The sequence below is a fragment of the Oncorhynchus tshawytscha genome, linkage group LG03 (assembly GCF_018296145.1).
Source record: "Oncorhynchus tshawytscha isolate Ot180627B linkage group LG03, Otsh_v2.0, whole genome shotgun sequence".
Taxonomy (NCBI): Eukaryota; Metazoa; Chordata; class Actinopteri; order Salmoniformes; family Salmonidae; genus Oncorhynchus; species Oncorhynchus tshawytscha.
In genome coordinates, this window is record NC_056431.1 from 50,863,942 (window position 1) to 50,987,831 (window position 123,890).

The 123,890-nt window shown below is 43.7% G+C and overlaps 3 protein-coding genes across 10 annotated transcripts; all 3 read left to right on the forward strand.

The window, feature by feature from the left end:
- Window positions 1-378: 378 nt before the first annotated feature.
- On the forward strand, window positions 379-15,681 carry LOC112238387 (ETS translocation variant 5). 5 transcript variants are annotated; one of them, XM_024406972.2, is made up of 13 exons: window positions 379-532; window positions 2,139-2,272; window positions 2,654-2,747; window positions 2,823-2,882; window positions 3,646-3,696; window positions 6,326-6,449; window positions 6,580-6,891; window positions 8,772-9,064; window positions 12,244-12,306; window positions 12,823-12,888; window positions 13,205-13,374; window positions 13,614-13,721; window positions 13,933-15,681. In XM_024406972.2, exons 2-13 carry the CDS (start codon window positions 2,225-2,227, stop codon window positions 14,167-14,169), a joined length of 1,626 nt encoding a protein of 541 aa, XP_024262740.1. In that variant the 5' UTR covers window positions 379-532; window positions 2,139-2,224; the 3' UTR covers window positions 14,170-15,681. The 5 variants fall into 5 exon arrangements, with proteins under 5 accessions (XP_024262740.1, XP_024262753.1, XP_024262758.1 ...); XM_024406985.2 differs by having other exon boundaries at window positions 13,614-13,715; XM_024406990.2 differs by having other exon boundaries at window positions 2,823-2,870.
- A 7,797-nt stretch (window positions 15,682-23,478) lies between these two features.
- Window positions 23,479-34,158, forward strand: rbm44 (RNA binding motif protein 44). Of its 4 annotated transcripts, none has more exons than XM_024407009.2 (18): window positions 23,479-23,622; window positions 24,746-24,908; window positions 26,368-26,416; window positions 26,699-26,805; window positions 27,027-27,101; window positions 27,631-27,694; window positions 27,824-27,951; window positions 28,225-29,564; window positions 29,654-29,715; window positions 29,848-30,033; window positions 31,656-31,821; window positions 31,910-31,944; window positions 32,024-32,280; window positions 32,455-32,640; window positions 32,801-32,868; window positions 33,102-33,175; window positions 33,366-33,627; window positions 33,789-34,158. In XM_024407009.2, exons 2-18 carry the CDS (start codon window positions 24,749-24,751, stop codon window positions 34,044-34,046), a joined length of 3,477 nt encoding a protein of 1,158 aa, XP_024262777.1. In that variant the 5' UTR covers window positions 23,479-23,622; window positions 24,746-24,748; the 3' UTR covers window positions 34,047-34,158. The 4 variants fall into 4 exon arrangements, with proteins under 4 accessions (XP_024262777.1, XP_042175244.1, XP_042175239.1 ...); XM_042319305.1 differs by lacking the exon at window positions 23,479-23,622 and adding an exon at window positions 24,211-24,388 and having other exon boundaries at window positions 28,228-29,564; XM_042319293.1 differs by lacking the exon at window positions 23,479-23,622 and adding an exon at window positions 24,212-24,388.
- A 5,188-nt stretch (window positions 34,159-39,346) lies between these two features.
- itgb5 (integrin, beta 5) lies at window positions 39,347-111,858 on the forward strand. Its single transcript, XM_024407020.2, has 15 exons — window positions 39,347-39,990; window positions 40,550-40,635; window positions 40,932-41,139; window positions 43,732-43,981; window positions 47,089-47,257; window positions 51,812-51,973; window positions 58,205-58,300; window positions 60,081-60,170; window positions 62,696-62,830; window positions 73,300-73,729; window positions 97,692-97,914; window positions 98,601-98,701; window positions 100,052-100,171; window positions 102,481-102,647; window positions 110,055-111,858. Exons 1-15 carry the CDS (start codon window positions 39,909-39,911, stop codon window positions 110,148-110,150), a joined length of 2,415 nt encoding a protein of 804 aa, XP_024262788.1. The 5' UTR covers window positions 39,347-39,908; the 3' UTR covers window positions 110,151-111,858.
- The last annotated feature ends 12,032 nt before the right edge of the window (window positions 111,859-123,890 follow it).

The following is a 123,890-nucleotide window of genomic DNA, read 5'->3' on the forward strand; positions in this document are numbered from 1 at the left end:
TTACTTTCAGATGTGTGTATTGTTGTGAATCATTTTTAGATACTACTGCACTGTTAGATACTACTGCACTGTTGGAGCTAGGAACACAAGCATTTCACTACACCCGCAATAACATCTGCTAAATATGTGTATGTGACCAAAACATTTTATATATTTTTTATTATTTAGCTATCCCTCAGCGGTTTTAACTGAAAAACAATGAATGAAACCCAGCCATTCACAAATATAGGACGGACCTGCGCTACGATTGGTCCTTGAGCACTTCATGTATAATTAATGAGTTTAAGATACCCATTGGTTACTTGCTTGAAGGACAATGCCAATGAGCCAATACGCGTGTGCCTCTCTGTATAGCCTACTCGAGCCCCAGGGAAAACTAACCGAACATTAACTATAGGCTCAGTCAAGTTTTGGGAGTCGGACGGACCGCATAAATTGATCACTAAACGGAGACAGACGACGTTAGTGTCTTTTGTGGATTTTTTTTTTATTGCTTTCTTTCCATACTGTAACGGAATTGAAACACGCACAGGTTGAGTAATATATTAATGCTTTCTATTTTCAATTTGCCTGGATAGGCCTCTGTAGCGATCTATTATGTCCATAAGTTTACGAGTGCATGCAACAGCAAATGTATATCTCTGCCATGGGCTAAAACGGATCGCCATCTTCTCCAAGAAAGCGTTTACTTTAGCAACCATTTTCTTTCGCTTTGTATTAAGTTGTGCCATGCACTATATTCCTGTTTATAAATTGTGCTGTGTATTTGCGTGTACCTTTTATCTGAGTCTGCATATTTTAGTTTTCTAATCTCCGAGGTCGATCGGCTGTTTGTGATTTTATGAATGGAGAGGTCAGGTTTTTTCTCTGTTCCATACGGATCGAGTTTCACTTCATTGACAAAAACAAGGGTTCGGTGAAGAGGGGGTACTAGCGGTGTTTGGTAGGATGTTATTCATCTCCTATTAGCTGCAATTTGCTTTTATAAAATTGATTTTTTAGTAGGATGTTTTTTCAGTAACTATTTGAAATCAAAAGCGTTTTGATGTCATTCTAGTTTTTCTAGCTTTATAGTATAATTATCAAGTGATTTGTCTTGCTTATCTTGATTGCCGACAATGTCCCACTACCGAGTTTTGGCAGAGGTTGTATGATCGAAGGCGTGAATTCCATTTAAATTGTAGTTTTATTAGGCTATTATTCTAAATTGTGATCACGTATTTTGGAATAGATATGGGCCATTACCTAATGCTACTGTTTTCACAGCTTGTCAATATGTGCCTCATTGTGTACACTATTGGACTGGCACATTGTATGCATTAGTAAATGCATCTTTTCAATGGGTTGCTACTATATGTGTCTTTAATGATTGGCCAGCTATGCCTTTATTCGTCAGAATAAACGGGGGTTAAAGTCTAGTGACTGACTCCTATCACTCTTGAGGAGGTTTAGAGCGCGAGAAGTATCCGTGTGGAATGGAAGGACATGTAGGCAGGCTAATGTTACTGTTTTCTATTCCTGGACTTTATATATTTTTCACTGTAACGTGCTTTGCAATGCCCAGGGGACACGACAGCTGTGCTACATTTTTATATTTAAAGGGCAGTATCTACTACAAGTATTTTGCCCCAGAATGGTGGCATAGTAAAGAGCCGTTTCCATTGGACTTTATTTATAGACTGTTTTTATGTCTTATACTGTTCTTAACTGTCTCAAGTTGTTTTGGGGTTAAACACTGTACAGTGACACTCATCTGTGCTTCATACAACGCATGGTCACCCAGTGCAGTATCCTGAAATAGGTACAGGACTAAGACCCATCCTTAAGTTTTCCCAGCTCAGTCTTAGCTGATTATTATTGCAGTCTCCTAATCGCCTGCACAGATGGTTGGCTTTGCCTTATGTAAGAGTTACATAAGTCACACAACTACAGAGTGTATTTACATTGTGCATGCTCTTAACCAGCATGTTCACTTAAAAGCACGAGGGGTGGAGATTATTGTATAGGTGCTGATTATAGCTCGGTAGCAAGGTTTCAGCTTGCTTTCAGGTCTGTCAATATGAGTGAAGGATAAACTAGGTGACTCCCAGAGTACTCAAGAGTTTTGATCTAACCATGTTTCTATGTCTTGTCCACAGTTGAACAGCTAGTACATAAAGTGACCCTCACGCTATCGCTTTAAAGCGAATACCTTTTTCTGGGAACCTTTGGAGACCCAGATAACATGGACCGATTCTACGACCAGCAAGTCCCATTTATGGTCCCACCCAATGTAAGAATGCTCCTCATGTCTGGTATTCTTCATAGAATTACTAGAACGGTGAATGGTGATGCTGGTTCTACTTATTCTATTTCTATGGTTCTCTTTATCAATCCTAAGCATGGACATCATCATACGCTCCAATTCAATATCTACACATCCATACTACTTGGAATGCAGAATGTATTGGCCATGTATTATAAATGGTATTCTAATGTGGATATTGGAAGAGAGCCATAGATTTAGGCTTGTCAACTTTCCAGCTAGAAGTGGATTGGATGGGACGTGGCGTTCAGTCTCAATCATGAGTCACACCAGAGCCATTTACATACATAAATGGCTCTGAGTGACACAGACAGCACTAACATGTTGGTTGTGTTTTCATCATTGCAGCAGAAATCTCATGTGGAGGAACCATACAGCAGAACAGTCATCGACAACAGGAAAAGGAAGTTTGTAGACACAGAACTCGCCCAGGACACGGAAGGTAATTGGACAACTTAATTCCCCTTTGTGACCTTGTCATAGCATATCATCATTTTTTATTTAACCTCTGTTTCAGACCTGTTCCAAGACCTCAGCCAGTTACAGGAGATTTGGATTGCAGAAGGTGAGTTATCTTGTACGTATACCACAGAGTTGATACCGAATGCTTCCCTTTTCTGCTGAATTTATTTTGATGTATTCTGTTGCTCTCAGCATCACCTAACATCACTTGCCCTCTGGTAGACATTGGTTATGTTAATTAAAAACTGTCCATATCTGACGGCTTTGGCCAAGCAGTACAATTCCCCTTGAAGTAGCTGCCTTCTGTGCATGCAGAATAATAAGGCTACTATTTAGAAAATAAGGCTAAGTGTGAGATAATTAAACCACCCAAGACATTTGACCAATTGTTTCCAACAGATGGTTAAGATGCATCGAGCAATTGGGCAGATTACCGATTAACCAAAGCTGGTCACTTTAAATATTACGGTTTTCTTTCTGTGCCCTCAATTAGAGCAAAGTCCCATGAATGAGCAACTTTGCTGACTAGGATAAAGTAAAAATTGTTCTAGACTTATAACAATTCTTTAAACGCACCTTTTAATTGTTGTTATTCAATTTCTTATTAGACAGTTTCCCTCTTTGGGCTACAACACCAGTAATACAAAGGTGAATTCATTAGGGACTAGTCCATTGTTTTGAGATTGTGACAACTATAGTCCCTGTTTAAAGTGCCCAAGTAACGGCCAACTTAGCCCCCCCGCGGTGGGTTGAACAAAATACCTTTGGCTCTTTTTGAATCAAGACCCTAAGATGAGATTGACAGTTCTAATGTTGTTCACCGGGCAGGGGCCCAGTTAGTATCCACTTGTTTAACTCTCCTCTCTCTCCCTCCACAGCCCAGGTACCTGATGACGAACAGTTTGTCCCAGATTTCCAGTCTGATAGCTGTGAGTACCTGAGATGTATTATTTCTACCGGGCTGGTATGTGGGACCGGTGGGATCCAGCCAGAGCCCTGTGTCTTCTGGATCTAGGTATCCGTGCTGTTTTGAATCCCAGCCAACTTTGTCAAACGTTTGAGTATTCTGCAGACGTCAGAGACCGTGTCAAGTGCCCCCAAGCACACAATGTAGCTAGATCTGATCTTGGTTGCTGTGCTTGACAACCTAGGCCTGCAGGATTAAACTGCTTCACTGAACGAGCCATTTGCCCTCAAAGTTTTACTCAGTTTGCTCTTGAAGTCTTTACTCTGCTACATTGACTGGGTTCATCTTTAAGATAACAACCCCAGATAAGATATTGCTTGGCTTTTCTTTCTTGCTTTCATTCTGCCAGGTCCTGACTTCATTCTTTCCCTCAACCACCTTTCCTCTGGGAATAGACCCCCCCATTTTTGGGGGTGTTATCAGGTGATTGGCATGGGGCATCACATGAGCCAAGCTCATCTGATTTCACACTTTCATACACTCACACTCAGCTTCTGGAATGGGTCTACCCACCTCTATCCAAAAGACTGTCCAGTCTTTCTCCCACCTCTCCTAGAGTTTCTGTACAGCTCCACTTTCCCCCATTTGTCTGCAGTGTACAGAGCCTTTATATGGCAGCCAAGGGAAATATTTGAGTTATGTCCAATGGAGTGTATGTTACAGTTTGTTTTTGTCTGTGGCAGCAGAGACGGGACGTGGTTGCTCAGTCTTTGTTAGTGTATGGATCCTGATCTACATGGTAGCCTAGCATGTTCTAATGTATTGACCGCTAAGCTGAGATGTTGCACCATATTATTGAGGTTGATGCCGTCACATCACGTGTGTTTAGATAGTGAGGCCCATGCTAGGGTGTGTGTAGGAGACTGTAGAACGCCAGTTTGTTCACTGTGGTTTCTGCAGTATAGTTCTTGACATAGCTGTGCGTTTGTAAGTGTGCAGGATAATGTGTGTGCGTGCGTATGTGATTGGCAGCAACCCCTTTAGCCAGGCAGGGGGCCAGACTCTCACAGGCCCTCTATTCACCAGCTCCATGTGGCCCCTGCCGTGCCTGCAATCATCCGGCCGTCACATGGCAGCCAATGCGCTGCGCACACACATTCCTCCTGCATTGTACTGTACTGAGCCTTGCCCTCCCATCATCTCGACCCCTGTCTAGAAGTGGGGGGGGGGAAGTGCCCTAATCTCCCATTTTCTATCCATTATACAGTCTTTCTCTCCTGAAGCATTACTGCATGTTGCCCTGCTCTGTGCTTCTATAGCATGCATATACAGGGAGTTGGGCTCATGTGCCTATTGTTTCCCTCGCTTCTGTCCCTGGTCCATCAGACCCAGGTTTAGGGTGAGGCATCCAGCTCCTGACACTCCTCTCGCCCGGGTATCCAGTTTCACTACCCCATTATGTGGCGCCGGAAACGGGAGCCGATGTGAGACTGGAGATCTAGTGGGCTAATGGTTACAGTGAGGGGAGGAAAATCATTGAGTTACGGCCACACTGATTCATGGGTATTGACTGGGACTGCATCCCAAATGGCTCTATGGGCCCTGGATCAAAAGTAGTGCACTGAATAGGGTGCCATTTGAGACAAAGTCTGGGTCCTTAATGGAAATCAAAGGGGAGATTTTAGATGTCACGTGCAGACCGTGGTGATAGTATGATACTGATGGAGGTTTTATTTGGCTGACCCACATGAAAAAAATAGTTTACTTTTGAATACTACAGTTCTTACTAGAATATTATATAGTAAACTGTAGAATACTATACAACACATGTGTCCCTTGATCATTTTTAGTCCTTACTATAGAATGTTACAGTATATAATTTGCATATACCCCACCCATTCCCCTCCTTCATATTGCAGTTTGTGCCACCCATAAGTGAGAAACCTACATGCCTAGTATAAACCAAATAGTGTGTTCCCTACAGGTTATAGAAAGAGCAGAAGAGCTGTACTATCCATTCAGACCCCAGTCCTACATACTTACAGGTTATAGAAAGAGCAGAAGAGCTGTACTATCCATTCAGACCCCAGTCCTACCTACTTACAGGTTATAGAAAGAGCAGAAGAGCTGTACTATCCATTCAGACCCCAGTCCTACCTACTTACAGGTTATAGAAAGAGCAGAAGAGCTGTACTATCCATTCAGACCCCAGTCCTACATACTTACAGGTTATAGAAAGAGCAGAAGAGCTGTACTATCCATTCAGACCCCAGTCCTACCTACTTACAGGTTATGGAAATGTGCTCAGTAGGTTTTCTGAAGGAAAAATTCTCCACTTTATGTCAAAGATAATAAAACAAAAACACTACATTCCTTACTATAGTGAACTGTAAATACTACAGTTCACTTAATCTGCAAAAACACTACAGTGAATCTAATTTTTGTACCATAGTACTTTTTTATGTGGCGTCAGCTGTCGTTAACATGTGACAAATGGTTGAGGGGAGGAGACAAGACACTGTCCAATGTCCATACCATTGAAAATGATCAACGAGGATATTGAATAAGCACCGATTATCTTCACTGTTTATGGGTTGAATTAGCTATAGCAGTGTTTGATGTGTTGCCCCTCGTCCTCCTTCTCTCCTCAGTGATGTTTCATGGCCCCCCACAAACCAAGATTAAACGGGAACTGAGTCCTTCCAAAGAGCTTTCTCCTTGTAGCCAGGACAGGAATCTCATGCCGTACGGAGAGAAGTGCCTTTACAGCTACAGGTGTGGACCGTTTATATATATATATATATATATATCTATATCCTTTCACCACACCAACAAGACAAGTGGCCAGTATTATCACCATGCTGACCCAAGCCCTCTCTTTGTCTGTATCTCCTTCCCTCCACAGTGCCTATGAGAGGAAACCCAGTTTGGGCTACAAGCCATTGACCCCTCCCTCTACACCTGTGTCACTGTGCAGCTCTACCAACACCCCAGGGACACACCCACTCAGTGAGCAGACTCCTCCCCCTCAAATACCCAATCAGAACCAGGTGCTTGGGCCACATCCACTGCAGCACGCGCGGTCTGGCAACCAAGCAGTCGGCTCCGCCCACAGCCAGCAGAGTCCGCTCTCCCTCCACAGCCAGAGCCCGCCCTTCGCAGTGCCCTGCCCACCCTCACACCTCAGTCAGGATGGCACCTACAGCCCTGAGCACAGGTGAGTGGTCCTGTCATGCTGTGCTGCAACAACTCACTAGGGTTGAGTGGCAGGAACCCGGTTACTGAGATTTACTGCGCTTCACCGCCCAAAACCACTCCCCTTTTCCCAGGATAAATAACTGAAACCAGTCAATTATAATAAATGATTTATATGAACATCATGGTGTGAAATGGAACTGTTAAATTATATGCTATGTGTAAATCTGGCTTCCCTACTGCCTCTGCATAATGAATCAACGGTCAGGGTGGGGAAAGACAGCCCATCTCATTATGGAGCGCAGTTCGATGCATGTAGACTTATCAACTCATGGTAAATGTTTTTCTTGTGACAGGTAGGCCTACATTTGCTGCAGCATAGTCTATGCTACACTAATATAAAGACTGTCTAATTTACCCATCTCCATCTGGCTTTTGGGTCACATTTTGTAATTGTAAAGATATACTGTACCAGTCATAAGTTTGGACACATCATTCAATGGTTTTTCTTTATTTTTACTATTTTCTATGTTGTAGAATAATAGTGAAGACATTTAAACTATGAAATAACACACATGGAATCATGTGGTAACCAAAAGTGTTAAAGAAGTGTAACTATTTTAGATTCTTCAAAGTAGCCACCCAGCTTCACCTGGAATACTTTTCCAACAGCCTTGGAGTTCCCACATATGCTGAGCACTTGTTGGCTACTTTTCCTGCACTGTGCGGTCCAACTCATCCCAAACCGGACCTGTATATAGCCGCGCTGTTATGTAATCTTATTGTTACTGTTTATTTAGCAAATATTCGTAACTCTATTTCTTGGTTAAGGGCTTGTAAGTAAGCATTTCACAGTAAGATCTACACCTGTTGTATGTGGCGCATGTGATACAAAATTTGATTTGATATGCTTTTGAATGACACTTCTGGTTTTGTTGGGAAATACCAGGTTACCCTGGAGAAAAGTGATATATTGCCCCTGGTAAATATTCTGAATATGGAGATTAAACATCCAACATTGACCAAACGGTGAAGGACTCCTTCCATGTGTTTACTAACATGTAAACTAATGAGCGTGTGTGTGTATATCTCTACTCTGACTGCTCTAAATGTACACACCATCTTTATCTCAAGGAGACATGAGCTCACATGTTTCCATTGCCCTGTGAGATCCAACGTGCCTTGTAAACACCAAGCTCAGTGGAGAGTGTCAGGCCTTGTGACCTTTCACTAATGCTGCCTTTAGGGTTGGGGAAGTGCACTTATGATGTTGAGGAAGGGCCACGGGTGGCAGGTCACTGGTAGCGTGACAGGCTCCTCCTTTGGAGATTGTCTAAACCAGACCCCCGTGAGAATGACCCACGTCCCCTTACACACCACCTGTGACAGGACTCCTGGTCGGATGTGTTGGAACGCAGGGCATGTCATCACCAGCCAGTAATGTGGAACCAATGTGCAGCCAGAAGCCATTGGCCTTGTCTCTTGTGTCCAGGCCAATGAGCTCAGTCTAGAAAAGGGAGTCTTACTGTCACTGGAGAATCTTTTTATATCTGCTCGCTAGTGACACCGGCCCCCAACATCTCATTTACAGCGTGTATTCACTGGCTTGATTGCAATAAGTGAGCCAATTTGGCTCCTGAGTGGCTTGTGTGTCTTGGTCTAAAGCTGGATTCTCAAGTTCATCAACAGTTCAAAAGACTCACTCTCTTACACTTAAGTTTATCACCAACAGTTTTCATTCACTCTAAATCTGTTTTTAAGCAACAGTTTATCAATAACCATAAGTAGTTAATTGGAATATTTTAAACTTTCATTCAATCTCTGTTCAGTTTTTTTTCTATATCAACAGCTTTCATTAATAACCACCATCCAACCACCCTCCCATGTCTTCCTCCACCCCAGGTTCCAGAGGCAGATGTCGGAGCCGTGTCTCCCCTTCCCTCCCTCTGAGAGCCAGGCTCACCCCCAGTTCCTGGCCCAGCAGCAGGCCCCCAGCCACAGCACCCTGCCCAGGGATGGGAGGCCCCCCTACCACCGCCAGATGTCTGAGCCCCTGGTCCCTGGTCTACATGGCTTCAAGCAAGAGCTGCTGGACCCCCGCTACACCGAGGAGGGTGTCCCCTCCATGGGCTCTCAGGGTGCCTTCCACCCCATGGCCATCAAGCAGGAGCCCCGGGACTTCTGCTTTGACTCTGGTGAGTGGCTGGCTACCTCCAGGCTGCTCTGGATCGGTCTGACCCAAGGTGGCTTGGGTCATAAGTTGTAGCTGACCCACAGGGTTCTCGTCGGGTTGAGGGTGTGAGTCTTGACTTCAAATTATCTACCCTTCTCAAGTGTGCACTCAATGTATTAGGTTGGTGCAAGCACAAGCTTCCACCAGTCCTTTCCTTCCATAAAAGGACGTGCGTATTTAGGAAAGGAGGATGGGTAAGCCGGACACAACCTTGGGGCTCTCTGATTATGGTTGCTGTCCTGGGAGAGTTAGTTAAAACCCCTCTTGCCTTGCACAGCGCTGTATCAACACTCATAACACACATGACCGCGTGGCTCTTAACTCACACTGCTCTCTGACCCTCAGGCCAGTAAACATGAATCTCTGAGCCCGGCTTAAGGCTCTGCCAACAGGTAAATAGGTCCGTCATCCCGGCCAGGTTCAAGGAAACCTACTTCACTAGTATAGGGCTACCTAGGATAGATTTGGGCCACTACGCTGTGTTTACAGAGGGAGCTAGTATGCAAGTATGAACTTTACTACCATTACATTGAAATTAATTCAATATGCAGACTGACTTGCCAGATGCAGTTGTCTCCCATCCCAAAAGTCTTAGCTACACAATCCAACACAAGTTACCTATAGGTAAGGTGGCAATATAAGAACAGTTGTGTACCCCCCCCACCACCAAAGCACCCCGGCTGTTGTCCCTCTTCTGCCACCAGTGCCCACCTCTCCTTCCTTCCCTCTGTCCCTCTCCCCAGGCCAGCTTTGCACTGCCCCCCTCATTCTCCCTTTCAGCTTTGATTGAGAGGCCAGTGACGTAATGCTAAGCTTCTTACAGCCTATAAATACGTACATCAACATAAAGGCTCACTGGCCCAGCCTCTGTCTCCCTCTCCCTCTGGATGGATTTGTGTATATGGGCATAGCACATACTTAAACAGGTGCTGAGCTAATAAAGAATACTAGTAAAAAACAAGAAGGCCCGTACACTGTTAAAGCTCCCAATTCACTGCTTTTGACAATGATCCAAAACGGCTCTTCAGGTCAAAACCGAGTCTACATCCCAAAATATACACATTTCACCTGACGTAACCATTAGGGACATGACACATGGTGGGTGAAAAAACAAATGGATAAGCCACCAGGGAGACCTATTGTGACCTCCATTGCCTGAAAATATTCCTGCTTTTGTAGAGTTTTTAATTTAATTTTTTTTATTTTTAAAATTAGTTATTTTTAAATTTTGATTGAGGGAGGGGTGTGTCTAGCATGGACCTATACAGGAATTCCCAGTTATGTGGAGACAGCTTCTCCCCCAATACCCCTAAAAAAGAGCCTCCCCATCAGCCAATAGTCGCATACGCAGGATTTGTAGTACAGTGACCATGACAAACAAGCCGACCATCTGGATGAGCGTTTCAGACAGCGGGGTTACCCAGAGGAATGGCTGCACGACGCAAGGGAACATTATGAAAATATGATCCAGGATGACAGCCTCACACCCAAACCTCTCCGCCCTTCAGTACTCCCCACTTGGTAAACAGTTTGACCACATCATTAAAATACACTGGCACATCGAGCACTGATCCACAACTGGAAAAGATGTTTAAAGAGCCCCTGCGGGTCGTCTTCAGACACCCCCATTTGACTGATGTTGAGGGCGCGAGGTCTTCCACCAGCGCTAAGTAGTACCTTTTCTAGACCATGTGCCAGACAGTAACTATAGAGGTGGCGGATGTACCCAGTGTAACTTTACCAACAAATGCACAATCGCCCTATTACGGGCAAGGCTATTAAGATTAAGGGCATCATTACGTGTTCTACAAATATACCTGATCAGATATATCTATGGTCTATGCTATGTAGGAAAACTAGAATAGCAGAACACAGGAGTAATATCGGGAGTCATGACCTTGAGGAACCCTGTGGCTGCGTATATCATGGAGGCTTGTCACATTAGCTCTCTGAGACACATTGGTATCGAACATGTTAAGACTCCTAGGGGGAATACTGATAACCAATCATTGAGAAGAGAATTTTATTGCATTCACTGTGTACCATGTCTCCTAGAGGTCTGAACCAAGAGTTAGCTATCAGACTATTTCTTACATGAATATCATTTGATTTGTGTTGCCTTCCAAGTCACCTACTTGGGCATTTTGTAAATGATATATTTATTTTTCTGGACCTACATGTCCCCATCTCATTGATCTCAATATATGGGCATAGCCACCATCATAGGGCTCTCCTGGTTGGGACAACTCACCAGGTAATGGATGTCTGAAATTGCACCGTATTCCCAATCTAGTGCATTACTTCTGTGTTATGGTCAACATTTGTGCTATATATATATATATATATATGAGAATCGGTGCCATCTAAGACAACCAATGTGTTGCAATTGGATAGAGCATATTATGCTGTAACAGGCTCAACTTGCGTTGACAGTACTAGATTAAACGTTTTGTAGAAATGGACACTGAAGTGTAAAAGATCTGCTCCTCAGCAGAGGACAGTAAATGTAGGGTGGGTGGGGACACTTCACTTCTGCCACAGTGACACAGAAGTTAAAGGGGGCGGGGCTTGATCCCATGGGCGACAGAGGCGTAACTTGATTGTTGTGATTTAATATCTGAAAGCCCAACCCGTTCTAATACCGATGGGTAATCCTATTTGGGGGCTCAGTGGACATGCGAGGCCTGTTGCGCGCTGCATAGTGTGCTCTGATCGGGGCTTAGCCCGCTCCAACAGATGTGGTGGGATAGCTAGTGGACATTTCCAGCCCAGCTGTTTTGCTGCTAGGTCAAAGCCAGTTGTGTAAGAGGAGGAAGTGCTGCAGCAGCAGGTAGAAAACAGTAGGAAATCTTTTTGTTCCACACTGTTCATCCTCATGTCACCAACCATGTGAATGGGTGGGACCACAAATGCAACTTGAATAGTTTGTGCCACAATTCGAACAGAAACCGAACATATCCCAGTGACACACATACAGTAAATGGATACTGCTTGTATGTATGAGCTCCCTTTACTAGTAAATATGTACAATCTCTCTTTACTAGCAGCGGCCAAATATACTCATGGCAGAGGTTTTTGTGTTTAGAGTGAGAATGGAAAGAGGCAGTCAGTGTAACCTGTTCTCCCCTCCCTCTGTTACAGAAGTGCCTATCTGTCAGTCTACATTTGGAAGAGCAGGGACCTTCTACCAAAATAACCATGAAAGTAAGTTATTGTAACCGTTTTCCCGTCTTAGCAGAGGAGGGTTTCAACTTTATTTGACATGTGAAAGAAGCATTGTAAATCGTATTTATTTGAGCTCTTGCAATAAAAACATTACTAGGAAGGTGTGTGTGTGTGAATAGCAGCTAATAAAACAAGGGAAACTCTCAAAGCCATGGTAGCTGTTGACCCTGTTGGGACATATTTCCCTGTTAAAGTGCTACATGGTTGGGGAATAGGGCAGGCCGGATGGTAGAGCTCAACATTAGAATGACGTCTCTCGGGATATTGCATCTATCAACGAGTCCTGTTTAGGTTTTCACTATGTGAGCATTTCAACACAGCTCCGCAGCACTGCATGATATTAGCTCAACAGAATTGTCCACTTTTGGGAGGCTGCCCGGCTATATTGCTTTGTGAGCAGTTTAGTCCCCCTAGAACATTAGTAGCTGGCCTCCACAGCAAAATGGAGGCCGCATTCCCACGCCCTAGCTAATGTCTCTCTTTCTCATATTACAGGTTTCTCCTTCAGAGAGCTTCACCTGTACTATGACGATACCTGTGTGGTTCCTGACAGACTTGAAGGTAAAACATATATACTTTCATACCCTTGGATCATGTCCCCTGGGGGGGGGCTTTACACGCAGCACAGGGAGGACTCCCTCAAATGCTACCAGCAGTGGAACAAAGGACAGGATTATTAGGATGTCCGTTGCATCACTGACTAAAGAAGGAGAAGAACTGTAGAAAGTCTCCTTTGAGCAGCTGAGATGGCAGGCAGATGTAAAATGAGCAGCCTGCTCCACTTCACTGTCTCACCACCCTGTAGCTGACTGTGGTGGAGTACAGTTCTCACAGATACAGCTCTTTCTGTTTCTCGCTCTCTTCCCCCTCTTCACAGGGAAGGTCAAGCAGGAGCCCTCTGTGTACCGTGACTGCCCTCCATATCAGCGTCGCGGCTCTCTGCAGCTCTGGCAGTTCCTGGTCACCCTATTGGACGACCCGGCCAACGGTCACTTCATCGCCTGGACAGGCCGGGGCATGGAGTTCAAACTCATAGAGCCTGAAGAGGTCCGTTGGGAGATGTTTTGTTTAAATCAGGGTTTTATTGTACTGTTACATTGATAAACATGGGCGATTTGGCGAATTTTTTTTTTGAGCTAATCTTCAACAATGACTTAAGAGGTCAGGTCTGTGCCCTGGTCCTAATAATAGTTCAGACTATTGAAAGCTAGCTACTCAACGTTTAAAAAAATAAAATGTATATATATTTTTTAAGATGTTCAGTATTTTCTGTCTCGTCTCTTCAGGTGGCTCGCCGCTGGGGCATCCAGAAGAACAGGCCAGCCATGAACTATGACAAGCTGAGTCGTTCTCTGCGATACTACTACGAGAAGGGCATCATGCAGAAGGTAAAGGCAGGTTCACCCTTTCTATCCTTCCCCATTTCTACTTAGCAACAGCATTAAGCTGCCTTCGGAGCAAGCTAGCTATTGGCTTACTTGAATAAACCTTGGGGGATGATGCTGCAGTTCCGCAGTGTCTAACCATAGTTGCATATAATGTTTTGTGTTTTATTTAATTCTGTGGGTCAAACTAACTTGTTATCCTCTGATTGGTCTATTGCAGGTTGCTGGTGAGAGGTACGTGTACAAGTTTGTGTGTGACCCTGAGGCCCTGTTCTCCATGGCCTTCCCTGACAACCAAAGGCCCAACCTGAAGGCCGACCCAGACAGTCTGCCCTGCGGTCAGGTGGACGACGATACCCTACCTCTCACCCACTATGACAAGAACACCCCTTACCTGGGGGATTCTGGGGAGCAGTGTGTAGGAGGCCTACCCTTCCCTGACGGCTACGGCTACTGACACGCACTTCCCCTACTACTAAACCCGACCCAGAGATCAAACGGCTGAGGCTGAGCAAGAAACTATCAAACCCGAAACCTTCCTCTCCTCTTACCGCTAAATTACTCCTCCAATCTTACAGATTAATTTAACCCTCCCTCCCCCTGAAAACGACTGTGGAGAAACCTGCACCAACCACCATCTCTGGCATCATCTACTGTACCGGGGGGGGGGGCATGGAAGTGTGGAATGGACTCCAGTGGTTCCGCCAACTTAAGGCGAGGTGGTGTTGTTGCAATGGAGACCAAGAGGACTTGATGGCGGGCCAGGGGCTGCATTATGATGACAACATGCCGGAGGACAGTCTGATCGGTCTCTCTGCGCAGACTGCAAGAATTGTACCAATTCTGATTGACAATCTGCTTTTTCTAAAAGAGTATAATAAGTATAAGTTAATTCTGACAAAATATATAAATGCAGCACTATTCTATAGTTGCCTTTTTCGTCCCCCATAATTATATATTTTCTGCCACATATGAACAATAAGATCTGTGTAAGCAAGGACTTTAATTTGCAAAAAAACTCAACCTACAGACATATTTGTTTCTGTAGGCTTAAACGTTAGTGTAGAAATGTCTTCGTATGCTGGCTTTTCTACAGTTGGTTAAAGATCTAGACCTAGTAGTGCTCTAACCCACTGGGACATTCTATGGTTTCAGATTAGATGGATGGATTCCTCCAACCAGAGGCCTGATTTTTATCCAGTAATTATTTAGTGTTTGTTCTGTTCTGCTGGGTTAACTGTGAGTGCCCTACTAGCGTAAAACTCCAGGCTCTGAGCTGTGGCTACATCTGAAACGACACTATTCCATATATATATATATATATATATATATAGAGCACTACTTTACAAAGCCCACCAGTCTATGGTCAAAAGAATTGCAGTATAAAGGAAATGGGGTGAATGTTGGATGCGGACTCGGGGCGACCAGATATTCTCCTTTATAATGACACTCCACACCATTTTTCTTTTCATAAACTCACTCCTTCTATTGCCTCAGTTGTAACTGACTGACTAATTAGCACTCCACCCCTTAAATAAAAACTAGGCACTGCAGGAATCCTTTTTCTTTTCCAAAAGGGACACCTCAGTCAATTTTTCCTAGAGATTTTGAATTTATACATGCCTAAAGTTATTAAAGGTGATATCTTATTTTTATTTTATTGGGTGCTTGACGTTTCCTCAGCATTGAGTGTACTATATTTCTCAGATGCACTAGGATGGCATTGTTCAGGACTTTGCATGCGAAGGGGTGAAATTCTACACCGTTTCCTGGACTCCTTTCTGCCAATCACAGGTTGTCAACAAGAGACCTCTGCTTCTCTTTGCATGACGGTGTATTCAAACAAATAAACTGTCCACTAACATATCGCTTTACTCTACTCTGGACAAAGAAGCAGATTGTGAAACTTCTCTGCATTTTGTTCATGTTTTGTTTCTTAAATGGGGAAAAATAAACTTATATAAATATATATTTTTGCTAAGTCTGCAACTGTTTTGATTTTATTGTATAAGACTGTATAGTTCTGCCTATAACAACATATGCATCTTAAAAAAATATCAGGATCCCTGTGACTCGACTATTACTGCAGACAGTTTGCTTTAGAGGCCGTTTTTGGTGAATGAAAGGATGAAGAACAAGCATATTGTCTTATTTATAAAGGGTAGTATGGCTGGGGTTCATACAGTGTGTCTGCATTCCAAATGACACCCTACTACCTATACAGTGAACTACTTTTTGACCAGAGCCCTATTGTCCCTGGTCAAAAGTAGTTTACAAAGCATTAAGAACACCTATTGAGTTTGGCCCCCTCCACAAGGTGTCAAGTGTTCCACAGAGATGCTGTCCCATGTTGACTCCAAAGCTTCCCACAGTTGTCTGGATGTCCTTTGGGTGGTGAACCATTCTTGATACACATGGGAAACTGTGAAAAATAACTAACGCTGCAGTTGACAAACCGGTGCGCCTGGCACCTACTATACCCAGTTCGAAGGCACTTCAATATTTTGTCTTGCCCATTCACCCACTGAATGGCACATACACAATCCATGTCTCAATTGTTTAAAAAGGTTAAAGGATTTTTTTTTTTTTTTACTGGGGCAGCAGGTAGCCTATTGGTTTGAGCGTTGGACTTAACCGAAAGGTTGCTAGATCGAATCCCCGAGCTGACAAGGTAAAAACCTGTCGTTCTGCCCCTGAACAAGGCAGTTAACACACTGTTCCTAGGCTGTCATTGAAAATAAGAATTTGCTCTTAACTGACTTGCTTAGTTAAAAAGGTTAACAATAAATCTACACTGATTTGAAGTGGATTTAACAAGTGATCTCAATAAGCAATCATAGCTTTCACCTGGTCAGTCTGTCACGAGGTATTCATAACATTTTGGACATTCAGTGTAGTGAATAGGGTGTCATTTCAGATGAGATGTGTGTATCTACCTAGTCTTTTCCCTGACCAAGGGTTGTCTGCACTTGTATAGGCTTCACCTTCTCTCCCTCTTCACAATGTGTACCTTACACTGAGTTTATAATGATCTGTACTGGGTACAATAAAATGTCCTTTCTGCTTCACTTCCTGTGGTCTGGTCTGTTGTGTCCTCATTCCCTTTCCTGTTACCAGAGGCATCATGCCTATAGGGGGACAGGGGCATGTGGCCCCTCAGATTTGTCCTGTAAATACATTTTTTTTACGCTATCAAGTTAGATTTACTAGCTTGTCTTACTATCTTAGCTGCCATGCCTGCTGGCAAGGTTGGTAGACCTTTGAAAATCAAGCAATAACAATGTACTGAATAAGACACCTTCCTTTCAATCTTTTATCCAGATTTTAGCAGATAAGCATATTTTGTTTCTTCAAAAGAACCACCAGTCAGGAGGATAGACTGAAGAGATGCTTAGATGTGCAGCAAATATGTATTACATAGAATTAAGCATAATGATTATGGCTCTAAATGGACAGGCGGTGTAGTCACCCCCCCGCATACTTTGTGCCCTCTCAGATTGTTGGGGTGCATGATGCCCCTGCCTGTTCCCTCTCATCACTTACAGACTGCATACCAAATGGCCCCCTACTTCCTATATAGTGCACTACTTTTTCCTGACAGTCTGAATATCAAATGGCCCCCTACTTCCTATATAGTGCACTGCTTTTTCCAGAACCCTGGTCAAAAGTAGTGCACTATATAGGAAATAGGGGGCCATTTGGGATTCCACCCACAGTCAGCTGATCTGCACTGAAGGTCATTGTGCTCGGCTTTGCTAATTACTGACAAGTCACATGCCTTTTCTCTGTTTGATATTTCCTTTGTTAAAGATTACCCTCGATTCCCATTGCTACCGGTTGAGCAACACTGAAGAAAGAATAAACCAGGACTCCGTGGAAAGCAGTGGCAATTGTTACTGGTTAAATAAGTCAAATGAATAAGGGCAGTGAGTTTGTTTGGCCCTTTTTTAAGCTGGCATGACGACATGTCAGAAGAATTGTTGAAAGTGGTCATTAGATTTTTTCCTCAAGCAGGCTAGTTTTAACTCTGCGTAGGAAGACATTCCCTTATCCTGCGCCTGTACAATGACAAACAATAGCTGCTTTTCAGCGATTATACATTTTCATAAGTTGGTTTACAATACAGTAGTCTTGAAAATACCATATTTTTAAATACAGTACTAGTATATTCATGTCATATTTGTACATTTTACGTAGGGAAGTACGCAAAGAAACATGACGCAGGAAACGCGTAAGCCTGACAAATTATGCAACAAAAAAGCAACCTGTGTATTAATAAATATTTCAATTTTTCTATGAATTAAAGATTCATGCTTTCATGACAGTCGTGCAAAACCTCAACAAATAATTCATAATCTAGAATTACAGGAACCTGTTTAGGACAGAGGAGTAATTTACAGATAGTGGTTATTTTACTCATACTAGCTAAAACAGGGAAACGTAGATCCTATGTTCTCGACAGAAACCAAGCACAAACTGTGCCCAGCTCTTTATTCTTTGTTAATCAAGGGCTCTTTAAAAGCTCAGAGTGTGTCAGGGCCAGAGAGGGGTTTGCCCTCCATTACTTGTCTGGCTCATCACTCTCTCAATCTCGCTCTCTCTCTCCCCATCGATTGGAAGAGCAGAGAAAAGAGAGAAGAGTGCTTCTCATTGCTGTTAAAGGCCCTTTGGGGGTCCCAGAGGGACTCACATGGCCCTTCGATCAACTGCATCTAGGCAGCTAGTGGGTTTCGCTGAAGAGCCCATTGTGTCTGCATCCCAAATGGCACGGAGTCTGCCTGCCCTGATGCTATGGAGCATCACTTAGCCATTAACTGATGTTTATTTAATCAACTCTGCTACACTGTAGGTGCTCGCCCCACTGTATGTTTCTGACTGTGAGTTCAAAATATAGACACTGCACAGACGTTAGGTTATCAAGCCATTGAGTTTCGATTATTCATTTTCACAGTTTTAAAGGAGAGAACCGACGATCTATATAACATACACTACATTCCGGTACACTAGCCTACATCTCTAAGCCACTATAGGGACTCGCAAAAGGAGACCAGGCCTACTTCATGTATATCGTAGAGACTAATTCACATGTAGCTTGTAATTCCTTCACAAAAACAATTCTCCAGTGTGAGGTAAAACAATACAAGATAGAAAACCTTTTTGTTTTCATGTAAAATGTATAGATTTGCCAAATGGTCCTAAACTATAGTACTTTCTGTTTGTGAACTACATCGGGAGAACAGTTGGATCAACCAAGGATCATCAAAAGTCGTGCTATAAATTCACAGACAACACAAAGATTCCTTGATGTCCTTCCAGATTCCCTCTGTCTACCCAAGGATGCCAGAGGACAAAAATCAGTTAACAACCTAACTGAGGAACTCAATTTAACCTTGCGCAATACCCTAGATGCAGTTGCACACCTAAAAACTAAAAACATTTCTCATAAGAAACTAGCTCCCTGGTACACAGAAAATACCCGAGCTCTGAAGCAAGCTTCCAGAAAATTGGAACGGAAATGGCGCCACACCAAACTGGAAGTCTTCCGACTAGCTTGGAAAGACAGTACTGTGCAGTACCGAAGAGCCCTTACTGCTGCTCGATCATCCTATTTTTCTAACTTAATTGAGGAAAATAAGAACAATCCGAAATTTCTTTTTGATACTGTCGCAAAGCTAACTAAAAAGCAGCCTTCCCCAAGAGAGGATGGCTTTCACTTTAGCAGTGATAAATTCATGAACTTCTTTGAGGAAAAGATTATGATTATTAGAAAGCAAATTACGGACCTCTCTTTAAATCTGCGTATTCCTTCAAAGCTCAGTTGTCCTGAGTCTGCACAACTTTGCCAGGACCTAGGATCAAGAGAGACGCTCAAGTGTTTTAGTACTATATCTCTTGACACAATGATGAAAATAATCATGGCCTCTAAACCTTCAAGCTGCATACTGGACCCTATTCCAACTAAACTACTGAAAGAGCTGCTTCCTGTGCTTGGCCCTCCTATGTTGAACATAATAAACGGCTCTCTATCCACCGGATGTGTACCAAACTCACTAAAAGTGGCAGTAATAAAGCCTCTCTTGAAGAAGCCAAACCTTGACCCAGAAAATATAAAAAAACTATCGGCCTATATCGAATCTTCCATTCCTCTCAAAAATTTTAGAAAAGGCTGTTGCGCAACAACTCACTGCCTTCCTGAAGACAAACAATGTATACGAAATGCTTCAGTCTGGTTTTAGACCCCATCATAGCACTGAGACGGCACTTGTGAAGGTGGTAAATGACATTTTAATGGCATCGGACCGAGGCTCTGCATCTGTCCTCGTGCTCCTAGACCTTAGTGCTGCTTTTGATACCATCGATCACCACATTCTTTTGGAGAGATTGGAAACCCAAATTGGTCTACACGGACAAATTCTGGCCTGGTTTAGATCTTATCTGTCGGAAAGATATCAGTTTGTCTCTGTGAATGGTTTGTCCTCTGACAAATCAACTGTAAATTTCGGTGTTCCTCAAGGTTCCGTTTTAGGACCACTATTGTTTTCACTATATATTTTACCTCTTGGGGATGTTATTCGAAAACATAATGTTAACTTTCACTGCTATGCGGATGACACACAGCTGTACATTTCAATGAAACATGGTGAAGCCCCAAAATTGCCCTTGCTAGAAGAATGTGTTTCAGACATAAGGAAGTGGATGGCTGCAAACTTTCTACTTTTAAAATCGGACAAAACAGAGATGCTTGTTCTAGGTCCTAAGAAACAAAGAGATCTTCTGTTGAATCTGACAATTAATCTTAATGGTTGTACAGTCGTCTCAAATAAAACTGTGAAGGACCTCGGCGTTACTCTGGACACTGATCTCTCTTTTGAAGAACATATCAAGACCATTTCAAGGACAGCTTTTTTTTCCCATCTACGTAACATTGCAAAAATCAGAAACTTTCTGTCCAAAAATGATGCAGAAAAATTAATCCATGCTTTTGTCACTTCTAGGTTAGACTACTGCAATGCTCTACTTTTGGCTACCCGGATAAAGCACTAAATAAACTTCAGTTAGTGCTAAATACGGCTGCTAGAATCCTGACTAGAACCAAAAAAATTGATCATATTACTCCAGTGCTAGCCTCTCTACACTGGCTTCCTGTCAAAGCAAGGGCTGATTTCAAGGTTTTACTGCTAACCTACAAAGCATTACATGGGCTTGCTCCTACCTATCTCTCTGATTTGGTCCTGCCGTACATACCTACACGTACGCTACGGTCACAAGACGCAGGCCTCCTAATTGTCCCTAGAATTTCTAAGCAAACAGCTGGAGGCAGGGCTTTCTCCTATAGAGCTCCATTTTTATGGAACGGTCTGCCTACCCATGTCAGAGACGCAAACTCGGTCTCAACCTTTAAGTCTCTACTGAAGACTCATCTCTTCAGTGGGTCATATGATTGAGTGTAGTCTGGCCCAGGAGTGGGAGGGTGAACGGAAAGGCTCTGGAGCAACGAACCGCCCTTGCTGTCTCTGCCTGGCCGGTTCCCCTCTTTCCACTGGGATTCTCTGCCTCTAACCCTATTACAGGGGCTGAGTCACTGGCTTACTGGGGCTCTCTCATGCCGTCCCTGGAGGGGGTGCGTCACCTGAGTTCGTTGATTCACTGATGTGGTCATCCTGTCTGGGTTGGCACCCCCCAACCTTGGGTTGTGCCGTGGCGGAGGTCTTTGTGGGCTATACTCAGCCTTGTCTCAGGATGGTAAGTTGGTGGTTGAAGATATCCCTCTAGTGGTGTGGGGGCTGTGCTTTGGCAAAGTGGGTGGGGTTATATCCTTCCTGTTTGGCCCTGTCCGGGGGTGTCCTCGGATGGGGCCACAGTGTCTCCTGACCCCTCCTGTCTCAGCCTCCAGTATTTATGCTCCAGTATTTATGCTGCAGTAGATTGTGTCGGGGGGCTAGGGTCAGTTTGTTATATCTGGAGTACTTCTCCTGTCCTATTCGGTGTCCTGTGTGAATCTAAGTGTGCGTTCTCTAATTCTCTCCTTCTCTCTTTCTCTCTCTCGGAGGACCTGAGCCCTAGGACCATGCCCCAGGACTACCTGACATGATGACTCCTTGCTGTCCCCAGTCCACCTGGCCGTGCTGTTGCTCCAGTTTCAACTGTTCTGCCTTATTATTATTCGACCATGCATTTATGAACATTTGAACATCTTGGCCATGTTCTGTTATAATCTCCACCCGGCACAGCCAGAAGAGGACTGGCCATCCCACATATGCTCTCTCTAATTCTCTCTTTCTTTCTCTCTCTCGGAGGACCTGAGCCCTAGGACCATGCCCCAGGAATACCTGACATGATGACTCCTTGCTGTCCCCAGTCCACCTGACTGTGCTGCTGCTCCAGTTTCAACTGTTCTGCCTTATTATTATTCGACCATGCTGGTCATTTATGAACATTTGAACATCTTGACCATGTTCTGTTATAATCTCCACCCGGCACAGCCAGAAGAGGACTGGCCACCCCACATAGCCTGGTTCCTCTCTAGGTTTCTTCCTAGGTTTTGGCCTTTCTAGGGAGTTATTCCTAGCCACCGTGCTTCTACACCTGCATTGCTTGCTGTTTGGGGTTTTAGGCTGGGTTTCTGTACAGCACTTTGAGATATCAGCTGATGTACGAAGGGCTATATAAATAAATTTGATTTGATTTGCACTTCTGTATGTAAAATAGATGAGTAGGGGCGATTGTTTTGGAACTCTCTTGGAAAACCTGCTTGTGAAGGTAGTTGACTATTATCAGTGGAGTGGTAGGCCTACTCAAAAGATGACACCACAAATTCTGTTTATTCTACACAGTAAATAAATACAATCTAGTTCATTTTCAGAAATGTCTGACCAAAGTCTTATCAATGTTCCTCCCATCTCGCTCTCTCTCCCTCCCTCTCTCTAATAATCTTCCCTCCCCCTCACACCCTCTCTCTCGCTCAATCAGGTTTTAGCACTGATCCCTATTTGATGGGCTTGAGCCACTTACCAAGGACGCAGTGATCAGATTGAGGCTGATCAGATGTCACATCACTGTGGAAATGTCCAGTCTTAGAAAGCCACTTAACCTTCAGCCCGCCCACTTCACTCCTCCCTGGAAATAATAGTGCAGACCTGGGTTCAAATGGTATTTGAAATCATTTCAAACATCAACATACATTTGACCATACAGACAGCTAATTACTGCATCAAAAAATGACTTATTGATCCCCTCTCCAAGAAACAAGATGTGGCAGACAGACAACTAATGCATACAGAGGTTTTAGTCCAGCACAACAGGGCCAGGACTCACTGTAGTTTGTTGCTTTCATGCAGTACAAGCGGTAGGAGACACCCTAACTCACAGTGGTTCCTGGTTTGTGAAGAAGAGGACTGTTTGATTGGAACATTTAGACAATGTTATGAATATAATGTAACACTAACAGGCTATTTCTCTTTTTGAGATTAAAATACATTTCTTAAAAGCATTTGGGACAACACAGATAATTTCTTTGGGTTATCTACAGATTATTATTTCATGAAATACAACTAATGATGAAATGTGGCCTATTAAGGTCAATTAAAATACCAGTGAGTAGGATACAGGAACAGATATAGGGGGAAAAAGCAAAAGGTGTCTGTCCTCACGTTCACCCCTGATTAGACCCAATCCTGATCTCTCTCAAAGAGCTGTCACACTGCCCTTGATCCTCTGTATTACACAACAGACTTCACCTATTGGACACACGCACACACCTTGCGACAGAGAATGTATTGTACTACCGCTTCATTGAACCATACAGCCCTCCAGTGGAAAAGCGATGTTACTACATCTACAAAGAGGGCTGTGGGCAGCAACACGTGCTCGTTGAAAATAAGAAAATCGTGATTGAATGATGATCTATTAGGTAATTCAAAACTGTATTATACAATTAATACTCAGGACTGTAATTGGAAATGTTTAATTGTGCAGATCTCAGTGCTAACATCATCACCATGTGAGTAACAACAGACAGTGTTAGCTAACGTTAGCTAGCTAGCTAAATGTTTACCAGTTCATCATTTTAACCATAGGGACAAACATAAACCAGCCAACTAGCTGCATTTGATTAGCTAGCTATTAGCTAGGATCATAAAAATCGTGGTAAAAAGGAATGAATATGTCTGTCAAAGAAACCCGCCAGCTAGCTAGCCACTTTAAAAAGTGAAAGTGCTTCCGTTTTCCAGTTCTTACCATTTCCATACATGTTTTTGCTAATGAAATTCATAGCAAAACAAAAAATCATAGCAAAGATGGTGGATAAATGAAGATAGTTCACACAGGCCGTTTCCCATTGAAAAAAGGGTCAGTTCCGGTCTCCTTAACTGAGTGCGTCTCCCGTAGACACCAATGTAATAGCAGCTGGGTCTGGTTTACTTAATAAATTGACTAAATAAACCAGACACGGGTGGTGAGGTGTCTTGCTTCCTCTTCCGTCTCTGATTCATAGCACACCTCACTTGTTGTTGAACAACAAGGTACAACAACAGTAGCAAACCAGATTAAATGCCTGAGCCTCTAATTACGTTTCGGTGTCGAAGAACCTGATTGGCTGTCAAAAATCAATCGACAGGTGGCGTGCACGTGCAATGTTTTAAATAATCGCTTCACAACATAATCCCACTTCGACCAAGGTAAATTGACACAGCATAATTTGTCAATATTTATCGACAAACTACTTGATATTCTTAGTTCCAGTGATGTTAGTTAGAGCTAGAATGTCGCTACTTTTAATGTATTGCAAACACCTGTAAAAAAAAGTTTACCTGCGTTAGGGTATATTTAGTAATGTCATGGGACTGTTATAAATAGGCTTCCATATCTAGTTAAATTGGTTCATATTCAAATAAATCTAAATTACTCAGTTAAATGCTAGTTATTAATAGCTAAATGACTAGTCATGTCCACATATATTCAAACCGCATCTATTCATTTATGGCCTTCGTCAAAGTGCATCAGCTCCATCTGATAGTTGGTTGTATGTTTTTCAGAACATGTGGTATCCCTTCCCAATGCTCATGCCGTTGTCTCTGTCGCCGGAGCCACAGCGTCCATCAGATATTTCTCAAACGCCCTATGCATCAGGGATGATTCAGATGCATATGGTACCTTGTGACCAACGTTTCTTTCAAAATGCAATGAACGGGTTGGCTGGTAAGTCAGAGGGAAGTGCTTTTAAAGATGCTGTATGCAGAAATCGCGCCGCCATTTTCTGGTTGCAAAAATTCTAATAGTCCGCCTAACTTCGTTTGTGAAAAAACAAGTATTGGATAGTCATTGTACTATACTATTCCGCTGTGAGATATATATATATATATATATATATATATATATATATAATAAACCAAAAATATTGTATTTTCAGCTGTTTGAAATTGGTGTACAAAACTGAAAGTAAAATATGAAAGTACAGAAATAGAGCACTTATAACAGATCTCTCATGTAGACTTTCTTCCAATGAGAATGACAGATTTATAACTCGCATTTCTATGTGTATTTTGTCAGGTCACCAAAAAATGGCAAATTGCAGCCTTAAAACCCCATCCTCCTAGTGGTGCAGTGGTCTAAAGGTGTCTGTTCCATGCTTCCCAGCCAGAACAGTTCGGAAGGGTTTTGTGCATATTATTATTTTATGTTTTTGTTTGTTTGGGACTTTTACAATTTTACAATTAAGATGTTTGATGCAGTATTTCTCAATGAAAAAATGTGCATGAAAATGAGTTGGTGGTTGGTTAACAGTAGGTATTCTTCAAAGTCTTCATCATTCAACGAGAGACTCGTTTTCATGCAAATGTTTTAATTGAGAAATACTGCATCAAACCTCATAGTTAGATGTAAAATTGTGCGACTTAGATTTCTTGAGTCATCTTAGATTAGTTGACTATTTTGAGGAAGTGTATACTATGGTGTCTCAAAATGGACAAACAGTACTATTGCTGTTATTTCTTTTAAGTGAAGGTCTTTTAAGAGAGTATGCAAGCGCACACGTTCGGCTAGGTGCTAGCTGAACTGAAGTATGTTAACGCCTTATGGCACTGAATCTACAGCCTGGGTTTCGATCCTAGGCTGTCACACAGCTGGCCGTGACCAGGAGCACCATAGGGCGACGCACATTTGGCTCAGCACCGTCGGGGTTAGGGGAGGGTTTGCCCGGAGGCTTTCCTTGGCTTATCACACTCTAGGGACTCTTTGTGGTGGGCCGGGCGTGTGCAAGCTGACTTCGGTAGTCAGTCGAAAGGTGTTTCCTTCGACACATTGGTGTGGCTGGCTTATGGGTTAAGCGAGCAGTGTTTTTTTTTAAAGCAGCTCGGCTTGTCCGGTCATGTTTGACCTTCGCCTCTCCTGAGCCCATTGGATAGTAGCAGCAATGAGACAAGATCGTAACTACCAAATGGATATCATGAAATTGGGGAGAAAAATGTTAAATTATTTTAAAATTAAGCACGAGGAATGCTTCCTCTTGCAACCCAAAACTCATAACCAATGGAATGCACTTTCACTTTTTAACTTGAGCTTTACAAATTCATTACAACATATGTCCAAACCATTTATGTTCTCCCTCATTGGCTTGGGAAATGACATGCATTAATAATGTGCCTTTACCTCAATACAGACCCTCCGTCTTTGTCGATAGAGGACTGCAGGAAATTCCTTCTCAACAGGTATAGAGCATGTATATTAGTCCCAGCACATTCTGTATGCTGTAATGTGAGAATCATGAACATGAAATAATCTATTGTGCATCCCATTTCTCAACCCTTCTGCTGAAGTGTGCACTTGCACACACTCCCTGTCATGGTTTCAATAATGATGGAAATTCTGTCCAGCCAACACTTACACCAATCCAATGCTTTTAAATTCAAGAATAGGAGTATGCAAGTGCATACTTTGGGAGAGGTTTGGCGTATCGGGAAGCAACCTAGGTCTAACTCTGCATGTTACAGGTCTGTGTTTGACCTGGTGAAAGTCACCCATTTCCTGGAGCTGACAGACCCCAAGCTGCTGGGTTGGTACTTATCGCTGCCTGTGGAGGACAGGAAGCTCATACAAGGTACAGTAGTGATCAGGGAAGGTTATATAATAGACAAACAAAAACTCCCAATAGTGTCCTTATAGATTTGCCGTCAAATTACGAAACAGTTGTATAGAATCCCTATCCAGGGCCGCCAATTGCCTGTAAAATATTAATCCTATTGACAGCCTACTTTCTGTAGTCTCAGTGAAAACAGAGCCACGGATTCATTCTTTCCCTTTCAACTTTCTGTTCCACAGAGGAAGGAGGACTCCATCGGTTTCTGCAGAGGCATCCGGCTCTGAACGTAGCCAGACAACTAGTTTATGTGAAACGTGAGTTATGGCTTTGCTTGACTTGAACTGTTTTCTGTTGTAACCCTGGTTGAATTATCCCTGAGCACTGGCGTACCAGTGCTTATAGCATATGAACACATCATAAACCATGTCAAAATGTGTAGATTAACAGGAAATTAGCTTTTAAAACAGCAAACTTTTCTTTCCGCCTCATGACGATGTGTAGAATATCATGAGATTAGTTATAAAAATGTACATTTTTGCTCTGCCCCATGGCAAAATGTGTAGATTTGCAGGAAATGTGCTTTAAAACGGCAACTATTTATGTCCCATGGCAAAATGTGTAGAATTACAATACATTTTTCTGAGAACATGGCCCCTTAAACCTTGCAGGGGGCCTTGTGAAACGGAGGTACACCACTGTCCCAGAGAAAGAATAGCCTATACATCAGAATTACATATACCTGTAAACTGTCTTTACTCAGTATATTTTACTCAATTAATAGTTGCATTATACTTTTATAACACTTTACATTTGATCATGTTAAAATGTTTATTTTGTGTACAGAACAGGTGAGAGGTTGCTGGAAACCTCCTGCTGTTACGCAGACGATGTCGTCAAACCTAAACAAGTATGTGTTCTCTCCTGTCAATTCAGATAACTACATTTATTGGTCACCAGGTGTGATTCTACAACCAGTAGTTGACTAGAGGAAAAATAACAATTGTCATAAATTTAGCATGGTTTCTGCTGTTCTCAGATCCAGAAGGCCCACATTCTATGGTGTGATTCAGTGTCCCAACTGTGGAACCAGTTGTTCTTCAGGAGCTAAAATATGCCGACGCTGTAGCACACCTATCCATAAGGAGATACCAGCATGCCAGTCAGGTGTGGTTTAAACTCATAATTCAAATCAGACTGTAATATTTGCATTGTGTGGACAGATTTGCTATCTTGGAAGGAACATGCCCATTCATAGTCAGTTGTATACTAGTGCACAGTCAATGGATAATATTAAATGTCTCTCATTCCACACTAGCAGTTAAGTAATAGTACTTTATGAATCCCACAAAGTTACATTGATTTCACCACCACAGCATAAGTTGTTTTCCTTTAGCTCTGTTTCTTTATTTTGATACAACCATGTTGTCTTCCTCATAGAAGAGGAGAAAGAGTTGGGTCTTCTTCCCAACAACGTGAAGGAGGAGCTAAATCTGTTCAACTGTTCAGGGCACGGAGGAGTCCAGTCAGTCCAAGCCTACCACCAGGTGGAAGCAGGAGCAGTGCAACAGTTCAGGGGATGTCAGCCTCAGTCCTTTACTACTACTAACTTCCCATCCACAACAGTGGGCTGTCTGGTCAACCTTCAGGATAGCTTCCAGTCAGCCTGTGGTGATACTAGTGGCAGCCATATCGGAGCCACAGAGGATTCTCCAGGCCAACAGGAGGCGCACTTCTCCAAGGTCGAGCTGCTCTCTCAGCTGTGGGAGGAAGGGCGGTGGCAGGATGGCAACAACTGCAGTAGTGTGGTGGTATATAAGGATCCGTCTGCCCAGACTAGCTTCTCTCTGGATATGGAGCTGGAGATACAAAGCCATAAAGAAAAAACCCTGAGCCAGTCTGCCATCAAAAGCCAGGAGGGTGAATCCATGGCCAATTCCATGCATGACCAGATGGCAGACTTCCCCATGTTGGACCGGGAGACTCCTCCAGAGTACTACAGCTTCAACAGCACTAGGATGGACCGCACAGAGTGGAACGACACCAGCATCAACACCAGCCAGTTAGCGGAGCCCGACCGCGACGACTCACTATCACTCATGGGGAGCACTGAGCAGCCTAGCGGCGCAGTGGAGTTGGACCCACCTGAAGGCAGTATGGTGTCTTCCTGCGCTGGAGACCGCAGCGAGTACTGTGATTGGACTTACGACAACTGCCCCGGCAACCTAGCAAATGAGGAAGAGGCCTCGAGATGCGAGCTAGAGAATAACGGTGTCGACTACCAGAGCCTCATGAAAGAGGATGGGAGTATTCTCATGTATAAAGCAAGTAATGAGGGGACACCTGACTTAAACGTGACACCCCCTCAAGGCCAAACCAAGATGGACCAGTCTGGTTGGTCTAGAGAGAGTCGCAGTGCACCCCAAATCCTGAAGAAAGAGGAGCTGTCCGTCTATGAGGAGTCCTTCTTGTCAATAAGCCCTGGTGGGGCATCGGCGGACGTCGTGACCACCACACAGCATGAGAACAGTATGTCTGCGTTCTCGCTAGTCAATCTGAACCAGACTTTTGATCTCTCGCCTTCACGGGTCACAGAAGCCAGGCTAAGCACAGCCGACCATTCAACAAATACTTCGCCTGCCGTCGCTAAACATGTGTTGGTTGGTATTGACCACAGTCTAACAGGCTGCAACCGGAACACACAAACTCAGGGCACAGCTACAACTGACAAGTCTGTCATCACTGAAGTCCACATGGCAGACCTGGAGTATCTGACTGAGGTACAGTTAATGCTCCTCCTGTAATGTTTGTAATCATTCAGATTTCCTTTTTACTGAAATACATTTTTTCAATATCTAAATGTCTTAAGGAATTCATCAAGCTGAAGTTTTCTCAAGAGGAACTGAAAGAGCTGAAAGAGCAAATGGCAAGGTATTTTAGACACTTCATTCTGTTATACCTCCATTTCCATTTTTTTTTTTTTTGAGATTGTGAAAATATCCATGGTTCTATTCTATCTGCTGAGGTGCTGATCATGGCTATGTCTGTTGCTGCCTGTATCAGCTCTGCAGGCGGTGTGAGTGTGAGAGATGGAAGAGGCTGCGACAACGCGAGCCGTGGTGAATGTGACTGTGGCCAGCGTGCAACGCGGGCAGAGCTGAACCTGCTGGCCCTGCAGTATGGGATGTGCCAACGGCACTGCTGGAGACGCTACTACACCTCACCTGAGGGAGACCGTCTGGTCCAGGGGTAAGGGACAGGACAGGAGATATGACAGCTTGGCACCTTACAAAGTTGTGCAGAATTGTCGTACATAATTTATGTCCAGGGTAAGGGACAGGAGACAGCAGGGCACATCACAATTAAACTCATTGATTTATTCAATGAGTTTAAAAGATCATTGGACATATATCTGTTAGTTATTTCTATCTGATCGTACATCTCTCCTGCTGATCATTCAGTCAGGCACTATAATGGTCATGTAGCTGTTGCATACACCTGCCCTGTTATGGCAGCTCTAAAAATCCTCTTAATTGAACATTTTGTTTTTAGTCCAGGAAAGGCTTAATCTGGATCCAGGAAACCAACGCTATATTATTCCTATGTTATCATTCCAGTATGTAAACTCAGCAAAAAAAAGACATGTCCCTTTTTCAGAACCCTGTCTTTCAAAGATAATTCATAAAAATACAAATTACTTCACAGATCTTCATTGTAAATGTTTTGAACACTGTTTCCGATGCTTGTTCAATGAACCATTAACAATGAATATGCACCTCTGGAACGGTCGTTAAGACACTAACAGCTTACAGACGTTAGGCAATTAAGGTCACAGTTCTGAAAACTGAGGACACTAAAGAGGTCTTTCTACTAACTCTGAAAAACACAAATTATTATGCCCAGGGTCCCTGCTCATCTGCGTGAACGTGCCTTAGGCATGCTGCAAGGAGGCATGAGGACTGCCGATGTGGCCAGGGCAATCAGACTGTCCGCAATAGTCTGAGAGAGGCTGGACTGAGGGCTTGTAGGCATGTTGTAAGGCAGGTCCTCCCGCAACAACGTCGCCTATGGGCACAAACCCACTGTCGCTGGACCAGACAGGACTGGCAAAAAGTTGCTGTTTTGTCTCACCAGGGGTGATGGTCGAATTCGCGTTTGTCATCGAAGGAATGGGCGTTACATCAAGGCCTGTACTCTGTAGCGGGATCGAGGTAGAGGGTCCGTCATGTTCTGGGGCGGTGTGTCACAGCATCATCGGACTGAGCTTGTCATTGCAGGCAATCTCAACGCTGTGCGTTACAGGAAAGACTTCCTCCCTCGTGGTTCCCTTCCTGCAGGCTCATCCTGACATGACCCTCCAGCATGACAATGCCACCAGCCATGCTGTGTGTGATTTCCTGCAAGACAGGAATGTCAGTGTTCTACCATGGCCAGCGAGGAGCCCGGATCTCAATCCCATTGAGCATGTCTGGGACCTATTGGATCGGAGGGTGAGGGCTAGGGCCATTCCCTGCCAGAAATGTCCAGGAACTTGCAGGTGCCTTGGTGGAAGAGTGGGCTAACATCTCACAGCAAGAACTGGCAAATCTGGTGCAGTCCATGAGGAGGAGATTCATTGCAGTACTTAATGCAGCTGGTGGCCACACCGGATACGGACTTACTTTTAATTTTGACCCCCCCCTCCCTTTGTTCAGGGACACATTATTCCATTTGTTAGTCACGTCTGTGGACGTTGTTCAGTTTGTCTCAGTTGTTGAATCTTATGTTCATACAAATATTTACCCATGTTAAGTTTGCTGAAAATTAACACAGTTGACAGTGAGAGGTTGTTTCTTTTTTTTTGCTCAGTTTATATCCCCATCCCCCTGTAGGACTGAGGGCCCTCCTGAGAGCCTGGTGACGGTGCTGCAGGTCCTGGAGGTAGACTACAGAGAGATGAGGAGACGGGTCCTGTCAGGTATACCCCTGGACCAGCTCAGGCCCCTGTCTGTCGACTCCCAGAGGATCACCTCAGGGACCAGCTATGTCCCCCAACATGTAAATTCCCTCTGGTGCCCTTCCTTCCTCAGTACATTTTGTTTGTACTATGCAGTGTGGATCTCATGGTGGTTTTTCCCCTTTTCAGATAATTGACGAGTCTTTGGGAAATGCTCTGTCTGAGTATGTATTTTACTAATTGAATAATGAGTGAGTGAATGAATGAATGAAGTTGGCTGTTTTTAAGATATTTTCTATCCAGTGCCTCAGGTAGGAGCTCTCAGCAGTTGCAGGTAGAGGATGCCCGTGTCGACGACGCCAGTGTAGGTGGTGATGGAGAGTTAAACAGACCCAGTCTGTCCCAGTCTGTTTTATCAGTCCTTGGACAGGATGATGGGATGGTTGGCAGGATCAAGGCAGAAGGGCCCATTGGTAAACCAAAGGCTGAGGACTGCAGATATGTGAAAGCGGTCATCCACCTCCCCCAGCAGCCTGTGGTCAACCGGAGGCCCAGGCCAGGTAATGAGACCTGCTTATTCATTCATCAATGGTTTATTTGAATAGGGAGGGATCGATACAAACACATTGGCGCATTGAATTTATAAACATATAATACGTTGCACTACAGTGTTCCACAGTGTTCGCAAAGCTGGTTCCGATCCACCTGGATTTCCGAATTCTCGCACTCAACAGGTGGAACCAAAGACCACAACTCCAGCGAGGCGTGGTTCGATGCAGAGGAGGACCTTGAGCCTGATGGTGTAAAGCTGAAGGAAGGAGGTCTGGCTGAGGTCCTGGTGGAGGAAGGAAATGGCAAGAATAGGGTTGAGGGGGAAAAGCCGCATGACCGACATACCCCTAAAGATTTTTCCTTCACGGGTATTTGAGTTTCAAATGTTTCAATGTGCGTTGTACATAATTTGACTGAATCTTGCTGAATTTGATATTTCGGTAACACTACCTACCGGTACATAAGGATTTCATAACCCACACCTAACAAGTTCATAGGCAGTGTTCATAAACATTAATTCATATTTAGGAGTCGTTGGGGAGAAGGATCAGAGCTCCTTCCTGTGCGTCACAGACCTTCCCAGTGATGTAACGGAGGTAAGCCTCAGCATGTGACAATGTCTCTAACTCAATCAATCTTCAATTCCTTGCATCCGTTGCGTCAAACGTTTTGGAGAAGTTCCAAGGTCCCTTCCCTTGGACCTTCTTCTCCAATTCTGTTTGAAAGGAAGCAAGGAGATTGAGGAATCTCGGATAAAAATGGGAAAGTTGGAGTGATTTGGCCACCAGGGGCCAACAGACCCTAATAAGTCTCCTGTCTGTCTTCATAGAGAGAAGTTATGCTCTGGTTTGAGAAGTATCAGGCTTCTGAAGTGAGCATTTCCACCTTCAGCAACAACCTCCGGTAAAATAAAACCAGTGACCCTGTAGAATGAAACTACGTTAAGGAATGTATAAGCGTTCCAAAGCAACTTAACTGTTACATCAAGATTTCAATATAATAACATCAACATACTTTTGTATAAAGATATTGTCCCCTCACATGAAGCAATTGAGTACATGTCAATGTTAACACCTCTCTCTGTTCCATGCAGAGTTGCCATAGTGACTGTGAGTGGTCCAAAGATGGCTGACAGTGCAGTAAGTGAGATGGACGGGTGCAGTATGCATGGACAGACGGTGCATGTGGCGCACATCTGCAGCCCAAGCCACACTGGTAACCAGAGCCAGGGTCAGGGGCGGCAAACCCAGCAGCAGCATAGTCCCTCAGCCAGCACCAAGGCAGGGCCCTCTGGAGACACTCCATGCCACCAAGACTCCAAGAGGAGAAACACCCATATCTCCACCCCACTGATGGTTAGGTTCTCTACAGTTTTTGTTTTGTAGTCAGGGATTGTAGATGGGAATTTTATTTGTTTTCAACCTTTTGCAATGCGTGGCTTGCTCCCTGAATTATTGGTCAATAATGATTGCTTCTCATGTCTTTGGTCTCTGTTCTCGTCTGTCTCTCTCTCCAGCCCCTGCAGCTCAGCCTCCAGAAGAGGACCACCGTGTGTGACTCCCCCACGGCGTCGGGGACCTGTGTGCCCCAGCACTACGCCACCATGGGTAGCTTCGATACACTGATGGCCCATTTGTCATTGCGCCACCCAGAGGCAGGGAGGCAAAGGATTGTAGACGCCCTGCTGGAGCTGAGGGCCAAACACCAGGGGTTCCTCAGTGGCCTGCCTCTCAAGACCATTGTAAACATGACCTCTGACCTGCTGACACGATAAGGACTCCACTTTCTATTCCATTGTTGATATTTGCCTTTGTTGGAAAACAGGTTACAGGTTTGCCCAAAGCCGGGCTTTTGATTTACTTGAATGTAGTAAACAACTTATCCACTGTTTTGTTTGTTCCTCACATACGGAATGTTATTACTCTACTCTTTTGCTACAATACTCAGTGAATTGTTTTATCTACTTTTGAACCTGAAAAGTGCAAATATTAATTATTTTTTTTAGTTTGCAAATTGTTCAATTACAATTTAATTGTTAAGTTAATTCAAATCACGGTAGAATTGCAAAGGAGTTTTGCAGAACGTTTTATGTTCTGTTTCAGTTCAAATAAATCTGAGAACCTGAAATGTTCTTGGATATCAGGGTAGGTTGTGTTTAAAAATACATTTGTTTTGTTCTCAACAGGACAATTTGCTTAATGTCTGGAAGCGTAGTTCACGTATCCTTCCAGATTCTACCATTTTCCCCTTTGTCCACCCTTTCAGTATTAGAACACTCTTATTGACAAAGCTACAGTGCCTTCAGAAAGTATTCATACCCCTTGACTTATTCCACATTTTGTCAGACTGAATTCAAAATGGATTAAATAGATCTACACACAATACCCCATAATGACAAAGTAAGCATGTTTTTAGATTTTTATTTTTGTCATATGTATTGAAAATGAAATGCAGAAGCATCTCATTTACATCAATGTTCACACCCCTGAGTCAATACTTTGTAGAAGCACCTTTGGCAGTGATTACAGCTGGGAGTCTGTCTGGGTAAGTCTTAAGAGCGTTGCACACCTGGATTGTGTAACATTTGCCCATTTATTCTTTTCAAAATTGGTAGTTGGTCTTTGTTACAACCATTTTCAGGTTTTGCCATAGATTTTCAAGCTGTAACTCAGGAACATTCACTGTCTTCTTGGTAAGAAATTCCAGTGTAGATTTGGTCTTGTTTTAGGTTATTGTCCTGCTGAAAGGTGAATTTATCTCCCAGTGTCTGGTGGAAAGCAGACAACCAGGTTTTCCTCTAGGATTTTGCCTGTCCTTAATGCCATAATGTTTTTTTATTTATTTTTTACTCCCCAGTCCTTTACGATTACAAGCATACCCATAACATGACGCATCCACCACTGTGTATTTTCCGAAGGCACTGTACTTAGCCTGTTGGCTGTATAATTTCAGTTTGGATATTGTTGCTTTAATAAAAGAGACTATAGTTTGGGATGTTGTGAATTGAGTTTCTCTCTCAGCCCCAGCTGGCCTTGATGTGCTTGCTTAACATGCATAGGCATACATCTCTTTATCATGCAAATTCTCACATTTCAGTTAATGGCCAGCAGATGGTGCAAGCTTCCAGGTTTTGTTGATCGCTGAATACTAAACTGAATAATCTACTGAGCCGGGCCAGTGAGGTGTAAACCATAGGGTATTACTGAGCATGTTAAAGCGGTGCTGATTACATGAGCTCCCCGATCATTAGTAATCAATCAAATGTATTGATAAAGACCTTCTTACATCAGCCGATGTCACAAAGTGCTGTAGAGAAACCCAGCCTAAAACTCCAAACCGCAGGCAATGCAGGTGTAAGCACGATGGCTAGGAAAAACTCCCTAGAAAGGCCAGAACCTAGGAAGAAACCTAGAGAGGAACCAGGCTATGAGGGGTGGCCAGTCCTCTTCTGGCTGTGCCGGGTGGAGATTATAGCAGAACATGGCCAAGATGTTCAAATGTTCATAGACGACCAGCAGGGTCAAATTATTATTATCACAGTGGTTGTAAAGGGTGCAACAGGTCAGCACTTCAGGAGTAAATGTCAGTTGGCTTTTCATAGCCGATCATTCAGAGTATCTCTACCGCTCCTGCTGTCTCTAGAGCGTTGAAACAGCAGGTCTGGGACAGTTGGCACGTTCGGTGAATAGGTCAGGGATTTCATAGCCGCAGGAAGAACAGTTGAAACTGGCGCAGCAGCACAACCAGGTGGACTGGGGACAGCAAGGAGACCTCAGGGCAGATGGTACTAGTTCTCAGGTCCTCTGAGAAAGATAATTAGAGAGCATACTTAAATTCACACAGGACACTGGGTAAGACAGGAGAAATACTCCAGAAAAACACTGACCCTAGCCCCCCGACACACAAACTATTGCAGCATAAATACTGGAGGATGAGACCGAAGGGGTCGGGAAACACTGGCCCCGTCTGACTATACTCCCGGACAGGACCAAACAGGCAGGATATAACCCCACCCACTTTGCCAAAGCACAGCCCCCACACCACTAGAGGGATATCTTCAACCACCGACTTACCATCCTGAGACGAGGCCGAGTATAGCTCACGAAGATCTCCCCCACGGCACAACCCAAGTGGGGGCGCCAACCCGGACAGGAAGATCAGGTCAGTGACTCAACCCACTCAAGTGACGCACCCCTCCTAGGGATGGCATGGAAGAGCAAATGTAAGCCAGTGACTCAGACCCTGTAATAGGGTTTGAGGCAGAGAATCCCAGTGGAGAGAGGGGAACCAGCCAGGCAGAGACAGCCAAGGGCTGTTTGTTGATCCAGTGCGTTTCCGTTCACCTAGACCCTACGCACGCTCCATTGTATCTAACGGGTGATAACATAATTTAACAGAGACATGTGACTTCTGAATGTGCTCAACAGGTAATTAGGTTACATTGACTAAGCATAGACAGTTGTTGTGGAAGAAACTATACTGTTTAACTTTCTGCTCATATTTCCATCAATATATTATCTGTATACTTACTGGGATAATACATTTTTAGACTGGGCCAATAACCTTTTTGAATATTCGCAATTAGCCTATTCTCCTCAAATGGCAGTCAAGTAAACTCTAAATTGTGACCTATTATGCTATGGCAACCACACGGCGAAGGGCTGTTATTATGTATGATACATCGCTGAGTGCCTGGATACAGCACTTAGCCGTAGTATATTGGCCGTATACCACACACCCCTGAGGTTCCTTATTGCTATTATAAACTGGTTACCAATGTAATTAAAGTAGTTTTTTATTTTATTTTTATTTCACCTTTATTTAACCAGGTAGGCTAGTTGAGAACAAGTTCTCATTTGCAACTGCGACCTGGCCAAGATAAAGAATAGCAGTGTGAACAGACAACACAGAGTTACACATGGAGTAAACAATTAACAAGTCAATAACACATTAGAAAAGAAAAAAAAGAGAGTCTTTATACATTGTGTGCAAAAGGCATGAGGAGGTAGGCAAATAATTACAATTTTGCAGATTAACACTGGAGTGATAAATGATCAGATGGTCATGTACAGGTAGAGATATTGGTGTGCAAAAGAGCAGAAAAGTAAATAAATAAAAACAGTATGGGGATGAGGTAGGTAAAAATGGGTGGGCTATTTACTGATAGACTATGTACAGCTGCAGCGATCGGTTAGCTGCTCAGATAGCAGATGTTTGAAGTTGGTGAGGGAGATAAAAGTCTCCAACTTCAGCGATTTTTGCAATTCGTTCCAGTCACAGGCAGCAGAGAACTGGAACGAAAGGCGGCCAAATGAGGTGTTGGTTTTGGGATGATCAGTGAGATACACCTGCTGGAGCGCGTGCTACAGGTGGGTGTTGCCATCGTGACCAGTGAACTGAGATAAGGCGGAGCTTTACCTAGCATGGACTTGTAGATGACCTGGAGCCAGTGGGTCTGGCGACGAATATGTAGCGAGGGCCAGCCGACTAGAGCATACAGGTCGCAGTGGTGGGTGGTATAAGGTGCTTTAGTGACAAAACGGATGGCACTGTGATAAACTGCATCCAGTTTGCTGAGTAGAGTGTTGGAAGCAATTTTGTAGATGACATCGCCGAAGTCGAGGATCGGTAGGATAGTCAGTTTTACTAGGGTAAGTTTGGCGGCGTGAGTGAAGGAGGCTTTGTTGCGGAATAGAAAGCCGATTCTTGATTTGATTTTCGATTGGAGATGTTTGATATGAGTCTGGAAGGAGAGTTTACAGTCTAGCCAGACACCTAGGTACTTATAGATGTCCACATATTCAAGGTCGGAACCATCCAGGGTGGTGATGCTAGTCAGGCGTGCGGGTGCAGGCAGCGAACGGTTGAAAAGCATGCATTTGGTTTTACTAGCGTTTAAGAGCAGTTGGAGGCCATGGAAGGAGTGTTGTATGGCATTGAAGCTCGTTTGGAGGTTAGATAGCGCAGTGTCCAAGGACGGGCCAGAAGTATATAGAATGGTGTCGTCTGCGTAGAGGTGGATCAGGGAATCACCCGCAGCAAGAGCAACATCATTGATATATACAGAGAAAAGAGTCAGCCCGAGAATTGAACCCTGTGGCACCCCCATAGAGACTGCCAGAGGACCGGACAGCATGCCCTCCAATTTGACACACGGAACTCTGTCTGCAAAGTAGTTGGTGAACCAGGCAAGGCAGTCATCAGAAAAACCGAGGCTACTGAGTCTGCCGATAAGAATATGGTGATTGACAGAGTCGAAAGCCTTGGCAAGGTCGATGAAGACGGCTGCACAGTACTGTCTTTTATCGATGGCGGTTATGATATCGTTTAGTACCTTGAGCGTGGCTGAGGTGCACCCGTGACCGGCTCGGAAACCAGATAGCACAGCGGAGAAGGTACGGTGGGATTCGAGATGGTCAGTGACCTGTTTGTTGACTTGGCTTTCGAAGACCTTAGATAGGCAGGGCAGGATGGATATAGGTCTGTAACAGTTTGGGTCCAGGGTGTCTCCCCCTTTGAAGAGGGGGATGACTGCAGCAGCTTTCCAATCCTTGGGGATCTCAGACGATATGAAAGAGAGGTTGAACAGGCTGGTAATAGGGGTTGCGACAATGGCGGCGGATAGTTTCAGAAATAGAGGGTCCAGATTGTCAAGACCAGCTGATTTGTACGGGTCCAGGTTTTGTCATACCCATGGTATACGATCTGATATACCACAGCTGTCAGCCAATCAGGATTCAGGGCTCGAACAACCCAGTTTATAATGACTGTTGTTGCCCTGCCTGGCAAACATGGATGTGTGTCTGTTATCTGTGTCAATGCAACGTGTTGAAGTATTCTGAGGTGGTTAACAAACGAAAGGGTTAACCATAGAAAATGATAGAGGCCTCTAGTGGCCAAAAGGCTATTTTAGCATGGGCAGTGCCATTGAGGGCTTCCACGGTGCTTCCGCCATTTTAAAGTAGTAAGCTGGGTGGTGTTCCTATTGGTTGTAGCCTCAACAGCGACGCCGATGCTGTCACAGGCGCTATAATGGCATCGTAATGGAGACGACTCCTCTGTCTATCTCTATGGGGTTAACGAATGGGCGGAGACTAGCGGCTGGATTTGCAACTATAGAGACTGATTAAAACACACATTTGCTAGGGAAAAACTATTCTAATAAACTGAAATTCTATTCTACATTTAGACCGAACTTCTACTTTCAACTAATTTTGACTGGCAATTATTGCACAAAAATAAGGGCTTATAACCATTTGAAAAGTTATGGAAAACAATAACCAATGGTGTCAGTTATGAGTGAACTCCGGACATCATGGTAAACTGGCTCTGCATAACTACTTTCAAAAATCACAGCTTTTGACTCCTTAAACCCAACATTGCAAAATATTGTTTTCCTCCTGTTGTGCGGAATTCTTCAGAACGACAATGAATTGTAATGTTTGTTTGGAGGTCGCGTTTACATTATGAGGCCGATTAGCTTTGCTGGAGTTCAAATGGACAAAGAGAATGGTTCACTAGTCTTCACCGACCGAGCAGACAGAACCTGGATCTAAAGTGAGGTTCGACTGCCGACTTCAGTGCCATAACTTCACAAACATAGACTTTTGGATATCGGACCCACTGCGAGGAAATTATGTGGAGCCCATGGCAGTTGGTGTACCGTACAGCCTTCGGCTGCATGGTTCTGGAAATATTTATTCACAATGTTGCACAAGGTAAGAACGTTTTTTTTTCTTCTTGAAACTGAGGAGCAAAACATTATTCTCGAAACGTGTTCTAAATGGCCTATACTGGCTGTAATCCACGGGAAAGTGTTCTAGAAGACTAGTTTTCAAATGCAGTCGCTTGTTATAGTGTATTAAAAGTGGGACAATCGTTATAGTAGCCGTGAAAATCATGCAACAATGTTGCCATACACACTCGATTGTTTCCCTGTGAAAACTAAATAGCCTGTTGTGGTTGTCACTCTTTCAAATGTTTGACACGTTGCATTGAAGTGTAAATTCATGTTTGAATAATAAAGGCTATTTCTAAACCAACATCTTCGATCATATACCTTTAAATCGATTTAAGCACTATGTTTCACGCTGACTTGGAAGAAATGATCTAAATTGTAATTGCCATATTCCACCTGCGCTTGAATAAGAAAAATACTAAATATGTGTGTATTACATGTCTGTTCACGTGAGTTTGATTGTCTGGAAATCTAATGTAATGAACGATCAACACTGTTCCAGAGATTCTGTTTGGTTACTTTTACTACTTTCTCATTAGGACTCAATGTTTGTATGAGTGGCAGCGCTACATCCTGTGAAGAATGCCTCCTCATCTCTCCGAGCTGCGCCTGGTGCGCGCAAGAGGTAGGGGATGTGCCTCACTCCTCCAGTGTTAGGTTTACTTACAATGCACCACTGTGGTGGTGAGATTAGTAAAACTCTCACAAAATCTCTAAATGTGACATACTGAACCCAATAGTTGCTTTCAGACCTACAATTGTCTCACAGAACTAAAAGAAAAATGTAGAAGATTACCCCTATCCTTTAATTTTGCTTACCAATACTCAACTGAAGCGGAGAGGCAGGGCTGAGAGGCAGACAAGTGTGTACTCTAGCTTTTACATTGCATGACAGGTGTCATTAGTTTGTTCTTTCCTCAGGAGTTTGGCAGGGCGAGGACCCTGACGTCACGGTGTGACTTGAGTCAGAACCTGCAGAAGAGAGGCTGTGAGGCCCATAACATAGAGAGTCCTAGTAGCACAATCATGGTAGTGAAGAGCGAACCCCTCAGCTCCAAAGGCTCCGGGCCGACCCAGTATGATGTCATCCAGATCATGCCCCAGAAGATCTCCCTGAATCTTAGACCAGGTAAGCCCAGTCCTAGCCTAGTGATCCAGTCTTTTTGTGCCATGTAGGCCTATGTCATGTATGAGACCAGGCAAGCACAGAGAATCAACCCTCTCAGAGCACAATGTGACAGGGTTTGAGCACAAAGGATGAGCACAAAGGACTGGGATGCTGGCCCAGCCGATCAGAACAAGTTTCCCCCCACAAAAGGGCGTTATATAATAGATAGAAATACTCCTCAGTTTCATCAGCTGTCCGGATGGCTCGTGTCTGACGATCCCGCAGGTGAAGAAGCCGGATGTGGAGGTCCGGGCTGGCGTGGTTACACATGATCTGCGGTTGTGAGACCGGTTGGACAGACTGCCAAATTCTCTAAAACGGCATTGGTAGAGAAATTAACATTTTAAATTATCTGACAACACTTCTGGTGGACATTCCTGCAGTCAGCATTCCGACTGCACGCTCCCTCAACTTGAGACAACTGTGGCATTGTGTTGTGTGACAAAACTGCATATTTTAGAGTGGCCTTTTATTTTCCCCAGCACAAGGTGCACCTGTGTATAATGTTCATGCTGTATAATCAGCTTCTTGATATGCCACACTTGGATTGGGTTATATTGGCAAAGGAGAACTACTCACTAACAGGGAGGTAAAGAAATTTGTGCACGCAATTTGAGAGAAATAAGCTTTTTGTGCGTATGGAACAGTTTCGATTTTAGCATGTAAATCTTGGTGGGGCAAAATAATATAAGTGGGATGCATGCCAGCAAAGCCACAACACTAAACAATACATGAATTGCACTATAACGGTGACAAAAGGTGCCCACAAACTGTTAAGGCCTACATAAAGCTGTCCCAACATCTTACCACTGCTACACCTGGCTATCAGCGGAGCCTTGTCTGGCAACAAAACAGTTTAATTCAGCCTAATTTACTGCCAAACTATGGCAGAAGGGGACAACGAGCGCATGAGGCAATCCTTAATTTCGACTAAGACATTAATGAGCGAGAGATACTGACTATGTCCATCCTAACTATTTGTTTTGCACTTTTGAAATGTACAGCAACAGAATTCAGAACATGGGCCGTTCTTAGTGTTCTCCTTGTACACCAAGTTAGAACCGTAGGATAAATATAGAGGGCATATAAGCAGACAATGAAAGCTCTTACAATATTCAATGATTACATTTCTCTAAAACCGGTTATAGGCTACATGTGCACCACCAAGTCAGAACAGTAGGTGAAATTAAGTGGGTTAAATTGAACAAATTATTAGGGTGACGCACATGTGCTACTAACATCTTACTACACAACATACGCTTAGTATTACTTTCTTAACTGCTCTGTACATATCTCCCTGGCATATTACATAATTTATGCAGCAGCATACAATACATTTTTGGACTCCCCTTGTGCTGTGCTCACTTGAAATGGAAGGTGGTGCGGCGGTCCTTCGTGGGCAAATTTTGTCACCGTAGTCTGGCATTCTCTGTATTTATGGTGCTTTCAAAACAAGGTTGATTCATGATGACGTCATTGATCTCCGGTCGTAGCTCTAGAAAGACGCCGGCTTTACAATTCAAAGTTGGATGAAAGTTCAAAACGTATTTCCCAGTCGTAGTTTCTTTATCCCGAGTTCCCAGTTGTCTTGAACTAACTAAAGTTAGATTTTGCCGTTCCAAGTAAACAGTTGTTTTGAGTGCTGCACAAATCATGCTTCATTGACAGCATGGCCGATGTTGAAAGTTTATCATTTTAAACTTGGAAAAGTGCCCCTTAATCCCAGATGTGGGACCACACAGCCACTGAATAGCAGGCTAGTGATTGCTTTGCAATGCTTGCAGTTAGCCACTGTCACTGATTCCTTCCAAACCACTCATTGTTGAATTTGCGATTTCCAACTTGTTTTGTAATGTTTATGTCCAATGGCCGATGAGCACTATGTTTTATCTATAATTTCTCTTCATTATTTCTCTTCATATGACAAGGATTAAAAACGTTTTGCTTGATTTACTTGATTTATGATGACTGCTAGCTAAGATTTTGAAAGTATGATGATTACATGATTAGTCCAATCAAAGCTACTGTAGATGTCATTTTATCTGTGGCAAATAACCTTTTTTTTTCTTTTTTTCCCCCCACATTTATTTAACCAGGTAGGCCACTTGAGACCAAGTTCTCAACTTGAGCCTTCTTGGATGGGCACTTCTTATGTAACTCTATGCCAGTACACAGGGGGATAGCATTTTCTAGCTCTACCCTCAGACTTGGCGGTGACGTAGTGTCCCCCCCCCCCAAACTGATATGTGACACGTGTTAATGCCAGAATAAGAAGCAATAAAACATGTATTTTTTTAATAACAAGGCAAGTCTCAAATGACGGGTTGCCACTGGTTTGAAACCTTTTTCGGATCTTTTATTTCAGCTCATGAAATATGGGACCGACACTTTACATGTTGCGTTTATATTTCTGTTCAGTATAATTGGGGGAAAAAACACTTTTCTTAGAAAATATTAAGTCAACCCACTGTACAGGTAAAATGTAGGATGCTGTTTGATTTGTAAACCTATCAAAGCAATGGCACAAATCAATCAATTTCCCCCTCCCGCTAGGTGACCAGACCTCATTCGAAGTGCAGGTGCGTCAGGTGGAGGACTACCCTGTTGACCTGTACTACCTGATGGACCTGTCTCTGTCCATGAAGGATGACCTGGACACCATCAGGAACCTGGGCACCAAGCTGGCTGACGAGATGAGGAAACTCACCTCAAACTTCAGACTAGGCTTTGGCTCCTTCGTAGACAAGAACATGTCACCATTCTCTTACACAGCCACCAAGTACCAGGACAACCCCTGCAATGGGTGAGAACTGAGGAAGGGCATTGTTACTGACTGCAAGAGCACGACCATGTGTTTTCGGTTGATTTGGGAATCCAATAGGGAGTGCAGCTGAAATCATTTGGGTTCATGTTGGGATTTTGTGGATTTCATCTAGGATCAAGTTTAATATCAATATTTTAGTATATATATCAAGGTGCTGTATTTCTACTAAAATGGAAGTGAGGGCACTTTGCTTAGAATGTCTTCCTCTAAAACTAGAGTAGTAGTGTGAGAGAGGGAAAGACTGTATCACTGTGTCAGTTCACTAACCACTTTATATCTTCTTATACCATTCACACTTCAGGATCATTTTTCTGTGAAAGTGGTAATTGACCCTGTCCTGTCCACTCTGTTACAGTGGGGTCTGAAATGATTGACACCTTTAATGAGGATTAGAAAAATGACTGTATACAATAATTATTCAAATACTGAGCTGTAGAGAAAGAGACTGAAAAGAAAAAAAGACGACTTCTTAAACAAAGGCAGGAGTAAAAATGGACACCCCTGTTTTCAATACCTTTCTTTCTTTTATTTATTTAACTAGGCAAGTCAGTTAAGAACAAATTGTTATTTACAATGACGGCCTAGCAAAAGGCTTCCTGGGCCTGGTATTTCCATTTTTTAAAAATATTTTATAATAATTGTGTGTGTATATGTATGACAAAACACACATCACAGCAAGAGAGACAACACTACATAAAGAGAGACCTAAGACTACAACATAGCAAGGCAGCAACACATGACAACACAGCATGGTAGCGGTACAAACATTTATTGGGCACAGACAACAGCACAAAGAGTAAGATACAACAATACATCACACAAAGCAGCTACAACTATCAGTAAGAGTGTCCATGATTGAGTCTTTGAATGAAGACTGTCCAGTTTGAGTGTTTGCACTCGTTCAAGTCGCTAGCTGCAGCGAACAATGCCTCACCCTGCGAGGATAACTGTACTGAGCCTTTTTCTAAAATGTTTTCTGAGTTGAAGAACACATTGGGTTTGTTTTTTTGGACTGCCGCCTTCAATTCAAGCTCTATTTTCATGTCATCTGACCATATATCCTGGTACTAGGTAAAGTTCATGATGCCATTAACCAATCCAAGTGCCAATGCCGTTTAGCAAACTTCGGGGCGATTAAATTTGTTTGATGACATGAAAATAGAGCTCTTTGGCAACGCACACCAGTGGTGGGTCTGGCATCAAAATGAGAATAGAGCTCTTTGGCAACGCACACCAGTGGTGGGTCTGGCATCAAAATGAGAATAGAGCTCTTTGGCAACGCACACCAGTGGTGGGTCTGGCATCAACATGAGAATAGAGCTCTTTGGCAACGCACACCAGTGGTGGGTCTGGCATCAAAATGAGAATAGAGCTCTTTGGCAACGCACACCTGTGGTGGGTCTGGCATCAAAATGAGAATAGAGAATATCAAAATGAGAATAGAGCTCTTTGGCAACGCACACCAGTGGTGGGTCTGGCATCAAAATGAGAATAGAGCTCTTTGGCAACGCACACCAGTGGTGGGTCTGGCATCAACATGAGAATAGAGCTCTTTGGCAACGCACACCAGTGGTGGGTCTGGCATCAAAATGAGAATAGAGCTCTTTGGCAACGCACACCTGTGGTGGGTCTGGCATCAAAATGAGAATAGAGCTCTTTGGCAATGCACACCAGTGGTGGGTCTGGCATCAAAATGAGAATAGAGCTCTTTGGCAACGCACACCTGTGGTGGGTCTGGCATCAAAATGAGAATAGAGCTCTTTGGCAACGCACACCTGTGGTGAGTCTGGCATCAAAATGAGAATAGAGCTCTTTGGCAACGCACACCAGTGGTGGGTCTGGCATCAAAATGAGAATAGAGCTCTTTGGCAACGCACACCTGTGGTGGGTCTGGCATCAAAATGAGAATGTGGATCTTTGATGTTATGGGGATATTTAGCTTCCGCTGGAGTGAGGCCCTTGTTAAGGTTAATGGCATCATTAACTTTACCCAGTACCAGGGTATTTTAGCCAAAAACCTGCTTACCTCTGCCTGGATGCTGAAACTTGAAAATGCAAGTTGATCTTCCAGCAAGACAATAACACTAAGCACACACAATATCAACATTTTGCATTGGCCATCTCAGTGTCTGGACTTGAAACCCATTGAAAACCTGTGGTTTGAATTGAGGGATGTCCATAAGTGCAGATGAAGGATATCAAATATATAGAATGATGCTGTATGGAGGAATGATCTAACATCCCTCCCAATGTGTTCTCCAACTCATTAAACATTTTAGAAAAATGCTCAGCAAGGTGAGGTATTGACAACAGGGGTGTCAATTTTGACCCCTAGCTTTTTGGAGGAAAAAAATAGTACTTGTTAAGCAAAATCTTTCTCTAAGCTATTGTATTAGTATAATCTAATTTCCAAATGTTTTTGAGCATACACTATAGCTCAGTATTTGAATTATATACAGTCATTTTTGTTCATCTTTATCAAGTGATGCTGAGACTTGCTGTGGATGATGATGATGATGATGATGATGATGATGGCAGGCTGGAAGGGAACAGAATAGAACATAGAGGTTGAAAGCAGCCGCCCACACATCACACACCACATTTGCCCTGGAGGTGAGATTACGCCGCACTTAGTGCCATCATCACGCATCACTGCCCAACTAGGTTATGCCCTGGGTCCTGTGTGTGGACTGTGTGTCAGTCAAACAGGCAGTACTGCAGGAAAATGTTAGGGGCAGAGGACAGATCATGCCGTTTGGGCCTCTCGTCCTTAACACACATCTGCCCTTGCCAAAACCATCAAATGCCCCAAAGGATATGTGTTTCCTCCAGGATGAATTGTGAGTTAGAATGTCACTGAGGTCTTCCTCTTGAGGAAACTGCATTATACCATGTTAAATGTAACCAGTATTTGAAATAGTTTGCCTGGATGAGAGCCTGTGTGGGGGTGCCAAATGGGCAGGGTTTGCACTATTTCATTGGTTCCACTGTGCCAGACAAGCTCAATCAAACACAAACCAATACTATTTTAACCCAGGTCTGTTACATACATAGCATAATTTATTTTAAAAGTTCCCTCTCCACAGATACAAGCTGTTCCCCAACTGTGTCCCTTCCTTCGGGTTCCGCCACCTCCTCTCCCTGACGGACAAGGTGGATCGCTTCAACGAGGAGGTGCAGAAACAGATGGTGTCTCGCAACAGGGACGCTCCGGAGGGAGGCTTCGACGCCATCCTGCAGGCTGCCGTCTGTAAGGTGAGCTGAGGCCGGGGTGTGATTAATGGGATGTGACCGGCTGGCATGCCAACCTATAACCCTGACCCTAACCTTAATCTTAAACCTTAATCCTAACCAATCAGAACCAGGTTTTCTGTCAGTCAAGTCCCTTTAGGTTTTCTCCAGTGAGCTGTCAGTCAGGTAGACATGATGGATTGAGGCCCTGGTCGTGTTCATTAGCACACACAATGGAATACGAAAATGAGCATTTATTACTGAGTAGGTGTAGGTAGTCCCTCCCTGGTCTGATTGTCCCCCCCTCCCCATTTTGTGCTTAATGAACACAAGTCACAATTGAGACTTTTGGGGTTAATTGAGTCTGTTAATTCAAAGCACCTGTTGGTTGAACAGGATGTCTAGTCTGGTGCAGCTGGTTCAACAAGAAGACCACTCACTAACAGAAACAGGCCCAGTCATATCACAGTATATATCACAGAGAATGACTCCCTCCCTCCCAACTCTACCATGCGATTTGTTGTAACAGAAACTTGGATCGGGCAGTCTGTTTTGCGGTTGCGCCAATACTTTCTTGATATGTTTGTTTCACTCGGTTACGTTGTCAGAATATTACTTTGACTAATTAATCATTTGCTTTGCTGACCATTGTAGAATATTCAGCTAAACCTATGCCTCTTTGTTTCCCTGTAAAAAAAACATATATATATATATATATATATATACATCAAATGGGCATGGTTGCATGACTGTCGTACATAGTGAACTAACTACCACTCCAGCCAAAACGCATTTGAAGCATGGCAGGTTTGTTTAATGTCTCTAGCATTCCAACATGTTATTCAAAAAGGGCCCTGTATGCCAACTGCCAACGCACATCTCTTTCTATTGTGTACTGTGGCACATAATATTTGTATTTATTTTACCAGGTAAGTTGACTGAGAACACGTTCTCATTTACAGCAACGACCTGGGGAATAGTTACAGGGGAGAGGAGGGGGATGAATGAGCCAATTGTAAGCTGGGGATGATTAGGTGACCATGATGGTATGAGGGACAGTTTGGGAATATACTGGGCTGGGCATCACAAATGGATGCCTTTTTATGTCTCAACATGGGTGAAAGGTCAGGTGTGTTATGCTATTACTCAGCACTATGTTAACTTTGCTGTTACACTTTTTCTGACCTCTGCTTTCCATTGATAATGACCTTGTTCTGGATATAACAACTGCTACTCTCCTTGTTGATGTATGTGGTTGTCAAGCTTGTGGAAAGTGATAATTTCCTTTCCTCGTAATAATAATAATAATGATGAAGTGATAGTGTTTTATAGGGGCAGGAACTACTCTTTACAGCTAGTAGTGCAGAGCGATTAGTGCATTTTGAGGTCGGTTTCAGTTAGACATTAAATGCATTATGTGGGTTGAATGCTGTAACACAGAATAAAAAATGTGTCCCATGATGGTTGTGACTGCCCATTGCTGCTTATCACTTATTAACCATAATTTATTGACAATACTTTAAATAAAATATTTATTTTATTTGATGACCAAGTAATCTCTTCTCTGTACAGGTGCTGTCTATGCTCTCTGACAAAATCACTATTTTAATAGTTCTTCAATGTAAATAAGGCATACTTTTCTGACTGCTGAATAGCAACTATCAATCACTTAGATCATGTATTTTCAGGTATGCTTTCTATCCCTCTTGCATGTTCTCACTTCTCTCTGTTTCAGTCAACGAGGTAGGTCTCCTTGTCTGCTCCACACATAACCGAGACCGGACAAGTAAGCATGTGCGCAATGGATTATAGTCATTGCAGTTAATTACCACGTTTTCTGCGCTAAACTATGTACAATATTGGCCTGTTGGCAACTACAACTCCCTACTACATTGAAAAAATATATAAACACAACATGCAAAAATTTCAAACATTTTACTGAGCTTAGTTAATATAAGGAAATCAGTCTATTGAAATTAATTCATAAGGCACTAATCTATGGATTTCACATGACTGGGAATACAGATAGCTGTTGGTCAAAGATACCTTAAAAATAAAAGGTAGGTGTCACACCCTGACCATAGAGAGCCCTTGGTTCTCTATGGTGTAGTAGGTGTGACTAGGGGGTGATCTAGTATATTTATTTCTATGTTGGTGCTAATGTGGTTCCCAATTAGAGGCAGCTGTTTATCGTTGCCTGTGATTTTTTTTAATTTTTAATTTGACCTTTATTTTACTAGGCAAGTCAGTTAAGAACAAATTCTTATTTTCAATGACGGCCTAGGAACAGTGGGTTAACTGCCTGTTCAGGGGCAGAACGACAGATTTGTACCTTGTCAGCTCGGGGATTTGAACTCTCTTTGAACTCTCTTTGAACGCTCTAACCACTAGGCTACCCTGCCGCCCCGATCATATTTAGGTAGCTATTTCCCCACCTGTGTTTTGTGGGATATTGATTGTTAGTGTACTACGTCCTCATGGTCTTTGTAGTTTTGTTATTTTGTTTTGTTCGTTTCACTTAAATAAATATGTGGAACAATACTCATGCTACGCCTTGGTCCGCCCATTTCCAAGAAGGTGACAGTAGGGGAGTGGATCAGAAAACTAGTCCGTATCTGTTGTGACCACCATTTGCCTCATGCAGCAAGACACATCTCCTTCACATTGAATTGATCATGCTGTTGATTGTGGAATGTTGTCCCACTCCTCTTCAATGGCTGTGTGAAGTTGCTGGATATTAGGGGGAACTGGAATAAGCTGTCATACACGTCAATCCAGAGGATCCCAAACATGCTCAATAGGTGACAAGTCTGAGTATGCAGGCCATGGAAGAACTGGGACATTTTCAACTTCCAGGAATTGTGTGCAGATCCTTGCGACATGGAGCCATGCATTATCATCCTTCAACATGAGGTGATGGCGGCAAATGAATGGCACGACAATCGTCCTCAGAAACTCGTAACGGGGTATATGTGTGTTCAAATTGCCATCAATAAAATGCAATTGTTTGTTGTCCGTAGCTTATGCCTGCCCATACAGTAACCCCACCGCCACCATGGGGCACTCTGTTCATAACGCTGACCTAAGCAAACCACTCACCCACACGTCTGCCATTTGCCCAGTACCATTGAAACCAGGATTCATCCGTGAAGAGCAGCGTGCCAGTGTGCCAGTGGCCATCGAAGGTGAGCATTTGCCCACTGAATTTGGTTATGAAGCGAACTGCAGTCTGGTCAAGACCCTGGTGAGAACGACGAGCGTGCAGATGAGCTTCCCTGAGATGGTTTCTGACAGTTTGTGCAGAAATTCTTTGGTTGTGCATGCTCACTGTTTCATCACCTGTCTGGGTGGCTGGTCTTAGAAGCCGGATGTGGAGGTTTTGGGCTGGCGTGGTTACACGTAGTCTGCGTTTGTGAGGCCGGTTGGACGTACTTCCAAATTCTCTAAAATGACATGAGGCGGCTTATGGTAGAGAAATGCACATTCAATTATCTGACAGCAGCTCTGGTGGACATTCCTGCAGTCAGCATGCCAAATACACGATCCCTCAAAAAAATGAGACATCTGTGGCATTGTGACAAAACAAACAGCAAATTTTAGTTGCTTTTATTGTCCCCAAGCACAAGGTGCACCTGTGTAATGATTATGATGTTTAATCAGCTTCTTGATATGCCATGCCTGTCTGGTGGATGGATTAACTTGGCAAAGGAGAAATGCTCACTAACGGGGATGGTAAACATTTGGGCACAAAACTTGCGAGAAATACGCTTTTTGTGCATATGGAACATTTCTGGGATCTTTTATGTCAGCTGTGTCATGCCAAGCTCTTTTTACATTAAATATTTTACAAACACTTTTATAAAGGCTTTATAGTACTGTTATATCTTAAATCAATTTCTATCTATGATCAGTTAGAATTAACTTGTCTCTTTGTTCTTATCAAGCCTGTACTTCTGTCTTGATTTCATGGACTGATCCCCTGTGCATTTACGAAAGTACGAAAGTACAAAACTACATAGGGCAGCAGGTAGCCTAGTGGTTAGAGCATTGGGCCAGTAACGGAAGGTTGCTAGATCGAATCCTCGAGCTGACAAGGTACAAATCTGTCGTTCTGCCCCTGAACAAGGCAGTTAACCCACTGTTCCTAGGCTGTCATTGTAAATAAGAATTTGTTCTTAACTGACTTGCCTAGTTAAAAACTTATAATAAGAATAATTGTCTACTGTAAACTGGAGGAGACTAAAAGGCGCTTCATGGTCAATCCGCCATCTGCACTGGCCATTCAGGATTTACTGCAACGCAGACGTCAGGGCTTTAATACTACTTGCGCTTACCAGGGCAGAGCTATTGTGAAGGAAGTTGCCCCCACCTACCATCAACCAATCATGTCGATACGGAGCCCTCCACATTGTTACAGAATTTGAGAGGCGCACAGCGATGCGATACGGAGCTTGATTTAGCCTCTGCATGCCTCCGGAGGCCACATTTTACGGCTCAATCATAAATTAGCTTTAATTTACACCTCAGTTAGGTGTCTCTAAAACTTTCAGTAAAGTGACCATCTCTTCCCTTGTGCAGGAGAGGATAGGTTGGAGGAAGGAGGCCTTCCACCTGCTGGTGTTTGCCACAGACGATGTGCCTCACCTGGCCTTGGACGGTAAACTGGGAGGCCTGGTCCAGCCCCATGATGGGGAGTGCCACATGAATGAGAATAACGAATACAGCGGCTCCACCAAGATGGTAAGACAAGGCACGGTTTCTATAGAGCTATAACATGGTTACTGAAGCGCTTTAACTTTATAACATGGTTACTGTAGAGCTGTAACGTCATTGTAACATGGTTACTCTAGAGCTGTACCGTCATTGTAACATGGTTACTCTAGAGCTGTAACGTCATTGTAACATGGTTACCCTAGAGCAGTGGTCACCAACCTTTTCTGAGTCCAGATGACTTTCGCAGTCAAAAAGCAAGCTGAGATCTACTCCTCAGAATTTTTTACATTTAACCTCACACAAACAGTTTTGTAGGAATGAGGTTTGGGCAGTAGGCCTAATACATTATCACAGCATATTGGTTATATGATCGGCCTGCCAATATTGTTCATCAGGCCATATTATATTTAAAAACTTAAGCTTTGTTAACAGAATAGATCAGTTGGTTTAGCACTTGAGGCACTGTGCATGGTGCCTGATGGTACCTGCATCTGATGGTCAACAAGGTCAAATAACGATGTCAGTGTTCTTCAGGTCAAAAAGTCGGAGCTCTAGAAAGATGCCCAAATTTCTGACTTGGAATGCTTTCCTCCGGTGAGACTGATGACCAGAGAAAGGGGACACTGTCTTCCACCTGATGGTGAAACTCGAGTAGCACCGCATCTGCTTCATGCACAAATTCATGTTGTTCCTATGACCAGAGAAAGTTAAATATTCTTTAATATTAAAATCGAGACGACGAGCTTTTAATAATAATAAAATGCAATGCTATTGATACTTGGCTACTCATTTATTGCAGCTGCAGCCCGAGCGGAACTACGGAGAAGTGCCTTTTTTAATAGTTTTGAATAAAAACTGTGACATGCTGAATATAAATTTAAACAAATATATAGATTTTAAAACAGCAGCTCTTTGCTGTATTCGTTGACAATCTCTCTGTGGTCATGGTTTTAATTAGTTACTAAATCTTATGTAGGCTAGTAGCCTGTTAAACTTGGCTGTGGTCAGGGTCACAGGCTTGACTACACCCCTCGCGTCGCGTGCACAAGCGTTGCAAAATAAATGTAGAAATCTATATTATTCAATTATTGCACCCACACTGCTTGCGCACGCCAACGAGGGTCTGCGTTGCCAAGGGCTAAAATAGAAGTCAGTTCTATTTGTGACGCAGATCGCGCTGCAAGTCCTGCCTCTCCCATCTCCTCATTGGTTTACAGAAGCGGGTACCCACTGAAAGACGAACAAGGTCGTGTTGGAAATGCACCTAATTCATGAAAGTTGCCCATCGCAATATAAAGTCAAGTGAAGAAAAAGCCTGGAAGGAGGAGATATGACTAGAAGTGATTCAGTTCACCATTTTTATGTGTGGATTAGTTGTCGGAGTAGAGGACCTTGTGCATTTCAGGTAAAATTACAACTCAATGTTTATATCCCAGGACAAATTAGCTAGCAACAGCAAGCTATCTAAATAGGACAAATTAGCAGGGCAAGTGCAAGCTAGCTAGTTAAATTGCCATCAATGTTTAATGCTTTTAAACCTGTCACAATTTAATGTAATTGGTTCAGAGTCTGTTTTGATATTTTAACCTGCATGTCGTGATCGTGGTTGGTGTGGGGGGGAGAAAACGTATGCACGATGGTGCATGCGTGCAGCCAGTTTGGGTTCGTGTCATGGAAGCTCTGTAGCCATGGTGATTTGAGCTATCTTGACAGCAGCAGAGTAGGTGCACTCGATTTAGTCACAGATTTGCCGGTCCGCCGGGTAGGCGGAGTTTGTCTCATGGGAACACTTTGCTTACCCGGTGCGCAGGACTTTTGAATCAAGTGCACCTACTGGCAACAGCTCAACACGATTTAAAAAGGAGTGTAAGCCTTTACCGTTCATTGGCTTTTCTACAGAAGTATTTGGTGATCGACTTGTCGACCGCGATCAACCGGTTTGGCGACCACTGCTCTAGAGTAACCATGTTACAATGATGTTATATCTCTAGAGCAGGAGTCGCCAACCAGTCCATCTCGGTCGACAAGATGATCTTGGAAGCATTCCAAGTCGATCGCGAGGAGTTTTCAAAATCAGAGGGGGGAAAAAAATCAAATGTCAATGTTTTTATTATTTATGAATTGAATTTAAAATGTGCCATGTGTGAGCCCTGTGTGTAGTTATGGTGATCGAGGTGCGGGGGAGGGGTATATCTGGCCAATCTAATACATTTTCTAGGTTTGATGTCTGACAAATTAAATCCCTGACTCCCGCCTTAACTAGCTCAGGCACTTGTTGTTATGCTATCAAGCTAACGAAAAGCAAACTAACGAAACGATGGCGGAGGCACAAGGGGGGAAAAGCAAAAAACGTCTAATTTTCATTTAGAATGGGAACACGATTTTCTGTTCATCGTAGTTAAGGACAAAAGGATTTGCCTGATTTGTCACCAGGCTATAGCGCTAGCAAAAAGGGGTAACGTGGAGCTGCACCGCAACACCATCCACCCCAAGTTCAAAGAAACTTACCCGCTAAAGAGCATGCTTCGTTCAAAGAAAATTGACCAGCTCAAGTCTATTGAAAGCACAGCAGTCGCTTTTTACCAAACCGACAGCTTAAAATAAGGCTGCAACAGAGCCTTCCTTCTGTGTCAGCCATCTCTTGGCTAAACATAAAGTGTTCACTGATGGAGCGCTATACAAGGAGTCAATGGCGGTTGCCGCCGAGACGTTATTCAAAGAATTCAAAAACAAAGAGGACATAAAAAAATACCATCTGAAGTGGGACTTTATTTATTTATTATTAAACACTTGGCCCAGCCACTGTGACAAGAAGGGTCGAGTCTTAATCGGATAACGTGAATCAACAAGTGCTCAAGGATTTATCACAGTGCTTTTCGCTGAAATTTGATGAATCCCAGGATATGACTGCACAGCTGATTTATTTAACCAGGTAAGCTCGTTGAGAACATGTTCTCATTTACAACTGCAACCTGGCCAACTTAAAGCAAAGCAGTGCGACACAAACAACAAGAGTTACTCATGGAATAAACAAGCGTACAGTCAATAACACATTAGAAAAAAAGAGTCTATATACAGTGTGTGCAAATGGCGTGAGGAGGTAGGCAATAAATAGGCCATAGTAGCGAAATAATTACAATTTAGCAGATTAACCTCTGGGATATGTGGGATGCTAGAGTCCCACCTGACCAAAAGCCAGGGAAAATGCAGAGCGCCAAATTCAAATAAATTACTATAAAAATCAAACTTTCATTAAATCACACATGCAAGATAGCAAATTAAAGCTACACTTGTTGTGAATCCAGCCAACCGGTCAGATTTCAAAAAGGCTTTACGGCGAAAGCAAACGATGCTATTATCTGAGGATAGCACCTCCTTAAACAGAGAGAGAAAGCATATTTCAACCCTGCAGGCGCGACACAAAATGCAGAAATAAAAATATAATTCATGCCTTACCTTTGACGAGCTTCTTTTGTTGGCACTCCAATATGTCCCATAAACATCACAAATGGTGCTTTTGTTCGATTAATTCCGTCGATATATATCCAAAATGTCCATTTATTTGGCTCGTTTGATCCAGAAAAACACCGATTCCAACTTGAGCAACGGGACTAAAAAATATCTCAAAAGTTACCTGTAAACTTTGCCAAAACATTTCAAACTACTTTGGTAATACAACTTTAGGTATTTTTAACGTAAATAATCGATAAAATTGAAGACGGGATAGCTTTTCCATATTAATGACCTAAGGCTCGTATTGCTGTGTGTTATTATATTATAATTAAGTCTATGATTTGATAGAGCAGTCTGACTGTGTGGTGGTAGGCAGCAGCAGGCTCGTATGCATTCATTCAAACAGCACTTTCCTGCATTTGCCAGCAGCTCTTCGATGTGCTTCAAGCACTGCGTTGTTTATGACTTCAAGCCTATCAACTCCCGAGATTACGCTGGCAATACTAAAGTACCTATTAGAACATCCAATAGCCAAGGGTATATGATATACATATGGTATAGAGAGAGAAAGTCCTATAATAACTACAACCTAAAATTTCTTCCCTGGGAATATTGAAGACTCATGTTAAAAGGAACCACCAGCTTTCCACCAGCATGTTCTGAGCAAGGAACTTAAACGTTAGCTTTGTTTACATGGCACATATTGCTCTTTTACTCTCTTCTCCAACACTTTGTTTTTGCATTATTTAAACCAAATTGAACATGTTTCATAATTTATTTGAGACTAAATTGATTTGATTGATGTATTATATTAAGTTAAAATAAGTTTTCATTCAGTGTTGTTGTAATTGTCATTATTAGAAATATATAAATCAGCCGATTTAATCGGTATCGGCTTTTTTTGGTCCTCCAATGATCAGTATCAGCGTTGAAAAATCCTAATCGGTCGACCTCTACTCTAGAGCTATAACATCTAACTGTAACATGGTTACTCTAGAGCTATAACATCTAACTGTAACATGGTTACTCTAGAGCTATAAAATAACATTGTAACATGGTTACTCTAGAGCTATAAAATAACTATAGATCTAGCTTATAATACATCTTGGCAATAACATCAAATGTTATTGCCAGTTTACACGTATTCTACAGATGCTATCTCAGAAACATAAGCATTTCTCTGCACCTATCTCCAACAGGGCAGTAATACCGAACAATACACACAAATGTAAATAACTAAATTAAAAAATATCTGAACAATGTCAGTGTCCGAAATATCAATATGTATGTATATGATGGTATGTATGGACAGTATATGAATAGAAAGTGTGTACAGCAGTATACAATATGATTAGCTATGTTATTTAACACACACACACACACAATTATAGAGTACAGTCAAACCTCCCTATGCCTTGTAACCTATTTGAAATGGTTATTTTTTATCCACATTGTCAGTGTAATATATTATTAGGCTAAAATTCCATACTGAAGCAGCAGCTCTCAAGAATAAACTTGGTCCAGATGGATTGCTTTGAGGTAAAGCTAACATAAATGACTCAACCATCCAGACACAAAGCATTTAACTGCTGGTCTGATTCTTTGATGGCCAGAGCCAGGCTAAATTTAGGTAAGGAGGAATGCAATGTAAACTGAGGTATGCTAGTTCCCTGAGTCTGCCTGGCTCTGCTGGAGGTCCAACTGACTTTATTGGGAACTCACTTCATGTCTTATTGCTGCTGCTTATCTACGAACAGCCATAGGGTGCTGTAGGTGAAGCTTTAATGAACTCAGGGAAGTTCACTTAGTTGGGAATACACTTAGTTGGGAGTTAATTTAGACAGCAGTTAGGGTGAGAGCTCAGCAGTCTTAAGAGAGGACATAAAGAAATGGTACAAGCCATGTGAACTTTTTTTTTGTTCTGGAAATTAAGGTTTTGGATTTTGTATGATGAGACTGCATCACATAAACAACTAGATATTTTTCTGCACGGTTTGTTTACATGGCTAGCACTATTTGAAGTCTTGAAGAACTAATGCAATAAAAACCTAATAAACATCATGCTCATTTCAACCAATCCAACTCAATGATATGAACATGGATTAAGTGAAGTAAAGTTTTTGTATTCTCCTGGAATCGCAATGTTTTCCTCTAGTTTTATTTGCTGATCTGTTCTGCTGTGTGTCATTTGGTGCTCTGGGCTCGATAGTCATGTTACGTCTCAACACATTAAGTTCAGTGGAGGTACTCCAACACAAATCAGACTTCAACACCAATGGATCCTCAGCTTGAGTAATCCCCAAACAGGCTAAGTATGTTTAACCTCATCTCATCTGAATGTGGGATGGAAGAATGGGTGCTTCCCAGAACAGCACTGTTTTTCAGGAAAATCGGTGAATCTCACGGGCCATTTCAACTGTAAATCTCACTGTTGATTGATTCGTATGTACACAATGATAAAGGCTACTGAAGACAAAAATCTGATTGAGATAAAGTGATTGCTTATTAAATGCTTAAACATTTTCACTCAGTCATGCCTTGACTATAGTGTATCTTTGACTTAAGTGGAAGTTAGGATTTGCTCCTCAATCCACAGCTCTTGTGCAGAGCTGTAAATAAATAGGTCTAAATCACTTCTGACTTCGTTCTGCTGGTGAAAAATGAAACGTCAGGGAACTCGTGTAAAGACAACATGGAATCAGAGGAGCAATGACTTTCCTTCCCTGGGTGAGCTGGAAGCTAAACTAATGAACTTGAAATGGCTCTAACATCCCCTTCCATGCATATCTATCTGTCTGTCTGCAGGACTATCCCTCTCTGGCTCTGTTGGGAGAGAAGCTGGCGGAGAACAACATCTATCTCATCTTCGCCGTGACTAAAAGGCTCTATGTCATTTACAAGGTACATTTTTTATATATATATATATATATACTGCTCAAAAAAATAAAGGGAACACTTAAACAACACAATGTAACTCCAAGTCAATCACACTTCTGTGAAATCAAACTGTCCACTTAGGAAGCAACACTGATTGACAATAAATTTCACATGCTGTTGTGCAAATGGAATAGACAACAGGTGGAAATTATAGGCAATTAGCAAGACACCCCCAATAAAGGAGTGGTTCTGCAGGTGATAACTACAGACCACTTCTCAGTTCCTATGCTTCCTGGCTGATGTTTTGGTCACTTTTGAATGCTGGCGGTGCTTTCACTCTAGTGGTAGCATGAGACGGAGTCTACATCCCACACAAGTGGCTCAGGTAGTGCAGCTCATCCAGGATGGCACATCAATGCGAGCTGTGGCAAGAAGGTTTGCTGTATCTGTCAGCGTAGTGTCCAGAGCATGGAGGCGCTACCAGGAGACAGACCAGTACATCAGGAGACGTGGAGGAGGTCGTAGAAGGGCAATAACCCAGCAGCAGGTCCGCTACCTCCGCCTTTGTGCAAGGAGGAGCAGGAGGAGCACTGCCAGAGCCCTGCAAAATGACCTCCAGCAGGCCACAAATGTGCATGTGTCTGCTCAAACGGTCAGAAACAGACTCCATGAGGGTGGTATGAGGGCCAGAGGTCCACAGGTGGGGGTTGGGCTTACAGCCCAACACAGTGCAGGACGTTTAGCATTTGCCAGAGAACACCAAGATTGGCAAATTCGCCACTGGCGCCCTGTGCTCTTCACAGATTAAAGCAGGTTCACACTGAGCACGTGACAGTCTGGAGACGCCGTGGAGAACGTTTTACTGCCTGCAACATCCTCCAGCATGACCGGTTTGGCGGCGGGTCAGTCATGGTGTGGGGTGGCATTTCTTTGGGGAGCCGCACAGCCCTCCATGTGCTCGCCAGAGGTAGCCTGACTGCCATTAGGTACCGAGATGAGATCCTCAGACCCCTTGTGAGACCATATGCTGGTGCGGTTGGCCCTGGGCTCCTCCTAATGCAAGACAATGCTAGACCTCATGTGGTGGGGGATGTCAGCAGTTCCTGCAAGAGGAAGGCATTGATGCTATGGACTGGCCCGCCCGTTCCCCAGACCTGAATCCAATTGAGCACATCTGGGACATCATGTCTCGCTCCATCCACCAACGCCACGTTGCACCACAGATTGTCCAGGAGTTGGCGGATGCTTTAGTCCAGGTCTGGGAGGAGATCCCTCAGGAGACCATCCGCCACCTCATCAGGAGCATGCCCAGGCGTTGTAGGGAGGTCATACAGGCATGTGGAGGCCACACACACTACTGAGCCTCATTTTGACTTGTTTTAAGGACATTACATCAAAGTTGGATCAGCCTGTAGTGTGGTTTTTCACTTTAATTTTGAGTGTGACTCCAAATCCAGACCTCCACGGGTTGATAAATTTGATTTCCATTGATAATTTTTGTGTGATTTTGTTGTCAGCACATTCAACTATGTAAAGAAAAAAGTATTTAATAAGAATATTTCATTCATTCAGATCTAGGATGTGTTATTTTAGTGTTCCCTTTATTTTTTTGAGCAGTGTGTATGTATGTCTATATGTGTTTAGGATTGAGAGTAGCTGTGTGTATAGTGTACACACATTGTGTATGGTGTGTGCACGTTGGTGTGTACACTTCGGTGGGTATGGTGGCCTTTGATATTGTGTTTATTGCTTTGTTATATTTGTTTCTTTTAATTAAAAAAAATAATATCTGGTGTTTATGCAGAATTTCACAGCACTGATACCTGGAACTACAGTGGAGATTCTGGATCAGGACTCCAAGAACATCATCCAACTCATCGTTAACGCCTACAATGTAAGTAAATGAGCGTTCTCTCCCATTTAGAGCACAGGGTGTGTGTGTGCGCTTGAGAGGGAAAGAGAGTCTCTCAGCTGTCCTCTTCTGAAATGGATGTTGGTTGACAGTTGGCTGAACATGTTTTGAAACCAGGAAACAGACCGGTATACCCTGAACCTGTCATTTTTGTTTTCCATTGCAAAACTGTGAGGCCTACTGAACATGTCCCCGGTCTCTAGAGGACAAGAGGAAGTGTTGAATTTTTATGCATTAGCATTGGAAATGGAGACCCTCATCCAGCCCCTCTATTTGCTGTGGTGATATGGAGACCCTCACCCTGCCCCTCTATTTGCTGTGGTGATATGGAGACCCTCACCCTGCCCCTCTATTTGCTGTGGTGATATGGAGACCCTCACCCTACCCCTCTATTTGCTGTGGTGATATGGAGACCCTCACCCTGCCCCTCTATTTGCTGTGGTGATATGGAGATCCTCACCCAGCCCTCTATTTGCTGTGGTGGTCTGGGGTTTACTCTACTTCTGGCTCACACTACGGCACTGTCTTTAACTCTGCACTAGCACTTTATGGTTACTGAAGAAGAAGCAGGTTTATGGCGCAAATCCTGCCTGAGACACTGTGGTGCTGCTACTCCCCAGTCCCCTCCATACAGGAAATAGATTCCATTCGTCCAGTTATTTGAAGGAAGGGTTTTCAAACAGCCTGAAAAGGGTTCTAGAAGGGATTCTTGTGTATTTTAAACACAATAAACGGCTATAGACTCGTGTGCTAGGAGATTTACATCTTGTCCTCGTTTACAATTCACATTTATGGAAAGAATAACAACAAAAACACATCTTCAATTTATGGGTCATGATAAATGTATAATCTTCATTCTACCCAAGTTAAGCAGGGGCCTCAAATGGTCTTGAATTCTAATTTGACGTTAGTGTTTAATTGTCACAGAATCCATTCTCAAAGCATGGAATCATCCTGTCTTGTATTTTTGTGTTGTGGTCTGTTGACTAAAACCTGACCCTAGATCACTGAGTGAGTACTCTGACACTGTGGCTCTGGTTTGGCCATTTAGGGATCTTAAAGTCACAGTCTGTGATTTGAGAGTGGTTTGGCTATATTTCTCCAGCCCCATACCTTAGCTTACCAAACATAGTGGCAGTCAGACTGTTGAAATGGCAGATTTAGCCTTCAATGCACTGCTGGAAAGCAGTTATATAATTCACTTTTGTTGACTAGTTGAGAGAAAACAACATTTTAAGGGAAGAACGAATCTTTCTCCATGTATTTTGAATATTTTAAAACCAAAGTATTTGCCTGTTTTTAGTCAACTATCCTCAAAAATATTTTCCAATAAAGCAGTGGTTTTTTTTCTTCAGTCAAGCATTTTTTCCTTCCTGTGGTTGAGGAACTACAACTTGATTTTGCAGAGTAGACTCAACCCGTGTCCTTAACAACTGATAATTAAATATATATATTTTTTAAACCTTTATTTAATAGGCAAGTCAGTAAAGAACAAATTCTTATTTACAATGACGGCCTACCAGGGAACAGTGGGATTTTTATTTTGTCAACTCAGGGATTTAATCCAGCAACCTTTCGGTTACTGGCCCAATGCTCTAACCACTAGGCTACCTGACACCCTTATATACCAAGTAGCCTACATTCTTTTCACTTTACACAATGGGCAGATGGCACCACATTTTGGTTCCTATCATAATTGTATCTTTTTTGAGTATTGTGAAGTTTGAACAAAAGCATTTGAGTTATTTCAACACATTTTGTTATCAGTTCATTGTGTTCTTTCTCCAGTACAGGCCAAAACAGGGCATAGATCAATCATGGGTATCTGTCAGTTGGGCATGATTCTGATTACCCCCTTCCACAGTTCTGTAGCTTTTATGCGCTGGAGTGAACAAGCACATAAAGTACAGATAAGGCTGGCATGTAGCAGCAAAGGCACGCTATGACACACACGCACGCGCTCCACATCCGTCCATGCTAACCAAACCGCTGTGGGTTTGGGGGAAGTTTACAAAAGACAGAATGACCTGTATAAATCTTGCTTAACCAAGGCATTTTACGCTCTTTCCAACTATCTTTTTCTCTGTTTTCCACCCTGCCTGCTAACAGATTAAATAACAGGCTGGTTTCATTCTAAAATGCTGAGTTGTGGTGGTTCTGAGTGGATCCAGTGCCAGGGGTACTGGAAGCATTTAACATTCAAATAGTATGGAAACCACCAGGGAACCTCTGTGCCAGCTCTAATATACATACATACTTTAATGCTCATGTGATCTATTGATAGGAGTCTTTGATCAGACATGTTTGGATAGTTGACCAGTGAACCATCTGTCTTGTTTTCAAATAAATGACATATTTACTACTTTGATGCAAATGTCAAAAGTACTTATTCATAAGTGTGTGTCTGTCTATCTGTATATGTGTCTGTCTGTTTTTGTGTTCATGGCATATGTATCTGTGAGTTCATCCAATCTCTCTCTTTCTCTGTCTGTGTGTCCTCCCTCCAGAACATCCGGTCCAAAGTGGAGCTGACGGTGTGGGATCAACCTGAAGACCTCAGTCTGTCCTTCACGGCCACCTGTCAGGACGGACAGCCCCTACCAGGCCTCAGGAAGTGTGCCGACCTCAAGATCGGAGACACGGTGAGTCTCTCAGACCTCCTGGCTTCCTATGGATTTGCACTATCAGGCCAAGCTGGAAAGTCAAAATTGGCTATATCGTGAATATGTATATAAACGAAAATACGCTTTTTGGTTTATCAAAAGTTAGGGTTGGTTATAAAAACAGATTTTTAGGACTTTGAGTTTGCAGCTTTGCCTGATAGTGACCAAGTGAACCTTTCCCATCCTGCCTAATGTACAGGTGATCTGGCTGTCATGTCATGGACACCATGTGAATGATGCAACACAACTGTAACAGGATGTAATTCCAGCCTGTGGACAGATGCATCATGGGGTTTTTGCATTAAGGCTTAGTTAGCCCAGTGGCATGTCTCTCTGCAACACTGACAGGAATATCATGGATATCATCCACCCAGCCAGCGAATGACTGACTGAAGGAAGCAAGTTGTGACTTGGCAGCACAGTGTGACCTTTCAATCCTCTTAAGTTTGCAGTTCCTGTTTGATTAAATTAAACTGCAGTTGCCGGGAGACTAAAGGAGTGATATCGGCCATGTCTTAGACTCTGAGAAAAAGAGCGATTGAGTGAGAGAACAACAATTTTGTTGCTTTGCTTACTCTCTTTAACAGTTAACATGTGTGTTCGCTCAGATTTTACCCTGCTTAATGTATTTGATATGAGCAGACCATGACTGAAATAATGCAAACATGTTCTTTCCCTTGGAAGAAACCAAACTGGGGGTGGCAAAAATGCTTCTGTTTGTCTGTTTTGGAAAAATATTAGTCATGGTGTCCATCCCTTCTCTGAGACTCCAGAATGTCCTGTCTCCAACCAACACATACTCTGTCAACACACGGCTGTCTCGACAGACACTGGCCATTCTCAAGGCAAGGGTCATCCTTTTCCTGGGATAACAGTGGGAGTTTGAACTGACTTAACTTATTCTTGGCTTCTGAACACTGCAATTGGATATCATTTGTGCTTTCCAAATAGCCCTCCAAATAAGCTATTTTGGATGGCTTTGGATTAAGTAGTCTATGGGAGATGTGGCATCAGTAGCCTCCGCAGAAAGCTTTTTAGTGTGAGTAGACCTACATATTGGGGGGTGGGATTATAATTTGTCAGGGGAAGAATATTTTAGCTGGCTTTTTAATTGTGTTCCAACATGTTCTTGCCATTTTAGATAGAATGCATTATTCTCTTCCTTTGTTTCAGCTAACAAAACTCTAAAGGTCAGGTGACGTGGGATCACTGCACATCTTAATTGCTTTGAATTCTGCACTGTTCAAATCCTCAGGCCCCAATGAGGATTTGTACAGGATCTATTGAAATGCTCAGCAAGGGGCTACTTTGTACACTCCACCACGCAGAGATCCGACCCTGTGGAATTCTTCTTCCCAAAGCCCCAGTGTCTCCCTCACTGATTCCTTATTTGTCTTAATTGAATGTAGGAAATAAGGATGGTGTGTGGGGATGGAGGGTGAATGAATAATAGTAGTGAATGGGGGAATCACATCTCTGCCTGGCCAGGGTGATGGGTCTAACTCTGTCTTTTGTTCTGCAGCGGGGGTATTTTCTCTGCAGGCCTCTGAGTGCTAATCTGTCCTCCTAAAAAGGTGAGGAAAGAGGACGCGAGGAATAGAGGGAGGAGGAATTGGGAAAGTTCCCAGGTGTCGGTCACAGAGTCTCTGGCTGCAGCCTTGCTCTGAGGCCTGATGCTGCATGTCAATGTCCTCACTACAAAAGTTAGAGAAAGAATAGTTGGTGAAACCAGAGGCGATTTAACGAACAAAGACGACATGGTGTCTTAGACCCAGTGTACAAACTAAAGCCCACATTCCTTTCACTGTGACACTCTCAAACCTTAGAGTACTAAATATTTCCCATACAGATGTAGGATCTTAATTTGATCAGTATAGTCCATAATGTTGCTTGATCAGTGTGTAGACTATTAACTGACCAAAATTAGGCTACATGAAATCAAATCAAATTTTATTTGTCACATACAGATGTTAGCTTCTGGTTCCGACAATGCAGTAATAACCAACGAGTAATCTAACAATTTCACAACAACTACCTTATACACACAAGTATAAAGGGATGAAGAATATGTACATAAATATATATGAGTGAGTGATGGTACAGAATGGCATAGGCAAGATGCAGTAGATGGTATCGAGTACAGTATATACATATGAGATGAGTAATGTAGGGTATTTAAACATATAAAAGTGGCATTGTTTAAAGTGGCTAGTGATACATGTATTACATAAAGATGGCAAGATGCAGTAGATGGTATAGAGTATGTATATACATATGTGCAATGTTAATAGAACTGTGTCTTAGTGTGGGTTTTCACTGAATTTCTGTAAATCATGAAGCTCATCTGCATTTCTCTGCAACAAAATTAAGATCCTGTACAGTGCCTTCAGAAAGTATTCATACCTCTAGACTTATTCCACACGCTGTTGTTACAACCTGAATTCCAAATGGACAAACACCCCATAATCACAAAATGAATGTTTTTAGAAATGTTGGCAAATGTATTGAAATTGAAATACAGATATCTCATTTACATAAGTATTTACACCCCTGAGACAATACTTTGTAGAAGCACCTTTGGCAGCAATTACAGCTGTGAGTCTTTCTGGGTAAGTCTGTAAGAGCTTTCCACACCTGGATTGTGCAACATTTGCCAATGTATTATTTTCAAACTTCTTCAAGCTCTAGGTCTTGCAGTAGATTTAAGTCAAAACTGTAACTCGGCCACTCGGTAACATTCACAGTATTCTTGGTAAGCTACTCAAGTGTAGATTTGGCCTTGTGTTTTTAGGTTATTGTCCTGCTGAAAGGTGAATTGATCTCTCAGTGTCTGGTGGAAAGCAGACTGAACCAGGTTTTCCTCTGGGATTTTTGCCTGATCTTAGCTCCATTCCATTCCTTTTTTTTATTCTGAGAAACTCCACAGTTCTTAACGATTACAAGCATACCCATAACATGATGCAGCACCACTAGGCTTGAAAATATAGAGAGTGGTACTCAGTAATGTGTTGTATTGGATTTGCCAAATGTAACACTTTGTAGTCAGGACACATTTTCTTTAGTATTACTTTAGTGCCTTGTTGCAAACACGATGCATATTTTTTAAATATTTTTATTCTGTACAAACTTCCTTTTTTTCACTCTGCCCTTTAGGTTAGTATTGTAGAGTAACTACAATGTTGTTGATCCATCTTCTCCTATCACAGCCATTAAACCCTGTTTTAAAGTCACCATTGGCCTCATGGTGAAATCAAATCCAATTTTAATTATCACATGTGCCGAATACAACAGGTGTAGACCTTAATGTGAAAAGCTTACTTACAAGCCCTTAACCAACAATGCACCTCAAGAAATAATTAAGAAAATATTTACTGAATAAACTTAAAGTAAGAAATAAAATGAAAATGAACACAATAACAATAACGTGGCTATATACATGGGGTACCGGTACTGAGTCAATATGGGGTACAAGTTAGGTGAAGTAATTTGTACATGTAGGTAGGGGTAAAGTGACTATGCATAGATAGTAAATGGCTAGTTGCAGTGGTGTAAAAACAAAGAGGGGGGTGGGGGGGTTAATGTAAGTAGTCAAGTTGGCCATTTCATTAATTGTTCGGCAGTCTTATGGCTTGGGGGTAGAAGCTGTTAAGGAGCCTTTTGGTCCTTGAGTTGCTGCTGCGGTACCGCTTGCCATGTGGTAGCAGAGAGGACAGTCTATGACTTGGGTGACAATTTTTTGGGGGCCTTCCTTTGACACTGCCTAGTATATGGGTCCTGGATGGCAGGAAGCTTTCCCCCATATGCACTAGAGGTCGACCGATTAATTGGAATGGCCGATTTTAATTAGGGCCGATTTCAAGTTTTCATAACAATCGGTAATTGCCGTTTTTGGAGACCGTTCATGTTAGCAGGCAATATTAAACTCGGGAAATTGTGTCACTTCTCTTGCGTTCATTGCACGCAAAGTCAGGGTATATGCAACAGTTTGGGCCGCCTGGCTCGTTGCAAACTAATTTGCCAGGATTTTATGTAATTATGACAAAACATTGAAGGTTGTGCAATGTAACAGGAATATTTAGACTTATGGATGCCATAGTTTCTGGATTTGACCATATTAATGACCTACGGCTCGTATTTCTGTGTTATGTTATAATTAAGTCTATGATTTGATAGAGCAGTCTGACTGAGCGGTGGTAGGCAGCAGCAGGCTCGTAGGCATTCATTCAAACAGCACTTTTGTGCGTTTGCCAGCAGCTCTGTTTATGACTTCAAGCCTATCAACTCCCGAGATTAGGCTCGTGTAACCGATGTGAAATGGCTAGCTAGTTAGCGGGGTGCGCGCTAATAGCGTTTCAAACGTCACACGCTCTGAGACTTGGAGTAGTTGTTCTCCTTGCTCTGCAAGGGCCGTGGCTCTTGTGGAGCGATGGGTAACGCTGCTTCGAGGGTGGCTGTTGTCGATGTGTTCCTGTTTCGAGCCCAGGTAGGGGCGAGGAGAGGGACGGAAGCTATACTGTTACACTGGCAATACTAAAGTGCATATAAGAGCATCCAATAGTCAATATGAAATACAAATGGTAGAGAGAGAGTCCTATAATAACCTCAACCTAAAACTTCTTACCTGGGAATATTCTCATGTTCTGAGCAAGGAACTTAAATGTTAGCTTTTTTACATGGCACATATTGCACTTTCACTTTCTTCTGCAACACTTTGTTTTTGCATTATTTAAACCAAATTTAACATGTTTCATTATTTATTTGAGGCTAAATTTATTTGATTGATGTGTTATATTAAGTTAAAATTCAGTGTTGTTGCAATTGTCATTATTACAAATAAATAAATACAAAATATTAAATCGTCTGATTAATCGGTATCGGCTTTTTTTGGTCCTCCAATTATCGGTATTGGCATTGAAAAATCATCATCGGTCGACCTCTAATATGCACTACCCTCTACAAGTGCCTTACGGGCGGATGCCAAGCTGTTGCCATACCAGACGGTGCTCTCGATGGTGCAGCTGTAGAACTTTTTGAGGATCTGGGGACCCATGCCAAATATTTTCAGTCTCCTGCGGGGGAAAAGGTGCTGTCGTGCCCTCTTAGCAACTGTATTGGTCTGTTTGGACCATGATTGTTTGTTGGTGATGTGTTGTCCTGGCACCACACTGCCAGGTCTCTGACCTCCCTATAGGCTCTCATCGTTGTGTGCCATGACCTCTTCATGCCTAACAGAGATCCAACTCTTTTAATGTGTGAAAGTTACATATTTCTAAAACGTATTTTTTAATTTCGCGCGCTGCCTTTTCAGCGGAATGTTGTCGAGGGGTTCCGCTAGTGGAACGCCTGCGCTAGAAAGGTTCATTTGCTGTTTTTGATTTTGTTATGCTCTTGTGAATTCTATGTTTTTTACTAGATTACTTGTAGTTTTTCATGTTGTTTGTCTGTAATTTTTGTAATGACTTGGTGCTGCCTATCTTGGCCAGGACGCTCTTGAAAAAGAGATTTTAAATCTCAATGAGCCCTTCCTGGTTAAATAAAGGTTAAATAAAATAAGTGCCACGGGGTGGTAGTCATTTAGGTAGGTTACCTTTGCATTCTTGGGCACAGGGACTATGGTGGTCTGCTTGAAACATGTAGGTATTACAGACTTGGTCAGGGAGAGGTTGAAAATGTCAGTGAATACACTTGCCAGTTGGTCCACGCATGCTTTGAGTACACGTCCTGGTAATCCGTCTGGCCCCCGGGCCTTGTGACTGTTGACCTGTTTAATGGTCTTGCTCACATCAGCTACGAAGAGCATGATCACACAGTCGTCCGGAACAGCTGGTGCTCTCATGCATGCTTCAGTGTTGCTTGCCTCGAAGCAAGCATAAAAGGGATTTAGCTCGTCCTGTAGGCTTAGGTCACTGGGCAGCTCGCGGCTGGGTTTCCCTTTAGTCTGTAATAGTTTGCAAGCCCTGCCACATCCGACAAGCGTCAGGACCGGTGTAGTAGGATTCAATCTTAGTCCTGTATTGACGCTTTGCCTGTTTGATGGTTCGTCTAAAGGAATAGCTGGATTATTTATAAGCGTCCGGAGTAGTGTCCCACTCCTTGAAAGCGGCAGCTCTAGCCTTTTTAGCTCAGTGTGGATGTTGCCTGTAATCCATGGCTTCTGATTGGGATATGTACGTACTGTCACTGTGAGGGATGACGTTGTTGATGCACTTACTGATGAAGCCGGTGACTGAGGTGGTATACTCCTCAATGCCATTTGATGAGTCCCGGAACATATTCCAGTCTGTGCTTGCAAAACAGTGCTGTAGCGTAGCATCCGCGTCATCTGAGCGGTTTCCTTCCTCCCCGGCAAATGAGGTAGGAAGTGCGCCTGTATCTTTGTAGTGAATGGGTTTATTGATACACCATCCAAAGTGTAATTTAATAACTTCACATGGCCCAGAGATATTCAATGTCTTGTCTACTGATAGGTGTACTTTTTTGTGAGGCGTTGGAAAACTTCCCTGGTCTTTGTGGTTGATTCTGTGTTTGAAATTCACTGCTCGACTGAGGGACCTTAAAATTATCTGTATGTGTGAGGTACAGAGATGAGGTAATCATAAAGTTACGTTAAACACTATTACTGCATTACTGTGAGTCCATGCAACTTGTGTCTTGTTAAGCAACTGTTTTATCCTGAACTTATTTAGGCTTGCCATAACAAAGTGGTTGAATACTTGACTCAAGACAGACTTTGGTGATTAATCTGCTGCTCTCTCCGTTCCACTCCTCCATTCCATCCCTCTCTCACAATCACAGCAGTAATGTCCTGGGATTTGGTTCCCTGCCTTTTTACTCCAGCAGCTTTATCTCATGGTTGCTAGTTTCCCTAATGAGCAACATGGTTAAAGGAGATGGGTTCCTCGTGACTCACTCCCTTAAATCTCATTACCTCGTTAGGAAGAGCACTGCTGTAGTGGAAGAGGCAAATAGCAGACAAGCAGGTCTTCCAAGTGTTATGTGGGCCCTTCCTTCCTGTGGACTCTGATTGGAGGCTTATCTAGTACTCAGCAGGAACATACCACAACTCTGCGTTCATGTCCTGTTCTTCTGCAATGCTGTGCTTGTGGATGACAATCGCTTTATTATTGATGTTTTTTATTTATTTTTGACTCGTGTTTCTGTATTACCTACAGACATTCATCACTTACTAACTAGATCAATGGTTTGGGTTGGACAGATGACGCAGTTTGATGTCATGAGTGTTTACTCCACACACAGCCACACCCTCATATTGCCTCATATTGTACAGCGTTTCATATTAGTCAGCGGCTCACCCAGTAGGGTCTGTGGTACTATGACCTCTTCACCACTAAGCCTGTTGATGTTCACTTCTCATTGAAAGAGGAAGGGAAGATGGAAGACACTGATGGCCTAGGAGACCTATAGAGAGAGAGCAAAAGGTCCTGCATTCTGAGTGACAGGCCAATGCTCTTTTTCTCTCCTGAAGACTCAGATCGTTGCGTGCAGAGCTGCTGCCAACATCAACACGGCCCAAGCATCTGAGTGTTTGCCTTTGGGGCTGCAGTCCAGAGGGTTATGGCCTTCAGTCTTGGGAGCTAAACTTCAAAGCACAGCATGTGCCCCCTCACATCCCTGCCTCTCCACCTCCAATGACCCCTCCGGGCTCAACACTGCCAAAGGGCACATAGGCTACCTGTAGACGTGTGTGTGTGTGTGTGTGTGCGCTTCTTCACTCATCTAGAACCACTGGGAGAAGGAGAATGATGTGGAAGAGTGAACCTTATCAGACCTACGTCATGGAAGGACATCCTTCCTGAAATACCCCTACAGCTGCCTCAGATTAGCTTTTCTCTTCGCTAAAATATTTTTGTGGTTGAAAGTATCCATGCTCTCATCCAGAGCTGTGTTATGTATTGAAAAGTTAACCACATTTCATATGTATTCTAATTGGTGTTATTGAAGTCAGTCCTTGTGTTTTCTTTGGACAGAATTATTCAGTTTTAAAGATGTTTTGCCTCAGAGCCTTTTCCAATGCGCCAAAGGTTATATGGAAGGTGATGATGTATCAACTGACATATATACTGTACATTGCAGTTTTGTAGATTCATGGTAGTATCAGTTTAACTGGAGGAATTCACACCATTATCCCATCTAAAGTGAGTGAAACCACAAAGAATAACACACTGCCTCATCTACGGCACGTACACACACTAGAGATGGTTGCTGTGGCAGTAAGCTACAGAGAAGGACACAGTAATGCGCTGCAAATGAAATGTTATTTGTCACATGCTTTGTAAACAACAGATGTAGATTAACATGCTTACTTCCGGGACATGCTTACTTCCGGGTCTTTTTACAACAATGCAGAGTTAAAGATAAATAGAATTGGTGACACGAGGAATAAATACAGTGAATAACAATAATCAGTAAAAAATAACATGGATCGAGGTTAGTGATTGCTGTTCTGGGGCCAATTTGAACCAGTTGGTTGTAAGTGGGTCGTAACTCTATGTTCGATATGCTCTACGTGGACGTAAAGATTATACCTGTTGCATCACCTGGGCGTGAGCCCTTCTATGAGCTATGCCTGGGCGTGAGCCCTTCTATGAGCTATGCCTGGGCGTGAGCCCTTCTATGAGCTATGCCTGGGCGTGAGCCCTTCTATGAGCTATGCCTGGGCGTGAGCCCTTCTATGAGCTATGCCTGGGCGTGAGCCCTTCTATGAGCTATGCCTGGGCGTGAGCCCTTCTATGAGCTATGCCATGGGTGTAGACTCTACGCCTGGTCGGGAGGCGGGACTATGCTATTCTTTTCTGTACATACCATGAAGGAACAATCTATATTTTCTAAAGGATGTGAGTCTCGTGTTCATATTTCACAACCTCCGGGCTTTTCGAGTTGCCTATGCGCGAGTCAATAGCAAAATAATACACTTGATTCAATGCTACATTACAGCATGCTAAATGTGTCTGATCAGATATTAGAAAACTAATAGATGAGCTGCCACCTCCACTTTTATTATAGCTCATATCTCATTTACATAAGTAGTCACACCCCTGAGTCAATTCATGTCAGAATCACCTTTGGCAGCGATTTCAGCTGAGTTTTCTGGGTAAGTCTTTAAGAGCTTTACACACCTGGGTTGTACAATATTTGCCCATTATTCTTAAAAAATTCTTCAAGATCTGTTCAAATTGGTTGACCATTGCTAGACAACCAATAGGCTACCTTAGACTACATAACATGCTAGCAAAATGTTCTGATAATGCAGTTAGATGAGCAAACTAGACTAAAGATTATCATTATGAACACTGACCCCAATTTGGCTAACATTTTCCCAGCCTAAATGTAATCAAATATCCAATCGGAGGTTCCAGGAAAACAAAAATCTGGACGATTGATTTATGAAGATGATTCCCCACGCTTGTCTAAAAACAGGGCAATAATGTTGTCCCAATGATAAGGGGCTGAAATTATAGTTGACCACACGGCTATTGCTTTAAAGTATTGAAAACAGTTTGATGACTTTGGGAGTTTCAGTAAGCAACAATATGATAAATGCCTTCAATAGCATTAGCCTACTTTATCCAATAACTTTGTCATTCAGTGATATTCATTCCACAGTAATTATTGATTGATTCATCAAAGTATGGTTAAGAGAACAACATGCATGCATAGTGGTGGGCTTTGAAGTGATGGGACATGCCTGGCAAAGTTTAAAACTGCCACGAGAACAGTAACAGCCTAGTAATGGGTGCTGCCTAGCAGCCACCATTTTGAAGCATCAAATCTCATGCATTGCTTAATCATTGCTTACACTGGATTTAGCTACGACTAGTCTTTTTGGTTGGTGCAGCAGGTGTAAATTCTGATCCCAAAGTCGGACGTAGATACACCTGACCTAGCATTTTAAGACTTTTTAATTTTTTTATCAAATCAAATGTATTTATATAGCCCTTCTTACATCAGCTGACATCTCAAAGTGCTGTACAGAAACCCAGCCTAAAACCCCAAACAGCAAGCAATGCAGGTGTAGAAAATAATGGTCAAATAATAATCACAGTAGCTGTCGAGGGTGCAGCAAGTCAGCAACTTAAGTCAGCAACTTAATCAACTAACTGACTCAAAGCCACAAACTGTCCTCTGATCTCTATCCTCTGATCGCTCTCTCTCGCGCCTTCTCTCTCTGAGATAATTCCACATGTATAAACACAGCTTGCAGGTCAAATGTAGATCACAGCCAAGCCTTAATATGAGCAAAAAGGGTTTATCTGGAGGTAGATGGTGTAATTGTGATGGATCCAGATTGAGACCATTTTAAAATCCAGTCATGAGTATGACGTAGGTTTGTGTAAAACTCCTTGATTGAGAAATTGTCTCAAATTGTTGCAATTTGTCTATTTCCAGTCCATATACTAACCCTGTTGTACTGTTCTTCTTTCTTCCAGGTGTCCTTCAACGTGAGTGTGGATGCTAGGGGCTGCCCTGCCCCTGGCACCCAGCAGAGATTCACCATCAAACCTGTGGGTTTCAAGAATCGTCTGGAGGTGTCAGTGGACTACCGCTGTGCCTGTGGCTGCACCGACCAGACCCAGGCTAACAGTAGCCGCTGCAGCTCTATCGGACAGTACACCTGTGGTACCTGCCACTGTGACCCGGGCTACCTGGGCGCCCGCTGTGAGTGCCAGGAGGGCGAGGCTGGCAGCATGTACCTGAGCGCCTGTAGAGAGGCGGAGGGGAAGCAGATCTGTGGTGGGAGAGGGGAGTGCAGTTGTAACCAATGCCTCTGCTACGAGTCAGAGTTCGGGAAGATTTACGGGACCTTCTGCGAGTGTGACGACTTCTCCTGCGCCCGACACAAGGGCATCCTCTGCTCAGGTAGGTGTGCAAAGAGAAGGGAGCACTGCCGCTACTTTGCTCTCCAAATTGCTGGATCTCCTCTCTACTTCTGCATGTGTACAACATAAATTATTCAGACAAACACAGTAGTGCTTCGTACAGTACCTGATACATGTGCAGAAACACGAGTCCTAGATGTGTCGCTATTGAGGGTGTGTCTAAGTTGGCTTGTGCTGTCATGTTGATGCTAAGAGACGCATTCAATTAATGTTTATTGATCTACAAGGCTGTATGATAGTAGTGAGCAGGTGGGATGTTGTTTCCAGGGTCTGTTACCACATCACTCTGGTCTGTGTTTATTAGGCAGGTTGGCATTTATTGAGATGACTCATGTACTGGAGGCAGCTCTGCAGAGTGGTCACCAGCTGGCACTACCACAAAGTCATATTGATTTTAAACCTAACCTTTACCATACTGCTTGGCCTAATGCTTAACCTTAAATTAAGACTAAAAAGCTAGTGTTTTTTCATGAATTTTTACGATATTGCCGATTTTGACTTTGCAGCATGCCTGTGTAGTGGAAACCACTTAGTTCTTTCTGCCTCCAATGCAAGACTCATGACAATAAACGTCAATCTGCATTTATTAGAGGAAAAGCCACCTGTTAGTGGTGCAGCGTTGAACACAGCCCTGCAGGTCTGCTACTGGTCTGCTGTGTGTGTGTGTGTGTGTGTGTGTGTGTGTGTGTGTGTGTGTGTGTGTGTGTGTGTGTGTGTGTGTGTGTGTGTGTGTGTGTGTGTGTGTGTGTTAATACCAAACCATACATGTTCGGGTTGTTTTTTTTTATGATAAAGGTCTCTTGATTCTGAATTTCTTCTTCGGGAAAGGTAAAGTGCTCAGGAACAGCTGCTGGGAGCTAGTTTGTTGTGCAGTTCATGTTTTACTGTCTCTAGCTGAGCTGTGTTCTCTGCTTTGGGACCCTGGAGAGTTGGGGTGGTGTGTGCAGGATTCAGGAATGAATTCTAGAACCAGACCAGAGCTGTTCCTTTCTGAACAGACCACCAATATTTTCCCTCCCCATACTATTCATGTGCTCTATTGATTAAATGTGCATGTGCTGATGTTGACCACAAATCCTGTTTTATCCTGCCTGAGGGTCTTGCTTGCTTTGAAGCCCATGCCCTAGTTTTCTCTCACACTGGCCTGGGCAGCAGGCAGGGTTGCTAGCTGGGAGCAATTTAGTGACATACTAAACAGGCTGTCCTATTGGATTCCCAGAACATCGGGTCCAGTCCAAGTAGCCTCTTTGGGTCGAGACCTGCTGGATGTTGGCCAAGGGCCCCTGGCTCATCCCCAAGCTAACGGCTGTTCCACCAAACCACAGAGGGGGCTTTGTAACAGAGGCCCTGCTCAGTGCCTTGTGTGTATTGCCAAATACAATTCATGGGTCTATACTCAGTTAAAATGCCTTGTTTCGTTTAGTCAGCAGGACCAAGCAGCGGACAAACACAAAATGGACAATTTTGTTTGTTGGTTGGTCTGACCATAAGTAGGCCCTTAGGGTAGGATGATAACTGGAAGGGGTGGGGTAGTAATTAAATCTTAACAGTCCAGTATGCTCTGTGGCCCCCCATACTCTCACACATACACCTCCTCGCTGTGCATGGTTGGCTCAGTTTATAATGAGTTCCTAATGAATCTGAATGAAAGTCTCTCCCACACTTCTCTGGCACTGTTACTTAATCGTGTAATAAACAGTGTTGTAAAATAATTCTGTATACCACCATTGGTCCCCTAAACTCACCAATGGTTATGGGGAGGTTCAGACTCTGTGCGGAGTCCCATTCCCCTCCTGTTACATGCCATCTAAACAGTATTGTGCAATAGGTTAGATTGGTTGCGCTGTGATGATAGCAGCTCATTTGCTCTGCGTTGTGTTAGGAAGAGAAGCTGGTTTGGATTGAACTGCATGATCCAGGCTGATTAACTGCCGTAAGGCATTTGTCATTATTAAAGAGAAAATAAATTGGTGCGTTGTCCTTGGGTGGGTTCTCATTTCTAGCTCAAAGCATTTAAAAAATCTCCCAGCCTTTTCATGATAACCGCATTGTCAGCAAGAAATCTTGACGTTTATCTTGTTGTTTTGATTCAAAGTACTGTATCTACCCACGACTGCTCATGCTGTAAAAACAGTCCAGTTCAAAGTGAATGGCACATTCATATGTAGTATATTTGCATGTAGTCCTACTTCAGCTCTGATTTGTTATGGCACACCGGCCTGTGTAGAGTACGGGCCGGCCTGAGTTGTGCCTGTCAATGAAATAGAATCCTACTTCGATGCGTTCTGCCTAAAACAATCTCTTGCGTAGTTAGTTTTGCATACTAAGTCTTGCATAGACCACAAGCATTTCGCTACACCCGCAATAACATTGCTAAATATGTGTATGAGACCAATAAAACCTGATTTAGTAGGTTGCGTTACAAGTGACTAATATTGCATTGATTCGATTATAATTGCCACAGTAAAGGAAAATATTGATAGTGTTAACTAACAGGGAAAACTCTAGAAAGTTGTGTGAAGTTCAATCTCGTGCTTCTCTGGGTGCTCTGATATTTCTTCTGCGCGGCATTGTATTAGTCAGACCTACATGAGGCTGAGGGTGTCAGGGGTTAGGCTAGAGACCAGTGTAGCAGCCAGGCCTACATGAGACTGAGGGGGTCAGGGGTTAGGCTAGAGACCAGTGTAGCAGCCAGGCAGGCCTACATGGGGGTCAGGGGTTAGGCAAGAGACCAGTGTAGCAGCCAGGACTACATGAGGCTGAGGGGGTTAGGCTTGAGACCAGTGTAGCAGCCAGGCCTACATGAGGCTGGGGGGTCAGGGGTTAGGCTAGAGACCAGTGTAGCAGCCAGGCCTTCATGAGGCTGAGGGGGTCAGGGGTTAGGCTAGAGACCAGTGTAGCAGCCAGGCAGGCCTACATGGGGGTCAGGAGTTAGGCAAGAGACCAGTGTAGCAGCCAGGCCTTCATGAGGCTGAGGGGGTCAGGGGTTAGGTTAGAGACCAGTGTAGCAGCCAGGCAGGCCTACATGGGGGTCAGGGGTTAGGCAAGAGACCAGTGTAGCAGCCAGGCCTACATGAGGCTGAGGGGGTTAGGCTAGAGACCAGTGTAGCAGCCAGGCCTACATGAGGATGAGGGGGTCAGGGGTTAGGCTAGAGACCAGTGTAGCAGCCAGGCCTTCATGAGGCTGAGGGGGTCAGGGGTTAGGCTAGAGACCAGTGTCGCAGCCAGGCCTACAGGAAGCGGCTCCTTCTCACTAGGGCCTTGACTCTTTTCCTTCTCCTTGTTGCTTCCCTCCATCTAATCTGATTACTGTGTCACGGCCAAAACGCACGCCAGGCCAGGACTCCAGGAACCAAGAATATTGGTTCCTGCTTACGCACTAAAAGACAACTGTGGAGAGAGACGAGTGGGTCCCACTCTTCTTGTAAATAGAGCTCTGAGGTTATATCGTAGTACTACTACAGTACACAATCTTTTTTTTTTTTTTTTACCAGAATCTTTTTACTGCAATTATAAATACACAGATATTTAACTGTGCCAACCTGTACCATCCTCTCTGTGTTTCTGGAATGTAGCTATGTCATTGAGCTTTTACCCACACTATTTCACTACCTACTGTTTTTGAGTATGTTGTTTCCTTCTGCTCTTTGGAGGAAAGGACTCTCTTCCTAGATTCCTTATTTGATAGCTTTAGCAGCCATGCTCTTGTTTGCCCTGCCCCTCTGAGTAGAGTGAGGAGGACCGATAGATGGAAGCCAGGCACGCTCCACACCCAGCTGTTGCTGTTGTCATGTCTGTGCTGCCTGGTGCTGTGGTGATATAATATAGCACCAAGCCAAACCTCCCATAGAGCCTAACTGCCTACAGTCTGGTTTTTCTGGCCAGTGACTGTCACTGTGGTGGTGTCATCAGCTGTACATGCCTGAACTAATTACACCCACATCGAACCAATGATTCAATCAACTGGTGTATTTAATGTAGTTGGCAATAGGTCAATACAATTTTGGAAATATCCCAAAAAAATTTGCCCACAAAATGGCTGAACTGCTAATAATAATAACCCATAATTTACAAAGCTCAGACATAGAAGTTAACTATTCACAGCTTAATTTGAAGTTGATAGTTAGAAATAGTTTGAGAGACTGTGTTTTTGGTCTCTTCACTCACCTTTCCTACATGTGTTAATGGTCTCTTCACTCACCTTTCCTACATGTGTTAATGGTCTCTTCACTCACCTTTCCTACATGTGTTAATGGTCTCTTCACTCACCTTTCCTACATGTGTTAGTGGTCTCTTCACTCACCTTTCCTACATGTGTTAGTGGTCTCTTCACTCACCTTTCCTACATGTGTTAGTGGTCTCTTCACTCACCTTTCCTACATGTGTTAGTGGTCTCTTCACTCACCTTTCCTACATGTGTTAGTGGTCTCTTCACTCACCTTTCCTACATGTGTTAATGGTCTCTTCACTCACCTTTCCTACATGTGTTAATGGTCTCTTCACTCACCTTTCCTACATGTGTTAGTGGTCTCTTCACTCACCTTTCCTACATGTGTTAGTGGTCTCTTCACTCACCTTTCCTACATGTGTTAGTGGTCTCTTCACTCACCTTTCCTACATGTGTTAATGGTCTCTTCACTCACCTTTCCTACATGTGTTAATGGTCTCGTCACTGATAAGCTGCTGTATCTCTGTAACGGGGTTAGATAAACTGAATGAAACACTGGTGGTCTTCCGCTGCGTCCAGTGTCTTTCAATGAGTGGAAGGGTTTCAGTTGGTTTGGGTGGGATGCGTGTGTTGGGGGGTGCTTATAGACAACGTTCCACCTTACCCTCTGATAGGATAGAGGGAATATTCACCATTGACGTACGGAACTAATGGTGCCTAGAGGTTATGGGGTTGTTTCTGGATAGGGTTGATAGTGTGATACTAAGCTTACAGTCAAAGAACCTCTTATGGCTGTGCAAGGGCAACCCTGTTCTTGTGAAACTAAGACAGTGGCCTGTAGAATGAAGGTCAGGTCAGGGGCATTAATCAGTCTCTGAAGTTAGTAGGTCTGGCAGGAGCAAGGATAGGGGAGGAGTGGTGTCAGTAACCTCCCACAGGGGCCACACTGTGTGCTTGTGTTTAAGGTTACAAATGTATGAGAGTACAGAGAGTTTCTGACCTGTGCTCAGAGACTCTCTGTATTCTCATACATTTGTAACCTCAGTGTCTTCTGCAAGGCCAGACTCTCTGCCCTAAGGCCTGTGCTGAGTCTGTCAAGATATCTGGAGGATTAAGTAGGCGTAGATAGATGGGTACTGTATGGATAGAATTAGTCTTTATCACTTACAGTAAAGTATGAAAGGGTGATTACCAGGGTGTGAGAGAGTTAAAATATGTTCATAGAGGCAACAGTAAACTAACTTTCTTTGCGTCTTTCTGTGTAAGCATGGATCCGCTAAGTCTGTGTGTCGGCTGCTTTTGGCGAGGCCTCCGTAAACAGACTTTGTGGTCCTCTGCTCTGTCACACATCTACAGCTGCTTATCGGTAACAATCTAACCACTCAATAGCACCAAACGCCAGAAATAGCATGGCTGTTTTCCACACTTGCACTTTACCCGTGAACCCCTCCTCCTCATAGATCGTCAGCCTCAGATGGAGGATTGAAACAGTAAATGTGAACATGTGTTTATTAATGTGTGTGTGCCTGGCACGACTGTGCCTTTGCCTTATTGAAATGAAAGCATTTAGTTTGGCTTCCAATCTCTCTCTGACATGATTGGCCTATTTTGCAAAATAGTTAGCGTCGACTGTAACTGGTCCTGTGTTTGCAAAACATCTGGCAAATCCAAGCACTGTGGTTTTATTGCTTGACGGTCAAAATGTTGTAGAGCCGTCCTTTATCCTACAGCTTCTTCTATTCTCCTCCTCAGCTCTTTAATTTATAGACACTGCCAATAGAAAATGCATTTTTAGACTACAGTACTGCTGTCTGGCCTACTCTGATTGTATGAAAAGCCTGCAGCGACAGCTGGAACATGGACAAGTCGAAACACAGCTAACACCAGTACTCAAGATGTCCCAACAACCATCATGATTTGTAGCTCCTGCTACTACCTACTGTAGCACCTACTCCCTGCCCAGTAGTAGTCTGATTTCACGCAATCACTTTGATGTTTTTGACTGGAACATAGTTTTAACAGGATCTCTGGTTCTACAAGGCTGAAGCAGCAGTTCATTAAACATTTTGGCACAGCTGTGGAGTCGGTTAGTGTTTTTATTTGTAGTTCGTTGAACACACAGCAATTAGTAGTCAACCTATTCTGGGTTAATGCTTGGCAGACAGCCCAGGATGTAAACTCACTACGGAGCTCAGCAGTGGGTATTGAGCAGAAATGTGCCTATCATATGGGCACGCGTGCGTGTGCATCATTCCGTGTGTGTTTGGATTTTGTCCCTCACCCCATATCTCCCTCATCTCCCTTGCTAGGCGGAAGCTAGCTCAACAACACCTAGGTTCCTACTGCTGCTCAGTAGGCTAGTAGCCCCCTGACCCAAAGCAAACACAGGATGACACCTCAACTCCCCTCAAACCTGACTGAACCTGACCATGATAAAGACCCAGGATTGTCCTTCCTCCACTCTCTCCTCTAACTAATAAATACTATACAAGACTCTCTCCCTTCCCATGCCTGCTCTGTTTGGGGCCTCTTGCCCCATAGAACTACTTCAGATACAAGGATTCCCTCCCCGTGTAGTAAAGAACCTGTTCCCCTCAAAGCACTACAGGTGTTGCTGCTGGAAACCTACAGCTCTCTCAGCACCATCTTAATGTATTTGATGAGTGGTAATTCACGGCTGCGTCCCACATAGCACTCTATTCCTTTCATATTGCACTATTTTTGACCAGGGCCCATTGGGCTCTGTTCAAAAGAAGTGCACTGTACTATATAGGAAATAGGGTGCTATGTGGGACGCACCCTGAGACGTGCATACTGCTGGGCTTCCAGAGGAGAGACACTGAAACATTTAGTGAAATATGCAGAGAAAACGTGACACAGAAAATGGGGTCAGATCTCAACTCAGAGCTTCTCTTTTGTCCAATGTACTTCTGTAGTGGTGAGAGGGCTAAACACTGCTGCTGCAGAACCTCTCTGTACACATTAACCACTGTGGCCAACAGGGCATGTTCTTCCATGTTTTCCATCCTGTCAAGGATCTGAGGTCACTGTCCCTAGGATAGACAGGAAGCAGAATAGTGTAGTTTCTGGAATCCACACACCACACTCCCCTTCTCTAGATATATCTAATTATATTACAATGGCTGCTACTGACTTCACCTCTTTGTCGATACATGTATGCAGCTGTGATTACCATGGCTACCAAAGGTCATTGTTATTATCATATTCATGCTACTCCTACTGTACATTATTTGTGTGAAGCTCTGGGCAGGTTGCCAATAACTCTTACATTACTCATACCACGTGTATATACTGTATTTTATACCATCTATTGCACCTTGCCTATGCCGCTCATACATATTCTCATTCACCCCTTTAGATATGTGTGCATTAGGTAGTTGTTGGAGAATTGTTAGTTTACTTGTTAGATTTGTGACTTATTCGGTAGTTGTTGGGGAATTGTTAGATATTACTGCGCTGTTGGAACTTGAAGCACAAGCATTTCGCTACACTCGCATTAATGTCTGCTAACCATGTGTATGTGACAAATACAATTTGATGTGATAACTTGAAATAAGCCTGCATATGTCATCTGAGGCATTTGCATTACGCTCCTAGTTGCTTGTTGTCGACTTCAGGTTAGGATTGGCCCTTTGTTAGGGAAGGAATTCTCTCTTATGGCATGTCACTTTAAGGTGTAATTTGCACCACAGTTTAATAACAATCCCTTAACGCCAGATTAAAGCATTTGCACCTGAGCAAAATGAGTGACTTTATGTTCACCACAAACGTCAGGTGGGAAAAGTTAACAGTATTTGCTTTTTATTTTGTGGGCTCAACACGTTTTAAAAAACGTTTTCTGAACTCTTCTGTCTTTATGACGTGGCTGTATTCTGGGCGGTGCCTGGAGCCCTCCAGAACTCCATACAGGTCAGGTTGGAACAAGACTGTAATTGCTTGGAGGAAGATAACAAGCCACAGCTGTATAAATGGTGGTTACTGTTGGAGGTCTATGGCACCTGGGGTCAGAGTGCTATATAAAGGAAATAAATGGAGGAAGGGGAAAGGAAAGCCTTCTTCCAGGCTCTGAGATGAGGAGTGTGCCTGTTTTTTTTTTCTCTCCCTCAAGTGAGTGCTAGACCTACTGGGTTCAAATAGTATTAGAAATATTTCAAATTCTTTGAGCATATGATTGAACCTACTTTGAGTGCAAGAGACACGGTTTTCTCCAAAAATACTATTCGAATCCCACCAGATCTGGTGAGTACAGTCGGTGCCACACTCAATGGTGTCTGAGCTCTGAGGCGTCTGGCTGGGCTGTTTACAGTAAATCTCTCTCTCTGCTGGTCTTGGCAGCCTCTACCTCTGACTCTGTGATCAGTCACAACGCTCCCGGCATCCACTGCTCCTCCTCCAGAATAGAATCCTGTCGAACACAGAAGCGCATCCGGGGCATGTCGAGATGTTGTACATTCCCATACATGATCCTCCTGTGTGGCGGTAAAAGGGGATCTGGGACCTGAGAGGCAATTGGCTCATTATTTTGACTTATGACTATTGTTCTATTCATGTTAGAGGAAGTCCCATCACTCCCATGTGTTTCCTGATGAGTGAATATATTGTGGTGTAAAAGTCAGCAAAAGGCTTCTGAGGGAAAGAAATATGCTGCCTTAGCATATCAAACACACACACTGGAGTGTGTCAAATGCCTACTCAATAACATGAACACCATGTTGCCAGCACCCGTAAATGATAGAGACAGTCAGGTTATAGACCTGTGAAAATGTTCACGGTTTACTTCATGTGTTCTAATCAGCTGACCAGTTCAAAGGCCTAAACATTATTTTCATGTAATTGCTGTTGTCTGGTGACTGGTACAGTAGGCATGTGATGTTTGTCATCTGTGCTGACTCGGGACAAAACGGTCAATGCCAGTAGGTATTTAAACTGCAACCATCCCTCGTGTGTGTGTGTGTGTGTGTGTGTGTGTGTGTGTTTCTAGGGTTTTAAGAGCTCATTGTACTGGTTGTTTCACAGTTGAGGTTTGTCAACGGTCTGGTCTGCCAACACTGTATCAAATATTGTTTTCACTGACACAGGATATTTCAAAGTAGTGTTATTATAAAATAATCTTAAATCCTCTGCACACAAACCTAAGCTTAAATGTAGTCATCTAATGTAGCCGTAGTGACTGTAGTTATTTGAATGCGTCTCCTACCCCACACATCTTACAGAAGTTTGACTATATTTTCTTTATTTTTTGCTGATGACGACCCAAGCTTGACTCGGCATACAAGCGGCAGCTTGTCTTGGCCTGCCTGCATGCTTAACAACACACTTCTCTGTTGAGAACTGTGTTACGGTTGTGCTCCGATGGAGAAGAGAGGCACAGACGGGCCAGTTGTTGTGATACTGTCTTGAAGGAGAAGAAATTGTCATGTCTAATAACTCATTGTGCTGAAGGAACATCAGAGCAGACTACAATACATTAACTCATACAGAATGGCACCCACATCAGAGCGGACTAAAAATAATATGTTGGAGCTCAGTAGGCAGCATATGGGAACAGTTTGGGAGGCAGGCCCTAACTAGAGAGAAGGGGTGAATTGAGCCAACTGTGTGGTAAGGAACAGTCCTCCATTAGACTAGTGTGTCACATCTGGGTCCATACTCCACGGTGCCCTTGGTAACTGAGAAACCTAGATCCATATATACAGTTGAAGTCGGAAGTTTACATACACTTACGTTGGAGTCATTAAAACTCGTTTTTCAACCACTCCTCAAATTTCTTGTTAACAAACTATAGTTTTGGCAAGTCAGTTAGGACATCTACTTTGTGCATGACACAAGTAATTTTTTCAACAATTGTTACAGACAGATTATTTCACTTAATTCACTGTATCACAATTCCAGTGGGTCAGAAGTTTACATACACTTAGTTGACTGTGGCTTTAAACAGTTTGGAAAATTCCAGAAAATGATGTCATGGCTTTATAAGCTTCTGATTGACTCAAATGATGTCATTTAGCCTATTGGAGGTGTACATGTGGATGTATTTCAAGGCCTACCTTCAAACTCAGTGCCTCTTTGCTTGAAATCATGGGAAAATCAAAAGAAATCAGCCAAGACCTAAGAAAATAAATGATAGACTTCCACAAGTCTGGTTCATCTTTGGGAGCAATTTCCAAATGCCTGAAGGTACCACGTTCATCTGTACAAACAATAGTACGCAAGTATAAACACCATGGGACCACGCAGCCGTCATACCATTCAGAGATGAACGTACTTGATGAACGCGAGAAGTGCAAATCAATCCCAGAACGACCTGCAAAGGACCTTGTGAAGATATGGGAGGAAACGGGTACAAAAGTATCTATATCCACAGTAAAAACAAGTCCTATATCGACATAACCTGAAAGGTCAAGCAAGGAAGAAGCCACTGCTCCAAAACCGCCATAAAAAAGCCAGGCTAAGGTTTGCAACTGCACATGGGGACAAAGATCATACTTTTTGGAGAAATGTCCTCTGGTCTGATGAAACAAAAATTGAACTGTTTGACCATAATTACCATCGTTATGTTTGGAGGAAAAAGGAGGCGGCTTGCAAGCCGAAGAACACCATCCAAATCGTGAAGCACGGGGGTGGCAGCATCATGTTGTGAGTGTGCTTTGCTGGAGGAGGGACTGGTGCACTTCACAAAATAGATGGCATCATGAGGGGGGAAATTATGGAGATATATTGAAGCAACATCTCAAGACATCAGTTGGGAAGTTAAAACTTGGTTGTAAATGGGTCTTGCAAATGGACAATTACCGCAAGCATACTTCCAAAGTTGTGGCAAAATGGCTTAAGGACAACAAAGTCGAGGTATTGGAGTGGCCATCACAAAGCCCTGACCTCAATCCCATAAAAAATGTGTGGGCAGAACTGAAAAAGCGTGTGTGAGCAAGGAGGCCTACAAACCTGACTCAGTTACCCAACTTATTCTGGGAAACTTGTGGAAGGCTACCTGACACGTTTGACCCAAGTTAAACAATTTAAAGGCAATGCTACCAAATACTAATTGAGTATATGTAAACTTCTGACCCACTGGGAATGTGATTAAATAAATCAAATCTGAAATAAAAAATTATCTCCTATTATTCTGACATTTCACATTCTTCAAATAAAGTGGTGATTAAATGTCAGGAATTGTGAAAAACTGAGTTTACATACACCTTAGCCAAATACATTTAAACTTCAGACTTCAACTGTAGCTCCTTCCTGGGCCCTTGACAAGGAATATATTAGGCCTTGGTAACATTTTAACCTCTGTTTCGGTCCAACTCGGCCTCTGCTTCTCCTCTGGTTTGTGTTTCTGTTGAACCGTTGTCCTATGTTCTGGATGTTGAGAGTAGCGCAGATGTTGTGCTGTTGACAGCGCCTGGCTGACCCTCTCTTTTTCTCTCTCTCTCTCACACACACACTCTCTCGCTCGCTCTCTCTCCCCCTTACAGTGCCTGGCTTCGAGGAACATGGCAGAGCACTATGGGTCTGACTGTCACAGACACACATACTACTGCCCTCCCTCTCACTGACAGAAAGCATTCGCTTCTCCCAGGCCCAGCCAGGCTCTTCTCTGTTAAACTAAGCCATAGCAGCACTCTGGCTCACTCACTCACAGTCCTACCATAAATAATACAGTGGGCATTCCACGTTCCTCTCAACTCGGCCGGGGTTTTCCTCTGTCTCCAAGTCACACCGTCCAAATTCTACTTCTCTACCGCACACGGCTGTCAGTGTCAACGTCCACTTTTATTATGTGATGTTTTAGCTGTTCCACCTCATAAGACACGGCAAAGCGGATTTGCCCTTCCTCAAAAACAGTTAATAAAATGTGGTATTTCCCTATGCTAAAACTGGATGATATTAATGACCATTCCCCCCACTGCAAAGTTTGCTTTTTTCTCCCAATGTAGCAGCATTAAATATGAGCAGCGCTGACCTTGAGGTGTTGGGAGTCAGGAGGGAGGCCCCGTGTGTCTGACTGTGTAGTCTATGGCGCTGCTGCCCGCCTGTTCCGCTGCTGCCCGTCTATGGCGCTGCTGCCCGCCTGTTCCGCTGCTGCCCGCCTGTTCCGTTGATGCCCGCCTGCTCCACTGCCTGCCTGTCCTTCTCTACAGGGGACATGCAGATTAGCAGCTGATAATGCCTCATTCAGACCAGGTTTTTCAGGAAAATGATATTACCTCTTGGTCTTTTGACTTCTGATTTGAAGACCTGGGGTCGTAGCATAGACCCCACTCTACGAAATATCTTAGTAATGTCACTATAAACCCACAAAATATGCAGCGTTTTTTTTAAAGAAGTTTATCATTTTTAATTAATGAACTTTGGGATTGAAATGTATTGTGTGAATATCAAATCTCAGCAAAATTTCCTGTCACATTGTTGACACTTTGCAGAGCTTAGAGTCTCTCTCCCTGTAGTTTTTGTGGTTTTCTCCCCCCATTGTGAAACCATCTCTGTACTCTTTGGCAGCGTGCTGACCATCTGGGAATGCTGTGCACTGTTGTTGTGATGTGCTGTGATGGGGAATTGGGAATGTCTCTACATTGGAGCCTCTTGGCAGCTGTGCTCTGACTTCTTCTCTCTGTTGGGTTTGTTTGGTGCGTTTGTACAGCAGCCAGAAACTCAACGTCTGCATTTGTACAAAATAAGTTCCAATCTCCTCAAAGACTTGTGTACAGGCAGATTTTTTTGTTTGCATCTCCACAACAGGGTCCTTTATAAATTAACCATGCAAAACAAATGGTGGACCCACAAACCACCATAGCATAACCCTGGACTGAGGTCAAACAGACCAAATACATGCTGGGATAGATGTGGTTATGGTGATATTGTTCTGCTTTCAAAGTGATCATTAGAGGCAGTAGACTTCCCAAGCAAAGGGAGTGGCCCAGTGTAATAATGGATGCCTGTAGCTCTTTGAAATCGGGTTTCAAACCTACGACAGTAGTTCTCACTTTGTCTTTCAATCTTCTAGAATAGGATAGCATGATTGACTCTGACTTCACCTGTACTTTACAGACGTTTTGAAGAGGGATCAAATCAAATCAAATCAAATTTTATTTGTCACATACACATGGTTAGCAGATGTTAATGCGAGTGTAGCGAAATGCTTGTGCTTCTAGTTCCGACAATGCAGTAATAACGAACAAGTAATCTAACTAACAATTCCAAAAAAACTACTGTCTTATAACACAGTGTAAGGGGATAAAGAATATGTACATAAGGATATATGAATGAGTGATGGTACAGAGCAGCATAGGCAAGATACAGTAGATGATATCGAGTACAGTATATACATATGAGATAAGTATGTAAACCAAGTGGCATAGTTAAAGTGGCTAGTGATACATGTATTTCATAAGGATGCAGTCGATGATATAGAGTACAGTATCAACGTATGCATATGAGATGAATAATGTAGGGTAAGTAACATTATATAAGGTAGCATTGTTTAAAGTGGCTAGTGATATATTTACATCATTTCCCATCAATTCCCATGATTAAAGTGGCTGGAGTAGAGTCAGTGTCATTGACAGTGTGTTGGCAGTAGCCACTCAATGTTAGTGGTGGCTGTTTAACAGTCTGATGGCCTTGAGATAGAAGCTGTTTTTCAGTCTCTCGGTCCCAGCTTTGATGCACCTGTACTGACCTCGCCTTCTGGATGACAGCGGGGTGAACAGGCAGTGGCTCGGGTGGTTGATGTCCTTGATGATCTTTATGGCCTTCCTGTAGCATCGGGTTGTGTAGGTGTCCTGGAGGGCAGGTAGTTTGCCCCCGGTGATGCGTTGTGCAGACCTCACTACCCTCTGGAGAGCCTTACGGTTGAGGGCGGTGCAGTTGCCATACCAGGCGGTGATACAGCCCGCCAGGATGCTCTCGATTGTGCATCTGTAGAAGTTTGTGAGTGCTTTTGGTGACAAGCCGAATTTCTTCAGCCTCCTGAGGTTGAAGAGGCGCTGCTGCGCCTTCCTCACGATGCTGTCTGTGTGAGTGGACCAATTCAGTTTGTCTGTGATGTGTATGCCGAGGAACTTAAAACTTGCTACCCTCTCCACTACTGTTCCATCGATGTGGATGGGGGTGTTCCCTCTGCTGTTTCCTGAAGTCCACAATCATCTCCTTAGTTTTGTTGACGTTGAGTGTGAGGTTATTTTCCTGACACCACACTCCGAGGGCCCTCACCTCCTCCCTGTAGGCCGTCTTGTCGTTGTTGGTAATCAAGCCTACCACTGTTGTGTCGTCCGCAAACTTGATGATTGAGTTGGAGGCGTGCATGGCCACGCAGTCGTGGGTGAACAGGGAGTACAGGAGAGGGCTCAGAACGCACCCTTGTGGGGCCCCAGTGTTGAGGATCAGCGGGGAGGAGATGTTGTTGCCTACCCTCACCACCTGGGGGCGGCCCGTCAGGAAGTCCAGTACCCAGTTGCACAGGGCGGGGTCGAGACCCAGGGTCTCGAGCTTGATGACGAGCTTGGAGGGTACTATGGTGTTGAATGCCGAGCTGTAGTCGATGAACAGCATTCTCACATAGGTATTCCTCTTGTCCAGATGGGTTAGGGCAGTGTGCAGTGTGGTTGAGATTGCATCGTCTGTGGACCTATTTGGGCGGTAAGCAAATTGGAGTGGGTCAAGGGTGTCAGGTAGGGTGGAGGTGATGTGGTCCTTGACTAGTCTCTCAAAGCACTTCATGATGACGGATGTGAGTGCTACGGGCGGTAGTCGTTTAGCTCAGTTACCTTAGCTTTCTTGGGAACAGGAACAATGGTGGCCCTCTTGAAGCATGTGGGAACAGCAGACTGGTATAGGGATTGATTGAATATGTCCGTAAACACACCGGCCAGCTGGTCTGCGCATGCTCTGAGGGCGCGGCTGGGGATGCCGTCTGGGCCTGCAGCCTTGCGAGGGTTAACACGTTTAAATGTCTTACTCACTTCGGCTGCAGTGAAGGAGAGACCGCATGTTTCCGTTGCAGGCCGTGTCAGTGGCACTGTATTGTCCTCAAAGCGGGCAAAAAGTTATTTAGTCTGCCTGGGAGCAAGACATCCTGGTCCGTGACTGGGCTGGGTTTCTTCCTGTAGTCCGTGATTGACTGTAGACCCTGCCACATGCCTCTTGTGTCTGAGCCGTTGAATTGAGATTCTACTTTGTCTCTGTACTGGCGCTTAGCTTGTTTGATAGCCTTGCGGAGGGAATAGCTGCACTGTTTGTATTCAGTCATGTTACCAGACACCTTGCCCTGATTAAAAGCAGTGGTTCGTGCCTTCAGTTTCACACGAATGCTGCCATCAATCCACGGTTTCTGGTTAGGGAATGTTTTAATCGTTGCTATGGGAACGACATCTTCAACGCACGTTCTAATGAACTCGCACACCGTATCAGCGTATTCGTCAATGTTGTTGTCTGACGCAATACGAAACATCTCCCAGTCCACGTGATGGAAGCAGTCTTGGAGTGTGGAGTCAGCTTGGTCGGACCAGCGTTGGACAGACCTCAGCGTGGGAGCTTCTTGTTTTAGTTTCTGTCTGTAGGCAGGGATCAACAAAATGGAGTCGTGGTCAGCTTTTCCGAAAGGGGGCGGGGCAGGGCCTTATATGCGTCGCGGAAGTTAGAGTAACAATGATCCAGGGTCTTTCCACCCCTGGTTGCGCAATCGATATGCTGATAAAATTTAGGGAGTCTTGTTTTCAGATTAGCCTTGTTAAAATCCCCAGCTACAATGAATGCAGCCTCCGGATAAATCGTTTCCAGTTTGCAGAGAGTTAAATAAAGTTTGTTCAGAGCCATCGATGTGTCTGCTTGGGGGATATATACGGCTGTGATTATAATCGAAGAGAATTCTCTTGGTAGATAATGCGGTCTACATTTGATTGTGAGGAATTCTAAATCAGGTGAACAGAAGGATTTGAGTTCCTGTATGTTTCTTTCATCACACCATGTCACGTTGGCCATAAGGCATACGCCCCCGCCCGTCTTCTTACCAGAAAGATGTTTGTTTCTGTCGGCGCGATGCGTGGAGAAACCCGCTGGCTGCACCGCTTCGGATTGCGTCTCTCCAGTTAGCCATGTTTCCGTGAAGCAGAGAACGTTACAGTCTCTGATGTCCCTCTGGAATGCTACGCTTGCTCGGATTTCATCAACCTTGTTGTCAAGAGACTGGACATTGGCAAGAAGAATGCTAGGGAGTGGTGCACGATGTGCCCGTCTCCGGAGTCTGACCAAAAGACCGCTTCGCTTCCGATGAATGTAGCCCAGCGTCGTCCGGGTTATGAGTGGGTCTGGCCAGGGTAGGCCGTCATGGTAAAATAAGAATTTTGTTCTTAACTGACTTGCCTGGTTAAATAAAAAAATATCCATGACAAGGCCTTTTCCCATATCTAGAAAAGAGATTATAAAGAAGTTTGAAGGCTTGTCTTTAAAGATGGAAGCCGCATTAGGGAAACATCTCCAAATATCTCCAATCGAAAATCAAATCTAGAGTCGGCTTTCTATTCCGCAACAAAGCCTCCTTCACTCACGCCGCCAAACCCAGTAAAACTGACTATCCTACCGATCCTCGACTTCGGCGATTTCATCTACAAAATTGCTTCCAACACTCTACTCAGCAAACTGGATGCAGTTTATCACAGTGCCATCCGTTTTGTCACTAAAGCACCTTACACCACCCACCACTGCGACCTGTATGCTCTAGTCAGCTGGCCCTCGCTACATATTCGTCGCCAGACCCACTGGCTCCAGGTCATCTACAAGTCCATGCTAGGTAAAGCTCCGCCTTATCTCAGTTCACTGGTCACGATGGCAACATCCACCCGTAGCACGCGCTCCAGCAGGTGTATCTCACTGATCATCCCTAAAGCCTAAAGCTACACCTCATTTGGCCGCCTTTCCTTCCAGTTCTCTGCTGCCTGTGACTGGAACGAATTGCAAAAATCGCTGAAGTTGGAGACTTATCTCCCTCACCAACTTCAAACATCTGCTATCTGAGCAGCTAACCGATCGCTGCAGCTGTACATAGTCTATCGGTAAATAGCCCACCCATTTTTACCTACCTCATCCCCATACTGTTTTTATTTATTTACTTCTCTGCTCTTTTGCACACCAATATCTCTACCTGTACATGACCATCTGATCATTTATCATTCCAGTGTTAATCTGCAAAATTGTAATTATTCGCCTACCTCCTCATGCCTTTTGCACACAATGTATATAGACTCTCTTTTTTTTCTACTGTGTTATTGACTTGTTAATTGTTTACTCCATGTGCAACTCTGTTGTCTGTTCACACTGCTATGCTTTATCTTGGCCAGGTCGCAGTTGCAAATGAGAACTTGTTCTCAACTAGCCTACCTGGTTAAATAAAGGTGAAATAAAAAAATTAAAATAAGGGGAATCAGCAGCATGGTCTGGCCCCAGCACCTTTGTTGTTTTTGTTTTGAGGACAAAACAGAGGTGAGGTGCACGGAGCAGGGTGGTCAAAAAGATTCCAGTACATCATCTGCTGTTCTATTGACATCGATGATGTCAGAGGGGATAAACACAGTATTCGCTGTTTGTGCGTCTTTGTTGTTGTAATATCCCAAACAAACTGACAGTTTAAGGATTCCAGCTTTAAACAGGCACCTATGACTCCGGTATACAATATGTCTTTATAGATTTAGTCTGGGACACTGTGGAACGCAGCAAGGTCCATTCTTTACATCTCATTCTCCATCTCGGCTCCATCAATCAGCCATACCACTCGAGCGCAGCAGGGCCCAGCTTCCATCCTCACCTATTGGCTTACTTAATAAAATAATACTTGCTTCCTCTCCTCAATCTCTCTCCATCTCAGCCCTAGCATGAATCAGCCCTACCACCCTGGGCCGAGGTTTGACATCATCCAAATGTTTTCTTTTCCCCATCAGTGACAACATATCCTCATTCCTCACATCACTGTGCTCAACTTCAGAAAGTGTGTTTCCTACTGCTACACCGGAGTCACTGCCTCTGGTAGAAGTCTGTCTATCAGCATGGGGAGATTCTAGTATCCCTGTGTGGCCACGGCACCACCAGATAGGTGATGTGTAATCTTGGTTTGAGTTCTTTAGGGTCCTTCTACAGGGCAGGAAGCCAATACAGAGTTGTTGTGAAAAGACTGCACAAATAATAGTTTGTGTGGTTGTGTTCTGTGTGGACAGTATATGCACTCTGTTTGGATTTAAACCCATAGAAATAACTGTTGTCAAGTCAATGACTTCATGTATGCTTTCTATTCACACGAGCAACAACACATTTGTGTGTCATCAACATGGGACTTGTGTTGTGCAGTCCATGTAGTGTTTTTGCTTTTAACAGATGTTTAAAATCTTTCTACTCTTCAGTGGGGAGGCTTAACATTTCAGTGACCCATTTTGTTTTTAAAGCTGTACTATTTTGGTCCATATGAGCAACAGAATCAAAAGCAGTAGAGCGCTACAGCTGATGCTTTCATCCAGACCCGGGCTCACAGCAGTTCTAAATAAGTTGAATGATTCCTTCTCTTCCTGTTGTGTTTTTCTCTCTCTGTCGGCCTCTCGATCTGTCTGTGAGTCTGTCTGTGAGTCTGTCTGTGAGTCTGTCGTTCTCACAACACACAGACAGAGGGCAGTGAGTCAGCAGGAGTTTGGACAGTCTCAGGCAACAGGAAATACTGTATTTGGAAACACAGCAGTTGGTCCAGACTTCAGTAATAACTCGGTACGGGAAACATTGTTTATTTTGTGTCATCAACATGAGACCCATGTGTTGTGCAGTCCATGTAGTGTTTTTGCTTTTAACAGATTTTAAAAAATCTTTCTACCCTTCAGTGGGGAGGCTTAACATTTCAGTGACCCATTTTTGTTTTTAAAGCTGTACTTTTTAAAATTAAAATACTATTTTGGTCCATATGAGCAACAGAATCAAAAGCAGTAGAGCGCTACAGTTGATGCTTTCAAACAGCCCCGGGCTCACAGCAGTTCTAAATAAGTTGAATGATTCCTTCTCTTCCTGTTGTGTTTTTTTGTTGTCTGTCTGTCTGGTCTGTGTTGTGAGAAGGACAGAGAGCAGTGAGTTAGCAGGAGTTTGGACAGTCTCAGGCAACAGGAAATACGATATTTGGAAACACAGCAGTTGGTCCAGACTTCAGTAATAACTCGGTATGGGAAACACAGTTTATTTTGGCGCCTCTTATGAAGCGGCCTGCATAAACTTTACCTTTCTCTCATTTGTTTTACAGTTGAATCTCTTCGCTCTATCATACGCCAACAGTGCATCGACCATTCTCTAACTAACCCACACTTACCTAGCTCTCTAACACTTCTTAGGTTCCCTATTATCCTGCTCTGAAGTCAGCCAATCAGGCAACCTTATACTCAACACATTGAAACACTATACTTCACCTATATATCACCTTATATTCCAGGCCTATATTTTCAGTGCTAACCCTGAGGGAGGGAGGCAACAACACACTCAGCCCAACCTGCCACTTTAGTTGTTTGAATGACTTTCTCTCTCTCTCTCTGGGGCTTGGTAGATCTGCACTCCCACACGTGTGATTTGGTTGCTTTGACTTGGCTTAGTGCCCTGGACTGAGCTAAGCTGGGCTTTGGCTGTGAAAGGGATAGACGACACATTGGTTGGTCCTTTTCTGCCTGTATCTCGCTTGTTGTTCTCTGTCAGAAAGAGAGCTGTTCTTTAGCCAGAATGGCAGTGATGCGAGAGGTGCATTAACTTAACTCAGTGACCTGAATCCTGACAGAGGAGAGAGGGAGACAGCGAGAGTGAGAGCTTGCAGAGCTGGAAGGAATGGCCTCTGCAGCAGCATGCCAAGCTTGTCTGACTGGGATGAAGTGGGTCGGTTCTCCCCTCATCATTACTCGGTTCTCCCCTCTTTATGGCTCGGTTTATCTGAGGCTAAGCCTGCATCCCCAAGTCTGCATCCTGATGGGCCCTAGTCAAAAGTAGTGAGCTAAATAGGGAATATGGTGCCATTTGTGACACAGCCTCTGTTTAATCTCTCTGCCTGGTGTGCTGGCCTGGATGTCAGGATGACCAAGTCATTAGAGGGGAAAAGATAAGCAAAATATAAATTGCTGAATAACAACAATAGTACAAGGCTACGATGATTAACAGCACCAGACCAGTACCCATGCATTATGCCAAATGCACATCTGTTTCAGGGTGTGAGTGGAATTAAGTGACGATTATGGAAAGTGTGCTAGTTGTTACGTAAAGTTGGGTATTTTAATAATGTATTGCTACATTAACCCGTATGCTTTCTCAGTGAACTCTGTCTACAGCTAGATAAAGAGCATGTCTGTTGGTGACCCATTCCCAATGGATAATCAGACCCATAGTGTTTTAGATGTACTGTAGCCCTATCTGATTGTATGCTCATAGTAACCAACCAAATGATGTAAAGGGTCATTCAGGGATAAGGATTATTAGTAGGGCTGTGTGACCATGATGAAGAGTCCACACCAGTACTGACCTTCAATAAGAAGAGAAATGGTCTTGATGCTATCAGAGGAAATACTTGTACTGCATCCTGACTTCCCTGGGCCATTTTATACCAGAGGACATTAAACCAGCTCTACTGATCCTCATCGACATGTTCTAGGATCTCTACCTCCTCACTCTCTTATTTAAAAACACTCTTTCTCTCACAGACAAACACATATGCACGCGAACACACACATCAACAGCATCCTCCCGGATACCCTAGACCCACTACAATTTGCATACTGGCCCAACAGATCCACAGATGAGGCAATCTCAATCACACTCCACACTGCCCTTTCCCACCTGGACAAAAGGAACACCTATGTGAGAATGCTCTTCATTGACTTTAGCTCAGCATTCAACACCATAGTACCCTCAAAGCTCATCACTAAGCTAAGGACCCTGGGACTAAACACCTCCCTCTGCAACAGGTACTGGACTTCCTGAGGGGCCGCCTCCAGGTGGTGAGGGTAAGCAACAAGTCTGCCATGCTGATCCTCAACACTGGGGCCCCTCAGGGGTGTGTGCTTAGTCCCCTCCTGTACTCCCAGTTCACCCACGACTGCATGGCTAAACACGACTCCAACACCATCAAGTTTTGCTGACGACACAACAGTGGTAGGCCTGATCACAGACAATCATGAGACAGCCTGTAGGGAGGAGGTCAGAGATGTGATAAAGTTTGATTTGAGACGCACACACAATATTGAGAAGTCGGGAATAGGAGAAACCGCAGCACGTTAGGACATGCCTCAGTGTTTCAAAACAATATTGTAGAAGCCACGAGGCAGTAGTCAGTGTGTCATGTAGACAGTCAAGTGAGCATTACCCAAACAAACCTCCAAGATGAATCGCGCTCTCCAACCCTGTTCCTTGAGAGCTACCATCCTGTAGGTTTACACTCCAGCCCCAGTTGTAACTAACCTGATTTCAGTTTATCAACCAGCCAATTATTCAAATCAGGTGCGCTAGGATGGTATCTCTCCAGGAACAGGGTTGGAAAGCCCTGATCTACTGTGACATTGCCACTCACACTATGAATTTCCCAGCAATGCCCTCTGGTTAAAGACATGTTCCCAGGCCTCGCTCACAGTGACTCAGCCGCCAGGACCAGGAGGCACACACCCGTCAGTTGTGCACACAAACATGCGCACACATCCTGGTTGTGCTACTGGCCGCCGTCAGTGACCGTTGTTGGGCGCGGCAAAGACATGATCATAAACCACAGGGGTGATTAATCTGACCAGACTCAACTTTTCCACCTCTTAAAATATGGTCCTTAAAAACAACACTAATCCCATTAAGACATGTTCTGGTACATTGGCGACTAAAAGTATTATTTTTAAACCTCTCACTTTGGGCTGGATGTGTCGATGTGTAGTTCATATATGCATAATCTATGAGCAAAATTACTTAGCCACGAAATCCTTATTACCATGATTTAAGGGTGTAGTGTGTCTAAAACAATGTGAACATCCTACTCAGACAGCACTAATTACATTTGTTAGGCGTTCCACAGTCTCTGGGCCCTGTCTGTCAGTCTGCATACATCTCTACTGTACCACAACAGAATGGAATCCTTCGTAGATTCTAGAACAAGCTTTAAAAACACGGCTCCATAGATGAAACATCACACTGTACGCTAGTAGTTTACCATCATTGTGATTTGCTGCAGTGTTCAGACTGGTTAGTTAGACCCATGTTGTTCAACCTTTAAGGTTTATTGTAGTATTAGGCTTTCTTAATATTTAAACCCTGTGGAATTATCCTGCCATTAGAGGGGACTAGGCTAAAACACCTGGATTAGGAAAGATCTCTCTCTTCTACCTATACGGAACAAAAATATAAACACAACATGTAGTGTTGGTCCCATGTTTCATGAGCTGAAATAAAAGATCCCAGAAATTGTCCATATGCACAAAAAGCTTTTCTTTCATTTTTGTTTTTACAGTAGACCAACTGTTTTTACAGTAGACCAACTGTTTTTACAGTAGACCAACTGTTTTTACAGTAGACCAACTGTTTTTACAGTAGACCAACTGTTTTACTTTGATAAAGCTTTTAAGGGGTTATTTATCTTGTCTGAAGAACCCAGCCTACTGTCTGTTGTTACTGTGAGATCTGCCCTTAGGCCTCACACGCACGCACGCACGCACGCACGCACGCACACACACACACACACACACACACACACACACACACACACAGGACAGCTACTGAGACAAATCAGTGTTTGATCTGTGATTAACTCTACTCTGACATCACACCTATTAAGGCTTAGCTTCACCTTGGGCTGCTTCCAATGTCGATAAGCTTTGTCCCATTTAAGTTTGTTAGGCTTACATGCTTGTTGTTGGTTCTAGAGACCCAGGCCCCAACTGGAATAATTGAAATTACTCCAGTTGTTCATGACTGATGAAATTATGACTGATGAAATCAAATGTAACCTTTTATTTAACTAGGCAAGTCAGTTAAGAACAAATTATTTTTTACAATGACGGCCTAAACCTGCCAAACCCGGGCAACGCTGGGCTAATTGTGCGCCCTATGGGACTTCCAATCACGGCCGGTTGTAATACAGCCTAGATTCGAACCAGGGTGTCTGTAGTGACGCCTCTAGCACTGAGATGCAGTGCCTTAGACCGCTTCGCCACTCGGGAGCCCGGGGGCAAGGAAGATCACAGCTTTTGTGATCCATAACAATTTGGGTTAAGCCGAATGGCCGTATTGTCTATAGATTGTTCAAACATTACGAAACTTTCTTCCCAGTTAGAAAGTCCTTTAGTGGAATGTGTAGGTGTATGTTTTTTTCTTTTCTCTAATCAGCATTTAAAACCATAACAAAGCATCCTCCCGCCTGGGCTTGGAGAAATGTGTCCATGCTCAAATTCATGTCAAAGACAGACCATTGATGATATCAAAATGATAGTTTTAACCATGTTTTGAGGATATACAGTGTTTTTACATTTACTTTGTTTACGAACATTGGATACAAACAAGTTTATATTTTGTGTTCTAATGGGGTTCGACAGTTGAACTAAGCATTTATAGTTATATTCTTCAAGAATCAATAGGTACATATCATGCATTTATAAGACCAAATGTATGTATCAACTGCATATTGCTCCTTGGCTCTACCATATGGACCTGTGTTTAATACCGCTTGACACTGTGTCTGTGATGACTGTCCTCATAGTCTCCCCCTCCTTACCTCCTCTCTTCTCAGGTCACGGAGAGTGCCACTGTGGGGAGTGTAAGTGCCATGCGGGCTACATCGGAGACAACTGTAACTGCTCCACGGACACGTCTTCCTGTGTGTCTGATGACGGGAAGATCTGTAGTGGGCGAGGCAGCTGTGTGTGCGGGCACTGCCAGTGTACAGAACCAGGGGCCTTCGGGGACACCTGCGAGAAATGCCCCACCTGCCCCGATGCCTGTGGCACCAAAAGGTACGGACAGAGACAGAGAGGAAGGGATGTGTGGAGGGAAAGAAGGAAGGCAAGAAGAAGAGTAGGGAGGGAGAGGAGGGTCAACCATGTCCTAAGTGTCCAGGGGTTTCTAATGTGCACCTGAAGCTGTGGTTTGACCTATCATGGTAAGACGCATATCATCCATTACCATGCATTAAGGTACAAAAAGGATTTAAGACACATATAACTCAGTCTAGGATGTGCGCTTTTGGGCTGCACGCCCCCCATGGATGGTAGTCTCAGAGCCACACAGCAATATCACAATGGGATGCCAGACTATCGTGTCTCAGCGACTGTGGACTATGATTTGCGCTTCAGAAAGATGTTAAGACGGCTCCCATTCCATTGGTGTCCCCCGAAAAAGCAAAAGGTTTACGACTCAAACTCCTCACTCATCCTATATCAGGAGCAGAGTGTATCAGCAGGCTATCCCAGGGAATGTGTTGCTATCAGTCACAGTTGTACCCTCCCAGCATGCTCCTATACTCACACATGGCTCTCATTTCAGAGGTAAAAGGTGAACATTTTGGGTGTGACCCTTGACCATAAACTGACCTTAAACTCTAGGCCTGGTCAGCTCTGGTCCTGTAAACACGGCACATATGTAATTATGCCACGCACGGTCTCTCTTGTCGCTCTGGCATCTCTCTCATTCTCCACTCCAGGGAATGCATCGAGTGCCGGCTTTTCGACTCCGGAAGACTGTCCGACAACCAGACGTGCCAGCGGCTATGCAAGGACGAGATCATCACTGTGGAAACGCTTAGTGAGTAAACAAAACACTGACTGACTGTGGTTCCACTCTCTAACATCAGCTGGCCAGCAGAGAGAGAGAGAGACACACACACACACACACACACACACACACAGGAGTATCAACATCTGTGATTAGCGTCTGCAGCAGTTTGTTGTTGATGCATTACAGACGTCTTCCCTTGTTCTAGGTTATTAGCTCTCTCCCACTCTTATTGAGCACAGACTTGCCGTTTGAGCTGTTTTAGTTAATGTGACATCACCAAGCTGCTCTGACGGTTTAGCTCAGACCAACGTAACGCACGCTTCTCCAACCCACACACACACGCCCATATGCCTCATCTGTAATTACTTATGAAAATAAATATACCCTCTCCAGTCCAGAGTGGGTGTCTGTTATTTTCTGGCGAGTGTCAGTCTGGGTCTCTAGTGGCAGAGCGGACGGACATCTTCTGTTCTGTCCTCCGGGTAGCAGCTTATAATAACGGGCAGCGCCATGCAGCCAAACCCATCATTTGGTTCAAAGACACGCAGCCCCATTAAAACATGATGCCCCCTGGCTACTCCCCATCTACCCCGCCCTCTAAACAAACATGTAACTCTACCTGCACCCATAACTCTAAACTGTCATCACGTGCTGTCCTTTTAAAACCCACAGGTCTTAAGTGGAACATAGACAGTCCCAGGTTTTGGTCTGTCTGGATCCCTTCAGCGTTTTGCATTACGGGGGATAACTAGGAATGTTTTAATATGTTAATGTTGCTTGTGGGGACATTGTGATGCTGAGATGGCAATAAGGTGCTGTTTCAGACTCAACATGGGCTCTGGATTTAAAGAGGTTGTTATATCTTAAGGCCCTCCCATCACTGTCGCTCTGCCCTCACTGTCCTAGATCTGCTCTGTTTACTGCGTTCTCTCACTTTGCTATTCCAACCATCTGACCTCCCCTAATAGACTCTGCATGTACATTCCAGAAACTTCTCTCCCGCCGAAAGCAAAGAGGGGAGAGGAGGCTGGAGGGAATCGAGGGGAGATGGAAGACGTTGGAGGGGTTAGAGCTAGTCTAATTCCTCAGTCCACAAGGCATTTAGAATATTTGAATGATAGAGTTCACAAAAACAAGGATTAAAAAGCAAAGCAAATGGCTCTGTCCTTACTGTGGAATGCGATCAATCACTTATCCAAGAGTGATTTCACAATAAAGCAATGCATCTTGATACATTTTCCCACATTGTTGTGTTGTCGGAGCTCTCACCATCCTCGTTTTCTTTCTTTTGTCTTTTGTTTCTTCTCTCAGTAAGTTTCGCCAGCTTTTTTCTTGCTTGTGTCTCAGCAGTGCCCCTCTTTTTTTGTCCTCTTATAGAAACGGAAGACCCAAACGCTGTCCTTTGCTTGTACAAGACGGAGAACGAGTGTGTGATGAAGTTCATGTACTCTGAACACGCCAACGGCATGTCAGTCCTCACCGCGCTCAAAGAGCCAGGTCAGTACTGCTACAGAAAACATGGACATAACATATCAGCCAGCTGCTTCTCTTCACATTCAAAGAAATGGAGGATAAAACAATAACAGAGAAGGTCATGTGTTGTAGTATGAAATAGTGTATACCATGTCTGTCTGTTATTATCTGGAGAGTGTCAGTCTAGGCCTCTTTTGGACATGCACTCTATTGGACAATTAGGTTATGATAGATTTATATCGTTTTGTGTAAATGAGGCCTGTTTTTTAACAGCTATTCTGTATGATTGTTTGACTCTTTCTTTCTTGCATCTCCCTTTGTCTATATTCCTATCTCTCTCTCTCTCTTATATATATATATATATATATATATATACACACTGCTCAAAAAAATAAAGGGAACACTTAAACAACACAATGTAACTCCAAGTCAATCACACTTCTGTGAAATCAAACTGTCCACTTAGGAAGCAACACTGATTGACAATAAATTTCACATGCTGTTGTGCAAATGGAATAGACAACAGGTGGAAATTATAGGCAATTAGCAAGACACCCCCAATAAAGGAGTGGTTCTGCAGGTGATAACCACAGACCACTTCTCAGTTCCTATGCTTCCTGGCTGATGTTTTGGTCACTTTTGAATGCTGGCGGTGCTTTCACTCTAGTGGTAGCATGAGACGGAGTCTACAACCCACACAAGTGGCTCAGGTAGTGCAGCTCATCCAGGATGGCACATCAATGCGAGCTGTGGCAAGAAGGTTTGCTGTGTCTGTCAGCGTAGTGTCCAGAGCATGGAGGCGCTACCAGGAGATAGGCCAGTACATCAGGAGATGTGGAGGAGGCCGTAGGAGGGCAACAACCCAGCAGCAGGACCGCTACCTCCGCCTTTGTGCAAGGAGGAGCAGGAGGAGCACTGCCAGAGCCCTGCAAAATGACCTCCAGCAGGCCACAAATGTGCATGTGTCTGTTCAAAAGGTCAGAAACAGACTCCATGAGGGTGGTATGAGGGCCCGACGTCCACAGGTGGGGGTTGTGCTTACAGCCCAACACCGTGCAGGACGTTTGGCATTTGCCAGAGAACACCAAGATTGGCAAATTCGCCACTGGCGCCCTGTGCTCTTCACAGATGAAAGCAGGTTCACACTGAGCACATGTGACAGACGTGACAGAGTCTGGAGACGCCATGGAGAACGTTATGCTGCCTGCAATATCCTCCAGCATGACCGGTTTGGCGGTGGGTCAGTCATGGTGTGGGGTGGCATTTCTTTGGGGGGCCGCGCAGCCCTCCATGTGCTCGCCAGAGGTAGCCTGACTGCCATTAGGTACCGAGATGAGATCCTCAGACCCCTTATTCTAATTTATCAATCATTTTTTGAGCAGTGTATGTGTATATATATATATATATATATATATACATACACACACACTGAACAAAAATATAAACGCAACAATTTTATAGGTTTTACTGAGTTAGTTTTTATAAGGAAATCAGTCAATTTAAATTAATCCATTAACTAGTACTGTCTAGGAATGTATGGATTTCGCATGACTGGGAATACAGATATGCATCTGTTTTTCACAGATACCTTTAAAAAAAAAGTAGGGGCGTGGATCAGAGAACCAATCAGTATCTGGTATGACCACCATTTGCCTTATGCCGCACAACACATCTCCTTAGCATAGAGGCTGTTGATTGTGGCCTGTGGATCCAGAGCATCCCAAACATGCTCAATGGGTGACATGTCTAGTGAGTATGCAGTTCATTCAAGAACTGGGACATTTTTGGCTTCCAGGAATTGTGTACAGTTCCATGGGGCTGTGCATTATCATGCTGAAACATGGATGCATGGCAACGGGCCTCAGGATCTCGTCACAGTAACTGCATTCAAATTGCCATCGATAAAATGCAATTGTGTTCGTTGTCCGTACTTTATGCCTGCGCATACCATAACCCCACCTCCACCATAGACCACTCTTATGGCGGCTAATGGTAGAGAAATTAACATTCTATTCTATGGAAACAGCTCTGGTGGACATTCCTTAAAATCTTGGATTATCTTGGCAAAGGAGAAATGCTTACTAACGGAGATGTAAACAATTTGTGCACAACATTTGAGAGAAATAAGCCTTTTGTGTGTATGGAACGTTTCTGTGATCTTTTATTTCAACTCATGAAACATGGGACCAACAACTTGACCATGGTGTTTATATTTTTGTTCAGTGTATATGTCTCTTTATATATTTCTCCTATCTATATCTTTGTGTATTTTCTTAGTTCCTGTGTATATCTGCTTTTTAATAATCTTTGTTTGTCTCCCCTCCCGTCTCCAGAGTGTGGCGCAGCGCCGGATGCCATGACGGTCCTCCTGGCAGTGGTGGGCAGTATCCTGCTGGTGGGCATTGTGCTGCTAGCCATCTGGAAGCTGGTCATCACCGTGCACGACCGACGGGAGTTTGCCCGCTTCCAGAGCGCACGCTGCCGCGCACGTTACGAGATGGTGAGGAGGATGACTGTCCTATTTATAACAGTGATTTACAGTGCCTTCAGAAAGTTGACTTTTTCAACATTTTGTTGTTACAGCCTGAATATAAATCTTTTTGATGTCACTGGCCTACACACTGTCAATGTGGAATTATGTTTTTCGAAATGTTTACAAATGAATCAAAAATGAAAAGCAGAGATGTGTTGAGTCAGTAGTATTCAACCCCTTTTGTTATGGCAAGCCTAAATAAGTTCAGGAGTAAAAATGTGCTTAACAAGTCACATAAGTTGCATGAACTCTTTGTGCATTAATAGTGTTTAAATAAATAAAAATATGACTACCTCATCTCTCTACCCCACACATATAATTATCTGTAAGGTCCCTCAGTCAAACAGTGCATTTCAAACAGAATTAAACCACAAAGACCAGGGAGTGTTTTCCAATGCCTTGCAAAAAAGAAAGCAGACCTTGAATATCCCTTTGAGCATTATTAATTACACTTTGGATGGTGTATCAATACACCCATTCACTCCAAAGATACAGGCGTCCTTCCTAACTCCATTGCCGGAGGCCAATTGTGACTTTAAAACAGTTGAAGAGTTTAATGGCAGTGATTGTAGTTACTCCACAAAACTAACCTAAATGGCAAGAGTGAAAAGGATGCATGTACAAAATGAAAATATTCCAAAAATATGCATTCTGTTTGCAATAAGGCACTAAAGTAATGCTGCATAGAAATTAACTTCATGTCCTGAATGCAAAGTGTTTTTTCATGGAAAATCCAACACATCACGGAGAACCACTCTTCATATTTTCAAGCATGGTGGTGGCTGCATCATGTTATGGGTTTGCTTGTCATCAGCAAGGACTATGAGTTTTTTTGGTTGGCGGGGATAAAAATAAACTAAATAGATCTAAGCACAGGCAAAATCCCAGAGGAAAACCTGGTTCACTCTGCTTTCCACCAGACACTGGGAGATTAATTCACCTTTCAGCAGGACAGTAACCTAAAACACAAGGCCAAATATACACTGGTGTTGCTTACCAAGACGACATTGAATGTTCCCGAGTGGCCTAGCACCAGTTTTGACTTAAATCAGCATAAATCTATGGCAAGACTTGAAAATGGGTGTCTCGCAATGATCAACAACCAACTTAACAGAGCTTGAAGAATTTGAAAAGGAATAATGGGCAAATATTGTACAATCCTGGTGTGCAAAGCTCGAGACTTACTCATACTCACAGCTGTAATCACTGCATAGTGTGGTTTTACCATGCATTGATTCAGGGGTGTGAATACTGATGTGAATTAAATATATCTGTATTTCATTTTCAATAAATTATCAACAAAAATCTAAAAACATGTTTTCACATTGTCGTTACGGGGTATTGTGTGTAGATAAATGGGTGAGAAAATACATCCATTTTGAATTCAGGCTGTAACACAACAAAATGTGGAATAAGTCAAGGAGGGGTATGAATATTTTCAGAAGGCACTGCACATATAAACAGGTTGAATTCATATGTGACTGAGCCACATTTGATATGGGAGTCAATGAGGACTATTACACCATCTATCAAATGAAAGGCTGTGTGAATTGCTGTGATGCCTGTTTTGGGACAAGAGTAGGCCTATATAAGTGATGAGACTTGCATGTCTGCGAAGGATAGGATATAAGCACATCCCATTTGAAATGCCAAGTTGTGGAATGTAATTGTTGTCTTTCATCTCATTGTGGTACACATCTAATGTACTTTTGGAACAGTTTCCATGTATCATAACACTGAAGCCATATGTGTGAACTGGGGAAGGAACAAATATGTTTTTCAAAGTTTTATTACCCACGTGCACAGGATACAACGGGTGTAAAACAGTACAGTGACATTCTTACCTTGAGAGCTATTTCCCAACAATGTAGTAATACTAATAATATAAACTCAGCAAAAAAATAAATGTCCCTTTTTCAGGACCCTGTTTTCAAAGATAATTTGTAAAAATCTAAATAACTTCACAGATCTTCATTGTAAAGGTTTTAAACTCTGTTTCCCATGCTTGTTCAATGAACCATAAACAATTAAGAACATACACCTGTGGAACGGTCGTTAAGACACTAACAGCTTACAGACGCTAGGCAATTAAGGTCACAGTTATGAAAACTTAGGACATTAAAGAGGCCTTTCTACTGACGCTGAAAAACACCAAAAGAAATATGCCCAGGATCCCTGCTCATCTGCGTGAATGTGCCTTAGGAATGCTGCAAGGAGGCATAATGTAAATGTGGCCAGGGAAATAATTTGCAATGCCCCTACTGTGAGAGGCCTAAGACAGCACTACAGGGAGACAGCACAGACAGCTGATTGTCCTCACAGTGACAGACCACGTGTAACAACACCTGCACAGGATCGGTACATTTGAACATCACACCTGCGGGACAGGTACAGGATGGCAACAACTGCCCGAGTTACACCAGGAACACAATCCCTCCATCAGTGCTCATACTATCCGCAATAGGCTGAGAGAGGCTGGACTGAGTGCTTGTAGGCCTGTTGTAAGGCAGGTCCTCACCAGACATCACTGGAAACGAAGTCACCTATTGGCACAAACCCACCATCGCTGGACCAGTCATGACTGGCAAAAAGTGCTCTTCACTGACGAGTCGCGGTTTTGTCTCACTAGGGGTGATGGTCAGATTCACTTTTATCGTCGAAGGAGTGAGCGTTACACTGAGGCTTGTACTCTGGAGTGGGATCGATTTGGAGGTGGAGGGTCCGTCATGGTCTGGGGCGGTGTGTCACAGCATCATCGGACTGAGCTTGTTGTCATTGCAGGCAAGCTCAACGCTGTGCGTTACAGGGAAGACATCCTCCTCCCTCATGTGGTACCCTTCTTGCAGGCTCATCCTGACATCCCTCCAGCATGACAATGCCACCAGCCATATTGCTCGTTCTGTGCGTGATTTCCTGCAAGACAGGAATGTCAGTGTTCTGCCATGGCCAGCGAAGAGCCCAGATCTTAATCCCATTGAGCACATAGGCCTAATATTGTATGATTCATTCTACATTTTTTCCCCATCTTTTTTTCCTAACAATAGGTTAAATTGTCTTCATTCAGTTACAAATGTAACAGTCCTGGTTGAACCCCATATGCGGGTGCAGGAAGCCTAGTGGTTAAAGCGTTGGGCCTGTAAACAAAAGGTTGCTAGTTCAAATCCCCGAGCTGACGAGGTAAAAATCTGTCCTTCTGCCCCTGAACAAGGTAGTTACTAGGACTTCATTGTGAATAATATATTGTTCTTAACTGACTTGGCCAGTTAAATAAAAAAGTTACAATGTAGCGTATGTGCATATGCGCAAAATAGAAAAAGCATAGGATATTTGTATGTCGATAAAACAGCTCTGCTTTGCTTGGTAAGTAATATTGACCAAATAAGTAGTTTTTACCCTCGTTACATCAGATATGTATTCTGCTGAGACAAGTTTTAAACACTTTAATGGTCAAATCAAATTGCTGAAACTGACAGCGCTTCAAACTAAAAAATTCTGTCGGAGGTAGAGATGCGCATGAGTCTCGTTTGACTCCGCCCAGCGTTGGCCGGGTTTGGCCGGGTTAAGCCGTTCAAAACTATCTTTAACCAGAGATTCATTTTTTTTTCAAATAGTGTTAAACTATTTGGTGGAATATGCTTTGAATTATTATATATTTTTTGTCTTGAAGACTACGTTAGTTTTCTTTGAGTCTAGTGTTCCATAACTCTACATGTTCATTTACAGGGCACCACAAAAGCTAAGCCAAGTGTCTCATTCACTCAATTGCGTTTGACCTTGCCCTCTACACACGCTCCCTTTAGGCCTACAGAAATAAATCTCTATAAAAACGTATCTGAGGGATACACAATCGACATTCCTTGACAAACCATGACAGTTTTATCCCACATTCAAAATGGACTGGTTGATCGAAGTAGGACAATATGTATTCCATCAATGAGCGGCAGTTTGAGTAATTGTGTCCTGTTTTTCCCCCGCTTAAGCTACTTTGCGAACTGCTAATGACATTTTTAGAATTGGTTATCCTAGGCTGTACCCCCCCAAACATAGACGGGTTCCACACTGAAAATATGGATTAACGTTAGTTCGATGAAGACAGAGCATATTTTGATCAGAATCCTTAAGCCTACTCAACAAACAGATGATGTGGCTGTAATTCATCACCATGCAGTGTTCAATGTGGAATTTACCTTTTTTTAGAAAATTCCAAAGAAAATTCCAAAGAATAGGCAGAATAAACTAAATTGAACGTCTGTCTATCGAAAAGAAGACAGATTTTGGTTTGTAACCCTGAAACAATTGTCTTTCAACTCGCCAAATTGAGCACCATTTTAAATGACCACTGAGAATAACTGTTCAAGACAGGATATGCACATCACTTAGCACTGGTAACTTTTTTTCATTTGGAAATGTATTCTGTTATATTACATGTTTTTTACTACAAAATAGGTGTCTTGTCTGTGATAAGGGCTTGGGAAATAAGATTGTCTTGTCTGCTAAATTAACAAAACAATGCTATTCTATTGCACAGCCATAGGCTTCTGCAAGCAAGCGCCACTGCTGAGGTTATCTTTTTGAAGATTGTGTTCCACAATATAATATAATCAGTTGGTATTACGGTTTCAATAAATCAAACTTAAATGGCACTTGTTTTTTTATTGACTGTATGTATGTATGTATGGGGAAATTGGGATTTGTTCTCTGTAATGGTTATGATTAATTAGGCATTGTTGCGCACTGATGGAATATAGATAAGTGCGCACTTTCTTGTCTGGCCTTCTGTTCATTCTGTGTTCAATTTCATTTATTGTGGCACAATCTAAGAAAAATAGTTGCATTCTGTTCATAAATATGTATTCCGCCTGTGAAGCAACTGCAGGAAATTGTTGGAAAAAAGTAAGCATTTTAAAATGTTTAATTCAAAAAAATGTATTCACCCTCGCTTTCAGACGACGTCAGGCACCCATGTAGTAGGATATACACTGTACATGGAAACAGAGCTGAAAAGTGACCAGTAGCAGGATAAATATATAAATACTAATGGCAATGAATAATCAATGGACAGCAGTGTAATGGAGTAATAAATCAAATCAATAATTTAGCAGCAAGGTAGGTTGTTTCTGAGTGGGTAGGGTCCTGTGGATGGGCATAGAGTTAGTGTGGATAGTCTGTGGGAGAGCAGTAATTGTTAGCTATTTAACAGTCTCGTGGTCAGGGGATAGAAGCTGTTTAGGAGTCTGTTTATCTGAGCCTTGATGCACTGGTACCGCCTGCCTGACGGGTGCATGGAGAACAGTTCATGTCTCACTAGCTGGAGTCTTTGGCAATTTTTTTTACCTTTGTCAGACACCGCCTGGCATGTACGTCCTGGATGGCTGGGAGCTCACCCCCAGTGATGCGCTTGGCCGTCCGCAACACTCTCTGTAGGGCCTTCCGTTTGCGGTGGTACCGTTGCCATACCAGACGGTGACACAACCAGTCAGGATGCTCTCAATGGTGCAGCTGTAACATTTCCTGAGGATCTGAGGGGCCATGCCAAATCGTTTCAGCCTTCTGAGGGAGAAGAGGCATTGATGTGCCTTCTTCACGACTGTTCTAGTATGAGAGGACCATTTTAAGTCCTCAGTGATGTGGACACCCAGGAACTTCAAGCTCTTGACCCTCTCCACCACGGCCCCGTCGATGTGGAGGGGGGTGTGCTCCGCCCCCCTGTTTCCTGTAGTCCACAATCGGCTCCTTGGTCTTGCTGACATTGAGAGAGCGGTGGTTGTCCTGGCACCACACTGCCAGTTCTGACCACCTCCTTGTAGGCTGTCTCATTGACGTTGGTGATCAGGCCTACCACTGTCATGTTGTCAGCAAACTTGATGGAGTTGGAGTCGTGCACGGACACATAGGGATTAAACAGGGAGTACAGGAGGGGCTTAAGCACACACCTCTAGGGGGCCCCCACGTGTTGAGGGTCAGCGTGACAGAGGTGTTCTTGCCTACTTTCACCACCAGGGAGCGTCCCATCAGGAACTCCAGGATTCAGGTGTTCAGTCCCAGGGTCCCGTACTTGGTGATGAGATTGGAGGCCACTATGTTGTTGAACAGCATTCTCATATAGGTATTCCAGGTGAGAGAGAGCAGTGTGGAGTGCATCGTCTGTGTGGAGTGTGGAGATTGCATCGTCTGTAGATGCCAATGACTGAAACGAATTGCACAAATCGCTGAAGTTGGAGACTTATCTCCCTCACTAACTTTAAGCATCAGCTATCTGAGCAGCTTACTGATCACTGCATCTGTACACAGCCCATCTGTAAATAGCCCATCCAATCTACCTACCTCATCCCTATATTGTTTTTATTTAATCTTTGCTCTTTTGCACACCAGTATTTCTACTTGCCCATCATCATCTACACATCTATCACTCCAGTGTTAATTTGCTAAATTGTAATTACTTCTCCACTATGGCCTATTTATTGCCTTACCTCCTTACGCCATTTGCATACACTGTATATAGATTTTGTTTTCTATTGTGTTATTGACTGCATGTTTGTTTATTCCATGTGTAACTCTGTTTGTGTCGCACTGCTTTCCTTTATCTTGGCCAGGTCGCAGTTGTAAATGAGAACGTGTTCTCAACTGGCCTACCTGGTTAAAGAAAGGTATGGTGTTGTGTGCCATGACCAGCCTTTCAAAGCACTTCATGATTGCAGATGTTAGTGCACCAGGAAAGGGTGGTAGTAACCATCAGGAATGATGGTGGTCAGCTTTAGACGTGAGGATTACGAGGGGCCCTTGTGCATGGCTCTGTGGTGTTTTTGTTGACGCGTGCATAAAATGCATTGTCTTTTTCTGGTAGACAGGCATTGTTCGAAAGATCACGGCTAGATCCACCTTTTGTAATCTGTTATGGACTGTAGCCCATGCGTCGAGCATCGGAGCCGGTGTAATAGGATTCCACCGTGATCCTATATTGTCATTGTGCTTGTTTGATGGCTCTGCTGAGGTCGTAGGGGGAATTCTTGTTCGTGTCTTCAACCATAGCTTCGGAGTTGGCTGCGAAGCTCTGTGCGGTAGCTCTGTATGATATGCTCTATATGATATGCTCTATATGACCACTTAAATGTGATCAGTGTGAAGAGCCTAACTTGAAGCATCTGCTGGAACAAAAACAATGTGTTGAACCATCAGACCTCATGTTGGACCACATAGCTGTCAGTTAGTGGAAGAACTGTTTGGAACACTGTGACTGTTCTAAAATTCTGAGGCTGTGGCTTAAATGTCCATCCTGCCTCAACATGTGCACGTTGATGAACTGACCAATTTTTCAAACTTTCTGTTACTCTCTCCCCTTTTCTCTCTCTCGCTCTCTTTCATCTCTCTCTCCAGGCCTCCAACCCCCTCTACAAGCAGCCCATCTCCAGCCACCCAATAGAGACCGACTTCATTATGTATGGCAAGTCTTACAACGGAGCAGCCCACTGACCACCTCCCCATGGGGGTGTTGGTGGTGCGGGGGGCACGGCAGGACCGGTCCAAGTAGAGAACCAGGAGGGGTGGGAAATGATTAAATAAACTTAACCATCTATCTGATCTGCCAAGGACTTATGACAAACAGAAGTAAAAGTAGTAGTCTGGATTGTTTCTGGGGACTGTGGCCTTTTTTTTCTCTCTGACTGAGGAGAAACAAAGTGACCAACTACCATGAAGTAATGAGATGTGACTTAAAGCTCTAGGCAGCTCTGTATGATTTACTGATGTCAGTAGAATACAGCCCAGCGGACAAGCAACAACATTCTCCTGGTCTGGAAATTGTTTAAAGAGGACAGAGACAATAATCTGTGCTCCTCTGAGTCATCTCTCTAGCTAACAAGCGGATGTTATATAAGCAGAATGAACTATGTAGACAGAACAATGAACCCCTATCTGTCACTGACAATTTGTGTTAAATTGCCAACTTCACAACACAAACCAGGGTTTCCCAAACTCTGTCCTCACGACCCCAAAGGGTGCACATTTTGTTTTTTTGTCCTAGCACTACACAGCTGATTCAAATAATCAACTAATTATCTATCTTTGATAATTTGAATCAGCTGTGTAGTGTTAAGGAAAAATACTAAATGTCTTCCACTTGGGGTTCCGAGGACCGAATTTGGGAAACGCTGTCATAAACCATAACATCTCCTTCACATAAACAGCAATACACATTGTACAGACAGCCAAGGCATCGACTTATATTTGTATGTATATATTTTTTTTACTCTTAAAAATGCCTATCCTGACACTCACTATGCATCCTCCTTCATAACAAATGGAAATATGAATTAATGTACATCAGCAGGAGATTTTCAGGTTTATGAGATAATAACATCACATTTTTTTTGTGGACTTTGGCGTCATGGTACTAACATTAAAAGAGCAATAGTTTTCTTACCCTTGTTTTACACAATATATTATATTATTAGGAGAGGCTCAAAGTGACTAGGAATCTCCATCTATTCTCATTGTGTTTCTATTATTGTTGTTACACTATATATGCACTTCTTTCTCTAGTCTTGATCTATTGTTTGTGCTGTGTCAGCACCTATTGTCATTGCCAAACAAATAGATACATTTGGATACAGCACAAACGGATCTGGGACCAAGCTACTATTCAGTATGACTGCAATAACCCTGCTCTCTGTCATGGCTACATTACTTGCACTGTGAGTGTGGGTGGGCGGAGAGACGGGGAACATCTCTAAGCTGTGTTGACATGGGACATAACTCTCTCCCTCACCCATTCCAACAGGAAGAAGCAGGCTAAAACATATCACTGAAGTTATGAAAGGGCTACAGTATGAGATGGGAGGGAATACTTCTCATTAAATGTGTTCCATGGCCTTTTTTGTGATGGTGAGCTAGGCTTGAGAGAGTGCGAGAGAGAGCGGGAGACGATGGACAAAAAAAGTGTGCGCACTAACTTTTATGGATGTGTGTGTGCCAAACGCAATAAGAATCATATAAAAATAATCTGCTTACTTGTGTGTCTTGGCACCATGTGAGGAAATGCATGAGCCCAGACCTTTCCTGTACAGCATTGATAATTCACCATTAGAAACCAATAGATTACAACACTACTGCGTGTATATGTCATTCTGCACAGAGAGCAGGTATTCACGAAACGGCAATAAATGGATGACTTAAAAGCAAATATATCCCATTTATTTGACTTTTACTCCCATGGTGATCCTCTTGCAATTTTTCCCCCACCCTGTCTAGACCCCTCAACTTTTTATTTGTTTTACCTATGCATAGTTTCACCTGTTTCACCATTAAACTATACTTCCTAGCAGCAGCACATTTCCAAATAACAAAAATAAACAGCCAGTGTTGGAGGGTGACTGAAGGTTAAGAGGCATGAATGAAATGAACTGTGAGTGTTGGAGGGTGACTGAAGGTTAAGAGGCATGAATGAAATGAACTGTGAGTGTTGGAGGGTGACTGAAGGTTAAGAGGCATGAATGAAATGAACTGTGAGTGTTGGAGGGTGACTGAAGGTTAAGAGGCATGAATGAAATGAACTGTGAGTGTTGGAGGGTGACTGAAGGTTAAGAGGCATGAATGAAATGAACTGTGAGTGTTGGAGGGTGACTGAAGGTTAAGAGAGACATGAATGAAATGAACTGAGTGTTGGAGGGTGACAATGTTAAGAGAGACATGAATGAATTGGGGGTCTGTCTTTGGCTTAGACCTCAGGTGCCAGGGAAGCTGTGCATGTGTTCAAACGCATCTGTTCTCACTCTCAACCAATAAGCAGCAGTCTACTGCCCTCGTACAGAAACACAGAGGAAAGGTGGTCTTGTCTCCCTTTACACCTTGGTTTCTGCTGTCGCCCATGACAACCCTCACCATGTGCTTCTCTCCCTAGCTAACCCAGATTTGTATTTTAGCTGCTAAATTAGTTGCATAAATTCAGCATTTTTTTCAGAGATGAAATGAACTGCAAATAAGACTCATAGAAGCACTAACAACCCAAAGTAATGTCAATAAACACATGGATTATGTGTACACCCTATTTGTTATTCAGTTTTCCGAGAACTTGATGGTTCACGTGAGCTGGAAAATGCATTCTATTTCCCTGCTAACTTCATAGTTTGGAAGATCCCAAGTATACAGGGAAGAGGGTGGAACTAATGCTGGGATTTGGAACATGTCTATGGGACTGGAGGGGCTGTTATTTCAGCCTGAAGTGAGGTCATAAATCCCCCCCCTACTTGGTGTTTTGGTGGGGGCCTCATCCCCCGCGAGGCAGGGCCCAGCCTCAGTCCAGGTTTCAGCTGTAGGGAAAAAGTAGGTTAGTGTGTTCGTTTATTATCTCTGCCTGCTGAACAGGGACACAGGGCACAGTTAAAATGGAAGCTATAGGGACTTCCAGTACGGTAAGTGCACTTGTTTGTTGAACAGTAAAGGAAATAATGCCGAAGGCTTCAGAAAGATCAGGCCCAATCAGCAGGTAGCCTCTGTGGACTGGAGATCTAGCCTCGTTAGCACAATCAATACTTTAATTAAGCACAATCGAGCTGGCCCCGGAGTGTGATGTAGACTGACTGTGGGTCTGGAGGGGTATAATGAGGGGCAATGAATGGGTTGTTGAAAAGAGAAGTGATGTGATAGTACCAATACATCAGTGACTCCTGATAGATGCCATACACTCCTCAGTGCACATGATTGGGAAATGCATGCTGGATAAGATGTTAGATGGGGGGGGTATGTATTTTCCAATGTTATTGTGAGCAGGGAGGGAGCTCCTACAATAGTGTAGGTAAGTAGATAAGCTTGGAAATCTGTGTGTGTGTGTATTTTGGAAGAGGGTAGCAGACTAATGGTGTGAAAGTGTGTCTTCCATGCACCCATTCCCTTACTTCTCATCACACTTTGACAAACCTGAAGCTTCTTCCATTGGTCAGCTGACCTTCTACCATGTTTCTATTCTTCATTCTTCATTCACACATGTCCCGCTTTCGTTTTTCTTTCTCTGCTGTCTGTATTGCTCCCTTTCCTCTTTCTCATGTTTTCGCTCTCTTTAGACTACACATCCTCTTTCCAGCTTCCCACTCTTTGTCTTGTTCCTCTTCTTCACTTCCCGTCTCTCCTCAGATGTGTCAAGATGACCCAGTACCATCTGTAATCCTTACAGCCTGAGGGAGAGAACTGATCGCAAGAAACACTGGATGCCAAAAAGACAACTCGCAGCACAAGCTATCTACCATCTGGATGTGTGTGCTGTTTTCATTGCTGATGCTAACTGCACTAACAGCATGGGGCCCCGACCACGTGATGCATCAGTTTGGTTGGGGTCAGGCAATCTGCACTCCGTGATTGTCAATAACTGACACGACTGGAATTAGAGGAATGTTAAATAAGCTTCTCAAAAGCAAGACACTAACTACCATTTCATTCCTCGGGAGGAAATTCCACATAACATCAACTCTAACTCAACTGTCTGTCATAATGTATCTCATCAAAAAAGGGGAAAGCACATACAAAGTCAACTCTCTCCCATTCTAACACCTTTTTAATGTATCCAGTCAGTGCTTCTAACATCAGGAGGCTTAAGAAATTCAGCTTGGCCTCTAAGACCCTCACAAACTTTTACAGATTTACAATTGAGAGCATCCTGTCAGGCTGTATCACCGCCTGGTACGGCAACTGCACTGCCTGCAAGCGCAGGTCTTTCCAGAGGGTGGTGCGGTCTGCCCAACGCATCACCGGTGGTACACTGCCTGCCCTCCAGGACATCTACAGCACCCGATATCACAGGAAGGACAAAAAGATCATCAAGGACATTAACCACCCGAGCCGTGGCCTATTCACCCCACTACCATCCAGAAGGCGAGGTCAATACAAGTGCATCAGCTTCTATCTCAAGGCCATCGGACTGTTAAATAGCCATCACTAGCCGACTACCACCCAGTTACTCATCCCTGCACCTTAGAGCCTGCTGCCCTATGTACATAGACATGGAATCACTGGTCACTTTAATAATGTTTACATACTGTTTTACTCATTTCATATGTATATACTGTATTCAATTCTACTGAATTTTGGTCAATGCCACTCTGACATTGCTCATCCTAATATTTATATATTTCTTTAATTACATTCTTTTACTTTTAGATTTCTGTGTATTGTTGTGAATTGTTAGACACTACTGCACTGTTGGAGCTAGTAACACAAGCATTTTGCTACACCCGCAATAACATCTGCTAAATATGTGTATGTGACCAATCAATGTGATTTGATTTATACTAGTGGAACAATGAAAAAACTCAGTGGAACTGGCTGAGGTCCAGAGTTCAGTTTAAGCGGTGTAGAGAATGATGAAGATGAACACTTCACAGTAAAGCTTATCCACTATAGTACTTCATACTGTACTATAGAAACAAAACAAAAAAGGGTTATCTTTGAGGGTTTTATGTTGACGTTTCAGCAGCACAAAGGCCTTTCTCTAGACCAGTCACAATGAACAATTATGTGGCACATTGTAAACAGTGTCAGACCCCCCCATGAAGTCAAACTAAGCTACTGTAATAATATAATTAAGCCAATTTATTTACCCATTCTCCTGGAATTAAACATTGACAGGGTCATGCAACTGTTGCAGCATGCATAGCTAGCTTTCTCTCTTCTTCACAGCTTTGGAGGGTCCATGGGGAAAAGGTTCTGCAGTAAGAAGTGTTGTTCAGTAGGGATTAGCGTCTCTTTGTGATGTAAATACTCTGTAAACTATGGCCTAGTTCCCATGTCCGTACCAAAGACAATACAGGGACCAGGAGGTTTTAACACGCATGCAGGCAGTGTGTGCCAATCATCACCGGGCTCCTGTCCCCACCATTGGCATCCACACGCTTCCATGCGTATCCCGCTGTGCTCCCATGCCCAGGCCCATCATGCCAACTATGATGTAGTGTTAAACAAAGCATGTAACAAATATCCATCACAAAGGCCCCGCGAGCCATAACAAGCACATTATTTTACCAGAACGTCATGCTTTTGTGAATTTGAATTGTCCCCCTGCTTGTGAATGCTTGGTTTGTCTGCCTGCATCATTCCAGATATGAGCGATAAATCACATTAATTACATCTACCTTCATAGATGTTGACACACATGCACGCAGATACACCCAAATACACACACACAATCAAACAGGTCCAGTTAAACTAACACAGCGGTAACATAACCTTTGACCCGAGTTAGGTAGCATTATCCTGACCATGTGTGTCTTAGTTCATATCAGATTCACTTATATGTCCTCGGAGTGAAATGACAGGTGTAGATCGACCTAACAGATATGATAAATAATAGATGTAAAACTATCCATGCAAAAACCATGCCGTAGCCCTCTCCAGTGAGGCAGGCAGATATATTATCATGTGGCTCCACATGCTGGACATTACAGTACATGACATCTCTGGAATAAACTAATGGCTAATGACTGACTCCCCACACTCTAATATAAAGTGTATTTTGTTGCCATCTACTGGATGGAGTGAAGTAGTAGTAAGTGCTTGATACTTTTGTTCATTTAGTAGTCTAAACCAGGGGAGGGGTTCTACTCAACTATGGGCCGGTCTCACAGACAGGGTTTAGATTAAGCCAGGAGTAGGCCTTAATGTGTACTATTTAAACTAGGACATTTAAGTAGCTTTCATGAACTTGGCTTAGTTAGTCAGAGACTATGGAGTCCTCGAGTAAGGTAAGTAAACCTAAATGAGAACACCTGGGTTAAGCCTGATTAGTTAAGTATGAGCACATGCTGTTGGTCTAATGGTGCTCATAAAACCCGGACTGGAATAGAAAACACCATTACTGGTGTGAATCTTGAGACAATGGCAGAGGCAAAAATAATTAGTTGAAGAAACTTTAGTGAGTATGAAAAAACGCTACTAAAACAGAAACATAGTGGTTGGGCTGCAATTTGTAGTGAATTCAATGCAGATTAAAATGTAAACACAAGAAGAGTACAGCAACTTCAGGTGAGATATCTTCATTATTATCAATATTTCACATATCTCATATTCATATTTTTGTGACATCACTTATATTGAATGATATCTGCCTTTTATAGACTCTGTGGAAGAATCTTAAACGGGCTTTAAAAAAGAGAGAATGCAGAGATCAGAAGAGAGCGATTTACTAGCGGTTGGTTGATCACCAAAAAAAGACAAGACTGATGAATTGAGTGATTTAGCTGTCTGGAGTAAAAAGGGCACCAGCAACCTCTGGATGGTATACCAGATGATGACCAACCTCTGGATGGTATACCAGATGATGACCAACCTCTGGATGGTATACCAGATGATGACCAACCTCTGGATGGTATACCAGATGATGACCAACCTCTGGATGGTATACCAGATGATGACCAACCTCTGGATGGTATACCAGATGATGACCAACCTCTGGATGGTATACCAGATGATGACCATTTGGGCAGTCCAGATGAAGAACTGAGCACAAATGGTACATATACCAAAGAAAGTAAATTGCTTACTTCCTTTGGTAAATATATTCCATTGTCTGTCAATCTTTATTCTTCTTTCATTCTAAGGATCATATGAGTTTATCTGTGCTTCTAACAGTGTTCTTTTTCCAGAGGAAGGGAATCTGAACAGGTTGGAAGAGCCAGTGCACAGTGAGTGTGTACCCTCCATCTGATATAGCATCCCTGAGAGAAGATGCTGCCACCACCTTTCAGCAGAGAACAAAAAAGATGACCATGCATGAGAAGTTAGCCAGAGAATTTCATGAGCATAAAATGAAATAGCTGAAGGAAGAACATGAAATGAAAATAAGAATTCTACAGGTTGAATTGGACATGAAGTCGGAAGAGAGCAGTGTGATCCAAAAAAGATACAGTAATAAGACAATTGTAATTACCAGCCATGGTGAACAATATGATATGTAAAAAATAAATGTTTTGTCATTTGGATATTCATGAGTGAGAGTATTTTAATCACCACAAACTATATTTGAAACCAGCTTTGATTTAGTCACTCACTTAATTTTGCTGCACACTATTTTAATGTTGTACAGAACCAACATTATCAAAGCAAAATTAAGCCATAATGAATACATTCCATATTTAAATGTATCTCATCTAGTTGAAGTGCTGCAATGTGAAAGCAACTCTGTGTGCAAGTCCTCTTTGGTCATTGCCTGCCTCCGCCATGGGCACATCTGCTTGATCCTGATCTTCCATTGGAGGACAGCAGTGCCGCTTCAGGTAGTTGTGCAGCACTGCTGTAGCAATGATCACCTTGCAGCATCTTCTTGGCTTGAAACAACGTGTATTGCGTAAATATTGGAATCTATTTTTCCACACTCCAAACATAGCCTCAACCATCCCTCTCGTGCGGATATGAGCTGTGTTGTATATCTTTGCTGCTCAGCTGTTGTGGGATTTATGTATGGAGTGAATAAAAAGTTACTTTGACCATATCCTCTATCACCAAGTAGTAGTCCACTATGTTGTCCTCTTTGAAACTGAGCACACAATGAAGAGTTGAGAAAAATCCTTGAATCGTGAGTTGCACCTTTCCAACGGGCAACAATGTATGAAAACTCTAAATTAGGAGTGCATACACCCTGAACATGATGGAAAACCAGTTCTTATGGTGCCTGTAGACTCCTCAACATCAGGAGTTGATGGACACTTGATGGGAACATGACATCCATCTATACAGCCAATCACTCCTGGGAAGTGCCCATATTCATAGAATTGTACTTTATAGTTGGCTTGGCCAGCAGCAGCAGGAAACTTGATGTAAAGACTCCTCAGTTCACAAATGGCCCTGCAGACTTTGAACTACTCTACACACAGTTGCTTCACTGGCACCACACAAATCACCAGTTTCACGATGAAAGATTCCAGATTCCAGATTCCAAAATCCTCAAAGTGATCAGAACTTGGAGAGAATTGGGTAAAGGCCTTCCTCTTTGAGACAGAGAGGAAAGTAGGGATATCCTTGTCTCATCGCGCACCAGCGACTCCTGTGGCGGGCCGGGCGCAGTGCAAGCTAACCAAGGTCGCCAGGTGCACGGTGTTTCCTCCGACACATTGGTGTGGCTGGCTTCCGGGGTTGGATGCGCGCTGTGTTAAGAAGCAGTGCGGCTTGGTTGGGTTGTGTTTTGGAGGACGCATGGCTTTCGACCTTCGTCTCTCCCGAGCCCGCACGGGAGTTGTAGGGATGAGACAAGATAGTAATTACAAACAATTGGATACCACGAAATTGGGGAGAAAAGGGGTAAAATAAAAAATACAAATAAATAATAATAACATCAAATTGATCCGAAATACAGTGTAGACATTGTTAATGTTGTAAACGACTATTGTAGCTGGAAACGACTGATTTTTAATGGAATATCTACATAGGCGTACAGAGGCCCATTATCAGCAACCATCACTCCTGTGTTCCAATGGCACGTAGCTAATCCAAGTTTATCATTTAAAAAAGGCTAATTGATAATCAGAAAACCCTTTTGCAATTATGTTAGCACAGCTGACAACTGATTAAAGAAGCAATAAAAAAACTGGCCTTTGTTAGACTAGTTGAGTTTCTGGAGCAACAGCATTTGTGGGTTTGATTACAGGCTCAAAATGTCCAGAAACAAAGGACTTTCTTCTGAAACTCATCAGTCTATTCTTGTTCTGAGAAATGAAGGCTATTCCATGTGAGAAATTGCCAAGAAACTGAAGATCTCGTACAACGCTGTGTACTACTCTCTTCACAGAACAGCACAACCTGGCACTAACCAGAATAGAAAGAGGAGTGGGAGGCCCCAGTGCACAACTGAGCAAGAGGACAAGTACATTAGAGTGTCTAGTTTTACAAACAGATGCCTTCACAAGTCCCAAACTGGCAGCTTCATTAAATAGTACCCGCAAAACACCAGTCTCAACGTCAACATTAAAGAGGCGATTCCAGGATGCTGGCCTTCTAGGCAATTTGATGTTATTTTAGAGTATTTACTTAAGGTCTTCATAGCAAAACAACAACGCAAGAACACTAGAACACTAAATAAATCATGAGACCTGAGCAACTGGCCCAGTCCACAGAGGAACCTAAATAGTCATCCCCCCCTCAACCCCCGCCCTCAAGGAATGGCTCCCGATGGTCCACCAGGGGTAGTTGAACGTCGACGGAAGTCCCGAATGAGTCCGGGGTCCACAATGTGCCAGGCCGGAACCCAAGAACGTTCCTCAGGCCTGTAACCTTCCCAGTCCACGAGATACTGTGTCCCTCACCGGAACTGATGACTGGAGAGGTTACGTTGCACAATGTAGGCTGGCTGTCCTGCAATCATGCGAGACGGAGGTGGAGGCCGAGTGGCCGGAACCAGAGGACTGAACACCACAGGCTTGAGTCTGGAGATGTGGAAGGTGGGATGAACCCTCATGGACCAGGGAAGACGAAGGCGATAGGCCACTGGATTAAAGCACTGTAGAACCTTGAATAGCCCAAAGTACAGGGGAGCCAACTTCCTAGATTCCAGAGGCAGATAGAGGCAGATCCCTAGTAGACAACCAGACCATCTGGCCTGGATGCAGGAGGGGACTCGGGTGGCGATGACATTTGGCCTGTCGTTGAACCCAAGCTGAGGACCTCAGGAGCGCTGACCGAGCCCTCTTCCAGGTCCGGCGGCAATGAGAGATGAGGCGTTGAGCAGACGGAACCATCACTTCAATCTCCTGATCTGGAAACAGGGGGGGCTGGTAACCGTACAACACCTAGAATGGTGACAAGCCAGTGGAGGAACACTGGAGAGTTGTGTGTATACTCCTCCCAGGGAAGGTGCTGACTCCAAGTGGTGGGGTTGGCGGACACACAACATCGTAAAGGCGGTCTCCATATCCTGGTTCACACACTCAGTTTGACCGTTGGACTGAGGGTGATACCTTGAGGGCAGACTGGCTGATGACCCCAGAAGAGTACAGAATGCCCTCCAAAATCTGGAGGCAAACTGGGGGCCCCGGTCAGAGACTATGTCCAGAGGAAGTCCGTGAAGGCGGAAAACATGCTGAATGACTAGCTGAGCAGTCTCACAGGCAGATGGAAGCCTGGGCAGTGGAATGAAATGTACCACCTTGGAAAATAGGTCCACAATGACCAAAATGACCGTGAGTCCCTCTGAGGATGGAAGGCCCATGATGAAATCCATAGAGAGATGGGACCAGGGTTGAGAAGTTGTTGGCACTGGATGAAGAAGCCCCAGAGGTTGCTGACAAGGAGTCTTGTTCCAGGCATGTAGGACAGGCAGCCACAAAGGTCAGAGTGTCCGCCTCCGCCGAGGGCAACCAAAACCACCTCCTCAAAAACTCTAGCGTTCGCTGCCCTCCAGGGTGTGAGGTGAGACGCGATGAGTGAAATCACTGAAGTACCTTGGACCGTGCCCCAAGAGGAACAAGAAGTATGTTAGGTGGGCAGCCGTCTGGAACTGCCTCCCTACCTTGCGCCACCCTCATTACAGTCTCTATAGCCCAGGACACCGGCCCGAGGATGAGCGACCTGGGGATGATGGGTTCAAGCGGGCGCTCCTCACTGAAGCTGGGGAACTGGCGAGAAAGGGCATCCGGCTTCACGTTCTTAGACCCCGGACGGTAAGATAACGTGAATCTGAACCAAGTAAAGGAGAGAGCCCAGTGAGCCTTTCGGGGGATGAGGCGTTTAGCCTCCTGGATGTAGGCCAGGTTCTTGTGGTCAGTCCAAATCATAAAGGGATGTTCCGAGCCCTCCAACCAGTGCCGCCACTCCACCAAAGCCAGTTTGACCACAATAAGTTCCTGATTGCCAACATCATAGTTCCTCTCCACTCGAGTGAGACGCCTGGAGAAGAAGGCACAGGGATGAAACTTTTGGTCTTTCGCCGAGCGCTGAGACAGAACTACCCCCAAGCCAACGTCAGAGGCATCCACCTCTACCACGAAGGGAAGAGAAGGATCCGCATGAACGAGAATGAGTGCAGAAGAAAACCGACGTTTCAGATCCTGGAACGCCTTCTCAGCAGCAGTGGTCCAGCATACATGCCCAGCCAAGCCCTTGGTGAGTGTTGTCAATGGCTCCGCCACAGCACTAAAGTTTCTCACAAATCTCCGGTAGAAATGAGCAAAACCCAAAAAACGCTGAACTTGCTTGACCGTGCTGGGTCGCGGCCAGTTGACCACCGCTCCTACCTTTTGGGAGTCCATCAGTACACAGTCCTGAGACACGATGTACCCCAGGAAGGAGATCTGAGGGACGTGAAACACACACTTTTCGAGCTTCACGAACAAGTGATGAGCGAGGAGTCTTTGAAGAACCTGGCAGACATGTTGGACATGTTCAACCATGGACTTGGAGAAGATGAGGATGTCATCCAGGTACACAAACATGAACTGGGGAAGGAAGTCACACATCACATCATTAATCAGGGCCTGGAAAAACAGCTGGAGTATTAGTAAGTCCAAACGGCATGACCCAGTACTCGTAATGTCCATGAGTGTTGAACGCTGTCTTCCACTCGTCTCCCTGTCTGATGCGCACCAGATTGTACGTGTTCCCTAATCCAATTTACAGAGAACCGGAGCTCCCTGGAGTCTCTCAAAATCTGATGACATAAGAGGAAGGGGGGTAACGGTTCTTGATGGTAATGTTATTTAAACCCCGGTAATTGATACCCGCTCCTGCAGGTGAAGTGGGAGGCCGATGAAAATCAGCCGCCATGCCTCCTCAATATAACTGTTCATGGCTGGAGTCTCTGGACCTGAGAGCGAATAACGCCCTCCTCTCGGAGGAGTGGTACCGAACAGGAGGTTGATGGCACAATTGTAGGGCCTGTGAGGAGATAGTTTGCTGGCTCTTTGTTTGCTGAAGACCTGACCCAAATCCCAGTAATCCCGAGGTATGCGGGAAAGGTCAGGCTTGTCATTCCCAGCCAGAGGAAAAGGAGGATCCGAAGTCTCCAGATGAGCAGGTCCTCAGGAGACTGTATCTGACTCTCCAGAGCGGAAAGTCTGGTGCCTCCTAATTGCATCGGTCCCTCTGAAGGATATGAAGAACCCTGACGGGGTACAGGACAAGCAGGCCCAGCATACGGCAGTGGAACAAATGAAGAATCGACTCCCTCAGCGAGGCCCAAAACACTGGAACCAACTCGGAACCCCTTGAAGCCAGTTATCAACCAAGATGTCCAGAATGGTAAGCTCCTCCAGAGTGTCAGGGTTGTCCCGGGAAGCCAGTTCGTACTTGAGGGCCTCGCGGAGTCCGTTCAGAAAGACTGATTGAAGTGCCTCTATATTCCAACCACTCTCAGCGACGAGCGTCCGAAAGTCAACAGGGTAATCAGCTACGCTCCGGCTGCACTGCCCGAAGCACAATGAGTCTTTGAGCAGCATTCCTGCCACTGATGGGGTGATCAAAACCCTCATCTCCTGGGTGAAGCTTTGCCAATTGAAACAAATGTCTGATTGCTGCTTGGATACTAGAAGTAACCAAAGGCAGCTCTCCAGTGGCAACCTCAAGTAGCACACTCAAGGGAGAAAACCTGACCTGTGACAGATCAGTTTATTGACTTCAGACCTAAGACACTTGTGGGGGTTGTAGAGCAAAACATAGATCAATAGAATTTGTAGGCCAAACCATTCGGACGCTACAGACTATTTTATGACAAAAAAAAACATTTTCGGGATCTCATGGTCTAACAAACACGGCTCTAGCTCTGTTACCTTTCACCGCAGATGCAGAGGTACGATATAGTTCTGTCATACTTTCCAGGTCTATGCCCAAACAGTTCGAACTTCTAATTTTAAAAATTAATCTCTCCAGAAATAAGTCTCTCACTGTTGCCGCCTGCTACCGACCCCCTCAGCTCCCAGCTGTGCCCTGGACACCATCTGTGAATTGATCGCCCCCCATCTAGCTTCAGAGTTTGTTCTGTTAGGTGACCTAAACTGGGATATGCTTAACACCCCGGCAGTCCTACAATCTAAGCTAGATGCCCTCAATCTCACACAAATCATCAAGGAACCCACCAGGTACAACCCGAAATCCGTAAACATGGGCACCCTAATTGACATTGTCCTGACCAACTTGCCCTCCAAATACACCTCTGCTGTCTTCAATCAGGATCGCAGCGATCACTGCCTCATTGCCTGTATCCGCTACGGGTCCGCGACCACCCCTCATCACTGTCAAACGCTCCCT

Excerpts from the sequence above, each read along its gene's own strand:
- rbm44 (XM_024407009.2), top strand. The coding sequence starts at position 24,749 with ATGTGGTATCCCTTCCCAATGCTCATGCCGTTGTCTCTGTCGCCGGAG. Across the intron at positions 27,102-27,630 it reads ACAACTAGTTTATGTGAAAC|AACAGGTGAGAGGTTGCTGG; the intron begins GTGAGTTATGGC and ends TTTTGTGTACAG. Across the intron at positions 27,695-27,823 it reads ATGTCGTCAAACCTAAACAA|ATCCAGAAGGCCCACATTCT; the intron begins GTATGTGTTCTC and ends TGCTGTTCTCAG.
- itgb5 (XM_024407020.2), top strand. The coding sequence starts at position 39,909 with ATGTGGAGCCCATGGCAGTTGGTGTACCGTACAGCCTTCGGCTGCATG. Across the intron at positions 39,991-40,549 it reads TATTCACAATGTTGCACAAG|GACTCAATGTTTGTATGAGT; the intron begins GTAAGAACGTTT and ends CTTTCTCATTAG. Across the intron at positions 60,171-62,695 it reads TCATCGTTAACGCCTACAAT|AACATCCGGTCCAAAGTGGA; the intron begins GTAAGTAAATGA and ends TCCTCCCTCCAG.
- LOC112238387 (XM_024406972.2), top strand. The coding sequence starts at position 2,225 with ATGGACCGATTCTACGACCAGCAAGTCCCATTTATGGTCCCACCCAAT. Across the intron at positions 2,748-2,822 it reads ACTCGCCCAGGACACGGAAG|ACCTGTTCCAAGACCTCAGC; the intron begins GTAATTGGACAA and ends CCTCTGTTTCAG. Across the intron at positions 9,065-12,243 it reads GGACTTCTGCTTTGACTCTG|AAGTGCCTATCTGTCAGTCT; the intron begins GTGAGTGGCTGG and ends CCTCTGTTACAG.